The sequence below is a fragment of the Ochotona curzoniae genome, unplaced genomic scaffold (assembly GCF_017591425.1).
Source record: "Ochotona curzoniae isolate NIBS_2020 unplaced genomic scaffold, NIBS_Ocur_1.0 contig_2927, whole genome shotgun sequence".
Classification (NCBI taxonomy): Eukaryota; Metazoa; Chordata; class Mammalia; order Lagomorpha; family Ochotonidae; genus Ochotona; species Ochotona curzoniae.
The window spans coordinates 6,626,583-6,768,330 of record NW_024465654.1 but is presented as its reverse complement, the minus strand read 5'-3'; the positions used below and the strand labels follow the sequence as shown (position 1 = coordinate 6,768,330).

General features: G+C 49.8%; 1 protein-coding gene and 1 long non-coding RNA gene across 2 annotated transcripts; both read left to right on the top strand.

Annotated features, from left to right (window-relative positions):
* The first annotated feature begins 31,775 nt into the window (after window positions 1–31,775).
* Window positions 31,776–102,318, top strand: ADAMTS20 (ADAM metallopeptidase with thrombospondin type 1 motif 20). The gene is made up of 38 exons (XM_040978974.1): window positions 31,776–31,866; window positions 32,060–32,421; window positions 42,433–42,592; window positions 48,637–48,893; window positions 50,986–51,069; window positions 51,519–51,643; window positions 52,558–52,598; window positions 54,437–54,542; window positions 55,847–55,993; window positions 57,729–57,870; window positions 59,625–59,729; window positions 61,127–61,272; window positions 62,307–62,488; window positions 62,591–62,727; window positions 64,226–64,343; window positions 68,478–68,573; window positions 68,958–69,124; window positions 69,277–69,406; window positions 71,380–71,506; window positions 72,116–72,326; window positions 72,429–72,593; window positions 73,868–73,987; window positions 74,767–74,874; window positions 75,749–75,913; window positions 76,048–76,323; window positions 77,164–77,325; window positions 78,398–78,574; window positions 85,421–85,588; window positions 89,679–89,852; window positions 89,929–90,099; window positions 91,743–91,943; window positions 92,832–92,961; window positions 93,111–93,205; window positions 93,290–93,384; window positions 93,740–93,873; window positions 95,900–95,991; window positions 101,648–101,752; window positions 102,229–102,318. Exons 1-38 carry the CDS (start codon window positions 31,776–31,778, stop codon window positions 102,316–102,318), a joined length of 5,562 nt encoding a protein of 1,853 aa, XP_040834908.1.
* Window positions 102,319–104,275: 1,957 nt separating this feature from the next.
* LOC121155605 lies at window positions 104,276–112,357 on the top strand. Its single transcript, XR_005883683.1, has 3 exons — window positions 104,276–104,298; window positions 104,480–104,534; window positions 112,335–112,357. It is a non-coding gene; the product is annotated as an uncharacterized LOC121155605 (long non-coding RNA).
* Window positions 112,358–141,748: the final 29,391 nt, after the last annotated feature.

Here is a 141,748-nt window from a genome sequence, read left to right as displayed (position 1 = left end):
CCAGAAGTATATGTAATTCATTTATACATCCATAGTCAATTAAAACATGCATTCATGTGTCCTAAGCAGCTGCTAGAGTTTAAAGGAATTTTATGATTTAATGTCTAAAGTTGGCTCTGCCTTACAAGTGATGGTACTTGGCCCATCCTATCCTTATTGGCCTCTAAAATGCTATATTATCTTAATCGACAAAAGCGTCTGAGGCATTTCTGCATCAAATAAATGGGAAGGACAAGTTGGGAAGGTGTTTTTCCTCTGTGATCACTATATATGTAATGTATTCCTCCCCCTGTTGAGTGACTTAACAAGTTCTATGTACAGACAGTTAAAGGAACTGCAAAAGTCTTAGTTACTGTTATCTTAGGCTTGACTTTTTTGGAATGCCACAAAACCATAAGCTGTATCAAGTGTAAGCAATCCAAACAAATCCTCGATGCTGAGCTGCTACAAGCTGAACTCCTAGAAGATTCTGTGTGGCTCTTCTCGTAGCTACTTCTTACGGTTCAGTTACAGCCACTCCATATTGAGCTTTAGCTAAAAGTAAAATTCGTGATCGAGGTTACCAACGACTCAGTGTAAGGAATTGAAAGGAAATGCTTGCGGCCTGTGAATTAATCACTGTAGAACTAATAGTTCTGCTCTAATTAGAAGCCAGTTTAATCCCATAATTCTATAAAAGTACTTAGCTTAATTTTAAGACTGTCTTGCTAGTGTGGTTTGTTTGATGAGAATGGCTCCCTATATTATTAAATCTCTCTCTCTAGGAATGTAATTACCCCAAGGTAATGTCAAAATCTAAGGAACAGTTTGTGAAAACTTTCACAGTATCAGAAAACTTAAGGAGAGAGAGAGAGAGAGAGAGAGAGAGAGAGAGAGAGATCTTGCGTTCATTCACTCATTGCCCAGATGGTCACAATAGCTAGGCCAAGCGGAAGCCAGAATCCCAGAGCTTCATCCAGGTCTCCCACCTGGGTGACAGGGGCCAAGTATGGCATCCATCTATTGCTGCTTTTCCTAGGGCATTAGCTATGTTGGAAGTGCAATTCACATGCAGTAGATCTACTAAATTACTTCCAGATCTGCCTCTTTTATTTTAAATAGGCAGACTAGAAAGAAATATATATGATCTTTAATATATATGATCTTTGTTTTTGTCCAAATGTGTGCTTTTGTTAACTACATGTGTGCAGTTCATTTTCTCAGCAGCTGAAAATGGTGCCCGGAAACCCTTGGCAGGGTAAGAATGGACCTTGATAGAGATGAGTGCCTTCATGTTTTACTGTTCTGTCACCTGTTATAGGAATGGAGGCTTATTTGTACAAACTGGCAAGCACACAACCTCCTGAGTGATGTTTTTGCAGTGAATACAACCCAGGTCGAGAGGGCAGATGCGGCTTCCGGCCCACTCCCATCTGAGCTGGCAGTGGTTTGTGTTGGCTGCCTTGTGCTGTTCTGAGGACTCTGAGGACAGGAGATGTGAACGGCAGGGCACAGTTCAGATCATGATCTCTGTTGTTCATGCCTGATGAGGTCACCTGCTACACAGTGCAAGTCTTCCACACGTGGAGTTGGAGCTCAACCACTTGAACCATCGCCAACACTGCCTGCAACTGCTCAGCCATCCCAGGAGCTGAAGTTGGAAGGAAGAGCTGGTCCTGAAGCCCCGATGCTCCGGGGCCTGAGGCCTGAGGCCCGGATGCTCCGGGGCCTGGGTCCTGAGGCCCAGATGCTCTGGGGCCTCGATCTTCCACGTATTTTTCTGCTTCTTGTGCTCCCCTTGCTAGGTTGTCAGTCTCAAGGTCTCTCATTTCATCATCTGTTGATACACTTTCACTCTCTCTTTCCAATTTCCCATGGATACATACGAGGCCAGAGGCTTCTTAGCTAAGAAGTGTCACATGCCGATGCTGATGTTCATGTTAAACCACTTACAGGTTACACTTTTGTGTAACAGTGGTGTGCCACTAGTGTGGTAACCCAACCCAGTGAGGGGCAGCATGGCACAGAGTCAGTACGCACACTGAACACCTGTCAGCTAAGATACGTGCACTTGTAACCAAGACACTAGGACGTCACACAGAGTTGGCAAGGCTGTTGTCAAGGAATATGAGAAAGACTTGAGCAGAAGACTCAGGGAAGTGTTGACAGTCAAGCTGTTGAAAGCAGGTCTCTTCCTTAGACAAAACTGAAATGACAGGAGCTCAACTGCCCACGTCTCTTCTGCACCAGCTTGTCAAAACTGCCTTGATATCCAGAGTAATGTCTCGCTAAAGGTTTATATTTTCTGAAGAAAAAAAAAGACAAAAGATAATAAATTCTGGCAAAGATGTAGAGAAAAGGGAAATCTTGTACAATCTTGCCTTTCCCACAGCCATTGTGGAAGTAAAGGTGGAGCTGCCATGTGATCCAGAAATCCCACTGGTGGGTGTGGCTCCACAAACCCTGCATCGGTGTGCTCGCCCGTGTCGTGGCATCATTCACCAAATCATGAAGAGGAATCACCGTGAGTGTTGGCCACAAGATGGATGGATAAAGAGAATGTGGCACGTGTTGAAATATTATACTCTAATCCATAAAATGTAAAATTAGTATATGCTAGTCCAAATTATATTTTTCAAAAATTGAAAAGCAGCAAAGCATAAAGCTTTTTTAAAAAAGATTTATTTGTTTTTATTGGAAAGCCATACACGAAGAGCAGGAGAGACAGAGAGGAAGATCTTTTGTCCGATGATTCACTCCACAAGTGGCTGCAACGGCAAGAGCTGAGCTGATCCAGAGCTAGGGTCCAGGAGCTTCTTCTGGGTCTCCCATGCAGGTGCAGGGTCCCGAGACTTTGGGCCATCCTCAACTGCATTCCCAGGCCACAAGCAGGGAGCTGGATGGGAAGTGGAGCCGCTGAGATAGGAACAGGTGCTCATATGGGATCCCGGTGCATGCAAGGTAAGGATTATAGCCACTAGACTACCACACCAGGCATAGCAAAAAGTTTAAAAAAATTCTTTTGATCAGATTATATTTGGAAAACAGGGACAGCATGAGATTTAACTTATGTATTAAGTTGGGAGCCTCCTAGGAAAAAAGGAGCCTGGCTTTTGTGTCTCCCTCCCTCTGGCCTTTATGGTGACATTAATGAATTCTTAATGCCTATTTTATAAGAACATTTTTTATTAGATGGTACAAACTTGGGGATAAGTTGTTCCACCTTCTCTGTTGTAGATTTTTGCAAGAGTGAAATACATATGAGGATGACAGTTTTTAATTAAGGGAGAATTGCCCAGAAAGATTTCAACGGAACAGAATTTATCTCTACCAAGACCGTCATTGTCCACAAAGGACTTGAACTTGTAAAAGCCTTTCAACACACACACACACACTTTTATCTTTGCAATGAAGAAAAGGAGAATCATAAATTGGAGACCCTTCATACCGTATTTAAAAACAACCTACAATTAACTTGCGAAGCAATTACTTGGTCCTGACTAACTGAAGGGTAAAGGCCTTGAAAAAGCCCAGCTGTTGCAGTCTGCGCCTTCCTGAGTTGAAGCCACAGGGCAAGCTTGGAGATGCCTATTTCCTGCCCCACACGGAGAAAACTTGCTTCCTACCCCGTTCTGCACCCTGCCCTTGGATGGCAAGGGATTCCCAGCTGAGGACGCCTGGCCGAGCCCCTCAGCAATGCCCTTCCGTGCGTTATTGCTGTCTGTTGGCTGAGCGCCTTAGGCAAGAACTTCCCATGATGCCTTGTGCTGAATCACAGGAACAGCTGTCAAGAAGCTCCCCTCTTTGGCTTGTTCTTGCCTCTGGGGGCAGTGGAAAGGCCTGGAGCAGAGGGTATTTGTATACAGTGTTATGGTACACAACACATCAGACCCTTCCACATTCCAAAGTGCTGTTACAATTCTTAAATAATACATCGCTGAAATTTTATCTCAGTGTGGAACATTCCAGTCCCCCACAAACATTTATGAGCTCCATTTCTTTCTGCTTATTAAATTGCAGTCTTCTGGCACATATATTGCACTGCGTGTCCCAGCCAAATAAACTGCTGTCAGGTGAAATTAGTTATATTTAATACATATTTCATGCGATGTTACGAACTAGTTTAATGTGTGCCTTCTATAGATAAGACCGTTTCCATGTGGTCAGCTTGAGTTTTTGAGTCGCAGTCATCCAACTGAAAGTGGATCTTTGAAACATGTGGAACATTTGGCTGGTCACTGGGCCTAGGGGCACAGCACACAGAGGCTGTTTCACAGCTGTCGGAAGGAGTGCCAAGACTTCTGCCCTGCCAAGAGCTACCCAACTGGAACGCCTGAGCTCTGAGAGTCCTCGCTCTGTGTGAGCACAGCCATGTCGTGTGAAGCGGCTTGGGATCTTTGAAATTTGCAAGTTGCTTGGAGCCAGCAGAAATCAAAGTGAAGTGAAGTGGGGAAGTTTGAAAGTCAGTATTGACAAATCATTTCCCTAAAATACTGACAGCCAGAAAATCCAAGTGGGAGGCAACCCTCCTGTCCAATTCTGACTTCTGTGCTTCAGAGAAAGATTCTGAAATGAAGGCCTTGCTTAGCTGCCTGTGTGAGTTACAAGGGCTCATACAGACACGTCCTTGTTCCCCGAGTTCTACTCTCAGGGGAAGTATGAGAAAAGACAAGGGGGAATGCTCCATGCCCTGGCTTTGCTGTGCAGCAGCTGCTGTGAGGCAGAACAGGGTGTCCTTGGCCCTGGCCGTGGCTTGCTGGAATTTATGCCAGGTTCTCAAGCACACCTGCTTCTGTGGCAGCCCCATCCCACTGTTTCATTCCAGGAGAGGTTTTGACCTGCTAGCGGGAAAAGACTGACAGTGAAAGCAGACCACAAGCATGGCAGGAATTCATTGTTAAATTGATACCACTTATGCATAAAGAAACAGCTACAGGGGCAGGCGTTTAGCCAAGCAGTTGGGTGCCAGCAGGGACACCCACGGCCCACAGCAGTTTGTAGGTTGGATGCCCAGCTCTGGCTCCCTACTCCAGATTCCTGTTAACCCACACTCTGAGGCAGCACGGATCAAGTCCGAGCCCACACAGGGGACCAGGGTTGTGTATTTGGCTGCCGCCTTTGGCCTGGCCCAGCCCTGGCTGCAGTGGGTGCTGGAGGAGTGAAGCAGGGGACGACAGCTCCCTCTCTGTGCATCCCAGCTACAAAATACGCTCTGTGTTTATTCAGCCAAGCAGCTTTCAACTGTCCACACTCTTCTACATGATGTTGCTGTTTCTGTTCCCATTTCGCCTCACCAACACTGCTATCTCTCTTGAAATTATTTTCATTGTGGACTGTAGGGGAAAAAATCCTGTCAGAGTTGAAAGGGACTTTACAGACTAAGTTTCCATTCTGCTGTTGAAGAAATTTGGGTGTGAGACAGACATAACTCCCCCGAGAGGATGAAGAGCCCAGGGCTGGCTCTGCAGTCCAACATCGTCCTTGTGAGCTATCTCAGCACGGATCCTCCATGACATGACTTGGAGGCACCAGCGATCTGGCTTGAAGCAGCTTGCTTCGCGCTGCCCAGTGCACAGGGGGTTTCCAGCATGACACCATGGAAAGAGGACTGCTGTTGCTTATGAATGCACACTGGGGCTGACACCCAGTGTTGCCCTTTCAAAAACTCCTAGAGTGATTTTGGCTAGTGGGCAATGGTCTCTCCATCCTAACCCCCTCACATTCCTTAATCCTTCGTCTCATCAGATACCAGGAAAATTGTAGTCATGCTTTCTAAGGGTCTTGGTTGCCAATCCGGAAACACAGACAAGGGAGTTTCTTATATTACGCAACTTAAGTATGTAGATTGTACAAGGATTCAGACAAAGAGATGTTTATGGGGCACTGTGTCATTGGTTTAACAGTAATCGGAAGGAGACTTGGAAGGAAGGGGGGGCAGGCACCTCAGATGCTGAACATCTTCAGGTGGTCCTGGGAGCTCAGCCACCGACACAGGGCATATCAGCGCCACTGTGTCCCTGGACTGCATGTCATGAATGTGAGCCCGATGTACTGTCCCACCAGTGCCCTGCAGCAGGGGCAAGGGCCAGAGCTGGTCTGGAGAGAGGCAGCAGCTGGGGCAGCCTCCACATGGGTGGCTTTGGTAGAATGTGGTGTCACCAATCCTGGGACACCTCACAACTAACGAGAGAGCAACCCCTTGGTTCAGAGAAGCACAGAACACGTGATACCAGAGGCCTCACGAGCTGAGGTCGGTAGAGAGAGCCCCGTTACTTGATGTACATTCTCTTCTCCCCCCTTTTTTTTTTGTCTTGCCAAGATTATGTGCCAATTATGAAGTTTAAAACTGTATTGAATACAATAAATCTGATTTCGAAGGGCAGAATGAATTAGGTCAGAAGCCCAGACCCTCTGACTGTCACCCTTGATTTCCTCACACAGTAGTGATTTTTTTTCTCAGTTTGAGTACTCAAAAGAAGCTGAAGTTTGCAGGCCATCCATTTTAAGGAATCTGATAAAACTTAACTGCAGCTTATAGTAAATGGATCAGAACTGTTAACTATAATTCCATGGAGTTATAAAAGGACTGGTTTCTTACCAAGTGTCTGGACTCCTGGTTATGAGAGAGAATTTGTTGAACAACTGACAAAATGGTCAAAACCATTTCATGTCTATTGAGGATATTCTATTGTGTGACCCACACAAGGGACTTGGAGATCATGAGTCTGTTCACGTAACTGGAGGCAGAGAGCAGTACCTCCGCCATGGCGAGTGTGGGGGTGAGACCTAGTGAAGGCTGAGGGCTGAAACTGGATGCGAGCTAGCTAACGGGAGCGTTAGAGACAATGTCCTTTAGAAGGAAGCCCACCCCGGCCTCTTACTGTCACATTTTCTCAGTCACTGCCTTGGGTGTCGCCGTTCCACATGAGGCAGTGGAAGCAAGAGTCACTGTGCCAAGCTGGGCGCAAACATGAAGGGTGGCATGTTTCTCAGTAGAGCAGCCCCATGCTGTATATTCAGTCTTTAAAAACAAGGTGCAGATTTGCTCTGGATGCGAAGGGAGGCACTGTGGTCAGTTTACAAGTGTTGCATGACTGAACAGCTCTGCACAACTTCCGTCCCAGGAGCAAGAGCAAGGCTGGCCTGATGGTTTCTCTGTCCACAGGCCAACTTCCGCCAGGCCCATGTCACGCACACAAGGAGCCCCAAGAAAAAGCAGCTGCTCCCCAGCATGGGCCTGCTTTCGCATGCAAAGCTGACGGTGGACACAGCACCCCGCAGCCTGCCAGAGGCCGCCTTCACCCATTGGGTGCTGCTCCGTGGAACACCTGAGACAGAAGTCTATGCAGAACCAGATCGGTTTCACCATTCTGGAGGCTGCAGAGACCAAGGCCCGGCTGGTGAGGGTTTCGTTTCTTTTGTTTTGTTTTGTTTTGTTTTGTTTTTTCAGCATCTCTTGGTGAAAGGTGGGAGAAATTGAAAAGAAGGGAGAAAGGAGAAGCAAAAACAGACAGGTGAGAGGTGGGTGACTCAATAATGGCAGAGCTGAGTTGATCCTTTTGTCGGAAACCCCAACCCCTGTGCTGACTTAGCGCTCCTGTCGCTCCTGTTGATCACAGCGTGGAGCCGCCCTGAGGGCCGCACAGCTCTCCCCAACACCTCCTGCAGGTGCCGCCCTGTCCCACCAGCTGTCCAGCTCTCAGATCACAGCTCAGCCCCTGTGTAGATTAGGGGGTGTAGAGCTGTGCGCTGTCCTAATGACGCAGCTGGTGTGACGCTTCTGAAGATTGTGGTCTTTTTTTTTAAGATTTATTTTTATTGCAAAGGCAGATATACAGTAAGAAGGAGAGACAGAGAGGAAGATCTTCTGTCCGATGATTCACTCCCCAAGTGGCTGCAACAGCTGGAGCTGAGCCAATCCGAAGCCAGGAGCCAGGAGCTGTTCTGGGTCTCCTACGCGGGAGCAGGATCCCAAGGTTTCTGGCTGTCCTCGACTGCTTTCCCAGGCCACAAGCAGGGAGCTGAATGAGAAGCAGGGCCGCTGGGATTAGAACCGATGCCCATGTGGGATCCTGGTGCGTGCAAGGCGAGGTCTTTAACCACTACACTATCACGCCGGACCCAAGATTGTATTTTTGAAGGAACTGAATTACAATTGATTTCCTATTTCGGGGTACCTAGCATGATTATAAACTGCTACAACTAGGTAAGGCATCACTTATTTTCGTAGTATCTGTGATTACAGATAGTCTGCAGACAAGCCGCTTGGGATAACAACAGTGTGCCTCTCATTCCCAGGCCCCGTCGCCTTCAGACACAATTCCATTGTAAACAGCCGTGGGTTTTGATCTGCGTTATTGGGCAACTAGAGCTCCTAATCAGAATACGTGGCAGTGACTGGGACTCACTGCAGGAACAGACCCACGAGGAGTAAGAGCAGCAGACGCGTGAAACACACTTGTGTTAACAGCTAGCAGCCCACAGGGGGGACGAACTCTGATTTGAAATGTGTTTAATTAATTTTTTTCTATGAATGCAAAGCTAATGGAACGAGAGCGGTCAGTATATTAGCTGTTGGAAATTCTGACAGTGGAGTTTAGAACTATCACCTTGTCTTCTGCCTCCTCTTCCTCTCCAGGCTGGCGACGTTCTGATTATCAGTCTGTCTCAGCTTGGTTTTCTTTCCTGCAAGAGAGACGGTGTCAGTGTGCGGATGGCTTCGCCATTGCTGGACTCGTTTGCTCTGCGTCGTCCTGTGACCCCCACACCTGTAGCGCCCTGCTGTGTGCCACCGAGTCAGTCCCAGGCCCCTGAAATCCTGTGACCATCACTTCTGCTCTGTGCTGCAGACATCCCTCCAAGGTAACACACTGCTTTCTGCACTGAGTGACTCCTGAAAACATTTACAAGGAGCTGACAGTCACTGCTAATCGGCAGGCCAAAAGGCAGAGACTCCTCCCCTAAATCGTCCTGCTCTCAATGATAAAAAAACAAAACTTAAAGTAGAAGCTGTGTTCTATCCCAAATTTATTCCCAAACTAGCAGGGGCTGACATGTCCGCACCCTGTCCTTACTTGGAATGTTCTTATGCAGCCCCTTAGCAGACCTGTGAGTGTATTTCAGTTGGTTAGAAACCTCTGAAAAATATTGCAGTACCTGAAACAAAACTGAAGAACTACACAGGAAAGTGCCTGTGGGACCCCATCTTAACGGATCCTCCTTTTTGGATGTTTGCATTATGTCTGTGTTTTGAAAAATCCAGGGATCTAGGACTGATGGAACCAAGCCCGAGTTCCCCGCTCATGTCCTGGATGCAGGCGGGCTCCTTTTCTCCTCCTTTTCAGCTGACACTTACTTCTGCTCTTTCTGCCTCAGCCATTCCTCCTTTGTCTCCACTGAAGACCCATAGTGTAGCGTGCGTCTCTGGTCGCCTGTATGGTGATGACATGTGTGCCTGCCCCACTGGTCAACGCTCTCCATCCGTTAGGTTGGAGACGGAGACTTGCCCCTCTTTCCCCAGGGTCCAGAACAAGTCCTTGCACACAGCAGGATTCCAATAAGTATTCAGTGAGTCCCAGGCTCTTGAGAGAATTCATGAACAAAAGAAGCCAAATGACTTACTATTTATACTCATTTGCTAAATGAGAAAGGAATAGTAGGTACCAAGATTCCTTCCATGTGTCTTAAGTAGCCTGGCTTACTGAAAACAATAAAAAAAAATTGAGGATTAAGAAACACGAGGAAAAAAATAGCATTGTTCCATTGTGGACTGTTAAAGACCAATAAGTACATGCTGTGGTTTAGCTTAAAATGAATTGCGAAGTTAGACTATACACAACCACCTATTTGGACATTAAAAAAAGAAAAAAATAAAAACCTGGAAATTTGTCATGACTTGCCATCCTCAAAGGGTTCGGTGTTATTTTGATGGGCAGTAAGCAAGCAGGCTGCAGGAAGCTGAGTCCAGCAGGCTGGTCGCTCCGAGTGCACCGTGGACGAGGCTTCCCACAGTGCACTCACACACACGTCTGGTTTCCACTCTGTCTTCTTCCCTCCGCATTCTATCTCGCTTCCAGGTCAACTTGTTTCTCTTTCAAACACGTGCACCACGGCGAGATAGAAGTTGTCTTTCCTCACGCACAGCAGATGATGTGTAAGGACTTAACTTCACACATACACAGACATATGCGTGTGAAAACAGTGTTATAATAATGAACAAGAATAGCTTCTGTCTACTGATTCCTGCTGTGGTTGGAGTGTGTCCCCCGAGGTAATGGCACCAGGAGACAGGGCCATTGGGAGGTGATTAGGGCCTGACCATGGAACCTTCAGGCCCCCAGGGAGCTGCCTACGGGGCACAATGAGAACCATTGGCTGGGCTCTCAGCAGACACCTCACCCATGCCCCAACCTTAGAGTACCTCCAGAACTGCAGGCACTGAATCACTACTGTGTCTGAGCCACCCTGTGCAGGGCACTGGGGGATGGAAGCCCACACAGATGGAGGCCGGGTCATCAGCCCACACTGACCCGAGGGCCAGGGACAGACTGTGCCAGGCCTTTTTTTTTTATTATTATTATTTCTTCTAGGTCTCCTGAAACAAAGTGGCCTTCCCTTTTCCAGATGCTGCATGCTCTCTGGGGAGCTGCCTCTGACTGTGGCTCGTGGTTCTCTGCAGAGGTGTAAGCTGTTCTCTTGCCCACAGAGTGAGCACACACTGCGTTGGTGGTGGAAGCCCTGCCTTGCTCAGACCCGAGCCAGACGAAGGGCAACCCACACAACCATGAAGCAACTGTGAACTGCGGTCAGTGCCTCAACTCAGCTCTCAGGGCCTCGGGTAGTCAGGTGCAGTGTATTTCTGAAAGGGCCATTTCCTGGTGGACACGGCATGTTCTCCTCCTGCCCCCAGCCACGTACAAGTCTACACTGCCACATGCCTAAATGCACCCACTGTTTGGGAGGTGCTTGTTTGCAGGAGGGAGAGAGAATCTCTGCATGGAAATCACAGTCCACAGACAGACCACAGAAGAAAAGTGGGCACCTGATTCTCCATCTTGCTCTGGGAAAAGCTGACAGACTTCCTGCCCTGAGCTATGTGTATGCGCACCTGCACCCTGCCACGGTGCCGTTCATCTTATAAATATGCATATGCAACTACTCACAGGCACTCAACCTCACTGCTCTCCCTCCATCTGATGCATATCCCTTCAGGGAGCAAGAGGAGACGGGAATGAAGCATGGTTAGCTGATCTGTGTGGGTTCAAGTCTGGACTCCCACTCCTGCTTGATTTAGTTTTCAAATTTTTTAAAGATTTTTTTTTATTGGAAAGTCAGATATACAGAAAGGAGGAGAGACAGAGAGGAAGACCTTCCCTCCTTGATTCATTTCCAAGCGGCTGCAAACAACTGGAGCTTAGCTGATCTGAAGCCAGGAGCCTAGAACCTCCTCCAGGTCTCACATGCAGGAGCAGGGTCCCAAGGCTTTGGGCCATCCTCTACCTCTTTCCCAGGCCACAAGCAGGGAGCTGGATAGGAAGTGGGGCTGCTGGGATTAGAACCAGCACCCATATGGGATCCTGGTGCATTTGAGGCTAGAACTTTAGCTGCTAGGCTATTGTGCTGGGCCCAAACTGTTTGGTTTAGTTTTAATCATTCCAGTTTCCCAGCAGCATTAAGGCTCTCACACACACACACACACACACACACACACACACACACACACACACACAGAGCTACCTGTACTTAGAACAGGCAAATACTCAGTGTGCATAGCTGTTTAGTGACCTCATCTTTTCATCTGTTCTAAAGCCAGTTTTTACGTTGGACTGTGTTCAGTCTCTGTTTCTTCCCTCTGTGTATCCTGCAGTACGAGCTCTTAGCGCATGTCTAGTTCGATGTCTTTTTCCAGCTACTGCCCTCTTGTTCTGACATGGCTGTCTTCCAGCTGCCTGGTTGTGTGGACCCTGACTGCTTTGGCTCTGACTCATCTTCCAGCTGCCCAATTCTGCTGCCCCCACGATGACCACGAATCCCGCTGAGTTCCTAATGCACCATCCCTTTGGTTCCCCCGCCTGTGAGTCCCTGCAGAAACCCTGAAACGCTCCCTTCCCTTGGCCTTGCGTGCTGCTCTCTCCGTGTCAGCCTCATCTGGGTGGGTAGAGTTCTGTTACCTTGTGTTAAATTCTGCAAGCGGCCCCAGGGAGATAAGGAAGGACCCAGGATGAGGCATCCTCAGGGCAGGTTTGGGGCAGCAGGCCCTAAGCAGGAGTCCACTGGAGGAGAAGGGTCACCGGTAGAAGGAAATGCCCGAAGCAGGAGAGGAGATTGACGGAGGAAGGGAAAAGTCAAGGTGGTGGTCTTGTTGCCGAGGCTGAGAGGGATTCCAGGTGAAGAGCCCCTGGGAACCCCTGGGGGAGAGGACTTTCTTCCTGTCTCCTACCAGGAGCCCTCATCACGCCATGGGAGACATGCAAACACACGGATTCTGGGATGGATCCTGGAGCTACTTTCTGAGTTTTAAAGATGCCAAAAACAAGAGTGACCACTGCTAGACTGTAGGGAAAGCCATTGCCAAGCCTTCCAGGCAGCCCCTGGACTGTTAACTGGGTGTCTTCAACCTGAAGCCTGTCCCTCTGTTAGGAGGTGACCTGCGAGCCAACTCAAATGCCAAGGTGATCCTTGCTGCAGGCCGATGCGCTCGAAGCTGCTCCTCTGAATCAGCATCCTGAAGAACACCTGCACGCATCTGGGGACATCCTGATGCTGGTTAGTCCAGCAGCATGGACCGACGTGTGGCTGGGCAGAGCAAGAGCTGCCCTGACTTGCACACGCGGTGGTGGTGAAGCTGGGTGCCCAGATCCCTAGGAAAAAGCACGAAGCCTTCTGGGAGCAGCCAAGGAGGAGTTGCAACCCGAGGTTACATCCTTCCATGAACTCGGCCACATTCCTCCCTGCCAGTCTCCCGGGAACACTCCTGGGCTGCCTCTTCAGATGCCTGCACATCGGCACCGTTCATTGAATATCCAGGGCTGCAAGTTTACTGGGTCAGACACTTGTTTGTTTCTGGACCCTGAGTCACAAGAGAAATTTTCCTTTGGAAGGAAGGACCCAGAAGCTTGCAAAATTGATAAACTTGCCCCAGGACTCCACCCCACCCAGCTCCTGCATGTCCCCCGCCCTCATCCCCATCCGTGCCTGGGAGGTACTTGACAAAGGCTAACTTCAACTTTAGGAGGGTTAAAGCTCTCACCCACACCTTCTGCCTTGGAAGGGGCCAGAGAATAAACAGCTATACCAACTCTAAGTAGGCTTTTTCCCATCACATGTCCATGACCCCTTTGGAAGGAAAGCAAACAGGCAGGCATAGTTCAGGGACCTTACAGTTGCTGGCACCTGTGAGGAGTTAGGCATGGTGGCAGTTAGCGCCGTGTGGGTGCTGGGCGTGGGAAATCAGATTCATGCTTGTCCCAGGGAGCAAAGAGAGCTGCCAAAGTGTCCACTGTCATTCCAAATACAGATTCCTTGCAATGCAAGCCAAATCGTCCCTCGGGGTTTTGGTTTCACAGATCCAAAGCCTGCTTCCAGCTAGTAAGTGATCCTGGTGTGATTTAGGTGCCTGAGCACCCACTGAAGCACCCACAGGTGTGATGCTGCCTGCAGTGGATGACGGAACATGTCATCAGCCAAGGCACCCAGAGAAGCAGATACGGAGTCTCACAGAAGTGCGTGGCTTAGGCACAGAATGCCCCAAAGTCAGGGCTGTTCCCTCCCCAGCTGGGAGTTCAGACTTGCAGACAGGGTCCGAAAGAACAGCAGGTGGATTGAGCAGAATGCCCTGAGCAAAAGGAATCTCGGGCTTTGGCAGTGGCGGGGGAGTTTAGCCCCCTGGTGCTCAGAAAAGCATCTGGGTAAAGGGTGTCATTTCCACATGCACTACCAAGTCGTGTACAGGGATTTGGAACCCTGAGGGGAACATCCCAGTTGTTAGGTTAGCAGCCCTCAAGTCTGTTATGAAATGGTGTATGTCTGTACCAGGCATTGAAGAGGCAGCCCAGGAGTGTCCCCCGGAGACCGGCGGGGAGGGATGTAGCCGAGTTCCCGGAAGGATGTAACCTCGGGTTGCAACTCCTCCTTGGCTGCTCCCAGAAGGCTTCGTGCTTTTTCCTAGGGATCTTGGCACCCAGCTTCGGCTTTCCCGTCTCAGCTCAGAGAACTGGCCACATGCCTTTATTGCTAGTATTTTGCTAGGAGAATCCAGAAAGTTTGGAAGTTACTGGAACTTGCTGTCTCCTGGAGACCCCAGATGACTAGGAAGAATGGAAGACCAACAAGGGTTAACACGTTCGGGAAAACCACCTTGACTCAGGCCAAGGCTCCGGGGGTGGCCCTGTCGGCCTCCTGGAAGGAACTTCAGCTGAGCCCAGGTGAACAATGTGCTTTAACCCAAAGAGTTGGGCACTGTTAGCTGCATATGGTCCCTGGGACCTCGGGCTGTGTGCCTTACCTTTGCAGACCTCAGCAATACAGATGACAACTGGGAGACTGGGGCAGGGGCAGTCCTTATCGGGTACTAGTTGTAATACAGTCGTCTGTTAAATCAGCGGGAGTCCAATTATGGGTTCCTGTGAAGCCAGTACCAACTGTATCAGAGTCTCGCAAGCCCCAACCTGCCAGGAGCCCACATCTGGACTGAGGTTGGGGACAAGTGGAGAAAGCTGGGCTGAAAATGCTCCCAGGCAGGATGGTCCGTGGAGCTGTCCTGACATTCATGCCCTCACTTTCCTAATAGGAAGAGATGGATTCCTTGGGCCAAGCAACGTGACCCCTGGAGGAGAAGCCAACAAACACTCCTGCTCACTGATTGGGATGTCAAGACAGACGATGCCACACACACACACACACCAGAATGGCATGAAAGATTTATTACATAATGAGACTTTCTGGGAAAAGCAGAGCAGGCACACAGCCCTGTCTGGAATCGTCACTGCTCCACTCCCCAAGGACTGTGATTGCAGGGCCTGGGCTGGGCAGAATCTACATGGATTTGGGCCATCCTCTGCTGCCTTGCCAGGCACATGAACAGGGACCTGGATGGGAAGCGGAGCAGCCAGGACTCGAACTGGTGTTCTCATATGGCATAACATCTCAATGATCTGCTGCACTGCAACATTGACCCCAAGCAGTTTCTTGAAAGGAATGCCTACAACTTTCTGAAATACTTCCACTTTGCCCCCCGACAGTGAGTTCATCAGAGCAGCCACTGTCTACTTCCTCAAGGTTGATGAACCACTGGAACTGCGGGGCACTGAAACCAAATCCCTATCAGGTGCTCTGAGTACCGAGGCAAGATGTCACCAGAGCCTGGCTTCCCAGCCTCCCAGCCTTCCCTCAAGGTGTTCCTGTCATCTAACCATTTACCAGAAGGAATTCCCTGCATTGAGGGGGCAGTGGAACTGGCCCAGCAGCAGCCTCCAGCAGTTAGTGTGTGCGTAAGCACTGTGCCCTCCCAGGGGATTCTGGCCAGGTATGAAGCAGCCACCACCTGCAGGCAAGTCCAGTGCACTTTTCCACTGCAAAGAACAGGGAATCCTGACCCACCAGGGACCTGGACACGAGCAACACCCCCACATGTGCCTCATCCTCCAACAACGAACCGCCAGCTCCCCTGCCCTTCCTCCCTCAGCAAGTGAACACCTGTTGTCTTCCCCGTGCCACCATCAGACTTCGGCTTTCTGCATGTCAGGCGAGTGAAACCTGGTTTGGGATTCGATAGCAGCTCTTCCAACTTGTTTTGTGGGGCAAGTTGTTCAATATTTTGGGGGAGCCCCACAATACACCTGACTAGAGCTCCCCCTGCCTTCCCAGGTCATCAGAAACAAGGAACCTCAGACATCACAACCAAGAGGAGCCTAAAGAATCATGACTACGCACCACAGCGCGGTGTCCTGGATAGGCACGAAAGGGCCACTAGCGGGACGCCAAGGCACCGGGAAGTAACTGTGGCCTCGCATGGCTAGTCCTCGATCTACAGGGGCTCGTGAGATGAACAGATGGACTAGGGAGAGGCCACCAAGGGGGGTGCTTGAACATGTGTAAATAGTGTGTATTCATGAAAGATAGTACTTCTGGGACCGGCCTTGTGACACAGCTGGCTTGGCTGTAGCCTGTGACACTTTCTGTATCAGGGTGCCAGTGTGAGTCCAGCTGCTCTGCTCCCAGCTCAGCTCCCTGCTGATGCACCCGAGGAGGCAGTGAGCAGGGCCAAGGGCGGACGTCGACAGAGCTGGGTGGAGACGCTTGTTCCTGGCTGTGGCCTGTACAGCCTTGAGATTGCAATCATTTGGGGCAGTGAACTTGTTAACACACGGTAGATCTTTCTGTCACTCTGCATTTCAAATAAATATATTTTAAAAATGGCATTTTCGTTTTTTTTAACCTATGCTTCCCTCTGTGGGAGAACATTTAGATCCGTCGGGTCTGTCCCTGATTGGGGGCCCAGGAGCCAGTGAAGCTTACTGTGAGCTCTGAAATAGTCTGCTCTTCTCCACCCTTTCCTTCTCTCTCAGTCTGGCTCTCAGAAAAGGAGCTCAAGGAGCCAGCATGCTGTCCAGTGCTCGAAGTGCCCAAAGGTGCTGTCTGGCTTCTTGGGATGTCAAGACAGACAATGCCACACACACACACGCACATGCACACGCACGCACACACACACGCACGCACCAAAATGGCATGAAAGATTTATTACTCACATAATGAGACTTTCTGGGAAAAGCAGAGTAGGCACACAGGCCTGTCTGGAATGCCGAGTGGAAAGAGAAGCCAGTGGCTTTGCTTTTTGCTGTGGTGAGAGGGTGGGGCTGTGGCAAGGGTCCCACAAGTAGCTGGTCTTGACGTGCTTGCCCTCTCAGTATCTAATGCAGTATCCGACACACTAGGTGTTCAGCTCATGCTGTAAGGAGTGTGTCATTCATTCTACAGCTGTGGAGGAGTGAAAGCTCGACAGAGGAGATGGCCCACGGATCTTGAGGACTCCATCAAAGCCTTAGAGGAGGCAGTGTCCGGGTGGGGGCGGCTTGAGAGAGAATGATGCACACACAGTAAATATCAGAAGTGAAAACAGAGAACTGGAAAACGTCCTGGGGCAGAGCATGGTAAGGCTGGGCTGGAGGTGAGGCTGACAGGAAGATTCTAGGCACGTTGCGTGACCTTGTATGTATGTTGCATGTCAGCTTGGGTGGGGTTGTTCTTGAACACAATGGGGAGGCGTGGAAGGCTTTTTTGTTTCATTTTTAATTTGGAACAGTCATAAAATGGGTTTCAGCAAGGAAGGATCTGGAATCAGTCAGAGATGAGGAATTGATAACTCCCTGGGAACAACGTGAACTCCAACTAGAAGAACGGAGCGGGTAGATGGCAGCCGGGCGTCACTCTCCCGGAAGCTCCGGCGGGATCTGGAGGTCTGAGACGGGGCGGGTGTAGGGCCTCGGGAAGCCCCCCTTAAGAGGATTGTATCGGAGTATAGAGCACAGGGAAAGACAGCATCACCCCACAAGAGCAGGAGCAGCTCTAACTCCTGCGAAGGTGGTCAGTCTGGAAGCTCAGCGAAAGCCTGGGCTCCCTTTGGGGCTTAGCCAGCAGTGGCTGCAGGTCTATTTTCTTACATAGCAGGGAAAGAGAAACAGCTATGCTGCAAGTTTCCATGTTCCTAGTCCAAGGTTGGAGTCCACATGTCCCCTGGGGCTCCAATGTGGTGTGTCCCCTCCGGAGCATCTGGGGACCTCTGACTCGCAGTGCAGCAGCACGCCTTGCTGTTCCTCTGAGGAGGCAGGACCCTACGCCGCAGAATCAGATGATCGTTACAGCACAATGACAACAATAACACAAGGTACCCTGAACCAATGTCTTGTTAATACTAAATTTGGCAAGTACAGACCAAGTTTCAAGTTACTGAACAGAGTTGTCGAGCATGTATTGTCGACTACATGTTGTGAGATCCAGGGAGATGACAGGTGCTGGCAGAATGAAAATACCTGTAGTTATTACATGAAATAGTCAAGTCCTTTTTATCCTTGATTTCTGATTTTTATAATTAGTATGTTTGAAAGATTTGGATGCACACTGCTTAAAAACAAAATGAACACGTCATCTTAAACGTGCCAGACGCCCTGTTGTTAACCAAGAACTCATTTCTGAGATGAGTTAAAGCAAACAGCCCCTTGCTAACACTCGGGCACTTGGTTGAGAGGCTGTAATGCTGGGTTCTGGCACAAAGCCAGGGGTTTTATTTTCTTTCCAACATTTTATTTCCCCAAACTCTAGAAGAAGTGACAGGTTATTTTGTCTGTAATGGTGGTTATTTCCAACTTCAAAAAACTCTCCTGTGATCTTAAAACCTTATAATTTGTTCACAGCTACAAGTTAATACAAGTACCGACCAGCATCTGTAGGTAATTTTAGCCCAGAGACTTGGTGGAAACTTGAAGTCCTTCTCAGCTTACTGCGCTCTCCGTGCCTTGTCCACAACAAGCCTGCTGCCAGCTCCACATTGACCTAGTCGGGGTCCAAATTGATGTTGGCAGTGTGGACCTTCGTGTGTCAGCTGGGAGGCCCAGGGGCATCCCCCACCCCGCTTGTTCTCTGGCATGTGGGGGACAGGAGGGAGAGGCTGGGATGAGGAGTCTGGGTCTTTGTCATGCCCTGCTGCTCGGCACTGCTCTCCCATGTTCAAACCCTTCCTGTTAATATCATGAAGCACCTAGGCCGGGCAGCTTTATGAAGAGAAAGGCTCTCCTCAGACTCCTGGTTCCGGTCCCAGGATGAGGCCTGCAGCATGGTCTTCCTGCTGGCGGGGCCAGAGGCTGTGGGACAGCAAATGCGTGCTTTGCTTGCCTGTCTTCTGCTCACCAAGCCTCTGGCTTTGACCATGGAGCATCACCCCAGTGGCCCCAGCGCTTCTGCTTACCTCCCAAGGACCCCACTGCTAGGCCCCCTGCTTGAGTGAAGACCCCAGAGCGGGGCTGAACCGCCATATGAGCTTGTGTGGGGTCAGCTGCCACATTTCTGTTACGTACCTCAGGCCTGCAGCAAAGCCCTCGCATCCTTGGTGCTGATGAGAAGGGCAGCCTGGATCAGAGGGCAGCAGCAAAGCCCTCGGCATCCTTGGTGCTGATGAGAAGGGCAGCCTGGATGGGAGGGCAGCAGCAAAGCCCTCTGCATCCTTGGTGCTGATGAGAAGGCAGCCTGATGAGGGCAGCAGCAAAGCCCTCCGCATCCTTGGTGCTGATGAGAAGGGCAGCCTGGATGGGAGGGCAGCAGCAAAGCCCTCTGCATCCTTGGTGCTGATGAGAAGGGCAGCCTGGATGGGAGGGCAGCAGCAAAGCCCTCTGCATCCTTGGTGCTGATGAGAAGGGCAGCCTGGATCAGAGGGCAGCAGCAAAGCCCTCTGCATCCTTGGTGCTGATGAGAAGGGCAGCCTGGATGGGAGGGCAGCAGCAAAGCCCTCTGCATCCTTGGTGCTGATGAGAAGGGCAGCCTGGATGGGAGGGCAGCAGCAAAGCCCTCGGCATCCTTGGTGCTGATGAGAAGGGCAGCCTGGATGGGAGGGCAGCAGCAAAGCCCTCTGCATCCTTGGTGCTGATGAGAAGGGCAGCCTGGATGGAGGGCAGCAGCAAAGCCCTCGGCATCCTTGGTGCTGATGAGAAGGGCAGCCTGGATGGGAGGGCAGCAGCAAAGCCCTCTGCATCCTTGGTGCTGATGAGAAGGGCAGCCTGGATGGGAGGGCAGCAGCAAAGCCCTCGGCATCCTTGGTGCTGATGAGAAGGGCAGCCTGGATGGGAGGGCAGCAGCAAAGCCCTCTGCATCCTTGGTGCTGATGAGAAGGGCAGCCTGGATGGGAGGGCAGCAGCAAAGCCCTCTGCATCCTTGGTGCTGATGAGAAGGGCAGCCTGGATGGGAGGGCAGCAGCAAAGCCCTCTGCATCCTTGGTGCTGATGAGAAGGGCAGCCTGGATGGGAGGGCAGCAGCAAAGCCCTCGGCATCCTTGGTGCTGATGAGAAGGGCAGCCTGGATGAGAGGGCAGCAGCAAAGCCCTCTGCATCCTTGGTGCTGATGAGAAGGGCCTGATCAGAGGCAGCAAAGCCTCGGCATCCTGGGCGATGAGAAGGCACTGGAGGGCAGCAGCAAAGCCCTCTGCATCCTTGGTGCTGATGAGAAGGGCAGCCTGGATGGGAGGGCAGCAGCAAAGCCCTCTGCATCCTTGGTGCTGATGAGAAGGGCAGCCTGGATGGGAGGGCAGCAGCAAAGCCCTCGGCATCCTTGGTGCTGATGAGAAGGGCAGCCTGGATCAGAGGGCAACAGCCCCTCCAGCCTCCCGCCCTTCTTCCTGCTCTCCCTGGCCTCTGGATATGACAGCAACTCAGGAGAGCAGCTGGCCTGGGGACAGACATGCCTGCTCTGGGCCTGGCGTCTCAGCCCTCTGGGTCAGCCTGGGGGGCATTTCAGAAAGAGAAAAAGGTTTGTTGTTGTTGTTGTTGTTGTTGTTCGTTCATTTGTTTTTGTTTTGTTTTTTTGCTAATGCACCTGGGAAGGCAGCAAGACGGCCACTGCGTGGGCCCTGCACCCGCCCTAGCAGGGACCTGAATGGAGTCCCAGCTCCTGACTTGGTCCAGCCCTGGCCATTCTGGTCATTTGGGGAATGAAGCAGCAGATGAAAGATGAATTTTTCTCTCTGTGTCTGTCTCTTTAACTCTGTCTTTCAAATAAACAAATAAAGAGATGAATAAATAAATACATCCTGTTCTGAAGTGAATGGAGTTGGTGAGTCTGGGGGCCTTTGGGTGAGTGTGGGGGCGGTCAGAGAAGACACTGAACGTTGATGAGATGTGTGGAATCGTGTGTATATTTCAAAACTGCCCCCTGTATGATGTCCAGTCTTTATATTTGTACATGAAACAAGGACGAAGGCTCGCTGCGCATGAGGCGTGTATCATTAGCCATGTCTGTCGGGTCAAGTTTGCAAGCAGCAGCGGCTTCCTTGTACAAGCGATGGTTTGCTTCTAACAGGACCGGGGACTTGGCTTGCTGGCTGCTGTGCTAGGCGCCTGCTGGCCAAGGGGCAGAGACAGGGCGCTTTGTGGTGGCAGTGGAGGGCTGGCATCGAGATGTATGGAATAATGCTCCTGTTATCTGCTTCCAATTCTTGCAGCATGGAGCTGGAATCCAGAAAATTTGCCGCCTTGAATAATTCAGCTTTCAAATCGGCTGAGGGTTCAAGTAGCTTGATTTACTTCAACATTTCAACTCTGCCTCCTTTTCATCCCAAAGCTTCTGCCCCTCCCCTCTTTGTTTCAAGTTCTTTGAGTTTGAGCATCAGAGTGATGATCTGCTTCAGAAAGAAGCAGGGACTTGGCAAAGTAGTAATGGTTAAAGTCCTCGCCTTGCATGCGCCAGGATCCCATATGGGTGCCAGTTTGTATCCTGGCTGCGCCACTTCCATTGAGCTCCCTGCCTGAGGCCTGAGAAAGCAGTAGAGAATGGCCCAAAGTCTTGGGACCCTGTACCCATGTGGGAGACCTAGAAGAAGCTCATGGCTCCTGGCTTTGGCCATTGTAGCTCTTGGGGAGTGAACCAGCAGACAGAAGATCTTTTCTGTATCTCCTCTCTATATATCTGTCTTTCCAGTAAAAATAAGTTTAAAAAAAGTCAAAGCAAGACTATGTAGCCAGAAATCGGATGCATGAAGCAAGAGAGATGAGAAAATAAGATTTAAGATCTTCTAAAATGCAGAACCATGCATTTAGGGGTTTGGCATGCCTTAAATATTTGTAGTGAACTCTAGAGTGTTCTGGGAAACAGCTCAGCTTTTAGCACAGGTCGGGCAAGTGAGCCTCCTTGCTTGCGTCACACAAGAAAGCAGACTGAGGCAGGCAGGCAGGCAGGCCCGACGGACAATGCCGGACGTCCAGTGTGATTTCCAAGGAAGAGTCTGCCGATAACTTCAGCAAACAACTATTGTTTAAGCAACATGAAAGTGCTAGTAAAAACAGAGAGAGATTTGTAAATACTATCTCCCCTCATGTCTGTCTGTCTCCCAACTGCCCACACTCACCCCTACACTTGTCCACACTTCTTTCTCTCCTGCTTCAAGCAGGCTTTGTGCACTTGCTAGAGGATTGACCCTGTACTACCAGGAGCTCCTGGCTCTCAGACATGACAGCTTGGGACTCTGGAGACGGAGGCAGCATTCCTGTCCCTCTGCCTCTGTACGACAGATCCACAGGACAGTCTTCATCAACCCAGATGAGGATTGTTCTGTGCCCATGTCTTGTGTCCATCCTTCCTGCTGAAACAGCGAAGTACTTGGGACAGGGCAGTGACTTCATGGGCTTATGGCAGGCAACCCCCTTTAAAAGCTGATAGCTGGAGCTGGGGAGGACCAGTTCCCATAGTGGCCTGAGGGGCGTGCTCAGCTGACTGAGTATGGATCTGCACACTGTAGGGGCCTGAGGATGGAGTGAGGACCTGAGGGCAGCCGGATGATGCGTTTTACAAGAATTGGCAGTGACGTCACTAGCAAAATTTTGTTATTGACTCAATTGACATCTGCTAAATATCAACAGCATTTCCTTCTTGCTGGGACCTGGGACTGCATAGCAGCTTCCCCTTCCCCGCCCAGCCCTCCCAAGATTCAGAGCCAGCGCAAGGTCTCCTGCCTTCAGCAAAGATCCTGGAGCACTGAGTCCCTTCTGCGGGGTGCCCAGGAGGGGCATGTCCCCTACGCTGGCGTGCTCCCCCTTTCATTGCTAGGCCCCGCCTTGCTTAGAGCGCTCGGTCAAGGGGCCTTGGAGCCACTCTCTTCTTTGACTGGGTGGCTCTTACACGGGCCACACACTCCTTTCCCATCACTGTTGTCTTCCCCTGAGGGAAGCAGCCACCCTCTGTCCACTCCCAAAGCATCTGTTACTAAATCTGGAGATTTCAGAAACAGCCCTTTCCGTTCCCAGCCTTTCCCAAGCCCAGGAAGAGCCACCGTAGGCATCCTTGGGCCCTTCAGCTACTGAGCCTGTCACACTCCTGCTGGGCCCCAGTACTTGGCCTGGAACCTCCACACAGCCCATGCAGGTCCACCCGGACACTTCCGGTCCCCCAGGCCAGGAAGTTGGGCCTGAATGGACTTGTTCAAGCTTCATTTCCTTCTTTCAGGCTACACTTGTTTAGGAGTTGGCATGCAACAAGTAGACTCCTCTAAGTCCTTTCCTCCCATTCCTTAATGTACATAAAAATTACAGTGGCTGTCCATGCTGGGCTTGTCTTACATCCTGGCCACATACGGAACACCTGACTTTAAAATGAAACAGAACCAAGTAAGATCAAAACCAAGAGTCTGGAGAGGGTGAAGGGAGCACAGGCAGATGACCCACGGATTCCAGTTGTAATGGGGTGTGTGAAGAGCTGAGCTGGGGGCAGGGCAAGGTGCACTGGACTGTGGGGCAGTTGGAAACGTGATGAGAGTGGACATCCCAACCCTGGACAATAAAGACTCCAGTCTTCGTTGGGAGAGAGCAGCTCCTGTGAGGGTCCAAGCAACGGGGCACAGGGTTTAGTTGCCAATCCGAAGCTGGCTACTGAGCAGCTGCATTGTAGTCAAGGAATGCAGGAACCATCATACTTCAGGAGCCAGGCTGAACTCCAAGGGAGACCCCTGGGACAGTGCTGGAGGTCAGCATGGAGCTGAGCAGGACAGAGTTGGGGAGGGACAGAGCTGAGCGGGACAGAGCTGGGAGGGACAGAGCTGAGCGGGACAGAGCTGGGAGGGACAGAGCTGAGCGGGACAGAGCTGAGTGGGACAGAGCTGAGCGGGACAGAGCTAGGGAGGGGTCACGTTGTATGAGCTCAGTGGTCCACCTCAGTTATTCTCCCGGAGGGATGTGTGTGTGTATGTGTGCACGACCTGCACTCCTGCGGTCTTTGGCCTGCTCTTGGGGTGCGGGCTGAGCTGCGGCCTCGCTGGCTTACATGAAGCCATGCCTAGAGAGGAAACTGTGAAGCTGATGTGGGTTTGCACGTCGCTGGGCATTGACTTCCTTCAGCGATGCCACACTGAAGGGGATTTTATCTTTGAAGACACATGTGAAGGCATCTTGGCCAAGCAGATTTACGAGGACAGAATGTTCTAGTAGTCCCAAATGGAAGGCTGTCTTCCTGCATAGTACATTCGAATCCAGGAAATGCCAGACTACAGGGTAAGAAGCCCTGGTCAGTCCCCTCCGATCAGTATTGCCACCCTCAAGTCCTGATCGTAATTCGGTGTAACCTTTGTGACCAAGTGCACCTGGGGGGCCCTGCAGGTGGCTTCCCAGCAGAGTGATGTCATAATGAGAACTGGTCATTAACACACCCATCACCCAAATCTCAGGAACCACTCACTGTGCCTCAAAGCAGTGCTTTTGAAAATAGCACTTCTGCACACTGACTGGAATTTTCCTCCAGGTCCTGCCTCATTGGAAGCCCCCAGGGCCTTCGTGAGCTGTGAAGGAGTCAGCCCCTGGTTTTCCTTCTGCAGGCCCTGGCTGGGCTCTCAAACTCTGGAGGCCCCAGCTACTGCCCTCCCAAACAGTCCATCCAGTGCCGATCTGGCCAGAAGCACGTCCCTGCCCAGGACGCAGCAGCAGGTGTGTGTCTGACCCCAGCTGCTGTGACGGCTCGCCATTTGCCTTGTGGAACCTCAGCATTTGTGTGAGGACAGTCAGGGTTTTCATCACACTCACAGTTAAGGAATGCCTTCAAATTTGTGTGTTGGACTGAAGGATAAAACACATGAGGTCAGTTTGCATAAATTCCGTTTTTACACAATATCTCACAATTAACATGTAGTGCACGCTTCTCCCCAACCTGCAAAACTTGACCACTTCTTTCTAAAACCTTGGCTGGGGCTGCTTTGTCAGGAGCAGTCTAACATCTTGAAGACAGCAGCTCAGGTCCAGCTGCTCCCCCTGCCATCAAGCTCCCTGCTAATGCACGCGGGAGAGCAGCACAGGACTGCCCGAGTGCTTGGGCCTCCACACCACACAGGAGCCTGGGAAGAAGTTCCTGGCTCCTGACTTCAGTCGGTCAGCCCTGGCCATTGTAACCATCTGAGGGGTGAATCAGTGGATGGAAGATCTCTCTTTCTTTCTTCGTCTTATCCACTTTCAATATAATGCTACCTTCCAAATATTCTTTAAAAGATTTTTATTTTATTTTTATTGGAAAGGCAGATTACAGAAAAAAGGAGAAACAGAGAGAAAGATCACCCAGCTGCTGGTTCACTCCCCAGGTAGCTGCTATGGCTGAAGCTAAGCCAATCCAAAGCCAGGAGCCAGGAGCTTTTTCTGGGTCTCCTCTGGGTGTAGGGTCCCAAGGCTTTGGGCCGTCCTCAATTGCTTTCCCAGGCCACAAGCAGGGAGCTGGATGGAAGTGAAGCAGTTGGAGCATCAACCAGCACCATATGGCAGATTCAAGGTGAGGATTTAACCACTGAACTATTGCACCAGGCCCTCAAATAAATCTTTAAAATATAAACAACAACAACAACAAACTTGACTATGCAATTCACTTGAGCTCACAGACCTCCTTGGATTCCAAAATGCTGATTTAGCTTTTGGTTTCTACCTTATTTTGTTTCACCAAGAAACAAGATATTTCTTCAAGTCCCTGGAAGGGTATTTCTGAAAATTCCCTGGGAAATATAATCATATCTTTGATTTTGGGGGGAAATTTTTTGGAAATTCATACATAATATTTTCATTTCCAGGGACTTTTGGAAGACTCCTCATATGCCAGTATTGCAAATTATTTTCCACAGAGATGACCTTGTCTTTTGAGTCCACCCTAGAGTTCCAAGTGTGGTCACTTCCATGCTAATCTTGCTTGTCTTGTTCTGTATTCCAAACCATAAAAGTCCAGGGAAAATAAAATACTGTGTGTAGTGTAAGTTCCAGAACATGTGCAGTCCAATCTTGTTTCAGCGATCGGAAGAACAAACGGAGACTTTAAAGGTGAGGAGGTTTAAAGTCGGTGTCCTTTGCTGTGACCTAATCTGTATAAAACAAATGGTTCTAGTTTTTGAAAGCCCTGCTGACGTGTATTGGGTGAGATTTTTGCTGAGTGTTGCGTTCCTCTGAGACCAATGGCTTCCTCGGTCTTTGCCAACATGGCTAGAGCAGCCAGCTGCTGATATTCAAAGCAGCTGCCCCTGGGAGAGCAGCAGTGCCCAGCAGCTCCTCCCCTTGCTGCTGGAGGGGTGACCCAAGCTGCACAGCAGAGCACAGCTCCTTCCTGTGGCCCGTGGATGGGCTGCCCGCTCCCTGTTGGCCTGCTCTGAACGCCTTCCCGGCGGAATCTACAGCATCCAGCGCACGCTCTGGTCACGGCTCAACCCTCAGTTTGGCCTCTGTCGTCTCTGAGCTGCAATTTTTTCTTCTGGTAAAAATAAATAAGTATTCTACTGGTTAAACGCCATACAATGTCCATTTTCAATTTAATACCTCCTTAAAGCCATTTGCTCTTCTAGTGTCTTTTCCTTAGTGTGGGGGTTCAAAAACGTGCTTGGTGGTTTGAGTTCCGTTGGCATTTTCTACGCCTGAAAGATCTCTAGGATTTCTTATGAACACAGTGAAATGCAGAATGTACTACTTTAAAAATAATTTATCATCTCCCTCACCCCCCGCAATATACTGCTTAAATACTCTTAGGGAAAGGAGCGCTTTATTTACAAGGATCTTTTTAAACTTTTGAACACTTGCTTCCAAGGACATTTGTCCAAAACACCAATTTTCAGGAGCAAGAGGCAACAGTTCATTATTATGCTTTGCACAAATCTAATATAAGGGCCATTTAAAACAGAAACAAATGTGCAATTGTTTAGAAAAATGTATTCTTTGTGGAACAGTTGACTTCCAATTGCATTTCATTTCTCTTGGGCTACTGACAGCACTCGGTGGAGTCCGTTCTGTGTTCAGTGAATCCATGTCACCAGGCAAAATGCTCACACAACATAACCCTGTCTATTTCTGTAGAAATGGCTCATAGGTGTTAAATATGCAAATATGCTGTAAAAGGTCTTAGCATTTCACATGATTCTCTTGGGTGAAATCTGCATTACACTGTCTAAGATAAAACAAATGAATGGGTCCTGGCTCTTTGAAACCCAGAGCAAGGCAGAAGGCTTCCTTTTATTTCTTTGTCTCTCTTTTTTTAACTCATGAGTTAAGTACCATGTAATTAGTCACATATATTGGTTATATTAAAAGAAATTGTTTCTCTGGAGAAATCTATGCCCTTCTTTCTGTCCTTTTCTGAAGAGAAAAATGGAATATCCAGTTACATGACTTAAATGATGGGCACACTACAACGGGAGCCACTTTGCGGAGAGCACTCCTCACGGCTTGGCTCTGAGCCTCACGGACGACTAGTGGTGGTTCCAGGTGGCCTGGCTTGCAGGTGGGGACAGAACATCGTGGCTTAGGAGCTTTTTAAATTATTATTTTAAAGGTAGAGGAGCAGGGCAGGTTATTTGCCTGTGGCAGCTGGGCCGTGGCTGAAACCGGGGGCCAGAGCTGGGGACTCGGTCTCCCCTGAGGGCTGGGACCAGCACCTGCTCCTGCGTGTGCGTGTGTGAGTGAGTGGGTGCGTGAGTAAGTGCGTGGGATGGGAAGCAGAGGTGGGCTCGGATTTTAGCCTTTCAGACATGGCATGAAGACCTTCTGAGTGGCAGCTAAACCCTGCTTGCCACAATGCCCACCCCTTGGTGGGCAAACCTTGAAGGGAAAGTCAGTAAGACTGTTTGCTAGGAATGTAACTCCGTTCAGGACAGAGCTCAAGGCAATTATGGGAAGACAAAAAGACCCAGTACCCAAAAGGTGAAATCCACGCGGTGCGGCATTTCATCTGAAATGTTCAGTGACTCAGAAAAGCAGGACAGTGCGCCGATAACGGGAGGCAAGAGATAAAACAGCTCACGACAAACTGACCAGCCAGTTAGCAAGAGGGGCCAATGTCATGGCTCAACAGGCTAACCCTCTGCCTTTAAGGATCAACAACCATATGGGCACTGGTTCATGTCCCGGCTACTCCACTTCTGATCCAGCTCCTTTCTTACGGCCTGCGAAACCAATGGAGGATGGCTCAAGCCCTTGGGCCCTGCAACCAGTGTGGGAGACCCAGAAGAAGCTCCTGGTTCCTGGTCTGGATTGGCTCAGCTCTGGCCACTGCAGCCATTTGGGGAGTAAAACTGGATGGAAGAGCTTTGTCTGTCTTTCATTATGCAAATCTGCCTTTCTTAGAAAAATTTTAAAATCTTAAAAAATTGGCTCCCATGTTCAGAAATTTAAGTAGGGGGCATTCAAGTTACACACACAGATACACACACACCAAAGTTTCAGAGATTAAAAGCTACCATCTGCAACATGAGGGCTTACTGAATGGGACTGACGGCAGAACAGACACGAGAGAAAAGATTAGTGAGCTTAGGCACAAAGAATAAAAGTATCCAGAGCTGTGCAATGTGGGACTTGATGCCTCGCTAAGGACACCTGGACACCTATCCCCGCAGAAGTAAAGATGGGAAGCTAAAGCTTCTAAAGAAAAAGGCTCAGAATTTTGCAAATTTAATGAAACTAATAAACTCACAGTTCTTGCAAGCTCAGTGAACTGCACTGTACAGGAAATAGGAAGAATATCACATCACGCCATACCACAAACCGTACCAAACTCACGAAGCAGCCCACCATCACCACCAAAGTCCCTATGTTCACAAGATAACAGGAGAAAAAGCCCCAGGAAGCAAGAAGACAGCAAGCAAACATCTTAAAAGTCCCCGAATATTAAGTGGAGGCTGTAAGAGAAATGCCATCCCAGGGAAGGAACTGCTGAAGTTAAAAGCAGCAACAATGCGAGATGGGCTGCGCCTGACAACAGTGACATGTGTGACAACCATATAATCACTTGCAGGTAGACTGAGGTAAGTTAAAGATCACTGAGTCCAAAAGAAGACAGAACCACAGGAAAAGATGGAACAGAGAATGCGAAGACATAGAACACGAACAGCAAGATGACAGAGGTGAGTGCCACCATCGCTATAATCAGGTTAAGTGTACATGGTGCCTTCCAACTTGAAGACAGAGATGCTAACACTGGCAGTTGTCCCAAGCTTCCCAGTTATATAAGTTCCAATCGCATTATGTACTTTTTCAATGGATGTGTCTTTTAAATGCAGGGGTGTCCAGCACTTGGTGCCGAGCCGCGGCCTCAAAGACCTGTTTATAGCCCCTCCTCGCGCGGCCCTAAGAATCCAGTGTGGAATGCGGAAAGCAGGTGGACAGTCCTTGTCCTGTGGGAGGGGTTTGGCTGAAGGAGCTTGAGGCTCCTCTGCACATCCAGAAAAGCCCGAGGGTTCTTTAGAACCACCCACAAAGGACCACAGCTTGGATTGCCCTGGTTACCTCAACGGAGCTTTTCACACCTGCCAGAATAAACACTGGAAATTCAGAGGCCACGTGGGGTCTTCTGCCAAGTGCACTGCAGGGCCCTTTCTGTTGTCTTCTCCCCTACCTGTCCTCCAGCAGGGGCTCTCAATCACCCCCTTTGGTAAGGCCTGCTGGTAACTGGAGCTTAAAGGCTACTTAGTACCACACGGTGATACAACAGAGAGTCAGGCCTGGAAGGTGAAGGCACCTTGGCCCAAGGTCCAGGAGCTATGACCTGGGTGACTCATTCACCCTGATTCGAGCACCTCAGGGAAACCTCCATTCCTACGTGACCACCCCACTTCCAGCCTCCTGAAAAAGCGGGCCTCAACTGTATAGCCACTTCTTCTGGAATGTTCTGTCTCCTACTGTAATACAAATCATAGTCAGCATGAACCTGCAGTGAAACTCCAGTCTATCTGGTCCTACTGAGCCACCTGTGTGATCCATACACTTCTCTTAGCCATCCTAACACCTGGCTTGAGCTGCTCTTGCCTCTGTGTGTTACCATGGAGAGAAGGGAGGCTCCGGCTAGGGAAATGGACCAACTGCACACAGCAGGTGATAGAATTGGGCAGGTGAGACGTGGTCCAGCCACCTCTCCGATTCCAGTGACTGTGAGCCCCCCACTCCCACCACGTCAGGGCGGTTGGTAGCTCGCATGTGTGTGCCGGTGGTCTGCATCTCCCACATGGTGCACGGCTTCACTTGCCATCCACTGCCGCTTTCATTTTTGCAGTGCTTTCTGGTCTGAATTTTAACTTGACCTGAGCAAGGGGCTTGGGAAAGGCAGGAGTCTGTCGCAGAGCCCCTCAGGTAGTGCTTGCCGCATCGCACCAACGGGCAGCGACCACTGGCTGTGTTCCAACCTATCTTCATTGGTCACAACTTTCTCTCCAGTGAAGAAAAATGTACATTTCACCATTTGTAGCTTGGGCCAGTGGAAAGCCCTGGGAATCCAGTTCAGTCACTTAGGCACTGGCATAGCCTGACACTGCTTATGCTGGGAATGAGGGCAGGGGTACTCCGTACTGACCAGAATAGTACCCCATCCACCTGCCCACGGCATGTCTCACAGGACTACCATTCCGTGATGGCCTCGGAGCGGCCGCCTGCTGGTCCCCGCAGTGGCAGCTGCAGTCCTTTCTCGGGTCCTGGTGTGAGAGAAAACCGGGCTCCCTCTCACTCCCGAGGCCAAGGATGCGCTCAGCGGCACACTGTGTGATTCTGGGGACCCAGAAATACCGCAGCGGGAAGTAAGCGCCCACCAAGCACAGGTGTGGAACGCCCGGGCACCCTGTCTTAGCTGGCCACTGCCAGTCCTTCCGGCGCAGCCTGTGCATCCCGGCGCGGGCTTGCCGAGAACAGAAGGCCGACCTGGCGCGGGAGACTTAGTGGGAAGTTGCCAAGGTAGCAACCGGGTCTCGGAGCGCTCCGGGTCCGGGAACCGCCTGCGCACCCGCGAGAGTGCCCTCCACCCACGGCTCAGCTTCCTCGCTCTTGTCACTTCTCTTTCTCGTCGGTTTTCCTACTGATCGTAGAGCCAGGACACAAAGGGACCTGCTCCACTCGGCAGGTGGATTTGAGGGAATGTGACAGCGGAGCTGCCTCTGCCACCGTGTCCTCCTGTGGGCTGTATCCTCGCCTGAACAGACACCTGGCACACAGGTGGGCACAATATAGCACCTGTTGCCGAGGCGCGCTCCTCGGGCTGCGGTCACTCCCGCCGGGTGGGCGCAGCGCCCGGCACAAAGCCTCATAAAATAGGGATCCCAATTTACAAAGTCGCGCGGTCAAAGTGGGAAGAACTGGACGCAAGCCACCGTGGTCCGGAGGCTCCGCCGCCTGGCACCCAGCTCCCCGAGGCCGCGTCCCCGGGGCCCGCCGACCAAGCCTGGGTCCCCCGCGCCCCGACCCGCCGCAGCCTCCCCGGGTGGCCGGGGCAGCCCGGGCGCGTCCCGCCGCCTGCAGCATCTCGGCGCGGCCGGGGGTCGCGGCGCGGTGGGAGGGGCGCGCCTCCCGCTGATTGGCCGACGGCCGGGGGCGGGCTCGCACGGGCTCCCGGGCAGCCCCAGGCCGGCGGCCTCCACGCTGCCGGGCCAGACGCCTGGGCGCGCGGGCGGACCTGCCGAGGCCTCCGCGGCGCCGGGCGGAGCGGCCCGAGGGAGTCGGCGATGAGGCGCGGGCCGCGGGCGTGCGGGTGGGCGCAGCGGCGAGGCCGGCGGGGCGCGGGCGGCTGCTGCGGGCGGGACTGAGGCGCGGCGCGGGGCTCTTCCCGGCCCGGTTCCCGGCGCGGCCATGCGGGCTGCCGAGTGGCTCGCGGGGCTGCTCTGCCAGCTCGCGCTCCTGGCCGCCCGCTGTCGGGACGTTCGCTTGCATCCCAGGCAAGGTGAGCTCCCCGGCCGGCGAGGGCGGGAGGCGGGGGCGCCAGCCGGTCCCGGGGTCCCCCGGGCGCGCCGGGTCGCTGTCAGCCCCGGGCCGGCACGTGGGGCGGGCGCGCGTGGGCGGGACACGGGCTCCGGGGCGGTGTGCCGGGCGCGCACGTGTGCGGGCCTCCAGCGGCTCTCCGTGTGTGGTTGCAGAAGCGCTGGTGAAGACGCTGGCCTCGTACGAGGTGGTGACCCCGGCGCGGGTCGACGAGTTCGGAGCGGCGTTCCCCCAGAGCCGCCACTTCAGCCGGAGGAAGCGCAGCCCCGGGGCGCCTGAGCTCGCCTTGGTCCCGACTTTTTACCGCATCAGCGCCTACGGACAGCTCTTCCAGCTAAACCTGAGCGCCGATGCCGCCTTCCTGGCTGCTGGCTACACCGAGGTGCATCTGGGAGCCCCTGCGCACGGGGCGCACGAGCCAGACGCACCGCCCCCAGACTTGCGCCACTGCTTCTACCGCGGTCAGGTGAACGCGCGCCCGGAGCTCAAGGCCGTGTTCAGCCTGTGCGGGGGCCTGGTAAGCTGAGGCTTGGGGTGGGGCCTCGGGGTTCCCACTGGGTGGCTAGGGGGTGCGAACCAGCAGTGGGGACGGGCGGAGCCCCGAAGAGCCAGCCCTGCCTCCCCGGCAGAGCCTCCCTGGTCAAGCCTGGAGCATCTCTCAGAGGGATCAGGGAGTGCCCTGAGGGTGAGTACGGGAGGGGGTTCCTACCGTGGGACAGCCTCTGTCCCTGAGGTGCACTATTGCTGCAGGGGCAGGACCCCTGGTTTTACCCAGTTTGGTTGTAGGATTTGCAAGTTTAACAGGCAAAGGCTTCCTGAGCAAGCCTTGCAAAGGAGAACGCTTGCTTGCCTGATCTGGTGGCAGCGGAGGGGGGGGGGGGAGAGCTGCGCTGTGACTGCAGAAGGTGGCCCCCCGATAGAGGACAGGAAATACGCAGAACCCCGACTTCTCCGGGCCCTGTTGTTTGCTTCTAACACAGGTTCTCAGGGTTTTTGTTTATTTTTGTTGTGAGCTACACTTGGGGAAAGCTCTTCAGCATGACTTCTTAACTTGTAAATGAAATGACCTGTGCAGTATTAAAAAAGGAAGCCAGTAGAATAAAAGCAGAGATGGGAATGTTTCAAAGCCAGTTTATATCCCTTGCCCCTTCAGTGGGTTAGGAGCTCTGCCGGCAGGGGCTGCTTCCTCCTGTGCTTCCTGGGAGTGTCCCGGCGGGCAGCCGCACCACCTCCGGGGTGTGCAAGCGGCTTTTTAGTGGTGACACAGAACGGCACCCGTGGCTCTACGTCAAGTTTACTGGAGAGGAAGATGCGCATTTTTCCCCCATGGAGGCTCATAGCACTCCATCGGCTTGAACGACAGTCTGTGTCTCACATACCGCCTCCCACAGCCAGGTAGCAAGGTCTTTCATCCAGTGGTTCACTCCCCAGATGCCCTTGGTCTTCTGGTTCATGTCCCAGATGTCCACAATGGCCAGGCCCATGCCAGGCTGCTGCCAGCAGGGGCCCAAGCTCATGAGGCAGCCTCTGCTGGCTCCTGGGCTGTGTCAGCAGGAAGCTGGGTCAGAAACAGGTCGTGGGTCTGAGTAGGGATGCAGACGCCTCGTTGGTGTCTTCACGCGGCATCAGCACACCTTTCCGGGGAGCACTTGCTTTAGGATGGGCTGCCTCTCCTGGGTGAATATTCCCGAGGAAGTCAGCAGTCAGAACTTGGTAACGGACAGAGCCCAGGTTCTCCAGCTTTGATTTCACCGACCGAGCCTCTTGGGACTGCTTTGAGGATGTCACTTCTTCGTCCAGGCCGAATGGGATCCTTTGATTCAGGCTGTGACTGACCTCAGCTTCTTGTGAGTGTCGGTCAGGACAGAGCCAACTTGGGAAGTCCATGCTTCTTCCAGCTGTTACCTGTCCCTGCGTGCTGCCTTGAACAAGCTCCTCCTTTGGTGTAACCTGTTTGTAGCAGCGGAAGAGCAGAAACACAATGCTACACTTACAGGGTCATTTAGACTTCAAAGGGACAGAGTATTTTCTCAAGTCTTTTAAAATCATGTTGCTTTGTCTGGGAAATTCTAGATTTATTACCACAAATTTGTCATGGTCAATATATTTTCTTTATTTAGTATCTTACGGTGTGGAAAATCACTCCAGATGGGAAATATTATTAGGAGGGATGTGTCTGCCTATTTTATGTTGTAATGTGAAGGTACTTGAGACTACTGAGCGGTCCCTTTCTGGGTTCAGGAAGCAGCTGACTGTGTTTGGAGTGATTATAATTCACCCTTCATCAAATCATTATTAACCACTCAACCTTGCTTATGATTAACTTTCTGATTTAATCAAAAACTTACTGATTTTATCAGAAGTTTTGATTTAACTTTTTTTTTTTTTATGACTCTCCAAGCAAATCACCTGTATTGGTTCCTTTGCCTTTGTATGGGATCTAGAAAAGTTTTCCAGTAATTGCCAACATTGCTAGTGCCAGACTGTTTTGCTCTGCCGTGATCACAGCCAGGTGTCAGTCTCGGTTACCTGTGGGGCCAGCGGTATTCCTCTAATCTTCCTCACCCATGCTGCTCACCATGCTTGCATGCTTTGTTTCTTCTGTATCAAGAGCTTCCTGTAGATTCATAGTTGCATCAAGGAGTGAAACGTGGTTAGACTCCACTTATTGTGTTAGAATGCTGTTGGTTTCTGGTTGGTGTGTTGTTGGACCTACAGCCAAAGCATCCAGGGAGTTGGCAGGTGAGCGTTAGTGCAGAGCCTGAGGATCTGACCCGGTGGTACTGACCTGATCTGGCCTTCTGGCCTGAGGATCTGACCCGGTGGTACTGACCTGATCTGGCCTTCTGGCCTGAGGATCTGACCCCGTGGCGCTGACCTCCTCCTGATCTGGCCTTCTGGCCTGAGGATCTGACCCCGTGGCGCTGACCTCCTGATCTGGCCTTCTGGCCTAAGGATCTGACCCGGTTGAGCTGACCTCCTCCTGATCTGGCCTTCTGGCCTGAGGATCTGACCCGGTGGCGCTGACCTCCTGATCTGGCCTTCTGGCCTAAGGATCTGACCCGGTTGAGCTGACCTCCTCCTGGTCTGGCCTTCTGGCCTGAGGATCTGACCCGGTTGAGCTGACCTCCTGGTCTGGCCTTCTGGCTTCCTAACTTGACTTATCTGAGTAGCTGACTGTGACGATCCGCCCTTGACCCCAGCCAGTGGTTGAAAACTAGCATGGAGATTTCTGGACCGGCTTCCAGAGCCAGTCTGATTGACATGGGGATGTCCTCTAATTCAAGTCAGCTTGTTCTTGCTTTTAATCTGGAGCGAAGGCTGCATGGTGTCGGACGTGTTGTCCTGAGTCTATGCGAGGAGCGCCCGATCTGTTTTCTGCCTCGCTGTGCTGAAGCCCGTGTTGGTCCCATATTGAGCTGTGAAGGATCCAAGGCCTTTGCATTGCCTGGCGACGGCTGAGGAGGAAGTTGTGCCGTTCCCTGGTTCCTCAGGTCAGGTGCCATCCTCTGTGGTGTGGTGTCCTCGTGGGTTTCTGGTGCCAGCCCCGCTTGGGTGCAGCTCAGGCCTCTGCCAGTGCTCACTGCCGTCTTGTGCAGGCTGGGCCGCCCACTTGGCTTCTGCTCTGCTGGGTGCGTCCCACAGGCCTCAGCGACGGGGTCTCTGCTGCTGGGTTTCTTTGGGATGCTAGTGGCAGCCTCGCAGAGGCACTGGAGGATCTCACAGGACTCACTCCGCCCTTGGGCAAGTGCACCTCTCCTCTGACCGCTGGCCTGAGGACCCCTGCACCAGTCCCAGCTGGCCAGAATCCACCTGCACCGTGCAGTGCGCGACCTCCATCTGGGGTGTCAGCCCCAGGGGAGACGGGGCCTCCTGCTGCCCGCTGGTTTCCTCATCTCTCTCCACTGTGTTCACCCAAGCCCTCCCGGCCCCCTTCAGCTGCCTGCCCGCTCTGCACCTTCTCTGCCGCAGCCTCCACCCTTCCCTTCCGTGGCAGCTGCTGGGAAAGGGGCTTTCGGGCGAGGAGAATGAGAACAAACCAGCGAGCACTTTCTGAAGCTTGTCCCTGTCCCACGGCCTGTCAGCATCGACACCCGGCTGCTTGGCGGTTGCAGGTAGTTGCTAAGTTAACTCGGAGCTGGTGGTGCCTGCTTCCCGTTTCTCGAGGGTTAATTCTTTGCACTTTGGGAAGTCCTGGACTCTGCATGTTTTTCTCTTTCACTAAATCACCGACCCATGACTGGTAATGTTTAGGTTTCTTTCCAGGTGTTTGGAGGGGCTGAGAGTTGGCCAGGAGTTCCCTTTGTTTAATGTGTGTATAACTCTTGCTTTTCTAATCTTCCTCTGTGATTTTTATTTCCCGAAGTGCCTGTTTACCCCAGGACCCAGACATTTCCAAACAGAGGTTTATTTATACATTTCCAAAATCCCTAGCGCCTCCACCAGCGGGGCTCCCAAGGTGATCCACGGGGTCTTTAGTGCCTTACTCTGCAAGGAAGGGTGACAGGCAGGCCTCTGGCTCACCATCCTCTGTCGGACGTCCTGTCGGCGCGTCCCTGCTCTCGTCCAGGCATGCGGTGTCGGGTGAGACATGGGGTTGCCCCACATGGGATGACTGTTTCCCGGGGCAGCCATCTGCTCGCAGGGCGTTCAAGGCTGGCTTCTTCCGGAGGCCCTGGGGGGCTCCGCTGGCTGCCCAGACGGTGCTGTCACTGTTTCGTGGTGGGTTTTGAAGCATTGCAGTCTTTCTGGCTGAAGCAAACAGTTTCCAGATGTAAATTCAGCCCTGTCATGTGGCATACGCAGGGTGGTGGTGGGCAGCCCGTGGTGGCCCGCGCGCCCTTCCAACGTCTCCTGTGAGTGTTCTGTAGCGTGTCAGGCCCCGCTGCTGCCCAGTGACAGATTAGGGATTAGTGGACAGCTCTGGTCACTTCCTGTCCAGACAGGAAATACGGGTGTGAGAACTGTCAGCAGGACCTCGACTGGTTTTTGCCCATTCTTGGTACGGGTTTCTTATGTTGGTGTTGCTTAAGCTTCTGGGCTGTTGCTAACTGCGCTGCTCTGCATTCAGGTTCCTCCTGTTGCAAGAACTTGTATGCCTCTTCTGGTTGCTGGCGCTCTCAGTCAGCTGCGGAGTTCCGGGGTGACAGGGAGGGTGTCCGGGCTATGCTGTTAGCATTCGTAAGTGTGTCTTGGCTTAGTTCCTCAAAAACCAGGTGTCAAAGGATTCCACTTAGGGCAGTCTTGTGTTACAGACTCTTAGGAGAGGAGAGGTGGGGTGGGGCGACACGGATGGAGAGAGGTCAGGAGTCAGCTGAGAGGCTCCCAGGCCTTCAGGCCGTGCAGGGTTTGGCTGGGCTCTTCTGGGGTTACACTAGGCTGGAGAAGAGACCCAGGCCTGCCCGAAGATGGGTCTGCCTTGGGGTTCTCTCCTGTCCTGTCACCCACTGAGGGTGTGGCCAGCTTGGCTGACTGCTGGGGGCGACTTGAAAGGGCCCCTGACCAATGGTGCTCCCCAGATGTTCCTGGCCCCCGCCCGGGGCCTTAGGCAGCTGGCCCCGATAGAGGTGCCGTCTGTGAAGTGCCCGTCACGAGAGGTGTGTGGAAGGAAGAGGCTGAGGGCCAGACTTGGCCAGTGGCAGGCTCTTCCTGGACCCCAGGATTCCAGGGCGGGTAGGGGGCCGACACCAGCCAGCTCTCCTGCATGCCAGTCACCCAGCGCACTACACGGATTAGTGTGATAGTAAACCTTTTCATTTGCCATTTCATTTGCATATGCTTCAATCACACCCTTGCTGCTTGTGGTCTTATTCCTGTTTTCATTATTTTTATTGTTATTTTATTTTATTTCCATTTGAAAGGCAAAGTTACACAGAGAGAAGGAAAGACACAGAGAGACAGAGAATCTTCTGTCCGCTGGCTGACTCCCTAAGGTGGGCCTCAGTACTGGAGCTCCATGTCTGAAGCCAGGAGTTTCTTCTGGGTCTGTTGTGTGGGTGCGGGGCCCCAAGCAGTTGGGGCATCCTCTGATGCTTTCCCAGGCCATGAGCAGGGAGCTGAGTTGGAAGTGGAGCAGCAGGACCTGAACTGGCACCTGTGTGTGATGGAAGCCTAGCCTACTAAGCCGTGGCACCAGCCCCTGTTTCCTTGTTGTGACTACTGTTTTTTGTATATGTGCAAGTCTAAAATACTGGAGCTGTGTGGACACTAACACTGAAGTCACATGTGGTCAGTCCTACTCTTGACCTCACGTGACAGGTCACAGTCAAAAGTTCCACCGAAATGGTATGTAAAGTTTCCTGCAGGCTGCGGGTATAAGGTGTGTGTGAAACACAAGTGAATTATGTGCCCTTCTCTTCCTGTCTGTGACACACACTCACCTCGTGTAAATGGACACAGCCCTCCGGCTGCACAGTCCTGTCCCTGTCCCCAAGTCCCAGGCCTCCTGGGGGGTAGAGTGGGGTGGACGCTAAGACCTAGAACGGTCCAGATGGTGACCAGGGTGTCATGTTAGGTGAAGCATGGACCTGAGGGTCAAATAGCTGCCCAGGATCCTGTGAGTGCAAACTCAGGACCCGGGCTGGGTTTCCTCATCAGCCCTGTGGGTTCCTCGATAATGATCCTATGATAAAGGAATGTGAAGCTGTGTCTGAGCCAGTGGCTCAGCAGGTCCCTGTCTGCATGGGGTGTTCTGCAGTTGCTGGTGACTGGAAGTGGCTTGGGAAGAGTCCAGCAGCTTTCTCTCCAAGGCAGTCTGAGTGCTGTGGGTTGGCACAGCAGGACACAACCTGTCATGTAGTTTCAGAAGAACTCAGGATGAAGGTTTCAGTGTTGAGTCAAAGTCATGTTGGAAAAAGTCATATGGGAATCCCCTGTGCGTAGAAACCCCGGCCTGTGGGATGGCATTGGGCCCAGCAGTGCCATCACTTGCTGCTTTTCTGGCGGCTTGGCATACTCCATTTGGGAAATCCCTGCTCACGTGAAAAGTAATTTGCTCCTTTTAAAATATTCATTGAAAGACAGTGCTTGCTATTTGATTGGCATTTTCATGATTCAAATTGCAATGGCCGTGTACAGACAGGTGGCTGCTTAAAATACGCCATGACCTAAAGTCAGTCAATGCAGCACTTGCTTTGTTAAAGTTCCCTGGTTCTTTCCCAGGTCCCGGTCTGAGTTGTGAAATGAAGCATTTTCCTGGGAGCCCTTGGGCCAGGCCCCAGAGCTTCGCCACTTGTACAGAAAGGCCCCAATGGGGGTAGATCATGGAAGCGTTGGTGGGGTCCATCACTGACCAATGAAAGGAAATCACATGCAGGATGCGTTGTTCACTGTTTCTTGGTGTTCTGTGTCATGTCAAGCCTTTATGTCCTTGTTAGCCAAAGTGTCCCAGCACCGCTTGGCGAGGAGGTGCCAGGATCCCTGGGCGGCCCCAGCTGACCCTTTCCCTGTGGGCGTGCTTGCACGTGCAGCTTTCCGATGGAAGAACCTGCCAACAGATTCTGACCCACAGACATGCAGACCTGTCCATGTCCTCTCATGCCGGACACCCACAGACGTGAGAGAGGCAGATTTTCCAGGTTGAGTGAAGCTGTGTGCTGCTGTCGTCCTGGTGGAGTGGGTGTGCTGGGTTCTGGAACGAGCCATCTGAGGGCTGTTTGTGTCCTCAGCAGGTGCGGTCGTATTTCTCCTCTTCAGCACGCCGGCTGAGAAGGGCAGGAAGGGGTTTTCCGCGAATCCACAGACTCAGGTTTCCAACACCGTGGTTGCAGTGGCTTTCTGGGAAGATGGAGGCTCAGGTTTCTGTGGTTGGGAAGTGGGCGCAGCATCAGTGAGCCTTGACAGAGAGTAGCTCTTTGTTGGGAGAGTACCAAGAAACAAGGAGAGAGTCTTGGATGTGTAGCTTTGCTTCTTGTGTTAGAGGCTTCTATTTCAGGACTTTCTGGCCAGTATATCTCACAGAATTGCACTAAGTTTTAAACCATTTAAAAGTATATAATCCTAAATTATGATCATATTATCTGAAAGTGCCTAAATATTTTACAGAGAGAAAATCTTCCAGCTGTTGATTCACTCCCCAAATGCCTGCAATGAGCCGGAACTGGGCAGTCCCAAGCCAGCAACCTCTTCAGGGTCTCCCACATGGGCGCAGGGGCCCAAGGCCAGTGGCAGGGAGCTGGACTGGAGCTGGACCAGCCAGGACATACACTGGTGCCACAGATGGAGGCTTAGTGCACTAGCCAAAGGCATCGGCTCCAACATTTTACTTTTCAATGCAGAAAGAAAACTGTCATGTACGTTTGTGTCATACAAGCATAAAACTTCTTAAGAATGTTTTGAAAAATGTTTGTTTCTCCAGATAAACACTGAATGCCTGCTATGCTTAAGGCAATATTTTAGGTGCAAAAGCTGGGAAGATAGTAAAGCTGTGAAGCTTCATGTGATAATTATAATCAACTTTGTGAGCGAGGTTACGGGTTCATTTCCATAGCTTTACATGAGGTTTCAGTTAAAATACAACTCAAGGTTATGTGCTTATACTTTATGGTGAAATTTTGAAAAGTATTTGGAGTTACACCTGAACCTTTAAATGATTAGGAAGTGGGGACTCAGTACCCCTGTGGCTATTACCCTATGTGGTCAGTAGTTGAATTCAGATCTGGCTGGTCCCAGAGGCCGAGCAGGGAGTGGAATCCCGGGAAGCAGGTGTGTACGTGTGTGTGTGTGTGTGTGTGTGTGTACGTGTGCACCTGCATTGTGTTGAGCTTTCACAGTTCCAGCCTGCCAGTGGCTCGCCTCTGCTGTCTCAGCTTCGGTGCCCTGGGCTCCGTCCAGCCGGGAAGAGGCTCCCCCTCATTCTTGCCTCTGTTGGCCGTCCGCTCGTGGGCCGCCTCTCTGCCTCTGGCCCTGTCTTTGCTCTTCCTCGCTCATGCTGCCAGCTGCCGTATGAGGCTCCCTGTGTGACTTTTGCCCTGTCAGCCGCAGTGCAGTGACGAGCCCACCTCTGCGCCTGTGGTCCCTGGCACCTGGCCCGCAGGTTGTGTTTGTTAGGTCATCGTGTTCACTGTTACTGCTATGTCAGTGAGGTTTATGGCATGCATGCGGGGCTGGGTGGTGTCACTGCGGTCCTGTCTCCTGCCCAGTGTGTGACCCTGTTGGTGTTCTTTGCTAAGCGGGAACTGTGCCTTCAGTGAATTACTACTTTAGAATGAACTTCTGTGTGAGCGTGCAGGTGAGCGGCTGCTATCTGCCTTTCGTGTGACTCTTAAAGCCGACCCAGGGCGACTGGGCGCTCTGTGCTCAGCAGCGGGCCTCTGCTGGTGCTGACCCACAGGGCAGGCCCTCACTGTCACATGCCTTGCTGGCATCCCCTCCACTGAACTGCACCTGCCTTGGTTCAGGTCCTTGTGCGTCTCACCACTGAATTCCTACCCACAACACCTTAGCACACTCTAAATGCAAAACCAGGGGCCAGAGGTGTGTTGACACAGCAAGTTCGGCCTCTGCCTCAACACCAACATCCCATATAGACGCTGGTTCTAGTCCTGGCGGCTCCGCTTTTGATCCGGCTTCCTGCTCGTGTGCCTTGGGAAAGCACCTGAGGACAATCCAAGACCTTGGGCCCCTGTGTCCTCCACCAAAAGCTCAGGAGAGCCAAAAGGAGCTCCCAGCCAGCCCCGACCATGGCAGCCATTTGACAAGCGAACCAGATGATGGAAGATCAGCGTAGGTCTCTTTCTCCGTAATTCTTCCTTTTAGAGTTAGAAATAAATAAGTCTTTAGAAAATAAATCTTTTAAAATGTAAAACTGCTGTCTGTGGTGGGAGCATCCCATTCTGGTACCAGTTCCAATCCCAGCTGTTCCACTTCCTGTCCGACTCCCTGGTATGGTGTGTGGGAAGGCAGTAGAGGATGACCCAAGTCCATGGGTCGCTGCTCCCACTTTCCGTCCAATTCCCTGGAATAGTGTGTGGGAAGGCTGTGGAGGATGGGTCAAGTCTGTGGGCCCCTGCACCCACATGGGAGCTCCAGGCTCGGGTCAGTCCGCTTCCTGCCTGCCGGTGGGAGGCCTGGCTTGGGGTCTCAGCCCAGCTTTGGTGTAGCAGCTTCCCCGGGAGTGAGGGCCTCTGTCTGGCCAAGCGCTTCAGCTGCCTGTGGCCAGCAGAGGGCCTGGCACGACCGACTTCTCTCTCACCCACCGTCGTGCAGGGCACAATGGACAGCTTGAGCGTTCCGAGACTGTTGGCCATTGTTAGCCACCAGGCTTCCCTCCTGGGGCACCCGTTGTCTGATCTCTGCCCTCTTGGATTGTGTGCAGAGCGCTGGAGGAGCAAGTGCTGGTGGCAGGAACCCTTAACATGTAGTGGAGATGCTCCACGGGCAGACTTCTCGCTGTGGTGCTGTCGTGGGCAGCCTCCCGCCTGTGGGCCGCCTGTGGGCCGCCTGTGGGCCGCCTCCCGCCTGTGGGCAGCTCGCCGTCTCTTCCTGGCGACCGCCGGCAGTGAAGTGAGTGGCTGTTGTGTGTTTTCAGATGGGGACATTTAAGGCGCACGACGGCGAGTACTTCCTAGAGCCGCTCCTGCCGGTGGACGGCGGGGAGCCTGACGACACGCACAACAAGCCTCATCTCATCTACAGACGGGAGGCCACAAGGGCGCCAGCACCGTCCCACGGGGCCTGTGGCGTTTCAGGTGCGTGCTGTGGGGACGGGACCCTTCGGGGATTATCTGTATGTTTGGATTGTGGCTAACATGCTGCTTTGAAATGGCTAAATCAATCGATGTGTGCATTTTTCATGTACTTTTTTTGGGTGAGTGTGTGCCATGTGTGAAGTGCGTTCTCGTGGGTGAGTGTGTTTTGTGGGGGAAGCATGTTCTCTTAAGTGAATGATGAGAGCTGATTTTTAAAGATATTGTATTAATTGACACACTGTAACCGAACGTAATGAGGACACAGTGGCATTTGAACACACGTCACGGTGTGTAAATGTCAGGCCAGGGCAGTCGCATCTTCATTGCTTCAAAGGTTGATCTCTTCTTTTTGTTGAGAACATTGGAAGTCCTTCCTGCTCGCTGTAACAGATTCCACGAACTGATGTGTCAAGTGTGAGAGGTGCCTCTTCAGTAAAAGTATGTTTCCATACGATGGCTTCCCTTTCCTGTAGGGATAAGCTAGAAGACAACATCTGTCTGGAGAAATTTGGAACTTTTTAATGTCAGCAGAGGCCAGCATTTTGGGATTCAGGCAGGAAAGCCCTGATCCTGCTGCCCGTGGGCACTGAGACCTGGCCTGCTCGGGGTGACCCGGCCTACTCGGGGTGAGCTGGCCTACTCGGGGTGACCCGGCCTACTTGGGGTTTTGCCCCGAGTTGGCAGCGAGGAGTGGTGTGATTTGAGTTCAGAGGCTTCTTACTGAAACCCTCGTGTTGTGGCTGGCCACATGGGTACAGTGAGCCGTCACTGGCGAGTTGGATGTCTGTGGAGTTTGTGGGTAGGTGTGTTGCTTGCAGAAGGCACTTTGGGAACATGGGGCCAACATTGCCGGACCGCTTGTATTTTACAGGGAGGTTGGAAATAGGATTTTTTGGAGAGTATGTGTGTTGGAGGAAGTCACGGAGCTATGAAAACCGAAGGAGACTTGTTGGCCCGTCTGTTGCATTCTCATTCCCTCCTGAGTCATTGTATATCCTCCAGTATATTATACTTCTCGAGGTATAACATTTATCAACGTGTGGGCCGAGCAGGAGCCATCAACTCAGCCAGGGATGACGCTCAAGAAGGATTAGCTTGTTGGTGGCGTGTTCTGTAGTCAACCTGGCCATCTGTGTGTGTGAGAGAGGTGGCTGTGGGATTGTGTCCCCTGCTCTGCTCTCCCTGGACTTGCATGGCCTTCTGCCTGCCCGGGACAGTCACCTCTTTGTCTTACTGTTTTGGGGAAACGTTTCATGCTGACCACCCCGTGCTCTCTACAGAACACCAGCTTGCTTTGACTTGTCTGACACCCCTTGTTTTCAGTGTTCCATCTCTGTCTTCCTGGGTGCTGCTGTTCTTCCATCCTCCAAGTGAAGCCTGTTGAGATATTCCTGGCTGCTACTTTAGATCCATCCTCTTTTTGTCTTTTCTAATTTCGACTCCTGTTTAATTGTTAAATGTCTGGTCTACAAACTACGTGAGATTCGTGTTTTGTTGGGTGTCAGAGAAGGTGAATCCAAAGTCTCCGTCTTCATGCACTTCCCTCGTAAGAAGTCTGTTCCTTTGGTGCCCAAATTTCCATTTAAATCAAAGACACGCTGCAGTGGACATTTAACATGTTGTGAACTAAAATAAGATCTGTTCGTCCAACTAGAAAAGGCTCACTTACACTAGAATGGCAAAATTTGTCTCACCGCCTAAGGCTTCCTCTGCTTTGTTTGCTGACCAGGCTTCTGTAGTTTGAGAGTAGTTGGTTTTCCGTAACTGACCTGCAGCCTGGTTGTGGTAGTCTTGTTCCCAGACAAGCCAGAGTGTTCCAAGTTAGTGAAGTTAGATTAAAAATGCAGTAGCAGTGGTGTGATCACTGGTTGCTCCATCTAGATTCATCTTGTTGGCTCACCTTTTTTACCAGTAGTGTGCCCTGTTTGCTGTAATTATGAAATGTATGTGCATGAGTCTACTTAAAAAGTCATTACAAGGTGAATTTATGTTGGTGCAAATTTTTAAAATTTATTTTTTTAATTGAAAGACTGAGAAAGAGAGGCAGAGAGATCTTAGATCTGTAGTTTCACTCCCCAAATGGCTGCATTGGGCCAGTCAAGCCAGGATCCAGGAGCTGCTTCCGGATCTTCCATCCAAGTGCAGGCGTCTGAGGGTGCTGGGGCTGTCTTCCTAGGCCTTCAGCAGGGAGACAGTTGGGACTCAAACCAGTGCCCATATGGACATCAGGACCTAGCCTGCCATACTGTGGTGCACACTTTTTGAATTCATGCCTAACAAGACATCTGAAAAGGTCTGAAAAAGTACAAATTATTGTCAGTACCATGTTATGGACCTGCCAGTACTGAGCCTGGAAAGGCAGCCGACGTGGCTCCAGTACCTGATTCCCTGCTACCCGCGTCGAGGCTTGGACGGAGCTCTGAGCTCTTGGCTTCAGTTCTGACCCTGCCCTGGCCATTGTGGGCATCTGAGCAGTCAGCTGAAACTTGAAACCTAGTAATCCATCACAGTCCCGCTGCTCCCTGGAACCAGCCAGTATTACTGTGAACTTCTTAAAAAAGACACATGACATAGGTTCCGTGCTGTTGCTCAGCCACCGACTGAGTAGTGAGCTCAGATTCCCTCGTATGCCTCATTACAGCTGAATGCCACGCCATGTGCCCCTTCTGAAGGTCACGTGGTGAGATGTGCAAGAGGTTGAGAACTTAGGGACTGGAGTCATAATGGAAAATGTCCATGGAATTCATGAGGACACACAGTGCAATGTTCATGCTGCTCTGGAAGTACGTTGGAAGACAAGGCTTCGACTCTCCTTGGAATACAGGCGGGGTCAGATCTGGACTGGCCTTTTGTCCTGTGGCTGTGGAAACTCCCAGACTGCTCCCATGAAACTTGGGTATGGAACGTGCTCTGCGTGAAGGCGGGCCAGAGACGCACACAGCAAACACTGCCCTGCTTATTTCCTCACAAAGTTTGTTTGTCCATTGCCTTGTCTGTTTGAAAGATGGGTGACTATGGGATGTGTGTCCGTTCCGCAGAGCTCTGCAGTCTTCTTCCTGGGAAATGGGGTCAGGATGATTAGCCCGTGAAGTTCTCTGACGTGAAGCAGTCAACAATGGCCTGAATGCTTTTGCCCCTATTCCTAGCTTTTGGCTTAATCCTAGTCTAGCCTCAGTCATTGCCACCATTTGGGAAGAGAACCAGCAGTTAGAAGACTTATTCATTTTTCATCTCTTTCTCACTCTGTTTTTCTCACTACTTGTAAAATAAATATATTTTCTTTTTTTTTTTAAAGATTTATTTTTATTATTTTTTCATTGGAAAGGCGGATATACAGAGAGGAGAGACAGAGAGGAAGATCTTCCGTCCGATGATTCACTCCCCAAGTGAGCGCAACGGGCCGATACTATGCCGATCCGAAGCCAGGAGCCTCTTCCGGGTCTCCCACGCGGGTGCAGGTTCCCAAAGCCTTGGGTCGTCCTCGACTGCCTTCCCAGGCCACAGGCAGGGAGCTGGAAGGGAAGCGGGGCTGCCGGGATTAGAACCGGCGCCCATATGGGATCCCGGGCGTGCAAGGCGAGGACCTTTAACCACTTGCGCCACCGCGCCGGGCCCAATAAATATATTTTCAAATAAATTCCTGGGAGCTGGTGTTGTGGGAAGGTAGGTTAACCTGCAGGTGGTCATGTTGTAGTCCCATGCTGGAAAATCTGTCTGCTCCACTTGCTGTCCATGTGGTGTGCCTAGGAAGACAATGCAAGGTGGCCTGGCCAGGCGTTGACCAGTGACCTTTCAGCGAGTGAACCAGCAGGTGGAGCGTTCTCTTTCTGCCATTCATTTAAATAAAATAGAAGAATTTCATGATGTTATAATAATAGACCCTGTACATGGTAATGACTTCAAGGGCACCAAGATGTTAAAGCGTTTTTACTTTTACTGTTTCTCTCATATCTCACAGCTATTCAGTATAGCTCATGCTTTGGGGAATAAAATTTTATACCTTTCTGGCTCATTACCTAAATTTTAAGAATATATTTGTATTTAGATTAAAAGAGATAAAATTTATTTGAGGGACAGAAAGAGAGAGAAAGCTGTGCTCCCACTTGCTGGCTCATTCCCCAGATACCCGCAGTGGCCTAGGCTGGGCTGAGGTCAGGTCTGGGATCTGGGGTGCAATGCTGGTCTTCCCCTGGGTGGCAGGACCCACTGGTGTGGGTTGACGGCTGCAGCAGTGCGAAGCTGCAGCCAGGACCTGGGGCAAAGCACTGTCGTGTGGGGAGTGGCCATCTGAACTGCCGGGCTGAAGTCCCGCTCCTGTGTCTGTTCGCAGAAATGGCGTCTAGCTCCATGTACCACGTAGGTCTTTTTTTTTTTTTTTCTAACTTAACGTCTCTGAGTCCTTAGACTCTGAGCTGCCAATGGTGAGAATTAATAATCTGAATGTTTTTTGATGTAGTCTCCTTTTGAAGTTGTTGTAAAAGTCTTCCATCTGCAAAATAAATTGAAACAACAACGAGAAAATCTCGAGTATCTATGATGTGTTACCGCTTCAGTCCTTGTGCCATTCACCATCCTCTGTCTGTCACTCCTTACTTGATCAGCAGCACCACAGGTGTGTAGCCTCTGGACCATTCTGTGTGGCAGAGCTCTGGGCGGGCAGGGGCATACCTGGCTGAGCTCTTTGTCCAGCGGGGCCGCTCTTCAACATGGACTTGGCGTCCGGGAAGACTGCAGGCCTGTCCAGTGGCACGTCTTCAGGTGGGGACTCATGGCGGGGGGTCCCTGCCTGCCTCTCCCCGCCGTGTGAAGTCGCTGTTGGTTCAGAGCTGGATGCCCAGTGCTGTGTGCTCCGTTCCTCTTTACCAGGGCCACCCTGGGTTTGTGTGCCCCATTTCTTTTCATTGCGCATGTGTATACATGTATGTTGTGGAGTTCTCACTTGTAAGGTGGGGTCAGTGACAGAACCCACCCTGGAGGTGTTGTTGAGTCCATATGAGGGTTATTTCATAGGTTCTATAAGTTTATTTTGGTGCAAAAATTTCAAATAAAATTACCTGGAATAGGCTTGCAAATGTTCTATTTCACGTTAATGATATTCTGATGTTTCTGTAATTAAAAACTTAAAAGATGTGTTACTTGAGATGCAGAGGAAAACACTGCCACCCACTGGTTCCACCGCCAGTGCCTGGGGTGGTGAGATGGACTGGGCCTAAAGCTGGGGCCAGACCCGTGTCTCCTGTGTGTGTTGAGCTTTCACCGACCTGGGCCATCACCACTGCCTCCCAGGGCGGGTGTCCCTGTAAGTTGGAACTGGGTGCTTGGCTGGAGCCCAGGCCCCCCAGAGTCGGAAAAACTCCTCTGATAACTTTATTTCTATCCATTTTCTTCTGGTAGCTTCTTGAAATGCTCGTTCCCTTTGCCCTGCTGTGGAGCTCATGTTCCCATCTGACATTGCAGCTGCTCTAGGTCTGGGAAACACACGTCCATGATGCTGTCCACCACAAAGCAGATAAGGACCAGTGGGCCAGAAGAGCTCTCATGACCCATGGGTCCCCTTCTGCCGGGAAAACCATCAGACAGATGCCAGGAAAGTGAGCCGAGTGAAGAGCAGAGGGGATGAGTCCTCGCTGCCTCTGATGGGTTCTCCATCAGCACGGACGACCAGGGATTTAAACATGTGAGCCCTCTGCTTCGTGCTTACAGATGGAAGAGTAACAGTCTGGCTGTTAGCCACTGTTACCATAGAAGCAACTGTGAAAGTTCCAGAGGTGCTTTGTATAATTAAGATTTATAAAATGTATATGAATGTTTGACTTTGTGGTTTTGAACCACTAGCTGTTGCGTGGTTCGATAGTTAACAGTAGTGCTTGTGGTGATGTTGTGTAATACTGGCTGAACTAATACTTTCTCTTCTCCCTCTGCTGTTCCACACTGGGAGCGATGTGTAAGTATTGCCTGTTTTTGGCTGTTCTGCTTCCTTGCAGTCCTTTTAGTCAGGTCCGATGTAATGACTCTGCATTATTTCTTTCCTTCCCCCACCCCAGAGAGTCAAGTCAAGAAAGCTGCCCTCTCGCTTGATAAGCACAGCCACGTGAATGAAGATCTGAATATCAAGGGCGTGGGTGTAGAACAGCCTTGGAAGAACTCATCGTTGGAAGGGGGACAGGGTCAGGCTCATTCCAGGAGTAAGCGCTTCCTGTCCTACCCGAGATACGTGGAAGTCATGGTCACGGCCGATGCCAGGATGGCCCGCCAGCACGGCCAGAATCTGCAGCACTACGTTCTCACGCTGATGTCAATTGTGAGTAGAATTGGCCACACTTCTGCATTTCCCGAAGCTCCATCTTTCTTCCAAGTGTTTGTTCCTGAACTACAGGTTATAAGTCACTTCTACCCAGGTAACATCTCGCTGACATTCAGTTTACAAGTGCCCCGTTCTGAGCCTTGGGCAGCTTTTCAAGGCATTTCCCCATCTCGGAGTCTACTTCAACCGCTGCAGCCATTCCGTCTCACCCGTGCTCTGCCCTCTAGCGACAGCCACGTCCTAGTCGCATTGCTTTGAGTTTAAAAGCCCTCCTGGTTTCTGCAGAGGAAAAGGAGTGCTGTTTTGACTTTTACTGCATTCTCTAAATCACACCTCGGTACAGTGATCTTTCTTCCCTGTGTTTTGAGGATAAAGGGACAAGCTATTGCTACGCAAGCTGTCTTAGTAAATTCGAAATAGGAGCGTGCAGTGACTGCAGCCTGGGTCACGTTAGTGTTTCCATTGATAAGAGGTGATGTCAGCTTAATTCTGGCACTTGAGGTCACCAGGGTAATTTTCCAGGGTTGATTCTGGAACAGCTGTGGACTTCTGGTGATGTCATCGCCCTCAGGAAAGTCAGCCTCCTGGCTTTCACGTTGAAATCAGAGTCAGTGCTCTAAGGTGGTACTTCCCCCATGTGTGGTGGGATGCCCTGGAGTAACCAAGGTTGTCCATGGAAGAGTTTTTATTAGGATTTATTTTATTTTTTTTTTAAAGATTTATTTTTATTATTATTATTTTTTTTTCATTGGAAAGGCGGATATACAGAGAGGAGAGACAGAGAGGAAGATCTTCCGTCCGATGATTCACTCCCCAAGTGAGCGCAACGGGTCGATACTATGCCGATCCGAAGCCAGGAGCCTCTTCCGGGTCTCCCACGCGGGTGCAGGTTCCCAAAGCTTTGGGCTGTCCTCTGCCGCTTTCCCAGGCCACGGGCAGGGAGCTGGAAGGGAAGCGGGGCTGCCGGGATTAGAACCGGCGCCCATATGGGATCCCGGGGGTGCAAGGCGAGGACCTTTAACCACTTGCGCCACCGCGCCGGGCCCAGGATTTATTTTATTTTTATTAGGAAGTCAGATATACAGAGAGGAGGAGAGACAGAGAGGAAGATGCTCCTTCCCTTGATTCACTCCCCTAGCAACCGCAATGGCCAGAGCTGAGCTGATCCGAAGCCACGAGCCAGGAGCCTCCTCTGGGTCTCCCACGCGGGTGCAGGGTCCCAAGGCTTTGGACCATCCTCCACTGATTTCCAGGCCACCAGCAGGGAGCTTGACGGGAAGCGGAGCCTCCAGGACTAGAACCGGAGCCACATGGAATTGCAGTGCATGCAAGGCGAGAACATGGGTGATACAAGCTGATTCCAGAATTCTTTGGGCACAGATGTTAGGCACAGTGTGAGCTGGCTGTCCAGAATGCCCCATCCCAATGGGCGTGCTCCTCTGAGCCTGTGCTCCCCAGGCTGTGAGAATCAAGGTCTACTGTGACCAGGGCCTTTTTGGGAGCCGTGTATTACGGTTCTAGATGAATCTGTCTCTGTAGATTCCAGTGGTGACAAATATTACTCAAAACCATGTTGCTAATTGGAAATGGGCACTGAGGGCAGAAAGATCATGTAAAGCTACCAGGAAACAAACAGGTAAATCCTTGTACTTTTGTGGATCTCATGATTGTGTACACCGTGGATCATGGACCAATTTCTTGCTGAATCATCGAGAAGGTTGCTGTGTAGACACTGAGACGAACTCACACAGCTCGGGATTTGTTGATAGTCTGACCCTGGCATACAGGCTGCGTCCCCCACCAGCCCAGTGTTCTGTGGGTGACGCCCTTCCAAGGGCTGGTTTCAGGAGCCTGGTCCAGGATCCTGGTTCCCAAGGCTGTTTCACACTGGGCTCACTGAGCTAGTAGGGAAGTTGAGGAGGCATTGACACCCGCGTCCCAGCCGTGGAGGCTCTGCTGCCATGGGAGGGGCCGGGACTGCACGTTAGGATGAGCTGGGCTGGAGGGTCGCGGCTCTCAGCTGGACTCGGTGTGCGTCTAGAGGAGCCGCGTGGCAGGCATCTCACCCTGCTTTTTTGTTTTCTTGCAGGTTGCAGCGATCTACAGGGACTCAAGTATTGGAAATCTTGTGAACATTGTAGTCGTAAAAATAATTGTGATTCACAATGAACATGTAAGAAATGGGTCAAAGATGAGTAATGTGGTTTGTATTGGGCTTTTATAGAACATATGGAAATCTCAGAATTCATCAGAAACGAGCTTGCTTTAAAATTTTATTTTGAATGATTTCAGAAGATTTGAGTTACTGTTTTCACATGCAAGGACAGCAGTGGTTAACTGAGCCAGTTCAGTAAAGATATGAACGAGCCAGTAAACAAACCATCCCACCCAGTGAAATGCATGCAAACATTTACTTTTATAATCCTGAGGTTGCAGGGTTGGAGTATAAGGACTTGGTGGCTTTGTGGGGAGGTCGCAGTGTGGCTCAGTGGAAGGGGGTGATGCCACTCCTTGCTTGTCTGTACGCTGCTCCTCTGTACCTGGTGCAGTGTGGCTGCTGATAGGGTGGCGGGATGAGGGCTGTGGAGGTGCCCACCTCACCCAGAGCTGCTTGTCGTGTAGGAAGGACCACTCATCAATTCCAATGCAGCAAGCACGCTACAAAACTTCTGCTCATGGCAGCAAACTCAGAATGTTCTGGACGATGCACACCCCTCCCACCACGACACGGCTGTTCTCATCACCAGGTGCGGTAACAGGAGCTGTCCACACACTCCGTAACTCGTAGAGGCATTTCACAAGGCCTTGAATTCTCGCACAAACTGTTGAATGAAGGTTCTAGCAATGTTGAGACCAGAATACTAGTCAGTTCCTTGGGAATTAGCATCCTTGGGAAATTCAGCTGCAGAGGAATGGTGTGATCTAAACAAAGTAATTTCTGTATGATGTTAATGGTAAAACAAGGGAGTCAGGAGTGATATTTGGAAATTAATAGAGTTACAGAACCGAGAGTAGATTTGTTTCTTTCCCATTGGTGGTTCAGTCACAGAAAGGAAGAGTGTAATTTTAGCACGCCCCCCCCCTTTTTATTCTTAATTACCATGCCGCCCTTGCTGGGTTTATTCTTCTGTTCATTTTTATGAAAAGCACCTTGTGCTGTTGTAAAATGTCCACTTTACAGACACAGCCTTCAGTAGCGTCATGCCCTGAACCTTTGCAAAACTCCATGTAATACCTTTGGTTAAGGTATCAACTCTGGCATGTGGGTGCTGTCAGGACGTAGAGATGCCAGGATCATTAGTTGGTTGGCTGGTTTTACAAAGAGGTCCTCCTGGGCCTTATCTGAAAAGCTCTCAACTTTCCAGAATCTGGAACTAAAAGCTTTTAGCCATGTACAGAAACTGACACCTGGCCCCGTATTCTATTTCTGTAATGAAAACAAAATTGGTTTAATTTTATACCCGTTGCTCAACCTTGGTCCATACCTGCTTTGGTTTATATTGAAAAACTAAACATCTTAAACTGAAAGCCTTAAATGATCACTAATGCATTATTTTATGTTAGTAGTATCAGTTACTACTGATTCTGTACTACACCCTATTAGCATGTGCTAATAAATTTTAATTTTAAAAATGAAGTGAAAAATTAATTTTCTTTTTAGAGAAGACATTTGTGGAGCTAAGGAAAAATGTGACACGTTAGGTAAGTTATTTTTCAGTTAAATTTAGCCTACGTAATCATTGACCACGTTATTAAAACTAATGTTTAAGTAATTTTCCTTTGATTAGTTGTCTTGCTAAATTATTACATTTCACTGTTATTTAATTCCGTATTTGTCAGTTACCAAGGGCTGCGTTTTATTATATAATTTTGGCTTATGATAAATCACATGTAATAGTCCCTGAGTGAGTAGAATGCAGAATAATGAGATGGATCCTGAGAACCTCCGCCACATGTGAGCTTTCTGTGTGAACTCTGGCCGTGGCCGCCTCTGCTTGTCCTGGCAGGTGGCAGGGTTACTGGTTTCCCATTTCCCAATTCTTTGTGTATTTTGTAAGAATTTTATGGCAGATGGATTTGTTCCTAAAGAATTACTTGATTTTACTTCTTCGGGAGCTTTTACGTTTGTGATGCGTACATTCTCACTGCTGCGTAGTGCTTTACCCCGGAGTTAAACATCCGAGCCTTCCCAGGGGACAATGTCAGCTCATTCCAGCATTTTCCATCATGAACTTTGTTGTCAGGAGTAGATTGTTATTCAACTCTGTAAGAAATGCCGGTTTATGTCACTACCAGTGGGCTATCAGCATTCCTTTTGATTGTATCTTCAATAAGGCATCTTCAGGTTTCTCGCTTTGCCATTCCGAATGTCATTATTTCATTAGCGTCACGATCGCCAATGAGTCTGAGTGATCGATCATACATTGACCGGCCATTGAGTCTGAGTGATCATACATTGACTGGCCATTGTTATTTCCTTTTCTAAACGGAATGAAATGAAAGAAAACTGTCCCTTTTTATGCTTTCTCACTTTTTGAGAGTTCTCTGTAACTTGTTGATATCAAGTCTTTTGTGGTTTCCATGTATTTAAAATTCAACAGCTTGCTATTAGTTTTCAGTGTTGCAGGAAGGGAGTAGAAGGCTATAAAGCAGCTAAGTGTGCACACTTGTTCTGAGGTTAGTGTTTTCCTGTCTTTCAGTTTTAGCTTGCAAAGAAGGTATTTTTAATAGAATGAGAATTGCCCAGAAAAATTACTTGCGAGTTTAAAATCAGATGAATTCCTTGTTATTGGCTGTAAAAGACTGCTAAACCATTTCATGCTTCCTTGATTCATTTTGGTATTGATTTTAACTAAGAAAAACTCAGTTTGAGGGAGACTTCGCCAAAGAAGGCCTTTTGGCAATGGGTCAGAAAGAGGGGAAATCTTTTCTTCTTGCTAAGAAAATATTGGTTAATGAACTTGTTTGTCTGGCTTTTTTCCACCTCTTGAAGTTCATCAGCTTAACTTGCATTTTTCTTAAAACACAGCAAAAGCATTTTAATTCCGAGGGCATTAACCTTCAATGCTATAAAGATGTCCATAGGTTTGACTTTTACGAATGAAAGGGTTATTGCCTGGGGTGAGAGCTACAACATAGCAGCTGATGCAACCTTGCAGCAGAACATCCACTGTTAGAGTGGACTGACTGTCTTGATGTAGAATGCATCTCCTGCTGCTCAGGCACTTGGGAATTATTGAGTACTTGTAATAATTCTTATGATGAATTGCACCCAGTTTCATACATATATATATTTAAATCCCAGCTTCCTGTAACTTTCCTTCCCCTCCAAACCTTTAGCAAGCAACAGTCTTTTGAGTTTTCCTTCTTTGACATCTTATAAGATCAGATATGCGGTATTACTATTTATTATCAGTAGCCAGTGCTGCGTTAGTTTCTAGGTAGTCATGTTGATGGCAAGATGCCTTAAAGTTCAGGTCTTACTTGGTGAGTTTGATGGCATTTCCGCTTTGGTGAACTGTCCCCTTGACGTTGTCCAGGGCTTGCAGAGCTGGGGACTCTGTGTGACCCTGCGCGGAGCTGCTCCGTCAGTGAAGACAACGGGCTCAGTGCTGCCTTCACCATCGCCCATGAGCTGGGCCACGTGTGAGTACCACTGCTGCCTCTGCTGCAGCTGGGCTGCACCTCTGCTCACACTGCAGCTGGGCTGCACCTCTGCTCACACTGCTGCCTCTGCTGTACTGCTGTGCACCTCTGCGCATGCACAAAAAGCCAAAAAGTGACATTTCCTCCCCAGAATGCCACCTCGGGGTCTTCTGTGATCCTTGTGGGGTCTGCCAGGCTGAGCAGAGACAGCGCGATGGAGTTGTCTTGTGTATAGTGTTGGAGCAATGACAAGCCCCAGTGGCCTACCCGTGCCCTGTATCCCGTTGTCCTAAAAGTGGCTTGTTGTCTTGATGGTTGTTCCTTTGTGTGTTGTCTATGACTCCTTTCCCCTACTAACTTGCTCCAGAGCCCTCTACGGTGTTGTCCTGTCCATGCCCTGGTTGTGTGTCCTGTCATGCCCTGGTTGTGTGTCCTGTCCATGGCCTGGTTGTGTGTCCTGTCATGCCCTGGTTGTGTGTCCTGTCCATGGCCTGGTTGTGTGTCCTGTCATGCCCTGGTTGTGTGTCCTGTCATGCCCTGGTTGTGTGTCCTGTCCATGCCCTGGTTGTGTGTCCTGTCATGCCCTGGTTGTGTACCCTTGCAGCTTTGAAAGGTGCTGCTGGCTTCTGGTCTGGACATCTCTCAGGATGTTGGTACAAACCACCTCATTTCTGGTCCCACCACTCAGAGCCGCAGCAGAGGGAGGTTTTGCTCATTAAAAAGCTCTCTCCTCCCATGAGAGTTGTGCACACCATAGTGTCTTTTATTGTGGTTGAAGTGGTTCTCCTGCCAGCTCCTGCATTGTCAGACCTTCTGTGCTTCTCTTCCTCGAAGGATGGAGGCCTTGGGCTCTCAGGATATCCTGGGGGCTCTTTGGGGATATTGGAAACCCCTCTGAACTCAGCCTCTGCAGAATCATCCCCTTTGGGCCTGGCAGATGGGAGTGGAGCCCCTTTATTAAAACAGGCTCCATCACCCTGTTTTCCTGGGCGTGGCCTGGAGACAGCAGTAGAGCGGCAGCATGATCACTTCCCGTGGAGTTTGCTATAAGCTTGAGTCTCTTCCGTGCTCTGGAGTGTGTGGTCCCACCTCTGGAGCCTCAGTGGGGTTTGTAAGTTATTTCTGGGAAACGATTCGATCTTGATCATGAACACTGCCCGTTCCTTACGAAGAAATTGAGAGTACCAACTGCGATGGGGTGTGATTTGTCGATATTTTACATTATCAGCTAAACGTCTGGGTCTGTGGCTTGCGGAGGGAGCTTCCTGTGACATCCTTTATGAAGCAGTTCTTTTCACTTGCAGGTTTAACGTTCCACACGATGACAGCTTCAAGTGTAAGGAAGTTGGCATCAAGCATCCCTATCACGTGATGGCTCCGACTTTGAACTACCAGACGAGTCCCTGGACCTGGTCCAAGTGTAGTCAGAAGTACCTCACTGAGTTTCTCGAGTAAGTTGAGCTGAGGTGCCCGTGCGCCCGGCGATAGGTTGGACATTTGTGGATTTTTCAGGATGGCGCACATTCAGGATGGCGCACGTTCAGCTGGCTTCGATTTAAGTGCATTTCCACTTTGCAAGTCGATGTTGAGAAACAAAGCAACACTTGTACCTGCGTGTTGTTTTACTCCCGTGCAGGAAGCAGTAGCTAAACCCTTCCTGCTGCTGAAAGCTTGTATTGTGGGAAACTGACTGAGAATCTCAGCTTCCCAGTGTGTGTTTGAACCTGTTCCGAAGTCAGAGTTTGGACTTTGGAAGGGGCTTCAGGAGGCCCGGCTGTCCATCTCGGAGTGGCCCTGAGGTGCCTACAGCCACGCCAGGTAGCCTTGGCCTGTCGTTGGGGTCTCTCCCTGGCTCTGAGAGAGGAGCAGGGCATGGTGCTCCATGTCCCACTTTCTCTCCAGCTGCGATTTCTACCTCTGTCACTGGAGCTCCCAACGGACCAGCCGACATTGCTTGGTATAAATGCAGAAAGCTACTCCCCTGTCACCAAGTACCAGCGCCAGCAGTGCTGCTGTCTCTTCGTGAGATCTACGGGAATAGATAAAGTTGTGCCTTGGAACGTGTGTGCATAAATGTGTCCCATGTGTATATTCAGCAGGATCATTTGGCCCTGCCTGGGCACTTGTGTCCAAGCACAGTGTGCAGTTACTGCCCTGCGCGTGCTGGCACACTGGCCTGACCACTGGTTGATGGAATGCATTGGTTAGTCATGCCAGCGATGTGCTCTGTATGTGACAGGGAATCATACTCTGATTCTCTTCAACGAGAATGTCCATTACATTGAAAGATCAGTGTGCCCTTTTAGCCAGCCAGGATTTCCACCCCTGCCCTCCCCGAATAACTGCTGGGAATCGCTGCCAAGGACCAAATGGTCACTATTAGCTTCGTTGGGACAGTGGAGCATTTTCCGTGTCAGCTGGACTGAACATCACCCAGCAGGCATGGCCCGTGCTATGAGCCACTTACCAAGTCAGTCAGTCCTTCCATGTGTTCTGATGGCATTGCCACGTGCAGGGACATGGGCCCGGCGGGGAGAGCGTGTCCATTTGTCCATGGCTATGCAATCTGGGAAATGGGGGAACTGAGGCTGAAGTCCCCTCAAAGCCAAAGTCCGTGCTCTCAGCTGTGCGCTGTGCTCGTGCTGTCCTGGAGGGGCTGGGGGCGGGAGCTGGCAGAAGCCTTGCAAGTCCCAGCGTTGTTCACACAGGGTGGCCCGCCTTGTCAAAGGCCCCTGAAATGCATCCGGACGGGTCGGCAGCTTGGAGGGCAGGGCAGCCCCACGTGCTGGTGTCTTGTGAATAATGTTCTGACTCGTGAGTGCTCTGAGCAATTCAGGTGTGTTAGGCATTGAATGCACACGCGCACACACACACACCTCACACTGGCACCTCACATACACCTGCGTCACACACCTCACACACCCACCCACTTTACACACCTCACACATACCTCACACACACCTCACACGTAGCGCACACACACACCCAGAGCCTTAGTTGGCAGGCGTGTGGCGGGCGGAGTCGCTTTGCATAGTTACCTGTCGTAGCGATGTTGTTTTGTTAGAGCTGCTTTCTAAAAACCGCTGTTTTCTTTGCAAGTAAGAACCACAGACCATGTGGTGCAGAGTCCTGGGGTGCAGTCCTGCCCGTGGGTTTACGATGTCTTGTCTTCCGTCCTCCACCCAGCACTGGCCACGGGGAGTGCCTCCTCGACAAACCCAGTGGAAGAACCTACAGCCTCTTTTCGCAACCCCCGGGCTTGCTGTACGACGTGAACCAGCAGTGTGAACTCATGTTTGGGCCCGGCTCACAAGTGTGTCCCTACCTGGTGAGGCTGGCTCCGTCTCGGGTTGGCAAGGGTGCTTTGATTCTCTTGAACGGACGGTGAACTGACTGGCAAGGAGGGGTTAAGCAGAGGGCAAAGTGAAAGCTCTGGGAGTGCTTGCTGGGTGCCAAGCACTGCCTTGGGTACTTAGATTGCTCTCTGTCCACTGCCATGTCCAACAGCCGCAGCGAGGCTGTCGCGTTTGAGCACTGTGACGGTTCAAAACGCCGGCCTGCGTGACTCTGGAGAGAAAGTGGTGATGTTGGATATTAAGTCCTTCTTTTAAGATTTATTTATTTTATTTTTATTGGAAAGTTAGATACACAGAGATGAGGAGAGACAGGGAGGAAGATCTTCCATCCACTGCATCACTCCCCAAGCGACTGCAATGACCAGAGCTGAGCTGATCCGAAGCCACGAGCCAGGAGCCTCGTCTGGGTCTCCCACGTGGGTGCAGGGTCCCAAGGCTTTGGGCCGTCCTCGACTGCTTTCCCGGGCTACAAGCAGGGAGCTGGATGGGAACAGGGTTGTCGGGATTAGAACTGGCACCCATATAGGATCTCGGGCGTGCAAGGTGAGGACTTTAGCCATTAGGCTACTGCGTTGGGCCCAAAACAAAGTTTTCCAAAGGCCTCTGACAGAATGTGGTTACTCTACACAGATTTAAATAGAAAAGGACAGGGTTGAGGGCATTTTGATCAGTTTTCTTTGAGTTATTTGTTTTTAATGCATTTGGGGAATTTTTTGCAGAGTGAGTATTTCTAGTTTGCATTGAAATAGCCGATGCCCACTTGCGCTGGCTTAGTCGCATTGTACTCTGGGAGTAAGTGTGGGGCGTGGCTTGGGGTCAGTGTCCCCAGTCCGCCGGATGCATGCAGAGCAGCAGCCTGTTCGTTTTCTTTATTCCTCTGCCTTGCCAAAGGTGAGCCCGGCTGGGCACTCCCTTCAGTGCGTCCATGTCCCCAACACCTGCTCTTGACACACTGACCACGTGTTGCGTGAACAAATGAAGGTGCTTCGTAGCAGGTGCAGGGAGGAGCCCGTGTGTCACGTGATGGATGTCACCTGACCATCGCTGTCACCATGAGGGGGAGGGGAGCCTGACCACAGTAGTTCATTGTGAAAGATACATCCCCTTCCAGCCTGCTGAGAGCTGGACAAACTTGGAATTTAAATTCAGAAAAAGACAGTGTCTTGGGTCCAGCTCCTGTGCCCCTGTGGACACCTCGGGACCCTCTGTTCAGAGGTTGAAGGACGCATTATAGTCACGAGTGGGAGCTTCCGTGGGCCTTGTGGTATTTCTGTGGGTGTTTTTCATACATTCTGGCCTCTGCATCAAAGGGGCCTCCGGAAGGTCCCTTTTTAGCAACAAAAAGTCCTTTAGAAAAATACCTTGAAAAGATGGAAAAAAAGAGTCTCTGGCATAATTTCAAATATTTCCCCTTTGATCCGTTTCTGCCATTGTTCAGCATCTGAATAAAGTACCCCCCCCCAACATGTGAAAGCTAAGTTTTGCCATTTTTGGGTACAAGAGAAAAACCAGTGAATGAAACTATGAAACTCATGTAGAAAGGGTTTTGTGGATCGTTTGGGGCTCTAGCTGTGAAGCCAGGGCAGCAGGAGTGGGCCCGCAGAGCCAGTGCAGGAGGGCCCGGGGCTGGCCGGTCGGCGGGGGCCTCAGCCATGTCCCCAGAGCCAGTGCGGGGCTGGCCGGTCGGCGGGGGCCTCACCTGTGTCGTTCCTGTCCTGTCTTCTAGAAGCAGTGCAGGCGGCTGTGGTGCACGGGCACGGAAGGCGTGAACCGGGGCTGCCGCACCCAGCACATGCCGGTGGCCGACGGGACGGCCTGCGGGCCCGGGATGGTAGGTTCTCTCCAAGGGTGAGTCTCCATCTAGACGCGGTCTGCGGACGTGGCTGCTGCACGTCTCAGCTCGCTGCCTGCCACTCGCTGTCCCCTGCCGTCAAGTTGCTTGAATGAATTGTTTGTTGGATGTAGTACAATCGTAGTCAGCCGGATTAAATTGTAAACTTCATTCTCTTTGTGAGATACAGCAAGTAAATATGTAATTAGATAAACAATTACGCACGCATATCATTTGCATACATCATAGACTTGTTATGAAAACTGAATACTAACATCATACCGCTAATATTTTGGCACGTTCTCTCTAAAATGCGAGGAAGTTTCCCCAGAATGCAATGGTTCAGTTAAATATCAAGGAGGGCCTATGCTACTCCCTCAGACCTTTCTAGATTTTCAATGTATGAAGTACGTGACCTTCACTAGGTTGGAAAGCTGTGTCACTCCGGAGGGGGAAGCTGTGTTACTCCGGACACGGTGCCCCCTGAGCGCCCCAGTGCGGGAGGAACCTTCCTTAGCCCTGGCTGGCCAGGGCCACCTCTGGGTCACTGTGGCTGTGGATGTAACTGAAGCTTCCTTCGGGTTGCCCACGTGGTACCGGGTCCCCAGTACTGGGGCCATCTTCCCCCACTTTTCCTAGGCCAGTATCAGGGAGCTGAATCAGAGTGGAGCAGCCAGGACGCAAACCGATGCCCATATGGGATGCTGGCCGTGTGGGCAGTGGTCTTACCCGTTTTGCTATGAGGGTGGCCCTGTGTTTGTGTCTGAATGTCCGTTTGTAAGGATTCATTATGTGTAGTTAATAAGGTTCAGCAGATTTCAGGAGAGAGTTGGTGGTGGGGACTGGTGAGTGTAGTTAGGTGAACTTTTTGTCCAAACTGGAAACCCAGAGAGGGATTTGAAATGAAGTGGAGAACAGGTTCTGATTTGCCTGTTAGAATCTCTAGAATTCTTGGAATTAGAAAAAAATTGTCCGTTCAGCAGGACCCTGATGGGGTTGCTGGCTGCTGGCTTTGGCCTAGCGTATCCTCTGCTTTCACAGCCTTTTGCGGGGCGCCCCAGCAAGTGGAGGATCTCTGTGTCAGCCTGCATGTCAAATAGAAGCAAAAATCGTCAAAATTATAGAGTGTTTTCCACTTGACTGCCTAATTTTTACACTCCTCTCTCATGATGCTAAGTTTCAAAAAGAAAACGATATTTATGTTTTTTCCAGTTCTGCATATTGAGCAGTTTCTCAGTAGATAGCAATATCAAGTGTGATCGCATTTGGGATTATGAAGTTTTTTTTCTGAATGGTTTATAGTCTGTTCTTCACTGATACCTATGGTATTCTTATAGCCATGATGTCTTCACTGGATGTTGAAGAGCCATTTCTTTGTGCATTTATTCTCTTTCTAGCATTGCCACCGTGGCTTGTGTGTAAACAGAGAGATGGAGCAGCGTCCTGTGGATGGTGGCTGGGGGCCCTGGGGACCTTACAGCGCTTGTTCCAGAACGTGTGGAGGTGGAGTCAGAATTGCAAGCAGGCTCTGTAACCGTCCTGAGTATGTCTGTTTTATGTCACGGTAAACTAAGATTATCTCAAGGCTCCTGCAAGTGACATCACTGTCTCTGAGAGCAGAGGTCAGTCTGAAGGTTCTGAGATTCAGCTCTGGAGTGGAGGAGGCTGTCTCAGTGTCAGAAGGAAACAAACCCCTAAAGAAATTACACTTCGTAATCTGAATTGAGATACAACTGCTTGACTTTTATTTTTTTCTTTGGAGTTGAGTGATACTTGCCATATGAATGACAATTATCTGCTGTATCCCTGACAGAAGGGTCCATCTGCTTTCACATGTTTCGAGTCCTGTGGACAAAATACGTGATTTTGTCACAAGACCATTGCTATTCTGTGTGATTTGGATCTGTCGTGTTTTCTTTCTTGCTTCTCGTCATGCAGATGTGTAACTGTCTTTAGCTGAATATTCAACCCTCATCAGACTATTGAAAGTAACTTGATAGAGATCATTAAGTAAATTTTCCATTGCATATATAAGTCGGTAAGATTACGTAGCAGTAAGACTCCAGAACCTTGTTAGCGAGGATTTTGGATGCAGAAAAGTGATGTGCTATGAATAAAATCTGTTCATTTGCATTTTAGCATAGGTGAATTTTGCTAGGAGTCTGTGTAATCTAAGTCTCTGAGCAGTTGTTCCCTGCCTCTGTTGACATACAGACGGGTAATAGACTGATCCCAGAGCATTCATTGAACTGATTGACAGGTGAGGGTGGCTGTGTAGATATTTGCCATGACCTCATCTGCTGTTACCTTTGGCTAACTGCAACTTCTCCTCCTATGCCGGAAAAATTCCAGTTCTAAAACAAGCCCCTGTCAGTTCCTTGATCCCGTCAGGAATAAGTTCCGCCTTCTGCCCTTAAGGCTTTGGTGTCCGTCCATGCCGTGAGCATGGCTGTGGTGCACACCTGCAGCACCCCCCTACGCTCTTGCCTTTCCATAGCACAGATCCTAGAAGCTGTACAAGTTGATGCGGAGACGATGCGGTACTGATGCCCTTCAAACTGTAATGAATTTGACTAGGCCAAGAAACGGAGGAAAGTACTGTGTGGGCCGCAAGATGAGGTTTCGGTCATGTAACACTGATTCCTGTCCAAAAGGCAAGGAAGACTTCCGAGAGCAGCAGTGTTCTGATTTTGACGGTAAACATATCAACATCAATGGGCTTTCCCCTAACGTGCGCTGGCTGCCCAAGTACAGCGGGGGTAAGTAGCTTCTTCAGGGAACAGACTTCTGCTTGCTGTGACTGGAGACCGTGGAGTTTTCTTGCTCTTAATACCGAAATGTGACTTTTTCTCCTGGTGCAGTTGCCATGAAGGATCGCTGTAAGCTCTACTGTCGCGTCGCTGGGACCACCAATTTTTACCAGCTGAGGGACAAGGTTGCAGACGGCACGCCTTGTGGGGTCGAAACCAGCGACATCTGTGTGCAAGGCACGTGCCGGGTGAGTCAGCCCCACACTGCTGCTTTCAGAATGGCGTTTGCCTTCTGTTCACCCAGGTATCATTTCGATTGCTTGATGAATTAGACGGACAGAGCAGTATCCTCCATCCTTTGATGCATTCCTCAGATGGTCACAGTGGCCAGCGCTGGGTCCCCAGTACTGGGGCCATCTTCCCCCACTTTTCCTAGGTCAGTATCAGGGAGCTGAATCAGAGTGGAGCAGCCAGGACGCAAACCGATGCCCATATGGGATGCTGGCCGTGCGGGCAGTGGTCTTACCCATTTTGCTATGAGGGTGGCCCTGTGTTTGTGTCTGAATGTCCATTTGTAAGAATTCATTATGTGTAGTTAATAAGGTTGAGTGGCTCCCAGGTCACAGAGACCCAAAGACAGAACAGAACTGGTCCTTGGGCGGTCGCAGTTTGGTGGGGGACTGGATGTGAGCAGTAAGGATGCAGTGCTGTGCGGCCATCTGCAAGGTGGCACGCAGAGTGAGGAGCGATGCTGTGCTGTGTGGGGAGGCGGTGCAGGGCACAGAGAAACCTTGCTGGAGTGTTTGAGGCTTCTGCCGAGTGTCGAAGAAGGCACCATTGGAGAGAGATGAGGACGCCGAGAGTTGGTGGTGGGGACTGGTGAGTGTAGTTAGGTGAACTTTTTGTCCAAACTGGAAACCCAGAGAGGGATTTGAAATGAAGTGGAGAATAGGTTCTGATTTGCCTGTTAGAATCTCTAGAATTCTTGGAATTAGAAAAAAATTGTCCGTTCAGCAGGATTTCAGGAGAGAATGAGAGAGATGAAAAAGCATGATGAAATTTTCTGTGGGTGAGGTTAGTTTAAGGAAACATTTGGTCAGAATGTCCATTTTGGAGGTGTTTTGTGTATAGAATTCCTGGGGATTAGGAAACTTTATTTGGGGATCACTAAACTTGGGGGACCATTCTGAAAAGATGAGGCCCGCACAACAGCTGCATTTGTGTTTTAAAATACTTGCAAAAAACCATTTACTTTCTAATTCACTTATTCATTCAATGTAATAAACATGTTATGCTTTGCACTGATTTTGTAGAAAGGAGTTGTGTCATTGTGTCAACTGAGTTTGTCCCCAGAGTTCTTAGATGATGAGTTACAAAAGGCATTCTGCATGACGTCTTTCGTCTTTGGGGAATATTCTAAGGTGTTGCTAAAATGCTCTTAGTTTTGTCTCCTCTAGTTACACTCGAGTGATTTTTTAATGGTAACAAGAATAGGTCTCACTGGAATTCTTAGAGTGAGGATTCTTGGTTTTTCATCTCCAATGACTTTTAATCAGAATGTCTGGGAGGGAGCCTGTTTTTGGTGTGAGAAGCCAGGGGACAGTCCTTTGAAACAGGAATGGTCTCTTGTTGGTTGAAAGAATATTTGTTGTTTTAGTGTGTGTTATGTGTCCTTTTGTCCTGAATACAATGTTGCTAAGGCACCAGGCTTACAATGCATCCTTTTTACATCACTGTGTTTTGAAGCAAGCTGGCTGTGACCACGTGTTAAACTCCAAGACCAAGAGGGACAAGTGTGGAGTGTGTGGTGGGGACAACTCCTCCTGCAGGACCATTTCGGGTGTCTTCAACAATGCTCGCTATGGTAAGCTTGCTTGTTTCTGATTCCCTATTTTACCCGATTTATCTGTTCAGTCCCTCTAGGTCTTTGACTTGTAAAATATAATTCTTTTATGTATGGGTGTTAGTCCTTTTTTGCAATTAAACTCTTTTCGGGATAAGTTTGCCGCAATAAGCCAAACTACGAGATGCAGTGAGGCACCTAGGAGGTGTTTTATCCCAGCAGGGTAGGGATGGGAGCAGAGAGAGACGGAAGGGGACGCCTCCTGCCATGGTGGGAGGGTGGGGCAAGACGAAAGGGCCAGGGGAACAGTTGGGCAGGGGAAGGGGCAGCACGCCAAGAGAACAGAGCGGCACCGCAGGGGCGTCTCAGGGCCGTGAGGGATTGGTGGAGAGGCTGCCAGGTGCAGTGCCATGACGTTAGAGCGAGTGGGTGGGACAGGGTTGCAGTGTTCACTAACTCCTCACAATGCGCATTATTGATAGTGTCTTATTATTGATAACGCTGATATTTATCTTTTAGTTTTATTGTAGTTCTTATTTTTCTGTCTTTTAAAAATCTTCATTTCTGAATGATTTGCTCTACTGACTCCTTACTTATTTTGTATGTCTGTCAGAGATACTTGGCTTTGTCTCTATGAAACTTAGCGAAAATCTTCTGGTTAAAAAAAAGCTTCTAATTGAATAGCAACTTCATATTGATTATATAGACAGAAAAAAAGCAAGAGATGAAAAATTCTAATTAGAAAAAAATTTTGTACTGTATTTCATCCTTCCCTGCTTTTTAAGTTTCTCGTGTCTCATTTCACATCTTTATATATTGCCTACCTGGCAACACTGTGTGACTTTTTGGTCTTCATACTTAACATATGGTTCCATACACCGTGCTTGCGTTATTAGAACATTCTGGTTTCACACGAGTAGTCACTTTTATCACTGATTTTTCCACCTTGAGATGTTTTCTTGTTCAGTTTGAGCATTTCTTGTCGCCTAGGCTGGGTGGGGTCGGCTCCCTGAGCTCTGTCTGGCCGTGTCTCTCCCTGCCCTTCATATCTAAGCGGTAGGTTTCTGGGGACAATGCTTTGCATTAGCAGGTTCTGCCTCAGTTATCTGACAGTCTCCTCCCGCTGTCTCTAGGCCTGCAAGGTTTGTGCCAAGAAATCTGTGTACAGATGCGAGGGAGGGGAGGACGTCTTGGCATCTCAGGTTGGCATGAACGGGGGCTGCAGCTTAGTCCTGCAGTCACAAAGGGCTGGCATTGTGCACCCCTGTGGATGGTGGCGAGGCAGGCCATCCATCTGTCCTTCCAGGGATGTACCTGAGGCCAGAGCTGGCCTGAAGGATCTGTGCACGGTTCTGACCTGGGGAAAAGGGCCCCTGAGCTCGGCTTGGTCACCATGGCAAGACTGGTTCTGAGCTTCAAGACAATCCCTGAGCTCTCATTTTGTTCTTCTCTGTGGTTAAGTCGTAACCCTGAGGTTAAGGAAGGGTTGGCAGTGGCTGTCCCTAGGCCACTCAGACTGACGGTAAGCGGGGCAGTGCTGGGTCTCAGTCACTGAGCCCTTTGCACTCCAGCCCCGTGATCCGGCAGTGGTGCATGGACTGAGTCCATCCCCTGGGCACAGGCGCCCATCCTCGTGGGCCTTTGGTCCTTCCTTGGAGTGTCTTCCTTCCTGCCCCAGGAGGTGGTGGGGCTCTCTGCTGTGCTGCTTGGAGCTGGGGCTGGGGTGTGGCGCAGTCAGCTCTTCCTGCTTGTTCACTGTCTGGTCATACTGCCCCAAGGCTCATGCTCTGGCCCCTTAGCTCGTTGGCTTGACTTTCCAGAGAAGGCTCAGACGTGTTCAGCGGGGTCTCTGTGGAGACGGTGGCACGTCCTCCTCCGCTGCCGTCTGTCCGGCTCCTGCAGCAGTGCTGTGTGCAGTGAAGGTGTGCACGCCATGGCTGTTAGCCATTTCCTACATTCAAATGATAAATCTTACACCACATGCAGCCTTGAACTCAGGAATTCTCCTTTCCAAGACAAAACTGACCCTTAAAAGTCCTGTGTGTGCATGGCTCCTTGAGCGAGGGAGGTCTTTGATGGACATTCCTTGTGGTGCCCAGGAAGCCTGCTGTCCGTGTCTCCACTGCTCGGCTCCTGTGACCCGTCTGATGTTCTGTGTTGATTGTGCTGACTGAGGATGGACGAAGGGGGCACCTGCCGGCCTGTGGGTCAGAGTGACGTCTGCCTTTGCAGGCAGGGTCAAGGTCACAGGAAGCTATGGTGACCCTTGTCCATGGTTCCACTTGCCTTCAACATTCTTAGGAGATTACCTCAGTATTTTCTGTCTAGAAGTTTTGTGGGCATTTTTTTTCATCTAATGATAATAAAGCATACCATTTCAAATCTTTCCTAGAAGCAAACATGCATTTTCAAATACTTGTCTGTTTATTTGAAAGGCATAGTTAGAAAGGGAGAGTTAGAGTTCTTCCATCTGCTGCTTGTGCTGCAAACGACCTCAGCATCCAGAGCTGAGCCATCGGAAGCCATGGTCCAGGAGTTTCATGGGACTCTCCCACATGGGTGCGGGGACATAAGGACCCAGGCTCATGCTTGACTGCTTTCCCAGGTGCCCCAGCAGGGAGCTGAAGTGGAAGTAGAGCAGCTGAGACTTGAAGCAGTGCCAATGTGGGATGGCAGCACTGCAGGCAGTGGTTTTACCTGCAATGCTATAGCATCAGACCCATGTTTTTAACGTTTTTTTAAGAAACATTTTGAAGGCCCGGCATGGTATCCTAGAGTCTAGGGGCCTCACCTTGCACATGCTGGGATCCCATATGGGCACCGGTTCTAATTCCGGCTGCCCCATCCAGCTCCCTGCTTGTGGCCTGGGAAAGCAGTTGAGGACCGCCCAAAGCCTTGGGACCCTGCACCCGTGTGGGAGACCTGGAAGAGGCTCCTGGCTCTGGGTCGGCTCAGCTCCAGCCGTTGTGGACGCTTGGGGAGTGAATCAATAGACGGAAGATCTGCTTCTCTGTCTCTCCTCCTCTCTGTAAATCTGCCTTTCCAATACAAATGAATAAATCTTTTTTTAAAAATTAAAAAATAAAGGCCCGAGTGTCCTTGGTCTCACTTCTGCCCCCTGGTGGTCGGTCCTCTTCATTGCTGGACGTCGAAGGCCTCCGGTGGAGACTTGCTGGTTTGCGAAAAGGCAAAGAAGCCAACACCCATGTGGTCCGCGGGAAGGGTTTCTCGTGGGGAAAAAAAGTGAGATGAAAATGTGCCCTGGGGACTTGAGGCCGCCCGCCAGTGGACGTCATCAGACCGTCCACCACTTTGTGTTGGAAACACCACATCTTAGGTCGCTCTAAAACAGGCGGAGCTGAGGGGGTGGAGAATTCCAGCTCTTTCCAATTCTCCACTTGTCAAAGTGGGTGTTGGAGAAAAATTCCAGCTTCTCTTTTCATGTATGAAATGGGAAAATCCAAATAAAAGAAGGTTGTTGCATAATATAATACAGCGTTTGGACTACAGTGGAGTGCTAGCATGTTCGGTGTGGCTCTTGCTTCCCCTGTGACCGTGTGGACGCGCCCTCCCCGTCAGGCAGTGCCGCTGGTGCCGGCGTGGCCTCGTGGAACAAAACAGGGCTTACATTTCACTCAAACTTTGTGCTCTTAGCATAGCAAGTTTATTAGTAGATTTAAAGCTAATGTCAAATGTTGGGGACAGATGTAGAGATTTCCAGCTTAAGACTATCCACTGATTATTTCTAGTAGTGAAATTAAGACTTTTTTTATTTTGCTATTAATTGTGGAGTCTGTAGGAACATAGTCCGACAAGGATGGATTATTTGACATCCTGGATTTGTGAATAACATCTGAAATTTTCATTTATCAAAACATACAAAATATAAGAATAGTAGTCTAGTTTAAAAATAAATGTGAACATGTTAGCATTTACCATTTTGTATAAAGAATTTTAGAATGAGAATGTGGGAAGTACCGTTTTTCTCTCTTCTCACTAATCTGTATAAAATACTGATTTACAGGAAGCAACCACAGCATCATTTGTAAGAAGATAAGTGAAGACCGACGTGGTTCCTGTTCCGTGGTCCATCGCAGCAGCAGCTGCAGGCCTTGTGCTTCTGTGAAAGCTCATGCGTGTGCAATTCCATTGCAGGTTATAATGACATTGTGAAGATCCCCATGGGAGCAACAAACGTTGAGGTTCTTCAGCACAGCTACTCTGGAGCAGCAGAGGACGACAACTACCTCGGTACTGCGCGGGTCGCGTGCGGTGGGTGGGCGTTCGTGGCCCTGGCTGGCCCAGGGGGACCCTGGGCAGGGAGCAGTGCCCTGGCCTAGCTCACAGCGTCCTCTCTCACTGGGTGGGACTCGTCCGTGGCCCCGGCTGGCCCTGGGCTGACCCAGGGGGACCCTGGGCAGGGAGCAGTGCCCTGGCCTAGCTCACAGCGTCCGCTCACACTGGGTGGGACTGGTCCGTGGCCCCGGCTGGCCCTGGGCTGGCCAAACTTAGTAGGGGAGCACATTTGCATTCATTAAAGTTTCAAACAGAGGGATTTGAATATACACCATTGAGGAAGCCAGCTCTTCATTGCTGACTGAGTGCAATGCTCATATGGTTGCTTTTCCTTGGCAGCATTATCTGATGTTCAAGGGAATTTTCTTCTGAATGGGAACTTTGTTGTAACTATGGCAAAGACAGCAATCAACGTGCAGGGGACCGTTTTTGAGTACAGCGGCTCCAACAACCCCACAGAGAGGCTGAACAGCACCGAGAGGCTGGGGCAGGAGCTGGTTTTGCAAGTAAGTTCTCAGTGCTCACTAGACTTAGTTTTGATCATACTGGTAAACTTCATTGTTTACACACCTAGCGTGGGTTATTCAGTATACTGTTGGTGTCTTAAGGATGTGTCTTTTGTATTGAATTTTGTTTTTTTCCCTGCATTTCTATTGAGGTGTTATGTGTGGGCAATTTATACAACCCCGCTGTCCGTTATTCCTTCAATATCCCCGTGGAGGAGAAGAGCGAGGCGTTCGTGTGGGACTCCTACGGGCCGTGGCAGGACTGCTCCAAGATGTGCCAAGGTACCTGCTATGCAGTGGCAGAGACCCAAGTCTGGGAGCTGCCCTCAGGGGTCACGGGCACGGGGGCAGCGGTACCCACAGTGACGGGGAGCGGGTGCTGCTTCGTCAGGGCCGCCTATCAGTGGACAAGCACAGTGGTACACGAGGCAGGGCTGAGGAGCTCCGCCAGCACGGGAGCAGGAAGGACTCTGACAGAGGGCTGGGTGGCCCCTTCATAAGAGAGCTGGAGCTTGGAAACCTGGGGCTGCCCTGCAGAACCCGCTGGGGAAGCTGGGCTGTGCATGTGCTTTGGGAGCTGGGAAAATCAAAACAGCAACTGAGTCAGGAATTTCTGAGTGTGGTGAGCTCCCGGGTGACGATGCCGGATGCAGAACAGCGAGAAGTGCCACAAGGACACAGCCCGGGGTCGCTCAGTCACACGCAGGGACAGGAGCCACTGCCTCGTTAGCCACATAGCCCACCCGGGTCTTGGTTCTTGTTTTGGTGCGATTTTCCGTTCCCACTGAAGCCAGATTTCCTGGAGCTTCGCTTATTTGTCTTATTATGTACTGTAAGTTATTCGTCCCTGCAGTCTTGGTCAGAATGATAGATTTTTCTGTCTCCAGCTTTTCAAGTGTATTTATCAATATTATCAGTTTCAATTTTCCAGTTTCCTTACCCTTTTTTCTCTTCTTTCTCCAATTTTTTGGGGGGAGATAGTCAGCTTTCTAAACTGAGGGTTCATTTCCTCATTTCTTTCCTCAGTTTCATTGATTATCTTAATTTTTTCCTCACAACTTCTTGTTTTCATTTTGTGGATATGCTCTATGGCGTCTCGAGCGTTCCTCAGTCCTTTTCCTTCTGTCCTGTGTGCGGGTCCTGCGGCAGGGCTCGGAGTGGCAGTGGTGCCCTGTGTGCGGGTTCTGTGGCAGGGCTCGGAGTGGCGGCGGTGCCTTGTGTGCGGGTCCTGCGGCAGGGCTTGGAGTGGCAGCGGTGCCCTGTGTGCGGGTCCTGTGGCAGGGCTCGGAGTGGCAGCGGTGCCCTGTGTGCGGGTCCTGTGGCAGGGCTCGGAGTGGCAGTGGTGCCCTGTGTGCGGGTTCTGCGGCAGGCCCCCAGGAGCCCAGGCCCGGTGACTGTGAGCAGGGCAGCTCCCTGCTGTCACCATGTCCTGCCTGCTACCTGGCTGTGACTCTGTTCCAACTTGGTGTCTTCCTCCCTCCATGATATTTTTCCACCGAAGAATTTAGTTTTTATAGCAATTTCAGTTTTACTGAAAAATCTTCATGGAAAGCTCAGAAAGTTCCCATGCTATGCTTTCTTCTTTGTCATGAAAGCCTTGCAGTCCTGTGCGCAGGCGTGTTGGTGATGAGGCAGAGTCACTGTGCTGCTGTCGCCCATGCCCTGTGTTTACATCAGGGTTCATGTTGTGGAAGGGCACGGGCGTGCAGCGGCTTGCAGCCACCATCCCTAATCCTGCAGGAGTGTCCTTGCCTGGGCACCACCTGTCATCCCAAGCCGCCTCTCCAGGCAGCCTGTGGCAACTGCTGGGCCGTGTCCCTCCGTGCCATTTCCTGTCATGACTCCAGGCGCAGGGAGTGGGAGTGGCTGGGGCTGTTTAGTCTCACCGGGCGCAGCCCGAGACCAGTGGCGTGGGGAGTTTTTCTCCTGCCTTGCTGCGGGTTGGGACATGCTGTCTCCTTACAGGGAGGGGGCGGCTGGGGGCTGGGCTGCACCTGCTCTGCGCCTCCCTGTGCTGGGGTTCGTCCAGTCCACACCCGTCCCACCAAGTGAGCTACCCGCGGTTCAGGATTGAGCCCACTCGTGGCAAACGTCATGGCGGACTGGAGCGGGTACTCGTAGGTTGTGGATGAATGCTGGCTGAGAAGTCTGCTGACCTTACTGAATCTCTTAGGTTGCTAATAGCATGGAATAATCAGATGTATTTATTTGGGAATCTTGCTTTCCTTTTCCGTTTTCCCCTTGACTTGACCAAGGTGTTCATGGAAGAAAAGTCGCCTGCCTACGTAAGAGTGACCGTGTGGTTGTTCCGGATCAAAGGTGTGACCACTTGGCACTGCCACAGGTGGTGACGGAAAGGTGCAATACGGACTGTGAGCTAAGGTAAGGGGCATGGGCGGGGGCACCAGGTGAGAACCTGCACCCTGACTGCCAGGCTGTGGCGGCCGACTCCCTGGGTTGCATACAACTTCAGGCTAACTCACTGGGGGCGAGCACATCCCGAGTTTGTATTTTTGTTGTCGGTGTTTGCTAAATATCAGTATCTAGATTTAAACTTCTTTTTGTAGCAACTGGAAGTGGTTTTGTCTTTAAATCCAATTCAGGGAAACTCTGGTTTAAAGATCTGTAACAATCCATTTTATTTTCTGATGCTCTAACTTCCGTTGAAAGCAGCAAACACTCAGCTTGTATGGAAGGCTGAGGATCGGAGGCTGCGTAGTATGTATCCCCGGTGTGGCAGTGCTCCCCGGTGTTGTAGTGCTCCCCGGTGTTGTGGTGTGTATCCCCGATGTTGTAGTGCTCCCCGGTGTGGCAGTGCTCCCCGGTGTTGTAGTGTTCCCCGGTGTTGTGGTAGTGCTCCCTGGTGTGGTAGTGCTCCCTGGTGTGATGTACCCATCATTGCTCGCCAGGCCTCGTGTTCTTACCTGCAGTGGTGTGCTGGGTGACCGTGTTGGTTAACACATCCTCAGTGACCCCACGCCTTCTCACCAGGTGGCATGTGGTCGGCAGGAGCGAGTGTTCGTCGCGCTGCGGCCTGGGAGTTAGGTCCCTGGACGTGCGCTGCATGAAGTACTCGGTGCACAAGGGCCAGACCGTGCCCGTGGAGGACCACTACTGCGGCGACCTGCCCAAGCCGCCCGTGCGGGAGCTGTGCCATGGCGACTGCGTCTCCGTGAGATGGCGTTATTCAGAGTGGTCCCAGGTATGGTGCCTCGGACGGTGTCTGCGGAGCTGCCACTCTGGCTCCAGTTCTGTGTTGCCATGACTCCCACACGTCACCAGTTTCCCCTTCCCCCTATACCAGTGCTCCAGGACTTGTGGCGGAGGGGAGAGGACGCGTGAGTCCATGTGCGTGGATGCTGCGGGCCACCGGCTGGCCGACCAGGCGTGCCAAGACCTGCCCCGGGCCTCGGCCGAGCGCTGCGCCGAGGTCTCCTGCCCCCGCTGGGCCACCAGCGAGTGGAGTGAGGTAAAACTAACGCACAGTCCTGGAGCTCTCCCAGCCTGCCCCGGGAAGCTCCACGGCCGGACGCTTCACAGAACTCAGGCGTTTGAATTTATTCTGTCATTTTATAAATGACGTTATCAAGGCCATACAAGGTTTTCACATGGCTTGCTCTTCACGTTTCTGATGTCAAATTTCAGTATCCACCAGAGGGCGCGGTGCTCCCGGCAGCTTGCACTGCTAGCCTGCTCTAGCTTTGTCCTTGCCTCTGGGAGAACTGGTTGTTGCATGGCAGGAGGGTGGATGAGCAGAACCTCCTCTGCGCCTTCCCGCTCCCCGGGACTTCCTGCCACGTAGGGCTGTGTGCGGCTCTGAGCGTCTGACGCGGATTGTCCCGACTTGCAGAACAGCACAGAAGTTACGGCACATTCCCCCTTAGTGGATGCAGGCAGTGCAGTTCATTTCCTGAAATGACACGGATTCCGGAAACATCAGTCTCCCTGCAGAAAGTTGGCCCGACGGCCGCTAAATGAACACCTTTGTCTTTCAGTTAACATTTTATTTTAAAAGAATGACTGTTTTGAAAAACTTATATATATAGAGAGAGAGAGAGGGAGGGAGGAAAGGAGAGAGAGAAGAAGGGATTGTGAGGAGAGGGAGGGAGGAAGACAGAGAGGAGGGAAGAAGCCTTCCACCTGCCTGTTCACTCCCCAGATGTCCACATTAGCCAGAGCTGGCCCAGACCTATGGGTGAGACCTACGGGTCTCTCGCCTGGCTGCAGGGACCCAAGGACTTGGACCATCCAGGCTGCTCTCCCTGGCGTATACACAGGGAGCTGGATCCGAAGTGGAGCAGCCAGGACTCAACTCCGGCTGCCCGTCAGAGATCAGGGTCAGTCTACACCACAGCTCTGGTGCTGAATTCACTCCTGCCCCAGTCTGCTTACAGCTTGCCTCAGATGTTAGCTATTTTCTGCTCTGTGTCTTTGGAGAAGGAGGTGCTGGTGGGTTTTGTCCAACAAGCCGCTAGGATCTGTAGGGTGAGCAAGGGGTGGCAGCTTCCGACCCAGCTCATGTGGCCACAGCTCAAGGGAAACCTCATTCTAAGTACCCGGGGCTCCCTCTGGATGCCTTTGAAGGGTCCTGACTACTGTTCTGAATGACAGACACACCCCAGCTAGAGCTGGGAAAGTGTTCTATTTCCCTAGATGGAATTGACTCTACGTCCTGAGGGTGAGCCCTGTTGATACTTTTTGCATCAGTGGCAGTTTCTCAGGCCTCTTGCTGTTCTTTGCCAGTGCTCAGCCACGTGCGGACACGGGTCCCAGATGCGTGCTGTGAAGTGCATCAACGAGCTGCTGGGCACGGTGCTGGAGGAGCGAGAGTGCCCTGGGACCAGCCGCCCACACGACCTGCAGGTGAGAACAGCCTCCTCGGGGCTTTCAGCAAAACTGCTTGTGGTACAGGAGGGTCTTTTGTAAAAGAGTTATTTCTTTGTTTTAAAGCGCGACACAGAGAGAGGGAGAGGGACAATTTCCATCTACTGGACACTTGGGCCAGGGCTGGACCGTGCCCGAGTCAGGAGCCAGGAGCTTCATCTGGGTCTCCCACATGGCTGCAGGGCCCAAGAACTTGCCTTGTCACTGCTGCTTTCCCAGGCACCTTAGCAAAGGCCTGGGTCAGAAGTGGAGCAGCCAGGACTTGAATAGCCATCCATATGGGATGCTGGTTACTGCCAGTGGTTTTATCCACCACAGCACAATGCCAACCTCTGCAGGAAGATTATTGATAAGTTAAATTCATTCCTGTATGCATTGTCCACTCTAACTCAGATGCCTTAGGAATCTTAACCCCGTGTCAGTCCTGGGTTCTGTCCTTGAACCTGGGTGGTGGCGCAGTTCTTTGAACGGCTCTGCCCATTTCACGGACTCTGAGTGTGCTGTGCCATGTGTTCTCAGGCTTTCTGCGCTGTTTTTTTTTTTTTTTCAAAGACTTGGCCGATGCTGATGGCAGGTTTTGTGCTGCTGTTCCTGCCACCTGATGGTTGTTTGTGCTTTTGAAAACCAGCACCTTTCGCTAGTCTGTGTATAAATCAGTGTGTGGGTAGTGGACGAGAAGACGGGAGGGCCAGCTTTGACGCAGGTCGGGGGACCCATCCCTATGGTGACGTTCTTGGGCTCTGCTTTCCTTCCTGCAGGAGTGTGTGGTCTCGCCCTGCCCGGTGATGCCCCCGCTGTGGGCCACTCCAGTGCCCACTGCTGCCGAGGGGAAGGGGGCGCAATGGCGACACGGCTCCTGGACCCCCGTAAGTGACTCCATCAGATGGGGGGTTCCTGCCAGGGAGGCCTGGCGGGCGTTGTCATGGTACAGCTGAGCCAGAGGTTTTGGACTGGTGGCTTAAGGCTTGAGTCATGCTCTGTGTTCTAAGAGCTTGCCGTGGGGCGGGAATTGCTGAGTTTTTGGGTCCCTTTCGCAAGCCACAGACTGAGGATAGCAGTGGCACTCCTGTCGTGGCAGTTAGGAGAACGCAGGGTGATATCGGACACTTCCGGCTTTTATTTAAACTGCAAGCATTTCATGTTGTTCCTCTGAATTGAAAGCTTTAATTTATTTGGAGTATATAATTTGCTTTAATCTTATTTTAATTATGAGATCACATATGCTCCATATTCTTTAATTAAGTCAGGGTGATTCTAAGTGATATCTTAAGGTTCTCTTGCATAAAATGTTTTGGTGTCTTTAATTTTAGCTCATAAATAAACATTATTTCAGGTCATGGTATTCATTCAGTTACTGTATTTTATTTTTGGGAATCTCTGTGGTTGCACAGGGGTGGGGAACATACAGCTGTGGGCTGAGGCCTCCAGGACTGTGTGGGCTGTCCTTGCCCCAGCAATCAAAGAGGGGGCTAGAAATTTGGTGAACCTGTCTATATAGCTGGCTACTTTTAAGTTGATAATTTTGAGTAGCCCACAGATGACATCATGAATATTCAAATGGCCCTTAATGTGAACAAAAGGTTCCCTACCCCAGCTGAAATGTTACAGCATCACTTGTATTTGACTTTGAAATGATATCATGCCAGAGCAGCTGAAATGTGTGCTTTCTGATGGTTTGGGCATGTGGCGGGCGGGGCAGGTCCCGAGTGACACCCCCACTTCTCCCCTTTCCTCAATAAGTGCTCCGCCTCCTGCGGGAGAGGCGTCCAGGCCCGCTACGTGAGCTGCCGTGACGCTCGCGACGAAGCAGCCGACGACGCCTTCTGCGCGCACCTGCCGCGGCCCTCCGAGACAGCCGCCTGTCTCAGCCCCTGCGGAGAGTGGCGAGCCGGGAACTGGTCCCCGGTGAGTGTTGACAGGTGGAAGGGAAGTGACCGAGTGTCGTTTCTGGTAGGACGTTGAATTACACGTGGGGTTGCTCACGTGGTTGATCACGGACATGTGCACGCTTTGTAAGTGTCGGTACAATTTCCCCTCAGTGTTCGGTTTCCTGCGGCCGAGGACAGGCGACACGGCAAATGGTCTGTGTGAGCTTCCAGCAGCTGACCGATGAGAGGCACTGTGATCCCAGAGCACGGCCTGCGATGCAGCGAGAGTGCAGCCTGGCCGCCTGCCCACCCACCCACAGCCACGGGCAGCCACGCCTTCCTCCAGATGGGAGCTTCCCCCAAAGCCACAACCTCATAGATCATCAGAACCAGGGGGTCCCGCCCACAGCGGGGGGAGACCAGTGGCGAACAGGACCGTGGGGATCTGTAAGCTTTCTAGAGTTATTTAATTCCAAAATGTTGCTGAGTCCCAGCCCTGACAGGAAGTGTGTGTGATGGCTTCCAGTCCGCTACTGCCTTTGTTTGCAACTCAGAGACGCACACCTTATGGGGTGAAGCATCTGGGGGTGCAGGTGGCAAATCTCACTGTTCCTGACAAACCCCATGGGCACTCGGCCCTACAGCTGCAGGAACCCTAAACAACAAAAACCCTTTAAGGAGTAAGCCTACAACTGTGGGTAGAAGTTTTAGGGGCCAGAGCTTCCTGTGAATATTTGTGAGCCTGTGTGAAATCAGGGCAAGCTACGCAAGGGGCAGTGGAAGTTCATGCTGTGGACGTGACCATGGCATGAAAATAGGACCCTGGCTAAGCTGAGTCGCTCCTCGCTGTAGCTGTATCCCGCAGACTGATTCCTCTCCCTCTCACCTGCGGGAAGAGGGGCAGCACCGTATCCTGCTGAGCCTGTGAGACCCACCCTGCCATCCTTCCGTCAGGAGAGCCCTGTGTGCCCAGGGCAGGGGCTAGAGTCACACGTGGTGCTGTCCGCAGGCCAGGGCAGGGTGTGGACACACAGCAAGTGTGTGCATGCATGCGTGTGTGTGTGTTTTAGATGCACTCTGAGTGTGTGTGTTTTAGATGCACCCTGAGTGCGTGTGTGAGTGTGTGTGTGTGTTTTAGATGCACTCTGAGTGTGTGTGTGTTTTAGATGCACTCTGAGTGTGTGTGTTTTAGATGCACCCTGAGTGCGTGTGTGCGTGTGTGTTTTAGATGCACTCTGAGTGTGCGTGTCTCTGGATGCACAGTGAGCGTCTCTCTCTTCCCTGCAGTGCTCTAGCAGCTGTGCTGGGGGCCTCCAGCACAGGGTCGTGGTCTGCCAGGATGAAGATGGACAAAGTGCCAGTTCCTGCAATGCTGCCACCAAGCCCCCGGAGTCCAGGCACTGTGACTCGGGGCCGTGTCCCCGGTGGACCCACGGCAGCTGGGGAGAAGTAAGTCGGGGTGTCCTGAGCACCAGGGCTCTGGAGCATTGGATGCTGTCAGATATTGTTGCATAATCTCTCACTTCACTGTCACCAGGTAGAGAGGGTCTGCGTTTCGTAAGTCATAGAAGCCGTTTTCTTCTGGCAGGTGTTTTCTCAGGGTGTGAAAAGTCAGAGATGGGGAGAGACAGAGAAAGAGATCTTTCACTCCCTAAATGTCCACAGCAGCCACAGCTGGACTGGACCGGAGCTGGGAGGCCAGAGCTGCTTCTGGGTTTCCCATGTGTGTGCATGGGTCATTCCCTGCTCCTTTCCCAGACCGTTAGTAAGGAGCTGTATCGAAAGTGAAACAGCCGGGACTAGAACTGATGTCCGCATGGGAAGCAGGTGCTGCAGGTGGAGTTAGCCTGGCTCATTACTGCGGTGGTCCTAGAATCAGCTTATTCTGTAGTATCCGTTTCCATGAATCTTTTCTCGTGCTTATGTTAAACATAATTTACCATTTTTTCTTTCGTGGCTGAATCATTGATAGTGCTTACATATTATATAATTCTAAGTAATTCAGATTTTTTTTTAGCAGACCTCCCCTGCTAATGGCTTCATATAGGCCTTTGCTACCCTATTCAAATAGCTTATGGTATTAACTGTAAAAGTTCTGCCATTGTTTTGATCCTGAAATGGAAACTTTTATTTTCTTGCCCAGGGAGAATTATGAAGAAGTCATTAGCTATTATCTTTAAACACTAGATAAAATGATACATGAGGTTTTCACAGTTTGGTGGATATGTGCATTATGAAAGCACCGTGCTTGAACTTCAGTTATTCTGCACCAAAATAGCTATTTTAATTTCACTTTTTTCCACCAACTTTTTGAGATGTCCCCGTGTAATGATCGCATTGAAAGCCATGAGGTGTCCCCGTGTAGTGACCGCATGGAAAGCCATGAGGTGTCCCCGTGTAGTGACCGCATGGAAAGCCATGAGGTGTCCCCGTGTAGTGACCGCATGGAAAGCCATGAGGTGTCCCCGTGTAGTGACCGCATGGAAAGCCATGAGGTTTTGAATTTTCCTGTTCTTTTTAGTGCACACAAACATGTGGAGGAGGGACGAAATCAAGATTGGTGGTGTGTCAGTTTCCCAACGGCCGGATCGCCCCAGAGCACACCTGTGCGCCCCTAGACAAGCCAGCTGGCACGGCCCAGTGCCACACGCACGCCTGCCCCGATCATGCGTCCTGGCATCGGGGACCCTGGCAGTCGGTATGACGGCATCCTTCTTCTTAGCTGCATTTCGTTTGGCTTTAATCTTTGATGCGTTCTGTTTAATTCGCTCTCTGTAAACTTGGGAATGCACATCTTATTTCTCTCGGATTTTCTTTTTCAAGCAAGTCAACAGCAGCTGGCCATCTTGGCTTGTGTCATGACATATGGTAGTTTGGAGGAAAAATCCGTTGTTTCAAGTACTGTAATATGTGTATGTGTGTATATGTAATATGTAATGGTTTTGTACGTATTTATTTCTTACATGTGAATTTTCAGATAACTGTTTTAATGAAGCATTTTCCTCACATTTTTAGCTTGCCCCAATTCATCCCGAGTTGTTTTGTTACTTACATTTGTATGTCATGTTAACTTTGTGTTTGTGAAATGACACATTGAGGCTGTGTCATGTTAACTTTGTGTTTGTGAAATGACACATTGAGGCTGTGTCTTGTTGGTGCTTGTAACTTACTTGTTATTGTCCGATTACTGATCCAAAACCAAGTAACATTCGTAAAGGTTGTTGTTTTTGTTTCATTTTGTTAAACTTGTTATTTTGTTCAGCAATGTGAAAATATATTTTTTAAAAGATAGAGAAACTTATATAAAGTAAGGTCATTGTTTACATCATGAAAAGGTAGGATTTAGAGTGATTTATCTGAATGCACAGCTCATCCACTGTGTGGAGTTCCTGTGGTTTGCGAGTGTGTTCATTGTTTTAAGTCAGACATTGGAGTCAGTGCTCATGAATGGTTTTATTTCTCTAGTATTCTTCCAGTATCAAAGACTTAAAGAATAGAATTTTGAAATTAGCATTTTAATCACCTTTGACCTTTTAAATCACGTATAGCTAAAGACTTTTTCTCTAGTGAAAAATTGGTTGGAGCCTGGAGTAGGTTTGTGCTTCTTCCTTTATTTGGGAAATCGTGACTCCAGTTTTGTCAGCATTTCTGAACGCTGGCACCTGCTCCGTTTGCTCTCTGGTGAGATGCAAGCCCAAGCTGGAGGAGTCACTCGAGGTCTGGTTCAGGCTCAAATTCATCTTTATCCCGAAATGTGATTGATGATTAAAAACATACAGCAGTTTAGTTTTGTAGGAGAACTTGGAAGCTCTGCCTGCCTCAGTGAGCCTGCACTCCAGGGCCTCAGCCATGGTGCTTTCCTAGGAAAATTTCATGGATTTGTTTGCTAAGTCTGCTGAGCATTTGCTGGCCACCTACTGCACCCTAGACACTGCCACAGGGATGGTGACAACGTGTTCATCCCCCAAGTTTACAGTCCACCTGGGGAGCTTGGGAGCACGTGGGACCTCCCCTGCAAAGATGCTGGTTGTCCGCCGTCGTCCAGGGGACCGTCCTCTGTCTCGTGGCTTCGTCTATCCGAACATCTTCATTGGACGGTTTTACTTTGCAAGCCTAGCTTCTTGATGAGGCTGCTTTGATGCCTGTTCTAATTAAGAAAGCAGAATCCTGGCGGCTAACAAGAGGGAATTGTAGTGGTGTCTGAACACAGAGGTCCTATTTGCCCTGCTCATCTGGGACTCGTCTTCACCCAGCCTGAGCTCTGGTTCACGAGCTCTCCTGCGTTGTGAAATTGCAGTGTCTGCGAGTCAGCTGTTCTGCTCCCGGAGGTGGCAGACCACCGTGGCCTCAGGCCCAGTCTGGCTTGCCTGTTTTAGTTGAGCAGTTGTTCTGCAACGTGCCGTGTCCCGTGTTTGTGCCTCGTTTCTAACCGGCTTCAGGGTGGCTGTGGAGAAGTGATCAACCTTCGACCCTTCTGGAAAGAGTGTACTGACCCCGATGTGTTGTATGAACATGGTGCTTTGTGTCAGGTTGAAATGAACTCGTAACCACAGAATGTTGAAGCTGTACCTGTTTCTCACGGGTCGTTATAGAGATCTTTGGTGCTTTGTTTGATGTGTGTGAGTTCGTTAAGGCTCATAGCCCCTTGGCACATCCGCTCTGATAGCTGTAGGCTCAGAATCTCCCAGATACACTTGTGCTGCCCTGTGACGCCGTGGGCTCAGAGCTGGCTGCGCATCGATGTCCCCTGCGTCAAGGATTTCCTCAGCCTCACAGCGCCAGGCCGGAGGACAGTGGTGGCGCAGCTGTCCAGGCAGTCAGACAAGCTCCCCCCTGGTCGTGGGGTGTCCAGGAGCAGGGGCTGGAGTGGCCGTCTTTGCACTAATGAAGAACTGTGGTATCTTTATGTTTGTCCTAAATGGAAGGCTTTTTTTTTTTTTTAATCACAATAGATGTGTATATCAGAATTTTCACAGACTTATTTATTATAATGTTTTATATGTGAGAAGTACATTTATATCATCAGAGTATCTGGATTTATTTTATTATATGAAAAATATTTATTCATTAATTCAGCCTTTTATATTAAAAGGGCTTAGGTGACCAGAAGTTTTATTGTCAAAAGCATGTGAAGTGTGGGCCTCGCTCAGTGTTGCTGCGTACTGGCCGGGTTTCAGAGCACTCTTCAACACTTCAGGTCAGCGTCTCTGCTGGAGAACGGCCAGGCCTCCAGTCGGTCAGGAAAGTACGTGTGTAGCAACAAATGACAAGAAGCCTTAAATTAAATATATGAAGGGCAAAGTCATTGAAAACGCCAGTGGCAGGTTATAAGAATATTTCCTGTTCTTCCTGTTGTGGAAAATCTTGTGCTGTGGCAACAGACAATAAAGATTTTAACCACGGTTACTGGCTGCGTTTCTGTGGTTGGTGTGAAATGACTGCATGTAGCCGTGCTTTCTTACAGTATTGTTGTGGCTTTGTGCTTTGCTTACTTCGTGTGTATGCTGTATTTTTGCTCGCTGGGTCAATACCTAAAGTGTCGTTAAATCACTGACAGTTTTGTATGTAATAGATACCTCCTTTCTGTTGCCGATGTTTTCCGTTAATAGGAAACTGTTAATTTCCCTTATTAAACACGTAATGCTTAATACTGTGTGTTTCCATAATTTTACCTAGTATGTGTATAAGCTGCTGCCATTTCTCAAATGTTTCTATTAAAACTAACATTGTGATTTGAAAGAATGTGATTTATTATTTAGCCATCAGTTACTAAGTACTGAAAATTTTTGTATTTCTTTTTACATTTTATAAACAACAAAATTACTAAAACAGACATTTATATAGTCAAAAATAGATACACGTCCGACCAAGGTTTTCTTAAAAAGGCCAGAAGGCGCCTGCGGCTTTTCCTGCGCGTGGCGATGGCAGCCTGGCCGACGAGCTCGTGGTGCCCTGCGTGACAGGGTTCGTCCGCGCAGACGCCGTGGCAGAGGGACTCCCTTCCCTGTGGGCTTGCACTTCCTCAGGTCACTTGTGCTAATTGTCTCCCGGGGTTGAAGTTCAACAGAAGTAGAGAGAATATGTTTGTTTTTTTCTTAATTATCTTAAGGAGTTTGGGGCTTTTCTCCCCTCCCTCCCATGAAAACATGAGGAAGTTGTTTAAGAACAGAAGCTGCGGGAACTTCTCATTCTGGCTCTTCAAGCAGAGGTGTTTCCTCTTCAAAGGAGATGTGTGTAGCAAGGTGCAAAAATGGTGTTTCTGGCCCTCTGTGGGATGCGAGGTCCCAGGTTCCTGGGGCGCCACCGGCTGGCCAGCCGGGGCTCCTGGGCAGAGCGGGGGCGCTGCTGGGGCCGCGCTGCTGGCTCTTGATTAAGGATTGAAACCGAGGGTGTCCTGTTATTTCCTTATCGCCAGGCCCTTCCCAATGGGCTCACAGATTCTCCCCATTGTCATGGTCTCTGCCATCCTAGAGTCCTGTGCTAACGGCTGCACGTGAACCCAGCTCGATGCAGCGTAGAAGGTGCCAAGCGGGCAGCTGGTCGGCATGCTGGCGGAGAAGCGTACTGCGTTTCAGCAGCCACCAGGTCGTTCACAGCACTGAAGTTGAGCTGGATATCTGGGGCTTAACCGGTTAGAATAACTCGAGAACCAACAAGGCAGATTGGACTTGACAGGAGTTCTGCCAGTAGGGCCTTCTAGAATGCCCAGGTGCATGTGCTGCAGTCCATCTCACCCAGCAGGTGGTGAGCGGCACCCCGGGACAGGAAGCACAGCAGCTGGGGCACGAACTGGCATCCCTGTGGGATCCTGTTGCTTTCAAGGCGAGGACGTTAGCCACAAGGCTATTGCACCAGGCCCTCCAAGAGAACAAACTAACTTACTTACTTTCTCTCTCTCTTTTTCCTTCCTCCCTCTCCCCGCCCCGCCCCGTCCCTGCTGCATGTCGCCACTTTGCTCATTTCAGGGTTTTAGTTCTCTGATGGTGAAGAAGTTGACTTTAAGGTGTTTTGTCCTTTCTAGCAGTGGATTATGTATAACTCATACGTAGCAGTATATATAATTCCTCCTTAGGGTAGTTGGCTGTTCTCTTAGATACACAGTACAATTGGATTCCTAAAGAATTGGAAAGACCCATTTGGGTGTGAATGTGTGTTCACAGCACCATGTTATCTCCCAGAAATGTCTGGGTGAGCCATGCCTGGCTGTAGTGGACAGAGGCATGGAGGGGCGTCAGGGGCGTGGTCAGAGGGCCTGGGGCAGCAGGGGCATGGTCAGAGGTCCTGGGCAGGATGAGCCATGCAGGGCTGTAGTGGGCAGAGGCGTGGAGGGGCGTCAGGGGCGTGGTCAGAGGACCTGGGCAGGGTGAGCCATGCAGGGCTGTAGTGGGCAAAGGCGTGGAGGGGCATCGGGCGTGGTCAGAGGTCCTGGGCAGGATGAGCCATGCAGGGCTGTAGTGGGCAGAGGCGTGGAGGGGCGTCAGGGGCGTGGTCAGAGGACCTGGGCAGGGTGAGCCGTGCAGGGCTGTAGTGGACAGAGGCGTGGAGGGGCATCGGGCGTGGTCAGAGGGCCTGGGGCAGCAGGGGCGTGGTCAGAGGGCCTGGGCAGGGTGAGCCGTGCAGGGAGGGCTGTAGTGGACAGAGGCGTGGAGGGGCATCGGGCGTGGTCAGAGGGTCTGGGGCAGCAGGGGCGTGGTCAGAGGGCCTGGGGCAGCAGGGGCGTGGTCAGAGGGCCTGGGCCGGGCGGACCCACTACTTCCAGGAACTGGTTTCCGACTCCGTCTTTCCTCTCCCTGCCCATCCTCCCTTGGCCTGTCAAGTGACATTTTCAGCTCTCCTGAGGTCCACGTGACACCCTGTGGTGCTCTGTTCGGTGATTTTACTTTTTAAAAAATATTGTAGCATTAAAATCGCCTTAGAGTTTCTTTCTTTGACTCTTGCTCCTTCCTCGGATTTGTAGCAAATAGGGACCACACGGAGATGGCGCACATGGAGGTGACTGAGGGATAAACACTCCATCCCGGGTCTGCTCCCAGAGCACAGGAGTTCTAGGAGCACGAGCATCCCTCCCATGGCTGTCAGGAAGCACCCGGTGCCGGACTAGCACCGCCGTCCAGGAGATCACAGAAAGGCTTCACTTTGCTAAGTTAGCTTCCTTTATGTATTCCGTTTCCAGACTCAGCAAGGCTGCCATCAGTGCAGTCATTCACTGTTCTGTGATAACCTTGTATATATGAAACACAAGCAGCCCGCGCCTTGGAGAGCAGACGTAGTGCTTCCCTGTACTCCTGTGCCGCTTTGCTCCGAGGACAGGAATCCGCAGAGTCCAAGGCTAGCTGTGTAAGAGACAATGCCAGCTCTGCGTCCTGAGAGTGTCAGCCAGCTGGGCCACTCGCACGGCTTGCTCACTGTGCACCTGCTTGCCGTGCCTTGCTCCGTGCTGGCCAGACACTCCTGTCGTTTGTGGGGACTGCAGGGTTTGCCTAGCAGCACTCCTGAAAACACTGGGTCCCTGACCCACTGCTCCGTAACAGTTGTGGGACCATCACAGCACATTTAGACCGTCTCAATTATGGGACCCGTAAGGGGTTTAAGCTCGTTTCTTTCAGCAAGCTCATTGTAAATTTCTCTACATCAGTAAGACAACCTCCAGGAAGAGGATGGTGCCAGGGTGTGCAAAAGCGGGGGAGATGACAGATTTCTGGGGTTGCAGAGTCAAAGCCGCTCCCTCGGGGCGTGGGCACTGCTGGCGTTACGTGCGCCTTCCACACAGCTCTGCGCGTTGCCGTGGCACAAGGAGTAGTGTAGCATTTCCCGCACTGCTTACTCTGCTGCGGCGTTGGTCCAGTTCACGCAGGATTCCTTGCGTACCATGTTCTGTATTATCCTGAGCAACTTCCCCGTGGAACTGATCAGACATGAAGACATAAGTGGCATTCCTCTTCCGGATCTTGAAGGAGAGCTCAACTTGGCAAGTGTACCCAAAGCAGTGTTCATTTTATTCTTGCTTTTTATTTCTTCCACTGTATCCAGAGGACTCTGAGCTTACTAGTCAATACATGTATTTAATGAAAATAGAACTCTGATACTTTAATTTCAACAAAGAGATCGCTGACATGCACAGTGATGGTCAGTGAACTAGCAGATGTTCTTTGTATCTGTCACTCTGGGTGACATTGGAGTCTCAAAGAAGACTGGCTAAGTACGGCGAGGAGTTGCTTGAAGTCAGGCTGCAGAACCGCGCGCCCTTGCAGTGTGTTTGCTGTAACGTGTGAGATTGAAGGCACTCAGGGCAGTGGCTGGAAGGATACTGCCTGGCAGTTGTCATGACCGCTGGTATCCTCCGGCAGAATGAACGAATGCACTTTTTCAGGGTCAGCATGGGTGCTGTGGTCTCGGGCAGGTGGCAGATCTCTGGTTCTCTTGAGTATGAAACGGTGGGGCATCGTCTTAACGAGATGCTAACGCCGTGATGCTTCTGTTTCCTTTCATAGTTCCCGAAGTGACCGGACACAACGAACCCAGTGCGTGTGTGTTTTTTTCCTAGTGCTCATCGTCCTGTGGCAGAGGTGTCAAGCGCCGCAGTGTCCTCTGCCTTCACCAGTCCCAAGGGGAGGTGGGAGAACAGTACTGCAGCAACCTGCCCAAGCCACGCACCCACAAGGCCTGCAGGTCTGCCAGGTGCCCGTCGTGGAAAGCCACTCGGTGGAAGGAGGTATGTCACGTGTTGGGCAGGTGCAGGTGTGCCGTAGAAGGTGTGCTCATTTGAAATGTACTATATTCTGTTTAGCTTGTTTTGCACTGTGCTCAAGTTAATGCTCTATAGAATTAACACATTACCTGCACTTGTAGTTAAAACGCAAAGTAGTTTTTTTTGTCTTTTTTTACGGTTGTACATTTTCTGTTTCCGAATCCTGGGGTGGAGGAGGGAGCCGATGATAGCAGCATTCTTGTAAAATGCTCATGCTGCCTCCTGTAACTGCGCTATTTCAACCCTGAAACCTTGGACTGAGCCAACGTTGAGTCTTGGGATGGAGTGGGAGGTGAGGACTCAGCAGCCTGAGCCTGAGACCAGGGTGGTGGCAGAGCCAAGTCAGCCCCAGCTAGCTGTGCGCTGAGCAGAAAGGCTGAGAGAACACCAAGCTGGCAATGCAGTTTGGTCAGGAAGGCTGGTTGCCACCCGCCCGTGTCAGCATCCTCTGGGAAGTGGGCTCAGGGCAGCACATGCAGGTGGCAGACAGGGAGGCAGCAGCTGGGGGGCTGCAAGGCAGGTCAGACCCCTGGCGGAGGAGAATCTGCGACCACGTGCTCTCCCAAGGCCTGCTGCCCCAACGCTTGCCTCTGCTCACCACCTTCCCCAGCAGCTCCCAGCAGGACCTGAGGCCACCAAGCCCTTTCTGTGCTGGTCCAGCCGGACCCAGTAGATGCTGAGGTCTGGTCTCCTGGGCCACAGGAGGGAAGGGCTCAGGCACGAGCCCCGTTCCCCCAGGCGTTCTCATCCGCTCAGCCCGAGCATCACCCTGCATCTCTCCCCATGGACAAAGCAGCCCCGCACTGGCCAAGCTTCTCTGTGGGGAAATCAGCTTCGGGCAGGGGCAGGTGTCAGTGCCTGGAGAATTGGAGCTAATGTCTGGGAACCAGCATTTCTGTTTTCAGCTGGGGATCTGCGTCTGCTTTAGGGTTTTGGTCATGTCTCAGCAGACACTGTGGTCTGAAGGTCTCCTTGCTGGCCCGCTGTGCTAGGTTAGCACTTCCAGGGTGTGCTGAGTTACGGCACAGAGAGGCACCGGCCCCTCCCTTGCTCCGTTTGCCTTGCCCTGTGACTTGTTATCTGGAAGGCTGTCTCAATTCTCTTGTGCAAGTAACTCTTCAACAATGAAGATGCATGTATTTATTTATCTGAGAGGCAGAGTTACAGAGAAAGGGTGAAAGACAGAGATCTTTTTCACTGTGCTGGGCTGGACCAGCCTGAAACCTGGAGCCTGGATCTGCATCTGGGTCTCCTACATGCGTGGCAGGGGTCCAAGCGCTTAGCTCATCTCCTGCTTTTACAGGTACATTAGCAGGAAACTGGACGTGAAGTGTAGCAGCTGGAACTTGAACCAGGGTCCTTGTGAGTTGACAGCTTTGCAGGTGGCAACTTAGTCCACTGTGCCATAACACTGGCCTCTTAAAGTAGCCCTTGAATATCCATTGCAGCTGCTTGGTGTAGTTCAAGGGTCCATCAGTCTCCCTGTCGGTGGCCAGTCTGTCATTTCTTGAACAGAGTGTTAGCATCAGGACAGCTTGGAGTGTTTCTCACTTGGTTTCAGGATGAGTCTGAACCTTGCTTGGGCAGCCGGTCATCTCATGCCACCTTATTTTCCTCCTGTTGTGGACCAAACGTCTGCATGCCTGGGTCTGTTTGCACAGGAAGCCCGTCACTGCCATGGGGCAGTGGAAGGGAGGAAGTATTTATTTGCTGGGCACAGAGCAAGGAGCCAGACAGCTGGTTTCTCATGATTCACGGTATCCCCACAGGGTTATCGGTAAAGGCTCTGAAGCTTTATGCTTTGAAATTGGACGTGGGAGGCATATGACCAGCTTATGTCCAAGTCTTCTGGTTGGTTGGCAGTGTTTGTGGCTTTCCTTTGAGAGGGAGCTTTTATGATGGCCAGGTGGGCTTCATTTGGTCTGGGGGGCTACGTGCTGGTGGTAGTTACATTCTTTGCAGACCTGGAGTTGTCCTAATCTGAACACCACTGGGCAGTGCTGGCCATCTTAGCTGTGGGAGAAGCAAGTGACTGCTGGAGTCTGGGTGATCAGAAACGCGCAGGGCCGCGCATTGCACTGTCTCAGCTCGGTGAGTGCCCTCGTGTGTGGGCAGGCAAGGACATCTTGGGCTGAGGGAGTTGGAGGAGAGGCTGGGTGCTGGTGGCAGTTGACTCTGCACTAGAGTGTTTCGTAGTGAGTCCAGTGCTTTCAGAAGAGAATGTTCACAGGGCATTCAGCACTTTCATGTGAACCCTGCTTCACATCCATTTCCAAACTTAGGACCTGAAACAGCAAGATTCTGTTGCAGAAGGACTTAGCACCTTTCTCTCTCTCTCTCTCTCTCTCTCTCTCTCTCTCTCTCTCTCTCTCTCGGTTTATTTGTTTTATTTCCCTGACCACAAGCAGGAAGCTGGGAGGGAAGTAGAACAGCTGGTCAAATTTGATGAGATTAGTTTGGGTTGACCCTGTCATCAGAGCAAGCTGTCCTTCCTCCCAGGCCAGAGGGCAAGGACCAGGTGATATCCAACCACTTAGTGTGGGCCTGCTCTGCACCATCTGACCATCCCAGGCATGACTTCTGGCATGGGGTGCATTGCGCAGGTCACCCCCACTCTCCACTCCCTCTAGGTGGAAACTGGCAGCACCCAAACCAGGCTGGACACCCAGAATTGGTGATGGTGGCATACAAGAGGCAGTCCCAGGCCTGGAGTGTGGCCGGCTGAAGACTGCAATGCCGTGTCACTGCCTCCATGTGTCCATTAAGTGGGACACTGAGTCAGAGATTATCATCTGGACTTAAGATTTCATTTTGCTTGTCCTGTTGGCTTCTGGGCTTGCTTGAGGCCTGGTATCTGTCCCTGTTTCCTTGTTATTTCTCCGTTTTGCAAAGGGGTGCTGGGGGTGTCTCCTTTGTGTGGGACTTCACGGACGTGTGGCGGTGGGCAGTTTGTCCTGGATTGACTGTGCCAGATCTTGTGCCACAAGTTAAGTGATGTTTATGTGGCTCTCTGGCCCGTAGGCTTTGGAGATGATGCCGCAGCGAGTTAAGGACTTTGGGGGCTGGCTGGCAGCACGGGCTGTGTTTCTCGTGTGAAGAGCATGTGGATTTTGGTGGGGGAACAGAGCCAGAATTGCACAAAGGGAAATCCTAGCTAGAACAGGGGCCTTCACAGCGGGTTATCTGGTGAGGCCATGGAGATCATGGTTGGGGTTAACCTCCTTTATGAGGAGATCTGAGCGAGTCTGCTTGCCCCTTTCACTCCGTGATGATAGGAGGCCTGTTTGACCCTCAGAGTGGCCCTGTCCCGACTCCCCATCGGCGGCGCCTTGGTCAGCACAGCCTCGGGCACCTACTTCACAGCGCTCTGCTGCAGTGCCCGGTGTGGGCCGAGATGAGCACTCCTGGAAGGAGGCACTTCCGGTCTCTCAGCCCTTGGTGCTTCCTGTCCAGGGCCGTTGTCAGCTATGAGCATGGGGATATGTCCTATGGTATGACAGTGCATACCCACTTTGCATCTCACAGATAAGCAAAATGAGGCCTGGTGAATCAAGACAAGGTTACCATGGCTTAGAGTTCCTACGGTAATGAGTCCTCTGCAAGGAGAGATGACCGTGGGCTAGCGATTTGGCGCACACCTGGACCACTAACAGGTGCCAAGCAGAGGGGCTCCGGGAGGTAGGAAGACGAAGGCAGTTTGGTCTGCGGCTTGTTTGAAGGTGTTGCAGAAGTGGAAGTGTGAGCACATTCAATTCAGAGGAGCATGGTTTTGATTGCGATATGGACTCATGTCACATGATTTGCTTGTCATAGTTTGTGTAAGGCTGGAGCTATCTTACTTCAAATAGAGAAAATGTGTTTATATAATCATATGGGCGATCCAGACATGATGATGGCGTAACTACCTACTGTGTTTCGCTTTCTGTCCAGTACGTGGTGTAGTAGCCTCAGGCTGTGCTTACAACACGTACGGAAACACGGAGACTCCACCTGCTGTCCTGAGCTAGTTTGGTGTCAGCTGTCCAGCTCTAACCTCGTGTGGGCTCCTTTGCAGTGCTCTGTGACCTGCGGCCCCGGCGTCCAGCACAGGGACGTGTTCTGTCGGCTGAGAGGTGTGGGCCCAGTGGCTGCAGAAAGGTGCGACCCGGCCAGCCGGCCTTACAGTCAGCAGCCGTGTTGGCACTCGGACTGTGTGCAGTACCAGTGGACAGCAGGAGAGTGGCCGGACGTGAGTACAGACCATAAACCTTCAGAGACGCTGTATCTGGGAGGCGTGTTTGTGCATTCTGCGTTTGCCTTTCCAGTGTTCGGCATCCTGTAGGAAAGCAGAGATCTATCGATGGGTGCAGTGCACTGATGCTCGGGGTGTCCCGGTGGGCGACAGCCTCTGCAACCCTGCAACCAGACCACCTTCTGTCCAAAAATGCAGGAACCCTCTGTGCAAGTACATCGTGCTAACAGGTGACTCCTCTCAGGTAAGGCAGGGAGAGAAAGGGGAAATGTTTGCTCCTGCATAAAACACTTGATCTGAACTTGACCTGGTTGGAACTGCAGGTCCGGTCTTGGCATGGGGCAGGTGACGAGTATGTTAGCAGGAAAGCCACCCAGGCTTGAAAGGGCCGTGTGCAGTCACACACCTGTTAAACTCCGCAGGCTGGATGTCTTCACGTCCGTCCGAGCTGCCTTTAGCCTCCTCCAGTATGTTTTTCATCTCAGATTTTATGGTTTTCATCTTTAGAGAACCATCATTCAACTTTTATTCATTTATTTATGCATTTTCGTGTTTGAAGGGCAGTGAGACAGAAGGAGAGCTCCCGTCTTGGGGTTCATCCCCCACCTGCTGCTGTCCACTCTGCACCCCAGTGTCTCAAGGCTGGGGCTGGGCCAGCCTGAAGCCTGGCACCCTGAACCTGCTGCCTCCCCCACGTGGGAGTCAGGGCCCAGGCAGCATCTCGACTATTGAGTCACTACTCAACTTTTCAAAACCACAAAATGTAATTATCAACAGCATTTTAATATCCTGCTTTGCTACCTTCTGTGTGAACCTTAGTCCGGTTCAACCCTCACCACGATCCACTCCAGAGCACCACACCACTCACTTCCTGTTGACACCCTTCTGTGTCTGCCAGTCGGCCTGCTTAGGACAGCCACGTGAGTGGAATCCTAAACTGTGTGACCCTTCATGTCTGCCTCTTCACGCCATGGTCGTGTTCATCTCTCACCGAGTCTTCCGGCTCTTCCGTGTTGGTCCTGGGGCTTGCTGTACTTTGCTCGTTGATTCTGCACCTGATGGGCGCGCAGGTCTTGTCAATTCTGCACTCTGGAGCAGTGCCGGTGTTGTCCGTCTCTGGGGATATACCAGCAGTGCAGGCGCTGACGCCGTGAGAACTCTGCGTTGAACTGCCGAGCAGCTGCTTTCCGTGGTTGCTGCTCTGCTTTTCCTGCTTGCCAGGGATTGCTGCACAGCTCCAGCAGTGTTCCTTGTGGCACCCTGCTGCACATGAAGTGCCATCTCATTAGCTGTCGGAATTGCTTCTTAATAATGGCTAATGATGAGTGTCATTGTATGTATTTCTTAGCTGATGGATATCTTGGATATGTATATATACCCAACTGGCTTTTACTGTTGTGTGATTGATTCATCTTTTTATTGTTGAGTTGTGAAGTTTTTATTTTCTTCACATTTCTGGGCACCGACTTTTATCAGTTATATGTTTTACAAATAATTTCTCCAATGCGCTGGGTCATCTGTCACTTTCCTGATAGTGTCCGTGGAAACACGATTGTTTTCAGTGTTGACACAGTCGTATTTATTGTTGCTGTTGGCCCTTGTATGCTAAGTATCATTTGTAGGATTCACACTCAGGTTTTCCTCTGTGACTTTTGTCACTTTATCCTGTACATTTAGGTTTTTGATCCAACTTTATCCTTTTGTAAGTGGCCATGCAGTTGTCAGTATACAGTTTTTACAGATTTTTTTTCTCCCACATTGAATTATCTGAGCATCTTTTTCAGGCGTCTTTGGAGCTTTGTTGAGAGATCTGGCCTGGGCGTGGGGCTAATTCAGTGGGATGTTAAGCATCTGACAAATCCCAGAAGCCCACTCACCCCCTTTCAGTGTGCAGACAACTGTGGACTCAGTTCCGGGCAGCAGATCGCGTACTGCACCGGCGTGCCCTGGGCCAGGAAGCACACTCCCCAGCGGCCCCAGCCCGTGGTCTACCGAGAGTGCCCTCTGCTGGCCTCCCCTCAGGCTCACAACTGCATCGCGAAGAAGTGTTTGAACGCGGCCACCTGGAAGGTTGGCAAGTGGAGCAAGGTCAGTGCAAGGATGCGGACTGTCTAGGTGTGGTCTGTGCATTTCGTCCGCGGCACGGAGCCTCGGACCCTGCTGTCGGAAGCCTGCTCGCTGAGCTGTGTGCACGGCTGCGGTTCTGTGTTTCCCATGACTTGCTAGAAACAGGTCATTTGTGTATGCTGGCTCGCTTCAAAGTCAATCCCTGGGTAAGTGAAGAAAATCAGCCTATGACTGGGGAAGGTTATTTGCACCGTGTGCCATGTCTAACTAAATGATTGAAAGACAAACAGTATTTTGCCAACTTAGAATACAAAGGGACAGGCAAAGTTGATGGAAAATTTACATTATGCTTTAAAATCAGTTTTCTGTGAATTTTTTAGGCTTTCTAATTTAATAGTAAAGAACTCTCGGTAATCTTCATAACTGTCATTCATATTTATGAGAGAACCCTAAAAAATGTATGGAGCGGTGGAATAAAAATTCAGTTTATTTGGTACAGAAAGCTTTGAAATCCATGTCACTTTTTCATAATATTCATTTTCCATGCAATTTTGAAGATCCTGTGCTTGACTGGATTTCAATCTTTTATATCAAAATGAAGGTAATTTTTAAATTCTGCTTCGTGCAGAATTATGAAATCCATTTGCAGCATTCTGCTGCTGTAACTGAACAAAGCAAATGACAGAAGAGCAGCCACAGAGAAACAGCAGATCCAGACTTGTGCCCAAGGACTTGGATGTCTCTTTCCACCTGTGACCATCCTGTCCCCGCTGTGCTTTCCTGTTTCGGGAGATCCGAACCTCCCTGCGCCTCAGGCTGCTTCCAGGGCACTTTGAGAGGAGGAGGCATGGATGCTTTGGTCATGTGATTCGTTACATATTTTGCCTTCACATTCTAATGTGTCTGCAGTGCTCGGTGACCTGTGGACCTGGGACAGTGCGCAGAAGGGTGGAGTGCATGACTGAAGACGGGTGGCCCAGCGACTTGTGTTTGAAGCATTTAAGACCAGATGCTCAGAAGAAGTGCTATGCCAGTGACTGTGAGTAAGACGTCAAGAACCTACCTAGTGCCTGAGTGTTCCTAAAAGTGCCAAAGTGGAATGTTTGTAGTGGTCACACAAAGTGTCATGGTGTCAGCACTTGCGGGGTCACACCTAACATGCTGGTGCATTCTGTTCATGTCCTGAAGGTAAATTGCTCAGCACCTGCAAGGAAGTCCAGACGAGCACACACGTCACAGAGGATGGAGACTACTTCCTTCACATCGAGGGGAGACTCATCAAGGTAGGAGAGGGGCAGCTCCCGTGTGGTTTCAGCATCCCTGCTGGCTTTGGCGAAGCCTCTCAGATGCTCGCCTTTCCCCGTCAGATCCACTGTGCCGGCATGCGCTTGGCAAACCCCAAGGAGTACCTGCCGCTGGTCAGAGGTGAACAAGACAACTTTTCGGAGGTGTATGGCCCCAGGTGTGAGCTGTGTCCTCTTCTGTCTGTGCGTCGCCATTGTCCTTCCAGCCTCCGGGGTGACACAAGTTTTCCATGTCCATGTGAGCATAGCAGCTGTTCCCTGGGGGAATGACCGACAGACCTGCGGTTCAAGGATGGGAAAACAAGACAGGAAGGAGTGGAAGACCACGCCCATTTAGTGGATAGCAAGTTAATTCTGAATGATTTTCCCATTGAGAAGTTTTACTTCCTTCTTCTGGTTAACAAGCAGGGTTTTTTTTTTAACCTTCCCACTTCTGTCCACAGCTTTCTGCTTATCCATAATGTTGGTCTAATAACTATATCTCATTCTGAAAATATTCCAATGTTGTTGCAGACTACAAAACCCCTATGAATGCCCTTTCAATGGGAGTAGGAGGAAAGACTGTGAGTGTCAACACGACTACCTCGCTGCTGGGTACACGGTTTTCAGCAAAATAAGAATCGATCTCACTTCCATGCAGATCAAAAGTAAGTGAGGGGCCCGGCGCAGTGGCGCAAGTGGTTAAAGGTCCTCGCCTTGCACCCCCGGGATCCCATATGGGCGCCGGTTCTAATCCCGGCAGCCCCGCTTCCCTTCCAGCTCCCTGCCTGTGGCCTGGGAAAGCAGTCGAGGAACGGCCCAAAGCTTTGGGAACCTGCACCCGAGTGGGAGACCCAGAAGAGGCTCCTGGCTTCGGACCGGCATAGCATCGGCCCGTTGTGCTCACTTGGGGAGTGAATCATCGGACGGAAGATCTTCCTCTCTGTCTCTCCTCTCTGTATATCCGCCTTTCCAATAGAAAAATAATAAAAATAAATCTTTAAAAAAAAAAAAGTAAGTGAGAATCCCTATGCTCAGAATGAAAGGCCTGCGTTTGCGGATGAGGGCTGGCGTACGCTGGGAGATATGATAGCCCTGGTGGAAAACAGAGCTTGGCATGGAGCAGCCACCACTTGAATTCTTTAAAAGAGCAGTTATTAGCTAATTCTTTTTTCAGCGTAGCGAGTACCATGGAGACCCTCAGTGAAAATGGAGTGATAATGGTGGGGGTCACTGCTCTTCCTCTGCCGTAACACCTCCAAACACATTAAGGCTAAGGCAGTTAACCATCTCAGTATACTGGGTAAGCTATTTTGCAGGGTTTTAAGTAATCCTTTGTGTTTAGTTCACACTATAATTTATTAAGTATTTTCCCATACATTATTTAATTTGATCTTTTCAGCCACCCTCTGTAAGTTGAGACAAGTATGTCGTAATGTAATGCATGAATGTTTTTATCATAAAGTTGAGCGACAGGTCCCAGACCATAACGTTAGTACTTGGCACAGAAGGGGGATGAATTCCAACCCGCAGCCCCCAGAGACCAGGCTGTGGCTCACCCTGTCTGGGGAGGGATCTGTGATTCTGTCAAGTCAGCACATTTCTGCATCCTGTGCACCTGCTCCTCCTGAGCCATGGATCCACGTTTGGCGAATGAGACAGTGGTTGGAGATGTCTCTCTGTGTGTCTCCCTTTCTCTATTCGTCTGTCTGCCTTTCAAATAAATAAAAAGTAAATACATAAATAAATATATAAATAATTTTAAGAAACAAGCAACATAAGGGTACTTCAAAAAGTCATGGAAAAATAGAACTGGAAGATAGACTGCCTTTGGTGGAAAAATGATTTTTGAGAACCATACTTTGTATTCTACTATGCATTTCCATGGCATTTTAAAAGTTTCACTTATTTTTATCAGAAAGGTAGATCCACAGTGAGAAGAAAAGACAGAGACGATCTTCCGTCCACTGGGCTGGGGCCGAGCCGATCTGAAGCCAGGAGCCTTTTCTGGGTCTCCCTTGCAAGTGCAAGGTCCCAGTGGGCGTCCTTCACTGCTTCCCCAGGCCACAAGCAGGGAGCTGGACGGGAAGTGGGGCAGCTGGGGCACAACCTGGCGCCTGTCTGGGATCCTGGCATGTGCAAGGAAAGCATGTAACCTTTGAGCCATCGGCCAAGGCCTCATCATGGCATTTCTAAAGACCATCCATTTGTATGGCTTTAAAATTCTTTGCACCAAAATAAACTTAGGTTTAATTCCATTGTCACAAAATTTTTAGGTCCCTCTTATGCTTACATAATCAAAAACGTGCCACATTTTTTGGAATGGTATTTTGAATGGCCCAAGCTAATTAATATTTATGTTCTCTATAATTATTTGCATATGGCTTTGTCATAATTTTTACCTGTTAACCTTTCTATAGTGATTTTACTGTTGGTATCATTTTGCCTATTATAAGAACTTACCATGACACGGACTATAATGGAGCATTTAATTAGTTTTTAAATCATACTCTTTAATTCCAAATACAGCAGCCATTTTCTAGGGCAGCATATGAGATGAGCATTTTTGTGCCCAGGAGAATTTATGCATGGAGAGCCTGTGCTGTGCTGCTCACAGTCATGACGGGGTTGCTCTTGGAAAGCCACAAGCCTGACCATGAAATGTGTAAAGGAGGTTCGTTTTCTGTTTTCCAGCCACGGATCTTCTATTTGCCAGGACAGTTTTTGGCAAACCGGTTCCACTGGCCACAGCTGGAGATTGCTACAGTGCTGCCCGGTGCCCACAGGTATTTCATTTTTAAAATATATTTTTTCTGTCACAATGAAAAAGGAATACAGTGTTTCTTTTCACTCATTTTTTTAAAACCAGAATGCTGTTTTAAAAAGTAGACTAAAAACTTCATTTCAACAAGGTGTTTTGTGTAGTCCACGTAGACAACGTTGTTGTGATAAAGTAGCAAGTTGTACCCATTGAACATTTGACAGCTCTGTTAGGAAGTTTGCGGCTAACTGAAGCTGGAGTCAAATCTATGAGAGAAATGATTAGCATGTCGATGTCGCTCAGATGACTGCAGTAAATGCTTTGCCACAGCGTCTCTTCATGGGATTTCCAACTTGTAGTTGGCATCATCCACCATACCAAGTATTCTTCATGTTAGGAACGGAGAGCACTCACTTGGTTTAGGGAAATCTTGAACTGAAAGCAGAAACAGGTAAGAAAAGATCTAGACTAAACATAAAAGCCGTAGTGTAGCTGCAGAAATTCAAGTAGAATCTAGCAGCGTGGGTGCTCCTCAACCATCATGATTATAATGTGACGTACACAGAGCATGGACCGATTTACAAACAACCCGGTACGCGTTTGCGATGCTGGCCAGGAGGCTCGACGCAGACAGGGCTCCCACTCCTGTCCGCAGCGGTGTCGGATCTTGTCAAACGCTTCTCCCGCAGGTGGTAGGGACACCCTGTGGCCTCACCCACTTCCTCACTGACAGCCGTCACACTCCCGGGTTCCGAGCAGCATCCCTGGCCAGGCTGGCTGAAGCTGTCCACATTCCTGGACGGGGCGTGCGTGCTTTGTGGCTGGTGATCATCTGCGTGTGAGAGGTCCTGCTCTCTCGGGTTTTCTTTGCGGTGTCTGTGTCTGAAACAGTAGTTTCAGTAAATAAATCGGGAAACGTTTGTTCCTCCTTGTTTGGGGAAGAGCTTATCCAGCTTGGAATGTTTGCTGGAACGCGCCAGCAGCGCCTGTCAGAGGCTGCACTTTTCTACATAGGTGTTTCTGCTGTGACTAATCATCTCTTTATGAACTGTGATATGTTCAGGCTTCTGGCTCCTCCTGGCTGAGTGTCTGTAGTTGATGCTTTTACAGACTTGGTCCGTTCCCTGCAAGGCGTCTGGCTGGCTGTCCCGCGTGGCTGAGAGGCTGTCCCGCGTGGCTGAGAGGCTGTTGACGAGTTACCTCCTTGCTCCCAGTCTGGATAACTGAAGTGCCACTCTTGTTTTTGACTCATTCTAACTGAAGATTTGTTTTATTCTTCTTTTAAAAACTCTAACTCTTGAAATTGTATGTTTTCTTTATTTGGTCAATTTGTTTTCTAATCGTTATTAATCTTTCATTCCTCTTGGCTTAGGTAACTTAAGTGTAAGTTACTGAGCTATTTTTGCTAGGCATTTGTAGTTATAAATTTCCCTAAAAACCCTTCTTAACTTATTTTCTTTCATCTCTCTGTTGTCTTTGAATCATTGATTACTTAAGAGAGTGTGTTAAATATCCAAATCATTGTAAGTTTCCCTAATTCCCTCTGGTTATGATTCTTCTTTTCATCCTGTTATGGCATTATCTCAGCCCTGCTGCACTTCTCCAGCCTCATGTCACAGCAGGGGAATGTCCGCGCGTGCTCAGGGGTCTGCGTGGCGCTGGGCGGCCAGCTGCTGCGCCCTCGGCTCCTCCTGCTCCTCCTCTGTGTGGTGCGGGGCCGGCTGCTGCGCTCCTCCTCTGCGTGGTGCGAGGCGGCCAGCTGTGCGCTCCTCCTCTGCGTGGTGCGGGGCCAGCTGTGCGCTCCTCCTCTGCGTGGTGCGGGGCGGCCAGCTGTGCGCTCCTTCTCTGCGTGGTGCGGGGCGGCCAGCTGTGCGCTCCTCCTCTGCGTGGTGCGAGGCGGCCAGCTGTGCGCTCCTTCTCTGCGTGGTGCGGGGCCGGCTGCTGCGTTCCTCCTCTGCGTTGCGCGGGCCGGCTGCTGCGCCCTCGGCTTCCCCTCCTTCTCACCACTGAGGCCCGGCTGCTACTGTAGACATGCTGGGCTCTCACATGCGTCTTGTTTCATGCACGTGGAGGTTGTTGTACACAACTTGTGTGATTTGTTGTGTATGACTTACGTTATATGACAGGAAATGAGGACAGTGATAGCTTAACAGAACTTGGTGTGTGGACTTTTAACTTAGTACTTCCGGTTCTCTGTTTCTTCTTGGGGATTTGGGTTGTCATCTGCATCATCACTTAGTCCGAGGCCATCTCACTCCCCCATCTCATTTCTGTCCTCACTGTGAAATATATCACGTTTCTATACATCAAAGGCCAGTAATTTATATATACATGTATATATGTGTATGTGTTTATATTTGTTTTTAATCCCAATAGAGAAGAGGTAAGACAGGTAATATCAGTGTTGTAAGAGTAATTATGAAATTTCTTTAATATACTCTTCATGGACACACACACACACAGAGGAAGGGTTTAAAAGGAGAATGGATTTTTGTACCCAAATGATTGTCCTGAAATGAGTTGGCTATTGTGCTATGAACAATCCCCTTGTAACGAGATATATGTCACTCCACAGTCTGATCCAGTGACACTGAGGTTCCCTGTCAATAGCAGTGTCCTAGGATGTATGTGTTCATTTGACTTGAAATGCAGAGAGACCTTCCATCCGCTGCTTAACTCTCTGAATACCTTCATCACCAGAGCCAGGGCACACTAGTGGCCGTCCTTACTTACCACCCGAGTGTCAAGGACTCAAACACTTGAGGCATGCCCCTGTGTCTCCCAGGATGGCAGTTAGCAGGAAGCTGGAGCCAGAAGCAGAACAGGAAGTTGACCCAGGCACCCCCGAATGGCTTGTAGGGGTCTGAGGTGGCACCTTGACTAGTGCCACACCACTGCTCCCATCCTATGATAGACTTGAAGTGGTTAGAGAGAAGTCAGTTGGAAGTGCACCTTAAATTTGTTAGCTGTCTGTTAATACCAGCCTCACAGATGCCATTACTCACCAAGTCTTGTAAATCTGGTGCTTGTCATTTCGGTGTTGAGTAAACTCTGCTCGATGAAACATCACAGAATTCACAGAAGACTGATATGCAAGTAGATCATCTGATTGTCAAGTGGGCTTCACGTTGTTTTGTTTTAGGCTTGAGCCTCGTCATAGCAAGCATTTTAAGTAAATGCCAGTTGACATAAGCACAGCATTTCTGGATGATCTGAGAGTCTGAGCAGAACCCGGTGTGGTTCTAATGGCGATGAGAGCCACAGCCATTCCTGGCCGGCTCCTTTTGTCCAATGTGTGTGTGTGTAACCCTATTTTACTTCTACACTTTGGGGAGCATTCCCAGTTGCCAGCTGGGTAATTCTGTTTTATGGCAGGGGATGCAGACCCTGCGTGTTCACAGTCTGGCTCAGTCCTCGAGGTCACAGACAGTGCTGCAGTAATATGTCCTTCTCCCCGTCAGGCGTTTCTGGGATGTAAAGCTCCATTTCCAGAATGAGATGTGGCTGGGCATGAGGTCGTCCTTTGCAGGAGCCATGCCCATCTACAGTCAGTGCACACTTACCCGCCTAAGGCTACTGTTACCAGAAACACCAACTTCCCAGTATTCCTGGAGATAGATAAGCCAGATTGCATGTTGAGTTACCCAATATTTGCATAAATGCTCTCCAGATGTTTGATGTTTCACAAAGAACTGATTCTGCTGTTTGAGACTCAAACCTAAACCACATTCTGTGTGTTTGCATATGATGGAGTGCTCCAGGACAGGCAATGCAAGAACATGGGCACACGTGGCACTCTTTAGGGAAAATAAACTTTGGCACATTGTAATGTGAGAGCCAGTGAGGGAGTGTGATGTGAATGTAGATTCCGTATGCCGCGTGTAAGTGGAAACAAAGGTTCTGTGCTTTTACACACACACACACCTACCTCTGCTGGCTTGTAATTAATGTTTGATTACATAAGAGTAAGATAATTCGTCAGGTCCAGTCCCTGGCAATGCAGTCTGATCAGCACCCGTTCTTAGGATCAGTTGTTGAATACTTGCAATGTGTTCTTTTTGGTCTGGGTGCAGAGTTTAAGTTTCCTGTTCCCTGTGAATTACCTCCGAGCCTGCCCATATCCTGAACCACCATTCTGTTCTCTGTGGGCCTTGCCCTGCCTTCTCCAAAGTCACACCAAGCCCCCGGGGTGGAAGGGAACTCTCAGCTTGGGGCCTCTGAGGCGCACACCTGTTGTCACTGGCGAGTGAGCCCTTCCAGGGATGCCCGGCCCATGTGGTGCCCATTGGCACATCGTAAGCTAGGAAGCCAGGGCTGTGCCCCGTTCCCAGAGATGATGACATCCACACCGGGCACAGGGTTTTCGTGTCTGCAGGGTAAGCCTGGGAGCGGACAGCAGATTCGGAAGGAATGTGTGTGTTGATGTTCTGTGTCTGAGGCGGCTTGCTGTGTCCCGGCAGCGATGGCTGCAGTACCTGTGGTAGAGTCGCGTCCTCTTTGGTGGTGCCCCGCTCTGGCTGCATTTCTCTGTTGGCTAACTACCTTAAGTGTGTCCCATGGCTTGTATTCATCTTTGCTGCAGAGCTTGTTGAAGGCCTCTACCAGTTTTTTCGTTGTGTCTTTGTGTTCTTACTGAGTTTTAAAAGCTCATTATATATTTCAGATTAAAGTCTTTCGTCAGGACGCTGGCAAATATTTTTTTCCTCATCTGAATTTACCTTTAAGTCTCTTTCAGGAGAAAAGCTAAACATCTTAATGAAGTCAGTTGTTTTAATTATTTTTCCTTTATGGATTGTGTGTTAGTGTCACCGGTAAGAAATCTTTGTGTCTTGTGGCAGGTTTCTTTCTTGGAGACTCTGGGAGGCAGCTGGTGATGGCCAGCTTCTCTTCTCGGATTAATAAAACCCTTTGCTTGAACTACACTTTATCTATTTATTTATATATGCACCATAAGATGTAAATATATAAATTGTGTACGTTTTATTCAAACAGTCTGAAATGGTCCTTATTCTCAAAAGCATTGGATTAAAAAGCTACTGGTGACCACCCCCACCCCCAGACTGGGGTGCATGCAGATCCAGTGGCCCCCACACCCACATTTCCTTGGGATGGTTAGGAAACGCCTGTCAGCCTGCCAGGACAGCTGTGTGGTGTTGTCATTGCGTGTGGTGGGTGAAGAGCTGACATTCTTAGCACACAAGGGAAGGGTGCGGGAGCAGACTGCAGTAAATGCATCCAGCCAGTGGAGCAGGACAGGCATTGCAGGTGGGAGGTGTGCAGTCTGCTGGGCCCCTGCCCCCAGCACCTGCTGCACCACCACTCCGCAGCTCTGCTTGTCAAGGCCCGGGGTCATGGTTGTAGGGCCTTGACTCCTGGGGTCATGATTGTAGGGCCGTGGCTGCTGAGTTCTCCTTGTCAAGGCCTGGAGTTGTGCTTGGACGGCGGTGACTTCTGCACAAACACCACGCAGTTAGTGCCCGTGCTAGAGGCTTGTCTGTTGTCCCTTTTAAGCTGGTCCACTTTTCTTTACACAAAAAGTGTGTCAACATTCTTTCATTCTGTCTGAGAAGGTCCTTCCATGTCCACTGTTATACACGTCATTCCCACAATATTTCCAGCTGAGAGCATCATTAAACATTTCACAAATCCTTCTATTTGTTTTGTTTTTGCTTGAAATGCAGGGACAGTTCAGCATCAACTTGGCGGGAACAGGGATGAAGATTTCCAGCACGGCCAAGTGGCTCGCTCAGGGGAACTACGCCTCGGTGGTCATTCGCAGATCACAGGTGAGTGCAGGGACCTGCCTGGGCTTCTCCAGCAGTAGTCACTGTTTCCAAGCAGGTTCTGTCTTTCCTTGGTGCCACCTTCTGTGTGTTCCTCCAGCATGTTTCTCTCATGCTCACAGGAGATGTTCGGGGTCCAGTTTTTCAATGAGAACTTTGTGTAAATTATTTAAATGTTGGTCAAAGAATTGGGAAAGGCTCGAGTCCACTCACTAAGAGATGTGGAAATGTGTGATTGAGATGCCATTGTCTGCCTTGCTGCATGGCCCAGAGTCACTGGTTAGAGATACCACTCGGGCTGACTTGGCTAAGAGCCCCACTCTGCACTTGCTGCAAGGGTCCAGCTGTGACCTTAGGAGATGTACCTGCAGGGAGCTCGGGCTGATGAGTTCAACACATCTGCTTTCCCCCTCTGGCTGTCCTTGCAGATTTCAGCTTGAATAAGGTTCTATTATGTCTCCTTCTTTTCCCATTTTCAGGATGGAACCAAAGTGTATGGCAGGTGCGGTGGGTTCTGCGGGAAGTGTGCTCCGCACGTGGCCACCGGGCTCCCAGTTCAAGTGCTGTGAGTGCTCAGACGTGGGGTGCAGAGCCCCAGAGGAGCTCTTGCCAGGACACACAAGTAATTGGTGCTCTTCCTTCACTTCTGCCTCTGTGCCTCCGCTGGCTCTGCCTCTCCTACGGGTGCTCAGCAGCGAGTCCTGTCACTGCTCTAAGCAACGTGACAGTGTGACTCTGATAGGATCTCTGTGGGAGGGACTGCAAAGCTGTTTGGATGAGCTGCACTGAGACAGTGTGTGGTTAGACCACACCCACATTGCCCCTGGAGACCCCTGTCCGTCTCTGCTGGTTGCAGTGGACTAGCAGAAACACAGAAGAAGCAGGTGCACCGTAAACACCACGACATCACTGATGTGTCTGCTGAAGAGAGTCAGGTCCGAAAGCACATGCCATTATACTTCCTGCTGATACAGGCTAGGTACCGTAATTTATTATTTTTTTCTTCAATTGAAAGCTGTGGATTCTGGTGCTTAATTAAGAAAACACAGCCTTCTGAACTGTGGTACCAACTTTATGTTAAGTATCTGTGCTCGGGTGAAATGCTAAGGCATTTTGTGGGTATTCTGTGTAAGACATGATATATAGAATTTAACTTTTAAAACCTACCTCTAATTTGCTTGTGCTTATCAGAGCAAAATATTGTTTTTGTAACATTGATGTTACATCATACCTTTATCATGTTGTACATATGTATCCCTTAGAAATAGCCATTTCTCAGAGTTGTGTGCTGTTTTGTGAATCATAAAGAAAAGTGAAAATTCTTAAAATTTTGAATATTTTATTTTGTTAGACACAAAATTGTATTTATGGAGGCAAACCTTTGCGAGGGATGTTGCTGTTAATTTATTTTAGTGGTTTCTAGAAACTGAACAATCCATCACACATATTTCAATATCAGGCATTTTTTTTCATGTGAGCAACTTGTGTATAAGAGATGAGAATAACTGACTTAGCAAGACAGATAAATATTTTGCTACAGCAACCTGCTCTGAAAGCCAACAAACTGGAATCTACTAATAGATTTTTTTTTTTTTTGCCAGTAACTAGTAGTGTAGTACTTTTACCCACAAAGCATTTTCTTTGCCCGATATTCACGAGGGCGGTATTGTACCATGTAAGGTACTGAAGCAATTTAATGGTGGCGTGGTTAAGGAGACATTTGAGGGGCTCTGTATCAGAAAAGAAGTATCATGCACTGTGTGCCTTAAGCCAGTGGTAAGTGATAGTAGCAAATGTGTAAAGTTTTGTAGACATGTTTTCATCGCTTCTCGGCCTTTTGGCTAAGATCAAGTGACGTTTTGTAGACATGTTTTCGTTATCATTAATATCTTATATGTGCTTTAAAAATAAACATGTTTGTGTGACGCCTTTAGCACTTTGCTTTCACTTTCTTGTTTTCAAACAAGTTCTTCACCACCAAGGTCTGTAACTGTGAAACCTTTTGAGATCTTCCAGAAAAACCCAATTTATTGCCATCATCGTGGCTGAGGTGGAAAGAGCTTCTCTCTGGCATCCATTGCTCTTCCTGGCAGAGAAGAGAAGTGGTGGGAAGGCAGAGAGCTGGTTGCACCTCCAGCAGCTTATAATGTTGCAAGGGTCCCCGTGTCCACTCTTGCAACTGACCAAGCACATGGCAGGACCTGACAGTGGGCCCCTACAGGGCAGGTGCATTCATATGAAGTGTTGTTGGGGATTCTGAATTGAAGGTGGGGGCTGACCCTTGCCGTCGTCATATATCCTGCACCTCCCTAGAAACAGCTGATTTGTGCATCTCCTCCAAGGCACAGAGCTCACCCCTGGGCCGAGGTGTGCAGTGCGGGGTTCCTGGCCTCCAGGTGAGGACCCTGAATCCTGCAGTGGAGGGGAATCCCTCACCTGCCCTCAGCTCTCTTTGCCTGAGAACTGCTTGCTGGTCGTCTTCGTCCGTTTTTCTTTTTTCAGCTGAAGATCTTTTAAAACATCACCCTCAAAGCAAGGACAAGGAAGAGGTGAGTTGGTTTCAGAACAAGAATACGTTATCAACGTTCTCTCCTTCCTCCCGCACTGGCCCTTCTCGTGAGAAAGCCTGGGTCCTTGCAGGCTCTTGCCTCTGTCTGCCGCCAGCTGCACTTCCCCTGATGGCCACACAGGCGATGTGTCTGAGTTCTTTTCCTTTTGGTTCCTTCACAGAGTTGAGAAGGCAGGACTGCAGGAGGGACAAAGACTTCAAAAACCTGTCCCCAAGGTGAGTGAGCACCCAAGTACCCTACCTGCCACCTCCTATCCCAGGGCGAGAGACACACCCTGGGCGAGTCTCCTTCTGGGTCGTGCTGTTCTACTGTTCCCATTGTCTCAATCCCAGTGTTTGTTGTTCACACCCACACCAGTGGAAAATAGGACGTGGGAGTGAAAGGCATCGTGCTTGTGCTGCGGCCAGGCAAGCGAGGCTGTGCTCGGTGGGGGTTTGAGTCTGGTCAGTGCAGGCTGCTGTTGCATGTCATAAAGCTGTGAGCACCTTCTTTTACTCTGGCACCTGTAGTTGCATCACCACTGTTGGATGTGGGTTCTTCCTTGCCGCACTCATGTGTTAGGCTTGAAAACAGTGTGAGTGCTCTTGCCAAGCTAGTATATTCTTGTGCAGTGGTTGAATGCATGGGCTCCAGAGCCAGGGACCAGAGTTCAAAACTCAGTCAAGCTGAATCTAGCACAGAACTTGAACTGTAGCAGAATGAAGATAATAAAGAAACCTATAGGCTGAGCATAGTGGACTTCTTAGATAAATGTAGGTCAGAAAACGATGTATCTTCCTTTCAATCTATGGGTAAGGAACAGTAGCAAAAGAATCATCAACAACTTTTCTCCTCTGGCCTCTGATTAGATATGCAGACCTGTGGGACCGCAGAGACTGTTGGGCAGGCCCATGAGGACCTGTGGGGCCGCAGAGACTGCTGGATGGTGACCTGGTCCATGCAGACCTGTGGGGCCGCAGAGACTGCTGGGCAGGCCCATGAGGACCTGTGGGGCCGCAGAGATTGCTGGGTGAAGACCTGGGCCCCGAGCAGCTTCTCACTGACACTGCTGTGGGTTGCACAGTGTGTGAGACAGACTGAGCTGGATTCTCATAGTCAGCCAAAATCGCTTATCTGCTGAGGTCTAGCCGAGGCTTTAAAGTATCATTAATGTACAGGAACTGGAAAACACAAATAAGGGCTCTAAGAATGTTGTTTGAGTGAAAATAAATGAGACAGATATGAGATTTAGTTAAATGAGGATTCTGTTCAGTCCTTAAGTTGTGGAATGTAGAAAATTGTCTGTGACATTTCCCTGATGTTTTGTTAACGCTGATGTCTACTGAATGGGATATTGGGACAAAATATTAGGAAAGCAAATATTTATGTTATTTTGAGAAGAATTCTAAGTCAGTTGTTGGGGGAAAATTGAACAAATTCAGAAGGGAAGAAATTTAGACATTTGTGATTTGCCTCTGCTATGAATCTGAAATGAAAGAGGGATTCAGAACTGCCCAATCTAACAGTTGCATTAAGGAATCAACGGAACAACCCAGCTGAAGGCAAGCCATCTCCACTTTAACTGGAGATGTCACTCAAAAATATCAGAAAGAGTTGGCAGAGCAGTCCTAGTCAAAACAGTTAGGTGCTAAAAGCAGAAGCCACGACACTCAGCCCCGCAGAATCCCCCCTGCTTCAACCTCCCCAAATATGATGAACTAAGAACAAGGAAGTCTGTTTTCAAGCGAAAAGAAAATCCACGGAGGCCGAATTGGGATTATCAGACAAGAAGTTTAAAGTGACTTTATATGGTAAATTCAGCAGACCCAGAATCCAGAATAAAAGAGCCGAATGAGAGCTCTCAGAGGTAGACACGAGCCAACGGGGTCAACCTCGTGGGCACGAAGGCTGTTGTCATAAACTGGGATGGAACCTTGCTGGCATGTGGTTGTCCTGATGCTCAAGCACGTAGTTGCTGTCCTCCTGTCCAGCGGGGGTCTTAGGGTGTAGACGGCGGGGGATGGTCATCCATGTGGACATTGTCCTGCTGGCCTGGGGCACAGCTAGGGCTCACTGCTCCTCCAAGCCCAGACAATGCTATTGTCTGTGCACACACTGGAACTCTGAGGAGACCACTGTGGTGTTGCATAAACTTAGGCTGACGCACTTCAGAGCCTTAGCTGGCTACTGTGATGTCCTGTGGCCTTTGGTCAATCCCAAGAGGCATAGAACAGCACATGAGGGGCGGTGGGGCTGGATCTGGGAATAAATGCCTTAATAGCCAGCCTGTTACTGATGTAGTAAGATTTTAAACACTGCCTGCGCTTAAGGTAAGGAAATGTGGCATAGCTGCTAGGGGTATGAATTCTGTGCAAGGTCTAAGCTCTTAGCTGGGACACTTGCATCCCACGTTGTTCCAGTTCTGTATTTCTGCTGATACACACCCAGGGTGGCAGGCAGCAGGTGATGCACCCTCTGGCACCTGTATCCCTGCCACCCGAGTAGAAGGCCGAGTGTGCCAGGCACTGAACTGGCTCAGCCTGGACTGGTGGGAGCATTTGGGGGCATGAACAAGCAAATGGAAGATTGGTCTCTCTCTTTTACTCTCCAGATTGCCGTTTTAAGTAAATGTTTAAAAATAATAAAACACATAAAAATATGCGTCAACACTGAAATGGCTTCAGGTTACATTTGAAAGAATGTAGTGAGAAGAAACCAGTGTGTAATTTAATGAGCGCGCTATGGGATTTCCTGGGCTCTCTTTCCCATCATTTAAGAGAAAAACTTGCAGTGATGTGCTTAACCTGACTGCTATTCTGCTTTCTTAGTCCACAGGAAGGTTCTGGAGATAGTAGGAATGCAACATGGGAAGGAAGGTCGCCCTGCCAGGAGCATCTCTGAGTTAAAGAGAGTCTGGGAGCAACAGTTACAGTGGAATTGGGTGAGTGAGCAGGGGAGGAAATGTAGTAACCACAATGTCCCAGGACGTGGCCTTTGCTCTCATGGCCACTGTCCAGGACACCAGTGGCTGCTCTCTAGGTTTCACTGGTTATTCCACTTATGAAATATCACTGCACACCAGGTCATGGGAACATAAGACTTTTCAAAAATTATTTGAGAAGGAGAAAAAGAACTAGAGCAAGAGAGCTCGGTCTTCTCTTTGCTGTGTTCATATCTGCACGACTCAGACAGCTGAGGATGGGCCAGACCAAAGCCGGAGGCCAGAAATTCCATCTGGGGCTCCCTTGTGGGTGGCAGAGACCCAAATGCCCCAGCCATTGCCCGCCACCAACCAGGGCATGCGTTAGCAGGAACCTGGACCAACAGCAGAGACAGGACTCAGGTCAGGTGCTCGGATATGGAATATTCGTGTTCCAAACAGTGTCTTCACAACACGAGGTTTAATAGAATCTTTGCTCAGATTCTGTTTATCCAGATTGCATTTGCATCTTTTTAGTTGGACATCATGTGTGAGACATCATATGTCAGCCCTCATGGTCCCTGGAATGGATTTGACTGCTCCTTGCATGCTCCTCCTGCATGGCCTTTTTCCTGCATTTGTCATCTACTCTGCTCTTGCTCAGAGAATAGGCCGTGGACCACCCACTCGAGGAGCATGTGTCACTGAGCGTGGCAGGGCCTGCACCTCCCGTGGGTGCAGAGCTGTGGAGCCTCAGAAGGAAAAGGCAGTTCTTGCTGGCCGTCCCCACCCACAGCAGTGAGGCAGGCAGTGGTCCCCACCCACAGGGATGAGGCAGGCAGTGGCCACTCTGGGGGCTGGTCAGCACACCAGTAGAGGTGAGAGGGAGATTACAACACCTATTTCTTGGAGAGATGGGGACTTCAGGAGGACAGCAAGTCATTGTTTAGTGCATGTGTGTCCCAAACTCTGCCGAGACGTGTTACCCCAAACGATGTGGTTCTCTGTGTCACACATCTTTACTTGCTGCGTTTGGCCACACTGCATGACTTTGAATAGAGCAGGGTTTGTATATCCTACTTATTCATTGGGTGCCCTTGTGTCATTATTTTCTCAAAATTTCAGTTTTCCCAAACCGTGTGAGGTAACAGCAATAAGAGAGACCAAGTAACCAATCAACTGAACAAACCACAAAGCCTCACAAGACTTGCTCTCCTGGATTATCTGGAAGACTCGGCTGTGTGTATTCTGAATCCTGCTGTGCATGGTGTCTGGTGTGTCTTGCACGTTGTGTCACTGTTGTGCCTCTGTGTGTCCCATGTAGAGCTTTTGAGCCTGATGGACACACAGTGTTGCGGCTTGAACGCTGATAAAGTATGCATTTTTCAGTCTCGTGCTTTTATGGGGAACTGAGACGGTGGATTTCACTTGCAGCTCTCCCGGTTGGTGCACCTGTAGCCTGGTACCCTCTTATTTCCACTCATGGCTCCACCTAGTGGTTGTAGTTGTTGTAGCTGAGTTAGGAAGTCTGGGCAGTTGTGTTCCTAATTTCTGATTTCGAAAAACTATGATTAGAATAATCTGTCACAAAATTGAAGTAAGTTCAGTGTGTTTTCTTTGAGGGCAGGCAGTATTTCAACTCTCATCAAGGCTTTTCATTACAAATACTAACAGTATTGATTCGCATGCTTATCTTAAGCCTACCGATTTCCTGATTACTAAAAGCCACCCTCTCCTTGGAGCAAGCTCTTTTGGAGTTAGTCTGAGGATCTGGTCGTGGTCCCCATGTGGAGTGCAGACTCCATGTGGTCCCATGTGAGCTGACGTGTGCCTTCCCGAGGGAATGCCTTACACCGATCACTTGTCTGCTGGAAAATACAAATAAGTAGCTGAATTTGGCAGTTGTACCGCGTGACGTCATTTTGAAGAGTGTAGTTCTGTGTGCTACGTCGGGCCAGAATATATTCACAAATGTATGCATCCTCTCTAGATGCGTAAACACGACCATGAAGATGCTCTCAGCTCTAACTTACGTCTAGACTTGTGCATGCAGACACACAGCACTCAGAACCAACACCTCTGAGCCCCCACTCCAGCAGACCTAAGTGCAAAATATCGAAGTTACTTTAAAAAGTTCACGGAAAAAAGACAGAAAAGGGAACTCTTTTAGTGTAAAACTTTCTGAAATCTGTGCATAACAGGACCAAAGTTCTTGGAGGATAGGTGTTTGAATTTGGGAAATTTGTGTTTTACACCATAATGCAACCCTGACTTTCCATCCTGAGCTGCCTGGACTTGTGCGTGTGGCCACAGTCACTAACACACAGTGACTGAGGGTGGGTTCAGGGCAGAGGCGCAGGGAGGGCCGGCAGGCAGGAGGTGGCTGTGGTTTTGGTCTCCCACGTGCTTCAGCAGAGCCAGCTTCGTCTCGTCTGGCACAGAAGGCTGATCTCCGTACCAGTCCTTTCTCTCCCAGGGGCTACATTGGGTGGCAGCGCCAAGTAAAGAAACTGCGCCTCGTCCCGTGGCGTGGAGGTTTCTGGGACTCGCTCCAGCATGTTAATGTTGTATTTGCTCTTATTCTTCTCTGAGCAGTCTCGTCCTTTCTTCCCAGACCAGCACTTCAGCAGAAAGGATCAAGAATCAGAGAAAGAACAGATACACTGAAGACGTTTATACAAACTGTAATTGAATTTTAAAAATGTTTCCTCTTGGAAAGTTTTAACTCTTTAAGCAACTTTCACTTCTTTAAATTGTAAAGTTACTATCTGCAGCAACAAGTGCATTTCATTTCATAATGTGAACTGCAAAACTGAATGTGCATACACTTCTGTGTGTTACTTGTAGTTCTATGAGAGGCTGCGCTTATCGTTGCTCCAGTATTATTTTCCTCTTGCCCCTGCTTTGGGTTAGCATTGTCTGCGTGTGTAATTGCACACATGGGTGCTTCTGAACACCCTGTTAAAGCAGTGCTGCGTGCCTGCACACCAGGGCTGTGGCAAGTGCGAGCACCCACGCTGTCACAGAGGGAGTGTGGCACTGTCGGCTTCCAGGTCACATCTGCTTCCTCATCCTCTTTTTGTCATGCGGCCTTAGTGAAGGCAGAAAGGACGGGCCCCTCAGCTTCTCCTGAGAGTGCTGAGTGCCCCCCATCACCCAGGATTCTCAACATGATTTATTGGGTTGACAACCAAACAAAGCAAACCACTTCTTCAAAGTCCGAACTTCTGTAAATAAAGTGTAGTGTTTCGGTCTTACAGCTAGCCCCATGACTCGCGTTGTTTTAAACAAACCCTTTAAAGGAGTTGTTTTAGGATTTTCTGAAAACAAGAGTACCTTCTGGACAAAGCCCCATGGTTTGAAGAAGGGCTGCCCTGCGGGTCAGAGGAGAGCTCCCAACGGATAGACCTGGAGAGAGGGAAGGCAAGGCCGAGAGCTCAAACTCCTGGCAAGTCAAGTGTGAAAACAAGTATTAATTGCGCTTTCCATTGAAAAAAAAAAAAAAACTTGGGGGCCCGGCACGGTGGTGCAGTGGTTAAGGTCCTTGCCTTGAACGCCCGGGATCCCATATGGGCGCCAGTTCTATCCCGGCATCCCCGCTTCCCTTCCAGCTCCCTGCCTGTGGCCTGGGAAGGCAGTCGAGGACGGCCCAAAGCCTTGGGACCCTGCACTCGCGTGGGAGACCCGGAAGAGGCTCCTGGCTTCGGGTCGGCATATCATAGGCCTTTGCGCTCACTTAGGGAGTGAATCATCGGATGGAAGATCTTCCTCTCTGTCTCTCCTCTCTGTATATCCGCCTTTCCAATAAAAAAAAAATTAAAAAAATAAATCTTAAAAAAAAACTTGAATGAATTCTGGTTGAACAGTGAATTATTTGATCCCATTTATTTGTAATATGGAGGAGTTTTCTTAATTGCACGTGGCTTGTTCCTAAGAATGAAAATAAATACAGCAATCACCAACACCTTTTTTCGGCAGGTTATCTCTCAAAGTTTCACATCATAGTTGACAGTAAAACCAATCCCGGGACTTAGTCTGGACGCTTCTGTGACTTGGCTCCCAGCTTTGTCATTTTTTCTCTGTGCTGCTGGGAACGTGCACTCACTGGGAACCACTGCACTATTCCAGGGCTCTGCAGAAGCCTCGGCGTTGTGTCAATCCAACTTGACTGCACCGGGAGGAAGTGTGCGGGAAGGAAGCCATGGCAGGAGCAGCCATCCCGCACTGCGCAGGACACGGCTCCTTCCCAGTCACCGTGTCAGAGCAATTCTAACAGTGACACACGAGCCTAAAGAATCAGCCATGGAGGACTGTCTGTCTTCAGAAACATCTGACAGTCTCTTTGTGAATATGTAAGATGGTTTTCTTAGGTACCATGAAGTTTGTTTTGCAAGACCAGGCCTTGATGGAGCCCTATTGGTTTTGTTTATCCTGGCTCTGGGCTCTGTTTCTGATAAGTTTCCTGTTGTTTTCACTTATGACTGATGTTTCTTTGAATATGGAATATGAAAATACCGTTGCACCAAACCCAGGCTATCTAGCCTTCTTGATGTCTGTATTCTGTCGTTAAACACAAACAGCTCTGTGCACTTCCGTCCGTCTTGCAGCTGACCGAGCGCTGCTCTCCGGACAACACACGGCCTCCTTTGATGAGGACTCAGGGCTGGCACACAGGGAGTTTCAAAACCCGCATGCATTTTTCATGTCTCCCTTGCACAAACAGTAAGGGGAAATGCACAAAGCAGGCCTGGTTTCTAAGATGAGCACAGAATGGCTGGAGAATCCACTGCCCTGCCCTGCTCTTCTTGGAATATATAGAGTATGTATGGGGAAAATGGCAATTTGTCAAAACCTTTCAGGTCAAGAGTTATGCCTTAAAAAGTGAAAAGTAATTGCAAAGTCCTCATTAGGGCAGCCTTCTGTGAGATGGTGAGAATGGGGCTTTGAGACTGGTGCAGAAGCGAAATGGGAGGAACCAAGGGTTTGAACATGTTTCCTGGCCCCAACATCTAACATGGTGAGAAATCCCGGGCCACACTGAGATTCTACAAATTCCTCATCTTTCTTTTTAAAGATTGCTTTATTTTGTTTTATTTTTGGAAAGGCAGATTTACAGGAAGGAGAGACAGAAAGATCTTCCATCTGCTGGTAAGCTGCCCAAATGGCCACAACAGCTGTAGCTGAGCCAATCCAAAGCCAGGAGTCAAGAGTTTCTTCTGGGTCTCCCACGGGAGCACAAGGTCCCAAGGCTTTGGACTGTCCTCTACTTTCCCGGGCCACAGCATGGAGCTGGAAGGGAAGTGGAGCAGCTGGGACACAAACTGGCGCCCATATGGGATCCTGGTTCATGCAAGGTGAGAATTTAGCCATTGAGCCATCATGTTGGGCCTTCTCATCCTTCTTGATAGGATTAGGAAATGTATTTTTTTTCATCCATACGCTTAAATGTGTTCCCTGATTTTCTATGCTGAACATGCAATACTTTAGTAATGAGTTAAAAGTTACTGAAAATGACTTGTACTTTTAATGCAATGGCTCAATCTAATATGAGAGGATGTGGGCAGGCTTTATAAGCATATTATTATATTAATGTTTTGCTATATTTCTATTATCTGCAATAATGATGATTTCTGCAATAATCATTCATCTAGTTTTGAAAAATATTTTGTTCTTTGTTTTACCTTACTTGGAAACAAACACTGCCTACGGAATTGTTTCACCAGTACAATCGTGAAGGGAAGCAAGTGGCTGAGTGTGTACCTGCTTGGGAAGTCGGCACGGCTCCTGCAAATGTGACTTAGTCCATGAACTCTGGTGTATTCTCAGGTAGGTTGTGAAGGCCAGCTCTTTTTGTTTGAGCTGCCCATTTGTATGTTAGTTTTTCCATGCCTGTAAATGCCAAGAAAGCCACTAGGAAGAATTCATAACTGTGTGTACTCCGGTGGCACATCTGAGATAGCCGATGTTGCACTGCCTTATCTTCTTTGTCCCCTTCTCCTCACTCATCTTACAAGGTGTCCAGGCTAAGTTTGGGCCAACTTGGCATAGCAGATAAAGCTGCTGCCTGTGACGTCAACATCTCTCATGGTCTCTGCTTCATGTCCTCGAGCTCCACTTCCAACCCAGCTCCAAGCTGGTGGCAAGGGAATGACAGCTGGGGATGGCCCAAGTGCATGAGTCCCCTCATCCTTGTGAGAGGTCTGAATGAGTCTGCTGGCTTCAGCCCAGTCCAGTCCTGGCTGCCGTGGCCATCTGGGGAGTGAACCAGGAGGGGAGGCTCTCTCTGTCTACTTCGGTCTCTCTGCAACTGTTTCAAAATGAATAAATGAATTGTGGAAGTAAGTCCATGACAACGCAGGACCACTGGTGAGCCAGCAACTCTTAGGGATCTGAATTCAGCCAGTGGGAATCCATTCTTGCTGACTGAGCCACTAGTCACCTTGGGACATTTATGGAAAAAAATTATCCAAAGATCTTTATGCTTGGAAATGGGGAATGCTTGAATACCGACCAAGTCTGCCAACTCCAGTCTCAGCTCTCTTGAATACGGAAGTTAACGACTGGCTAAACAGAGACTGGTGTCTGAAAGACATCAGAGTGTGCTGTGGGGAGGTACCCAAGGTGTGTCGATGGTTGACATTCTCTTGAGTGCACCTGCTGGCTCTCTGTCCATGGGATGCAAAAGGAAGCTAAGTTTGGCAGAAGGAAATTGTTCAGAGAAGCAGAAATGGTGCCGCCCATGTGTGTTTGTCAACTGCCCTTTGCTGCGGAGCTTGAGAGAGGGGCTCTGCCTGCCTTTAGGACTTCAAGCTGCCTCCCAGCTGCCCGGCACCCACCCACAAAGCACAGTGTGTCCCTGCATAGCCTTCTCGTGGGCTCATATGATCCCCTTCTGAGACAGTTTTCTTTGAAGTACATTGTCCACAGTATTTGCGGAAAAATATCCACGGACCCAGGCGTTAAGAGCGTCTCGTCCAGAAGCCCCAGCCCTTGAATAGAGATGGCTCGGGGTTCAGTCCTGCTCACAGCCCTAGGCAGGCTGCTTGTCCTCTTGCGTCCTTCTGTCCTCACCTTTCCTCAGCTCTGAGAGTGCACGCTGCATCAGACATTGGTGAGGCTTGGGGGGCGAGCTTGTATACTTAGACGTCCCTACTGCCTGTTGCATGTTTACTGTTAAGGTCACTAGTAAAAAAGGAAGGAAGAAGCTGACGCATACGTTGAAGGAAACCTTTAAGAATATGAAATATAAGAACAAACATCTAAGTTTCTGTTTCTTAAAAGACAAGTTAATGAGCTCAAAGTAAAGTAGTCAGAACAAGCATGCAGTTCTTGCTTCCAACGACGGTCAAGGTAAATAGAGAAGACTTTGTGAACTCCAAATAGTGAGTTCAAGTGCGGGAACTGAGGCCAGTGAGCCGGGGTCTACACAGTAGGTGAAGTTCAGAATATGAGAATCGCCTTCTTCCACCCATCTACCCAGCCGTACCATATTAAATACATCCAGTCTGTGGACTGGGCGCCCAGGAGTCAGGCCCTGTGCAGGACACCGACGCTGCTTCGCGGGTGACAGTCCGAGGAGGAGGTTTCAGAGCACAGGAATGGTGCAGTCATTCTGTTACAGTGTGTGCTGGTTCGGGGATAGGAAAAGCATTGGCATGGAAGCAGTTTCACTGAGTCTTGGTTACAAGTGAAGTGTGTGTGATCTGTGTGGAGTATGTGTGTCAAGTGTGTACATATGTCTCAATGTGTGGTATAAAACAAGTATGATTTATGTCAAGTATATGAGATACATATAAATATATAATGTGGGCATGATATCTGTCAGGTGTGTTTTATATATGTCAAGAATATAAATGTGAATGGTGCATGATACATGCCAAGTACAAGTGGTTCATGTCAAGAATTTATGATATATGTTGAGTATTTAAGAAATATACTAAGTTTAATTTCAAAAATGGATAGGAAGTGAGGGTGCTGGGACACAAACCAGGGCCCACATGGGATCCCATTGTGTACAAGGAAAGGATTTTAGCCTCTAGGCTTCCACGGTGGGCACCCATTATTATTCATTTACACAATGGCATATAAACAGATTCCTGAACTGAGAAACCAACCTAAATGAAATATTTAAAATTTTCCTTGTCAGGGTTTTCTCTTTCTAAGGTACGTATTAGATATTATAAATTACTGATTTTATTTTATGAATTCTTGAGACAATCCAGACCAATGGATTAATGGCCAACTGAATTGAGCTTTGTGGCTTTATCCACTTGATGCACCTTCTAGAGAAAAATCAGATGATGGTCTTTTCTGGAGTCCTAGGAAAATATGGAGTTGTTTTTTTTTTAATTTAAATCAGTGGTTATATCTGAGCATTAAAAATAGTAAGAACTGAATTCTAAAGAGCCTAATAGAATTAGCAGTTCAACCTGGGATCCCACGTACATTGTAGGTTTGCTTTTAGAGACGAAAGCAGGCAGACTACCATCTGATCCACTTCTGAAATAGCTGTGATGGACTGACTGTGTCTGAGAACTTCTCCTAGGCACAGGGTGGCAGGGAGCCATCTGCTTGAACTGTCACTGCTGCCTCCGAGAGCTGGAGACACAAACGCAGAGCCTGTAACCGCTCAGGGACCGAGGGGGGAACATGGGCACAGAGCCTGTAACAGGTGTCTGAAGTGCTCGACTTGATGCCTGCTCTTAGGAGAGATTCTTATGTGAACCTGTTCCCTGGTCGTTTTATTGTGGTGCTTGTTCTTTGTAAATTTCGTTTTCCTGTAGAAACCTGTAGTCCTTAAAAGACCAATACAAAAATTAATTTGTGTTCAAGCAAAAAATGATCACAATCTTCCCTTAGTATTTACATGTCGTAGGGATCTGAAAAGCTTAAATTGAACAAGAACATCAAAAGCAGTAACTTCAGAGATTACACATTCCTGTTACAAACACCCTCAGAGACCCTAATATGGCAAGAGTGACCAGTGGTTGACAATACGAACTCTGTAGCCGGGGTCTTGGGTCAAAGTGCACTGCCACTTGCTGCTCCTGTTGTCTAAGATGACCTTGAGTTAAGCTGCACGAGTGGGTGTGGAGCAGTGCGGCAGAGAGTACTGCCGGCCTGGAGTAGAGCTGGATGCTGGGGCCTGGGCTTCCTCCCAGGGTGGGTTGGAGGCCCTATAACCTGGTTCTGCTGGTGGCATTTTCTAAGTGAGAGCGGCTCCCCGGCTGAGCAGCCCCCCGGGGCTACGTTTGAGTGCCAGTGGAGCACAGCAAGGCCTTCATCCCTCATTCCGTTTGTGGGGCCAACCCTCTTGACCATTCCTGGGGTTAGAAGATCCCTCTGGGGATAGGCTGGAGATCACAGGCAGGAGATGAAAGGGGCCACGTGCATGCAGAGGCCTCTTGGAGATGGCCTTCATTTCCCCTCCCCGCGGGGGGCCTGTGCCCCTGTGGACCAGGAGGTAACCAGAACACCACCCTGGCTCCCCCGGTGGGCTGGACAAATAAACTGAAGTGACTTGTATGTGTGAAAAGTATGTTAGTGTAGAAAAGGCCACGCTGGAAAAGAAAACAAAGCCCTCCCGAAACCCTTCCCTGCTTTGCCCTCCAGCACGTTTGCTCCCTTGGACCTGGTGTCTGGAATGCTCATCTGTGCGTTGAGATCCTAATGATGCTACAGAGAGCACAAGCCGCGGGGAGGGGGGAGGGAGGCACAAGCTGGGCTGGAATCCAGGCCCCTGCTAGGGTCACAGGCGGCTTCCCAAGGCTGAGGGCAGCCAGCACGGGCCGCTTTGCCACATGCTTGGCTGGGGTTGTGCAGCGCCTGGGGGGCAGATCTTCGTAGTCAGGAAGGTTCAGGCCACAACAGGAAGAGGAAGATGATGATGAAGATGCCTCCCCCTCCCCAGGCACTAAGTCAATAAAGTGACCCACACTCTCAGCAGGAAGCTTACTTCCTGCAAAAATCTCAGTCTGCCGAGAATGTTTGGGGTCCCTAGACATTTGATGGTATAGTGTTTTGGGGGGTAGTCCTTCAGCAGTGACTTCCGAACTGTGTGATCCCTGAGAAGTTGCCGGAGCTGGAGGACAGTGTGTGTGCCCCAGAAGCATTGTCTTACTTCGCTGGTTGTTGTGAAGAGCAAATACCCTAATAAATGTGAGTAAGGAATTTGCCTCCCAGTGAATGAAGCCGTTTATTGTTTGTGTCCTCATGAAGTGCTCCAGCATCAGCCATGCCCTGAGCCAATTTTCTCCTGAGTAGTGCTTGCATAAGACCAATTTTCAAGAGAATAACTGGCAACAAGCAACTATAGTGAAATACAACATGTCTCATATTTTTAATGGTCTGGTGCTTTTCCTCTCCTCGAGAACAAAGCTGGAGAGAATTGGACCACAAGCACGGTAGCTTCCTCATGTCCTTCAGCTGTCCCTGCCAGCAAAGGAGCCGTGGTGACGAACTGTGGGCTTCCTTTCTCGGTGGGTGGCGTAAGGCCGCGCAGCTGACCATGCAGGAGGCAGCCTCAACTCCCCAAGTGGAGAGGAAGCAAAAATGTTAACTGGAAGCCACACGTAGGGAAATCTGAAGTCTGTCTCAGTGTGTGGGTCATTTTTAGTGTCTGGAGCTAGAACAATAGGAGAGGCTGGGGAAGCCAACAGAGGTGGAAGTCTGGGCATTGTAGGGGTCATCGTTGTCTCCAAGCATATAAACGCCAGACAGGAGTCCCTTCATTATCGCTGGAGTCACCACACTGCCTTGTTTCAAACAAGCTCAGATGGTGATGTTAGTGTTCTGGAAACAATATTCAAAGTTCTTTGGGCCCCTTTTTTTCTCTTTCACCTACTTTCATGATTAGGAAAAAAGTCTACGTCAGGCACATCTGGTTACCACGCATGGCAGAGATGCCAAGATCCAAAGCATGTGTATCTCTGCTGGAGTGTGAGTGTATGTGTTGGCGTGTGTGTGTGCACGCGTGTGCTGGAGTATGTGTCTGTGCTGGTATGTGCTGGCGTGTGTGTGCGTGCGTTGTCTCACATCTGGTACACATCTGCTTTTATACTGTGTGTCATTCGCTGCTCTGACCCTGGAGGAGCCGAAATCGACTCCTCTACAGGTGATCAAGAGAACTACAGACTACCTGCCCTTTTGCCTCTTGCTATACCACTGTTAGGGTCCTGGGACTTCGTGCTTCGGCACAATGGCCCAGCACTGAGTCATCTCCAGGTTGACAGTCTGGCTTAGGAACAGTTGTATTCTTCTGTCGGTCTTGGGGAGCCCTAAGATCCTGGGGTGGAGGAGCTGGGCTTGGGGGCAGCCCCCGAGGGCCCACTGGGCGGGGCTGACAGATCAAGGGAAGATTCTGTTGTGGAAGGCAGTGTTTTGGCACGTCTTCCACGTTGGGCCCTTGGCTGGAGCCTAAACCAGTGCCAGGTCATGGACTTCCAACTTCCAAAGGTGTGAGCCCCCTGTGCCCATGTTTCCTTCACAAGGAGCGGTCTTGGCTGTTTCTTTGGCACCTCAACAAGCTGGCTGTGAGAGCTGTGTGCTGCTGCATTCCCAGTTCAGGCAAGGCAGAAATCCATGTGAGGTGCCTGTGGGGAGGACTAGCCACTTACTCTGTGTATGTGTGAGTGAATAAAGACAGTCAGGGTTGGGTGAAATGACGGTACTGTGTGCTTAGCAGACTGTTGGTTTTCAATGTAATCATTTATCTATTCTACTTTGATTATGCAGGATGCTTCCGGGTGGCACAGATGGGCTGTATTGCAGTAAGAACTCTAGATTTAGACTAAAAATAACTTTTCAATGGCTCTACCCTTTTCATCTCCTGGCTGGTTGAGACAGTTGAGTTGATGGGTTTAGCACTAGCACAGAGTGGATTCCCAATGGCTGATGCTGTTCTGAGAAGCCTTGAGGAAGCACTGTACCATAATTTGCTTTCCAGATAAACCTTCCAAGGCAGGATGAAGAATTATTGCTCAATTGTCATAAAATTCTGATGGGATTACAAACCCTATACTCATCAGTGTGAGCGAATCGTCATGGTTCCTGTGTTATTACAGCAAATACCAGTGCGTGGTGAAGGATCAGACAAGCCAGGGGATGCAACAAGGAGAGTGAGGAGGGTGGTCAGGAAGCCCAAGCCGAGAGCAGAGGACGTACTCACAGCTGTACGTCATCCGAGAGCTGAGGGGAGACGGCAGATGGGGAGTTGGTGCCGGGAAACTCCTTTGTACTTGAGTTGGAGCTTTGACTTGATGGTATGCTGCAATTGCTCCCATCGCCACAGGAGAAAAGGTCGCAGCCTTGGTGCGTCAGCAGCAAATGGGACGTGCAGAAAGATCATGTCTTCCCGGGACAGCATAAAAATGTTGGCCGCCTTGTCTGGCAGAGAAGTGTTACGCTGTTTCTCTTTCATGTAAAGTATGGCCTTCCCATGAGACGAGTCTCTGGGGAAATGAGTCGACATCCTTTTCCACCCCTGCTAAGTGTCGGATGATTTTATTTGTTTTGTAAACTGGAATGTGCTAGAGATGACCCACTGAGATGGGCTAAACAAAAGAAAGCAAAGCGTTGCACCACTGCCTGAGCTCAAACCAGATGCAACTCCTCACCGGCTGGCTCCAGAAAGTTGCCTATCAGCTGCACCATTGGTCATCCAGACCGTCGGAACTTGCTCCATTTAATTCTATCTGATAATTTGGGGCAGGTTTGGAGGTACCTTCCAGAAAGTTCTTCAGGGGAAAAAGAATCTTCACCCAGGAAGTAAGGATTTGAAGTAAGTTGCACTTTTCCTAGTCAAGTTGGCCCAGGGAGGGGGATATCTGATGTCTTGGTATTTGGAGCAGAACTCGATCCCGGCTCACTTCTCTTGTTAAGAACCCGGCATCCCTACATGCCTTCTGTTAAAAGCTGTGCCGAGTCATCTGATTCTCTCCGGGCAGTTATCCAGATCCAAACATCATGGAAGCTGGGCAGAAGGAGGCAACAAGACTGCAGTGCAGGGTGGGATTCAACTGATGCGATGCGACACCAGGGCAGACTCTGCTGTCTGAGGCCCCCTGGTCTGCAGAGCTCGGGCTTGCCAGGCTGTGGGCCTTCGTGTCTCAGGAGGATGCCAGCACCAGGCTATCTCTGGAACTCCATGGAAGGCTTTCTGTCGTGCTGGACAAAGCTGGTCCTCGGCAGTTGGTCTGTCAGCAGCATCATGGAATGCCGGGTGTCAGTGCAGCCACAGAGGTGGTTGCACCTGGGGCAGGAGGCACACTGACAAGGGCATAGAACCCCAGGTGGGAGCCAGCTGGGACATGAAGGGTAGGCTGTGCTGCTCCTTCAAGAAATCGCTAATGACTGTAACTTCCCTCTGTGCCCCAAGGACAGGTCTTCGCAGGATGTGAAGAATTTATGGTCGACATGGCCTCACTGAAGGCTCTGGAAGGCGTCTCCCTGGGGCCCTACGCTTTTTAACTTACTCAGCATCCCCGGAAGAAATGCCGCTTCCGGGGTGTGGCATTCCCAACACCATCATTTTCTTCAAGTGCAGCGTGCATGCTAGCTGCGTTCCTTCTCTGACCCTGCAACTCTACCCCGTGGTGCGTTTCTTGGCAAGCAGCAGGGCCCACGCGCCTTTGGCCTGGGGCAGTAGCCTCAAGAGCAAGCCAGTTAGGGCCGCAGGTATGGGGCGTCAGCATTCTGTAAGAGCCACAGCACCGCAGGGTATGCGGGTATGCATGGGTACTCCCTGCTGGTGGGCAACAAGATGAGAAACAGCCCGTTCGGAACGCCAGCAGGTGTGTGTAACTTTTCTAAGAGGAAAAGTCTGACTGTGACTACTTAGAGATTTAATTCTGAGAAATTAGAGCAACTTTTGCCTTGCAAAAATTTTCAGTACTCTTTTTCCAAATAAAAATAGAAGTCATTTTGACTTTGAATCGAGGTGCTTCCCTAAAGTTCAGAAAGTCAAAATATCAAAACAAAACAAAACAAAAACCCAACAAAACAAACTAGCAAGCATATTATATCATCAAGTGAAGAGGATGTCTTAATTTTAAAATTATTATTTTCTGATTCTTCTAACAAAGCGTGTCTTTGTGTATCACATTTTAAATGAGGAAATAGAAATATTGAGTTTCTGTTGTTAGAAGTGGTGGGTTCTGTTTGCTGTTACCCTAGAGAGAAAATTCACTGGTCCCTGAACTGTTTTACTAGCTGGACAAGAGAGGGCAGTCATGCATTCCTTATATAATTGTGATGCACTTTCAGCTGTTAAAGGGAAACAGCATCTTTAAAAAGGGTTGGAAAGAATATAAAATTAATGTGAAGCATTGATACAAACATGCCACATTTTATGAGTGGAAGCAAGCAGAAAGAGAGGATTTGGGGACGATTACCATATAAATCACTTTAAAGGGGTTTTGACAGGCAAATTCAAATAAGACCAGACGTAAAAACCCTTTTCCACTAAACCTGATTTAATTCAATCTGAAATAAGCAGCCATTTAAAAAGTGAGGCTAAGTCTATGAACGAATGAGAAAGCCCTTTTCAAGCTGAAACTTGGCAGAAGTGAGGTTTAGCTTCAAAGAGTCATGTGCTCTGACCTACAGCACACAGTCAGAATGGCCAGGATTTCCAAGGGAGCAGGGCGGGGTTGCTCAGCTGGCTTCCCGAGAGGTGGGCTGGGTGCCACACGAGGGAGTCAGGCCGTGCCCGCCCTGCCTGCGCCCTTCCCTGCACAGGACCCTGGAGTCAACTCCGTGTTTCATGTCAAACCCCAGTCAGGACCTCCAGAAAGGCTTCCCCCAGCTACCCCGGAAAGGAGGCGCCCTGGGGTCAGCCCCTTATCCAACAGCCAGAAACAGAGGCCTCAAAGCCAAGAAAGAAGTAAGACATTTTCTCCCGAAGATAAAGGGTCGCTCAGGACAGTTGTTCTCACGCTAGCCCGGTCTCTAGCGCAGCCTGGGTGAACCCGCTGCGGCTTGTGCTGGCTCGGAAGGTTCCGTTTGGCCTAGTGATTGCTGCCTCATCTCAGGGCCATTGCCCACAGAGCCATCTCTTCCAGAAAGGTCAGCTTTCATCAAACCCCATGCTCTGCAGGGCGTGACCCTGGCCTGCTGCTGCTGGATCCCAGATTGTCCTCACAGCATGTGTCATGTCTGATGTTATCAACGAGACCTGGAACAGTCCGCAGCTGGCCTTGCTCTGGGGTGGGAACGTGCAAGCAAGGCCCGTGTTGTCATCCACGCCATCCCAAAAGGCAGGGCACAGAGCAGGTGAGTGGAGAGCAGAAGTGACTTGGCAGTCAGGAACAGTGCCTGTGAAGGGCTCGCCTGTCACGCATGGGTGAGATTTGGCCAGAATCCTGAGGCCACTTTCTGGGGCAGGCCTTCTCAACCGTGTGTCTGGGACTCTCCGGCCACCTGAGGCTCTCAGAGACTGGCACCAATGCGTGATGCAGTTGGAGCAGCCACTGTAGGGCCTGGAAAAGCAGTCAGGGCTGGTTCAGGAGCTAGGGCCCTTGTGGGAGACCTGAATACAGGTCCTGGCCCTGACTTTGGTCCAGTTCAAATGTGGTTGGTATGGACATTTGGGGAATAAACTACAGAATGGAAAATTCTCTTCTCTTTCTCTCTGGTGTCTCTGTCCTTTGAATCACTAAATAATTTTTTTTTTTTAAATTAAGAACTTGTTCAAACACATGTGAGCTATGCTAGTTTAAATTAATGTTTTAAAAGTTAAAATTGAAAAAAACATGAATTAGAAATAACAGTAATAAACCTTGCCTTACATAAAAACAGCTGTGTTCCTCCCCAAATTAGTGTAAGTGGAATTGTGTTAATTTTTTGCACATCTTTCTTTAAAGGTCTTGCTTCCTAAAAAGTCATTTGGATTGCCACGCTTGCTTCAGTATTGAGTCAGTTATGATCTGTTGTTTTGGTTAATCCATACAAGAAAAATCCTACCTGACAAGCATACTAATGTTAGAAAGGGAGGGCGCATTCTAATATCCAATTGGGTCCTTGTATTTTTTATACTACAATAAAAATGCAAATAGCAGTGGTTTCCTGGAGATTGGCTGGAGAATACAATCAAATCATATTCATGAAGTTTTGAAATCTCTCGTATTGGCCTACCTTGCCGGTTGATGAGGGCATTTTATCCATGCATAACTTTTGTAACATCTTGGCGTGCTGTTTGAAACATACTTTCACTACGTTGCACCGTGCAAAGCCCACAGGTACTCAGACTTTCTGGAAATGTCTCTGGGACACTCGAGTGGCCACGCTGTTTAAAACCGTAGCCTTCGCTCTCGGCCGTGCTCCCTGACTCCCCTTCTCTGCCGTGCTGACTCTGTCTTCGTGCACTCATCCCTGCTCCGTCGCCACCATCTGTGTCTCTCTCTGAAGCCTCATTTGTCCATCCCTCTAGCTAGCTTAGTGTCGCCTAGCCCTACCCACCGTCACCCAAGCTTCTTCCGAGCACCCTAATCTGACATTCCCTTACCAGGCAGCTGCTGTGCCGAGGAAGACTTATTCAAAAACAGTGACCTTTTCTCTCTGAAATTTAAAATAGACTAAAACTCCTTCAGGATGAGAACAGAGTATCTCAAGCAGCATGTGACACATATGATGCTACTTTTCAAGATTTATTTATTTTTATTGGAAAGGTAGATATTCAGAGAGGAGGAGAGACAGAGAGGAAGATCTTCCATCCATTGGCTCACTTCCTAAATGGCTGCAAGGGCCTTAGCTGAGCCGATCTGAAGCCAGGAGCCAGGAGCTTCTTCCAGATCTCCCACGTGGGCGCAGGGTTCCAAAGCTTTGGGCCATGCTGTCATCGTCTGCTTTCCCAGGGCACAAACAGGGAGCTGGATGGGAAGTGGAGCAGCCAGGACACAAATGTGTGTCCGTGTGAGATCCTGACACTTGCAAGCCAAGCGTTAGGCATGGAGCCATCAACCTAGGCCCCACATACATATTTTTAATCAATTATTTTTCACTTGCAAGAACAATATTTTCAAAGAGAACGTTATTTCCAACGCTGGCGGGAAAGGGATTGTTTGCACTCGCACTCCCACGTCCTTTGCGCTGATGCCTGGGTGCTGGGGTCCAGCGCTGATGCCTGGGTGCTGGAGCAGCCGTGTGCTCTCGGGGGAAGACGCCTGCGCACCGCAGCATCCTGGACACGCAGCCAAGCATCAGCCGAGGTAAGCTGAGGGGGTTGCAGGTCCTCGGGATCCCAGTCCACTCCAAGGACAGTCCAGCATCCGAGGTCACTGTCCGACAAGCTTCTTCACATCAAGATCTGGAAAACACGCAAGGCCTGCGGCCACCAAACGGATGTGCATCAAATGGGTAGGCAGCTAGTTAGGGCTGCCAGGTTGCCAGTCGCCATCTGCCAACCCCGCAACTACGCGCCCTCCTATTTGTCAGTCAGGGCGTCTGCCCGCCCACAGTGTTCCGGGTACATCCGGGCCTGCGCAGAGGGTATAAAAGGAGAGGAAGCGGCCCCTGCGCTCGCTGCGCCTCGGGCGGAAGCGGAGGGTCATGGACCCCGCTTGGCATTGGCGCTCCGTCTGCTGCCCCCGAGGAACCCTGCTGCTTGTGTGAAAGGTTCCGGTGGGCATGGTGGGTGCCCAGCGGAGAGACCTGACTGTTGGAGGGAAGATCCTTCTTTAATTTCGAGTAAATGAAAGTGTTAGTAGATGAAAGAAGGAGACAGAGCTGCTGGTGAGAAGATGAAGGTGGCATGCCAGCTCTGTGCTGAGACCTGCCTGTTGTCTGCCCCGTGCCCCGAGTGTGGAAAGCTGCGTACAAAGGCGCAAGACTCTGGATTAGCAGGTAGGAAAAACACTTGTTTCTTTTCGGGGAGGTGAGGAATTGTTGTTTTAAGATTCATTTTTATTTAAGACGCAGCTTTTGCAGAAAGAGGGACAGAGCAAGACCTGTCCACTGGTTCACTCTGCATGTGGCCACACGCCGGAGCTGAGCTAGCTCAAGCCAGGAGCTTCTTCCCAGTCTCCTCCATGGTTGCAGGGGCCTTTCTAGAACGCAGGTGAAGAGCTGACTGGGAAGTGGAGCGGCAGGGGCGTCAGTCGGTGCCCATATGGGATGCTGGTGCTAGCAGGCAAAGGATTAGTCTACTATGCCACTTTGTCGCCCCAGGGACAGTCTTTCAGAATAGCTAGATGCTAATGAAGACAAGCCAGGTGCGTTTTCCAGCGTGTTAATTGTGGATGCAGGCAGGCCATTCGTAGTCTCCGAGTCAGTTCCCACCATAAAATGAGCACATCGTTTTCTCAGATGGTTCAAGGGAGAAACTTAGATGATATATTTGAAGGCCCTGAAACAATTGATGTGCAGCAGGTATTTGATTGTGAAATATGAGCCACAGCTGGGAGCTCTGAGGGGCGGAAGGCCCACGGACAGCCGTTGTCCTGCGGCCGTTCCCTCCTGCTCTGGGTCCAAGGTTCTTAATCAACTCTGCATTCAGATCCCCTGGGCGAGCGCCGTCCCGCACGGCAGCTGGGATGCTGTTCCCCAGGGGATTCCAATTTAACACCAAAGCTGGGCTCCTTAAATTCTTCGTAATGACGTGGCACATACGTTCATGATAAACTGTATAATTAGCATCCCCACCTTGGCTGAGTCAGAAGGCAGGGCCGCCGCCAGGGGCAGCCGGGTCCTAGGATGGAGCAGCTCCACCTGCCCCAGAGAGCCCTTGGCGTATGCAGACCACCTGCTGCGGGACTGCAGTCCAGCCCAGGGTGCTTCAAGCACAGGGCCCACTGCAGCCCAGTCCATATACCCTCATTAGCCCTGGGCCTGGCCCCACACCCCAAACAGTAGCTGCTCTGCCTGAAAGCGGTCAGAGACCTTGAGGCTGGCCAGTGCTGAGCTGGCTGACCCTGTCTGCCTGCCCCCTCCCACAGGCCCCCGGGGAGCGTTGCTGCAGTTGTGTGTCTTCTGCCTCCTGTGTGTCCCAGCGTCCTCACGTGGCACTCCGTGGTGTGCTGTGCGTCTTCTTGGGAGCCGTGAGTAACTCAGCATTTCCTCGTCCGTTGCCTAGGTTTTTCTGCGAGAGTGGTCTTGTTTAGAGCCGTTTGCTGCAGGCCTGCGTGAGTGCTTTGGGGGACAGACCCGCACCTCCTGCGCACTTCCCGCGGTTGGGGCGACTTTCTCAGTTGTATTGATTCTGTTTGGAATCGATGGATACCGGAAATGCTTGTACTCTGCTGGAAATGTTCCCCTGTTACACACTATGCATTGTGTTCTCCAGTGCTGCTCTGAAATCTTTCATGGTTCCTAAAAAAACAAAAACAACCTGAAACAATGCCTTCCACCAGGCTTAGGACTGGATGTTTCAGTAGTCTTTTGGAGCAGGTTCTCACCTTCTTGAAAACCAGCATGCGCAGTGTGTGAGGCCAAGGACTGGTTAAAACCTGGTCACCTCATTAATGCCTTTTGTGTTTAGAACTCACCGCATTGGGCCTTGTTTGGGACCCAGCGGTGCAGTAGCCAGGTGAAGCGTTAATGAGGTGGCTGTCTACCGCACTTGTGGCTCTGGCCAAGGCCAACACGGAAGGCAGATTCGGACATGTTCTGAAAAATTGGCCAGACACCCGTCAGGCAGCAGAGCTGTGGAGGTGCGGTGGTTGTATAGCTGGCTAAGGGTGTTCTGGATGCCCGTGGAGCCTGCAGTCAGACCCCTAGCCGCGTTCAAGACGGGGGAACCTGGGAATGGGACGTGCCAGGTGCGTTGTCTGTGGCCTTGAGGTACATCACTGGCAGGGGATGCCTGCCTGCCTTAGTGCTGGTCACGCCCAGCCCCGAGTACTGCCCGGGTGATGGGGCACTGCACGTGGACATGAGACGTACTGACCTCTGTGCTGTGTTCAGCAGCCTGTGCATCGTGGCAGATTGGTGTCAACAAGTCGATTTGGTGATGTACAATAGCCAGTTAACTAGGATGGGGGCAGCACTGTGATGTGTTGGGTTAAACTACCACTTGTGATTCTAGAATCCTACCTGGGCACCAGCTCCAGTCCTGACTGCTGTATTCCATATTCAGAACCCTGCTAAGGGACTGGGAAAATTAGCACAAGGTAGCTAAGCTATGTAGGCCCTCCCCTCGCCTGGGAAGCCCGGGTGACAGTTCTGGGTTGAGCCTGGTCCAGTCTTGCCTGTTGAAACATCTTTCTTCCTGTCTGTGTAACTCTGCCGTCAGCAGAGCGGACATGATAGGATAGGGCACGTTGCACCAGTACGGGTGGTACTTTGAATGGTTTTGCTATAGTGATAACACAAGGGCTCTTCAGAAACGTCACAAAGTTTGATGCAATGTTTTTGCGCCAAAAAACTCATCATTCTAATTTTTTTTTGAAAACAATGCTGGCCTGGGGGGCTGGAATTTCAATCTAGAGGAAAAGCCTACACTCAGAACCCCTCCTGGCCTTGTGGCTACGTTCCCCTGCTGTTGCTTAGGCTGCAAGTTTCCAGCTAGCCTCGCCCGGCTTGTGTAGAAACATGTGACTTTTTTTTCAGGATAAACCAGAGGTCCTCTGCCGGCTTTCTGCTTGATTCTCTCTAATCCTCCTGTGGCAGCAGACAAGATGTTTCCTTATTTTTGCAGCTGTGCTGACTCGGGTTTGAACCGAGCCACTGCCAGCTGCAGCACCAGTGTGGCCGTGTCTTTTCATGCTAACACACGCAACATAGTTGAAGACGATGGGTGGAGAAGGTGCCCACAGTGTGGTAGTGTCAGTTTTTTGATGTGTCTTGGTGCGTTGGGAAGTGCATTGCACACAGACTTCCTTGAATTGCTCAACTTGAGCAGTGACAGGGCTGAACTCATGCAACCTGACATGGGAGTCTACACTGTCCACGCTGAGGTTTAGAGAGGAACTCCTTTCCAAACAAAACAAATACTGAGTGTCTTTTATTTAGCTCTTCTTAGAAGAGTGCAAAGATGTTGGGCAAACATGGCCCTTGGTGCTTTGCTGGCAAGTCTGTCTGTGTTGCCTAACTCATGCTTGCCCGGCCAAAGGCGTCTCCAACCAGGGCGCAGCACCCACGGACTGTCTGTGAACGTGATCTCTTCCGCCAGGTGGCTGCCTTGGTGCTTCGAACTGAAGCTCTTGATCATTCAAATGTGCTTTCCTATTAAAGTGGGTACTATAAATTGAAGCTTTCAAGTGAAGCCATGGTTGGCAATATATAGCTTACCCTTCCAGTTTGAAAACTCTGTGTAAGATGGTAAGTCAAGCGTCAGAGAGGGCACAGTGAGCTGGTTTCCCCTGGCTCCGTCTATAGCCAGCTCCTGATGACTGCATAGCAGCTCCAAGGTTCAGGAATCCATTTATTCCATTTGAATTTATACTCCAGTCCTGCTAAATCAGCAGTCTCATATCCGTCAAGTGTAGAGACCTATTTATTTCATGCTGATGACAGAAAAGTGTTTGTATCAAAGTAGCATGGAAGTCAACAGCTTGCCCGCACTCGGCCTCAGAAAAGTGCCAGAAGCGCCCAACAACCATGACCAGAGTTTGGGATCCATTGAAATCCTTATGTGCTAAAGCTCAGACAGGTTTTTAAAAACTTACCTTTCAATGTGTACTCAATAGGCAGAGAGGGGCAGAGCTCCCATCTAACTGTTCAGTTCCCAAATGTCCACAGTGACCCTGGACCAGTCTCCTGCATGGGTTAATGGGGACACACCCATCATAACCATCCCCTGTAGCTTTCTGGGGACACGCAGTATTTGTTTTGTTTGGAGCAGGAAGCTGGACTCTAGCTGGGGCGCTTGGCATGTGCCTTCCCCACAGCACCAAGTGCTCACCCTCAGGCCATACATGGGCTTCTCTTCTGTTCCTCCTGTGATTTAGAGGTTCCTGATAGAAATCTGAAACAGATTAAAACATTGAAAATAATTTTTTAGATGAAGGAATAATGAAAATGTACCAAATTTTTTAAATCAGCTTTTTTGTATTAATCTAGCAATAAATTTTGGATGACTTATGATCACTGTTAGTATATAATTGAAAGTATAGGTTGTAACTGAAGGGAAGAGCATAGGGCAAGCTCATGTCTTAGTCTTCGTTATTATAATTTGAACTGAAGGTCAGCCCATTGATTGACAAATGACTGTTGAATGTAAATTGTGTAAGAAATCTTTGGGGAAAAATCCTGTACAAATGATGGGCAGGTCCTCTATACCATCAGTGACAATAGTGTCCATTCAAGCTGCATAAAAAGCATGTTAAGGTTGCACTGTGGGCTTTTTTTGTTTTTCATACCAGAGATGAAGACAACAGTACTAAATTAAAGTGAGAAAATTTGAACACAAACAAGAAAAACAGTTGAGTGAAGGCTGGGACAGCAAGGCAGAGAAGGCACTTAGGTGTTATTTTCTCAGCCAAACTGGTGCTGCCAGTTAGGTATCTGTAGGATTCTATTGTATTTATTCTTCCTTGAGCACAATTTATTCTTTTGAAATTGTTCTGAAATGTTTCCCCTGATAGCTGTGTTGTGTGGGCCTCTGAATGAGTACTCCAGCTCCACTTACCGCGTTGTGACGGTCTTCCAGTTTCTTGGAGCATCCATATGTTGCTGCCCTTGCATTCCGTGGTTGATCTGCCGTCAGCCACGGCCAGTGGGTGTTTGTCAGCCTACCAAAGAACTCAGGCCAACACAGATTACACCTGCAGATGCATTAGAAGCCAGTAGATTTTCCCTCTGTCTCTCTCTCACACACACACACACACACACACACACACACACACACACACATGCTCACTAGTAACCTTGTCACCTTTGTGACTAATGGGATTTCACATCAAAGGGATTCAATTTGTTTGTGCTTCCCTTTCATAATGAGAAAAACTGCAGCATCTCGAGGTGCAGCTGAGGACAGGAAGTCCTCTGGGGTTGCAGAGGGAAGCCCTTTGAAGGCGAGAGCTGATAGCTCTGTGTGTGGGCAGTGGCCCCAGTGGATGCATGTGGCTGCCAGGAAGCAAAGGAGATGAGGGTGGAGGCTCCTCCCAAGGTGAGGGCGCATCTGGGGGTTTGGGCGGGGGTTGGGATTCAGACCCAAGGCGTGAGCAGGGAGCGGAGGTTGAGTCCTGAGCAGGGGTGGAGGTGCAGGGTAGGTAGTTTGCCCTCTGCCCGCGGTGCCGCTGCGAGGAACGTTCTGGCTGGGGGAAACCAAGGCACCCTCAGGTGCTCACGTTCAAGAGCAAGACCATCCATCTTTGCGTCTCTTTCCCACTTTTACCAGCTGTTGATTCTGCCTTGCTAAATGAGTAATGTAGGTGACATTTTCAGTAACAGTTCTGAATGATTTCAGAGAAAACATTTAAATATAAAATTAAAGCGGGTGGGTCTGGCATAATAGCGCCGGGATCCCATATAGCTCCGGTTCTAATCCCAGCAGTCCTGCTTCCCATCTAGCTCCCTGCTTGTGTCCTGGGAAAGCAGTCGAGGATGGCCCAAAGCCTTGGGATCCTGCAACCACGTGGGAGACCCAGAAGAAGCTCCTGGCTTTGGATTGGCTCAGCTCCAGCCGTTGCGGCTGCTTGGGGAGTGAACCACTGGGTGGAAGATCTTCCTCTCTGTCTCTCCTCTTCTCTGTATATGTGCCTAAAAATAAGTGAATCTTTAAAAAAAATCAGAGCAGGTGCTTAGGCTGGCAGTAAAGGCATCCACCTCTGCAGTGGTTGGAGAGAATGAGCTGCTGTTTCTGCCTCCAGCTGCTTGCTAAGGAAGAGCCTTGGGGGCTGCCCCCACAGGGGACAGGGCCCTCTTCCCACGTGCCACAGCCCAAGCTGTTGCAGGAATTTGGGAACGAAGCATCAGACACACTTTCTCTGCCTCAAAAATAAGTGAATAGTGCTTAAAAATGAACAATTCATGCTTCAGAGGGTGCGTTCCTAGCCCATGGACAGGCTACATCTTGGACAACAACATTGGAATTGAGCAAGCTGATTGCTACTGTGTTACATGTAAAATGGCAGAGAGATCAGAGCTCAACTCCAGGCTCCTCGCAAAGGGCTTAGAAATAATTTTCAACATTGACCCTCATGGTGGGACAATGATGTATTCCAGTCTGGATTTTCATAGTCTTTTGAAGCACAGGAAGTAAGCACTGGAACTCAGTTATTGTATCTCAGCTGTCATGGTAGCTACTGGATAGATGGAAAATACATTAAAGCTGAATAAACCAATTACTTAGTCTTACTGGTCTTACCTCCATTGTTGGCGTTCTGCATAAGGTCACTCAGATGGTCACGGTCACTTTGGAGTCATTCCTACTTCACAGGAAGCCTTGTTGTGCCTGAATTGTTTTTGTCTGACTTGTTTTTGTATTGCCTTCTTTGAAAAAATTACCATTGAAAAAGACCTGATTTTGTTTGAGACAGAGAGGCGAGTGAGAGAGACCTAGAGAGAGGAAACCGTTGTTGCATTCACTCCCCAAATGGCTGCAGTGGCCAGGTTGGGTTAGGGTGAAGCCAGGAGCTGCTGCTGGGTCTTGTGTGGGTGCAGGGCCCCAGTGCTCAGGCTGCCTTTGGCTGCTCTCCCAGGTGCAGTAGCAGGGAGCGGGATTGGAAGTGGAGCAGCTGGGACTTGAAGCAGTGCTTACAAGGGATGCTGGTATCACAGGCGATGGCTTCAGCTCCAGTGCCGCAGGGCTGGCCCCTAAAACTCATCTTTGTTGAGCTGTATTTACACATAAGATTCCATGCTTTAGTGTAAACAGTGTGGTAGTTTTTGACAAATGAACACAGTCATCTGACCTGCAGTGCAGTCGAGAGGCGGAGCATTCTTTCTGGATGCCAGCCAGGCAGGATTGAGCAGCCAGCCTGGCCTCCAGCAACCAGCTCCCCTGTCCCTGGAGGTCCTCCCGCGGGAAGCTCTGCGGCCCGTGCCTGGATATGACAGCATGCTTTAACGTTCAGTTTTGTTCTGGTGTCGGTGGCAGTTCCTTCTCACTTACAGGAAGCGCTGGCTTCCGTTTTGATTCAGAAGCCAATAGCTGTTGTTTTGGCTACTCCAGGTAAAGCTTCTCTGAACAGTGTGGTCCATGTTTGTGTGAGCACACAATTCATTGTTTATATGTGAAGGCATGTGCATGCGCAGATGGCTTCCTGAGGCTGGGGTAACACGCTGCTCTGTGGCCCTAGGCAGTGTGAGATTCCAGGCTCTCCCAGTCCTTGCCAACATGTGGCGTGGTCAGCCATTTTCATGGTGGCGCTTTGAGTGGGTAATGCTGTCTCACTTTGGTGTTTACATTTTTCCAGTTACTAAGAACACTGAGTGTTTCTGGTAGGCCTATCTGCAGTTAGTGTTATAAAAGCGGTCGGATGGTTTTCTGGGTTTGTCTTCACATCACTGACGTGGACTATGTGCTCTGACAGATCTTTACATGTTTGAAAACGACAACTTCATTCAACTGGTGGCTTGCCTTTTGTTTCAAGTGCTTTTGGTGGAAGAGTGAGTCTTTAATTTTGGTGAGATTCTGTTGATCTGTTTTCTTGTTTTTAGAGTTTGTGTATATGATAACCTAATAAATCATGGAAATCGTGCAAGTGTAATTGCTTTGGCGTTCACATTTTAGTCTGTGGTCGCCAGGTGTGCTGGGAGATGGATTCCAGCCTCCTCCACGTGGGCAGCCAAAGCCTCAGTATCATTTATTGAGAGCGTGTCTTTTCTTCTTTAATTTCCCTTGAAACATTGGCTTAAAATTGACATATCCTACGCATCCTTCCGCAGCCCACCGCACATGAACTTGGTTGCTAGATTTCTCTGAAGTGTTGAACTCAGAAAGGTTTTGTTCCATTTTTTAAATGACTATTTTCGTTGTATGGTTTTCATTCACATGCATGCTTTAATTACTAAAGCCTAGTTTTAAAATATAGTTTGCTGGGAGTTTGGATGAGATTGCATTGAATCTCTGGAATCAGATAGAGGTTATTCACGTGATAATAACACAGATCTTTCCAGATCTCTTCTCTTTAAATTCATCTCAGCAATGTTTTGTTATTTACAATATGCAGGCCGTGCACGTGTTTTGTTAAATTATTTCTGTATATTTCATATTTCTGATAGTGCCCTAAATAGTACTGTAAAAACTTCAAATTCTAATTTTTGAAAGTATGTAGAAATCAGAAGGTCTTTAAATCGTGTGCTCTTGCCAAATCCCGTCACTTATAGTAGCATTTTTTTCATGTTAGTGAATTCCTTAGGATCTTCTGGAAAATCATATCTACGCCTGATAATAGATTTTCTTCCACTCTGCTGATCTGTCGAGGCTCTGGTCCATGTTCAAAGACAGAGACAGGAGCCGACTTGACTGCCACGTTTCTGATGTAGAATGCAGCCACTCTGCTGCGGGCTTCGGGAGAGAGTCCTTATCCGGCAAAGTTTCTGTGTGCCTCTCCTGATTGAGAACTTTTATTGTGAATATTGGGTTTTGTCAAATGGTTCTTCTGTATCTACTAGAAAATCAAGTTTTCTGTTTGTGAAAATGTTATATTTCACTGTGAAAATGACAAAGTGACCTGAAGTCCCTGGAATGATTTCTTGAGTTTAAAACAAGTAAGTTTCAAGTAACTGGATTCTATCAGCTGGAATTTTGTGTTTGTATGTTCAAAGTATATGGGTCATGGATTGCTTTTCTTGTGTCTTTGAGTGGCTTTGGTGTTTGGCTATTTCTGGCCTCAGAGTATAAATTGAAAGAGATTCCTTGCTCTTGGGGTTTGTCAAGGGATGGTTTGTAACATAAATTCTATAATAACTCTATTTTGGAGCAAATGTTACAAAGTAAGATGTTTTGTATTAATGCAGAACATAATACATTGTTGTAATAATGCTTTAGCAAGTACATGTTAGTATTGAGTATAAAATAGGTTTATTCACAGTGTAAAACTTCAGATGAACATTAAAGCCAGTACAACATGCTATCTAGATTTTTATTAGGCATTTTACAGAAATCTGCCTGTATAAACAATGTAATAGCAGTACTTGGGGACCAAACCTTAGCTTAGCTCAGTAAGAACTGTTAGTGGGGAGTGTGGACAGGGGAGTGTCAGGCGCTGAATTTTGTCCTTTTACACAGGTTGGAGTCAGCCTAAACATTTTTATCCCCGGCCTTCAAATTTACAGAAAAAAGCTTAAGGAGTATTTTTACAATGCTTGCTTTTTATGGCAACTGGAACTAAAAGCAGTTTATATAACCACCAAATTCCTGCGGAGTTGAAAAAAAGTAAAAGTGACCCATATGTTGTATGTACATGGGTTAGTCACACATGTGTGCTATAAGGAGAAGCATAGCCCAGTAGCTCCAGTCTGTAATACTGAGGGAGGGACAGACAGGAGTCAGTTACACTCTACGTAAAAACAGGATCGCATCTAGTGGACCTGCGTGCCGCTTGAGTTAGAGTGCAGTGTCAGATTGTTCTCCAACCCTGCGGTGGGGGGCACTTAAAACACAGGGAGAGGTGTGCTGGCCAGTGCTGAAGGCGAGACAGGTTATAGAGCTGAGAAATGGGTCCATAAAGCATGTCCCCATGCACGGGAGAAAGTAGTAATGTGCGGAATTAAGCTTCCTTTTGATAAAGCAAAGAAACAAACAAAAAATACAAACCTTAGAGGAAGATCTTCACAGCTGATTTGAATGAAGCCACTCGGCGATCCGAGCTTGTGTGAGTCATGGGTGAGGCTTTACTGCTGGGTCCCTGCCTTCCGCTCCTGCTGCTGTTCGGAGACGCAGACTCAATCCTGGGGCCACAGGTGGAAGAAAGCTCTGTCTCCCTTTCAAGCAAAAGTAAATTGACAAAAAATTCTAAAAAGCAGACAAGCCAAATGGATATAAAAATTATGGAAAATTTAAATTAGGTCATTAGTGAAGTCAGATATTTATGGATTTTGTAAGTATTATCCCCAAACTCGGAGGATCTAACTTAATGAAACTTTTAAATGTTTTGAAAGTACAGTGCAGTGAGTCCGTCTGTGTCGGATGACTTCAGGCGTGGCTGACTGCTGGCTCATGTCATGTGTCAGACTCCAGATTGTTCCGCAGCAACCTGCGGGTATCCCAGGGTTTGGCATGTTAGGCCCAGCCGGGATGACCGAGGGGTGGCCTAGAGGAGGCTGGGAAGAGTGGAGGATAAGGCCGTACGGGAGAAGGAGGCTCCCTCCTCGGCCAGCAGCCCAGTATGGACACGTGGACACACCAAGGTCCCGAGGAGCCTGTGGTGTGACTTCCCTGGCCTGCTGTCTGTACTAGACCAGGGAACCCTGCCCGGGAGTGCTCCCAGTAAAGCTTGTTTTAAGCTGAACTCTGTTCTGTGTGGATTTCTGGTTCTGAACATGAACTCCAACCTTATAGAACCCAATACTGCTCACCTTTTATCCCTAACATCAGCACATTAACAGTGATGCCCTAAAAGCTAGCAATTGCTACCAAACATGACTAGATATTTTTTCTGATTAGGTTCTCCCAGCTGACAGCATTTGAAAATCTTTAAATTGGGGTGACTAAGTTAAGATGAAAGTAACAGCTAGAATCAGAACTGATAAAATCAAACAGGCAAAGCTTTCAGAATTCTCTTGCCCTGTATCCATCTTTAAACTTTCCTGCTGACATGCGTGAGCATTGCTTGACACTCATTGTTGCCATTAAAATAATGATGCATTTGGGGCCCTGGCATGCTGGTCTAACTGGCATTGCATTTGGGTGCCAGTTCATGTGGCAGCCACTTTCCTCCAGCTCCCTGTTAGTGGCCTGAGAAAGCAGTGGAAGATGGTCCAAAGCCTTAGGATCCCATGCCTGTGTGGGAGACCTGGAGGAGGCTCTTGGCTCTTGGCTTCAGATCGGATCTGATCAGCTCAGCTCTACTTGGCTTTGGCTGTTGCAGCCCTTCGGGGAGTGACTCAGCAGATGGAGGGTCTCTCTGTGAAACTTCCTTTGCAATAAAAACAAATACATGAAAAGAGAGAGCAAATGCTAACTGCTCATTAAACAAAACGATAATAATGTACTTGTTAGATAAGAGTAGTTCATCCCAGTAAGAACAGAGACCAGATTGTCACTTGAGCTTGTTTGGCCTGCTTAGTTTTTGAGGGAGTTGTCTGTGAGCAAAACACGAAATCGCAGGGGAATTACCAGTAAAAAGTGCCATCTCTTACGACGGTGTCTCATCCCGAGATGGTCTTTGTACCCTGGCCTCGTCAGCCCTGAGGGCTCTTCTGCCCCAACAGCCCGTTCCCTGACCTAAGTATGCTGAGATTTCCAGACTTTCGGCTACGAAGAGTCCAGAAACAGTTAAAGGGACATCAGTGTGTGTGTGTACGCCTGCGGGATTTCTGTCTGCGGAGCTCCCTGCGGGAGACGGTCCCTGGGCCCAGCGGCGTGTCTGCTCCGTGGTCTGTTTCATGTCTTGTCCCTGCCGAGCTGATGTTCCTGCATGAAACCTACTGCACTTAAACGCCTCTATTTATTTTTCTGTCCTGGGGCCCTGTCTGAGGCTTTTAAAGATCCTGTTACAAAGATCCTCTTTGTGGAGTGTCTGTAAGGGTCTCCTGTCCCTGGCAGTAGGAGGCGGAGTCACTTGGTGGGTAGCTGAACTGGGAATCTGCAGTTTCATGCGGTGCCGCCTCTGCCGTCCTTCCCTGCCTCCTGTGCACACTCAGAGGCCAGCTTTGTGCAGGGCGTTTCACTTCCCATTCTCTCTGCGTTGTGGACAGCAGCGCTGCTCCAGCGAGGCCCTGGACAGTTTTTTCTGTTTGAGCTGCCTGTGTGCCTTGCTAGTATTTCCCAGCACTCACCGTCGGGCACTGCTGCCTGACCACACAGTGTCCTCTGCAAGTGCCGACACGTGCACAGGGTTGCTGGGAATGTTCTTCGTGGACGTGGCACAATAAGATGCCTCTTCTAGGCTTGGAGATGGAGCCACTGGGTGGAAAGGGAGAGTTGGGCTGGACCAGTAGAAGCAGGCTCCTGCTGACCTCTGTCCTGCTGCAGCAGTGTGCCCATTCTCCTGGACAGAGAGGGACATGCTTAGCTTGCCTGTCCATCCCTGTAGTAGATTCCACTCACCTGTGCTTGTGTCCCTGGTGGATGGCAGTGGTCCTGGTGAGCATGAGTCACACGTGTGACTGAAGGGGCTCCATACAAGAATGCGCTCCCCATCCTTCTGGGGGCCACTCTGAGTGTCACCGGATGGACTCCTGCACTCACAGCCATGCCGCTGTGATGGGAGAACAGGCCCTCACCTGTTAGCGCTAGTGGAGGTATTTGAAGTGCTTGCTTGAAGTGGCTAGATAGTCATCTAGGACAGATGTGGCACACAGCAAATATTTGTTTTTGAACAATTTATTTGAAAGCCAGAGTCACAAATAGGGTGAGGCAGATTTTGTGAGATTTTTCCATCCTCTGATTCACTGCAGAGTCCCAGCAACCAAGCTTCGGCTGGGCCAATCCAGTGGCCTGGTACTCCCTTTGAGCCTCCTATGGGGGTTTCTGGACCCAAACAGTTGGGCCATCTTCTAGCTTTTCAGGTCCACTGGGAGGAAGCTGGATTAGCAGTGGAGCAAACAAAACTTGAAGGATGACCAAGTGGCATGCTCACATTGCAGACTGCAGCACAGTGCCAGCCAGGACACACACTTGAGAGAAGGTGTGCGTTTGGAAAGCTGTGTGTTCTCAGAGTTTGCGTGAAACTCCGCCCCCTGGGATAGTTGAGGGGGGCTGGCTTTCTTATGACAGGGGCCCTGATGGATTGATGGACTCAGTGTTGGCCAGCCTCCTGCATTTGGGGTCTGTTTCAGCATGGGGTTGAGATCCGGTTCTATCATTTTCAAGTGCCCTTGGCCCTCTCTGCTTGCCTTTTGGTTTCATGGTTATGTTTCTCTAATGTAGTTTATCTTTATGTTCTGCTGATGTTAAATTCAGAAAATAGTTTAAATATGGAACAAAGTAAATGCCTTTGCATGCTCAGATTGTAAATATTTCCACATAAAAAATGAGATGCTTTCATGTTTTGAGTTCAAGATAGATGTAAGCACTGTAATAAAATATAATAATCTGAATGTATAACATCCTTGTTTATACAGCCGAACTCTAAAATTTGAAGTATACAGAGAGACAGTTAGGTCTGAGCTGAGCAAAGCCTTTCTGTGGGCTCGTTTCTGGAATATGATCCCCTGCAGCCTGTGTACCCTGAGGGCCCGAGTGTGATTTTTAAATAAACTCCGACGAGAAGGTTATGTCTCCTGCAGTGGTCCCTCACCTCTGAGTGTCTCTCACCAGCTTGCCAGACATTTAACCCTGTGCAGGCCTGGGAGACCACAGTGCAGATTTGTGGTTTACCGTGCAAGTCAGAAATGGTGGAGCATGCCTCCAAGTCCCAACCCCGTCTCCTTGCCTGGGCTTTCTGATGGATGTTATAAGGTTTGTAACCTACTCCTGCCCAGTCTCAATGACCAGAATCGGGGTCCGCCCCCCAACGGCAGCCAGAGCTTTCTGTGTTGTGCCGCACTGCCTCTGCTCACCTGAAGTTGACTTCAATCTGGGGTGTCTGGTGGTTTTGGTCTTTTTCGAATGTGCAAGAATTTATTGGAGGATTTCAAGTGGAAATATTGAGCCTTTAAGTTATCACAAGGGGTGAGGTACAGTGGGATTGGTTAAGAAAGCTAATGCTAATGTATGTCCAAGACTGGGTGATGGCTTGGGGACTTAGGTGTTTTCCCATGGCTGCCTTGCTTCCTGCCGGCTTGATTCTAGTCAATGTTTAGACCTTCCTCCTTCGATTTTGTCATCTCACTACTGTCTTGTGCTCTGTGATTCCATCTCAGTGCTTCTGTCCTCAGAATGTTTCTTCGTTTCTGTCTTGACACAAATGGGGTGACAAGTTCCCTCTTTGTGTCCCTGTCTGTGTTCTGTTGACAGATGCCAGCCATGGCCGTGGGGTCTGCCAACCTGCACCTTCAGAGGCTGACCAGTGAGGGGCACACTCAGCGGCATGCCTTTCCTGCTGCTGTTTGCATCTGACCCTGCTCTTCCTTTCTCATGTGAGTGCTTTGTGTATTCATAATACCAGCTGCTTTGTGTGTGCCCTGCGTTTCTCCCATTGGAGTCTCACCTCCTAGATGCCTGTTGCGAAGACCAAGATCCTGTTTCTTGCCCAAGGTCAGCTGAAATGCCAGTTTTATAATTGTTAACTATCAGTTTGTACCATTTCTCCAGCTCTTTATCCTCCTGCAGGCCTATGAGGCCTCACAATGCTCCCACCTTTTCATACAAAGGGTCTTTGAACAGCTCAGGAAAGATCTGTTTTACAAAAAAAAAAAAAAAAAAAAAAGCTATGCATGAGTTCCAAAATTTTTTTGGAACCAAAAAATAAATATCCTATTTTTGCATGGGTGTTTTCAGGTTCCACCTTGTACCCTGGACCTATAGGGATCAACACTCTAGCTGGACAACTCTGGTATTTCTTCAACTTAGAGTGAGTCCTATAAGCACCTTAGCAATGTAAGGATTTTGTGCCTCTTAAAAAAAAAAAAAAGATGTTTGAAAAGCAGAGTTACAGAGAAAAGAGGAAGAGACATAGATCTTGCACTCAGTGGTTTGCTTGCTGACTGGCTGAAATGGCCAGAGTTGTCCAGGCCAAAACCAGGAGCCTAGAATTCCATCTTGGTTTTCTGCAAGAGTGGTAGGTGCTAATGCCCTGAGGTCTCCTTCCACTGCTCTCCTGGCCGTGTCGTCGGGGAGCTGGAGCAGAAGTGGAGAATCTGTTCTGTTTGAGAAAATGTATTGCTTGGAGACTGGGTGAGGCTATCTGCTGTATTCCACGCTGTGCCAGTTCAATCCTGAGTCCAAAAATTCCAATCTCTGAAATAGCACCAGTTGGCTTGTGTTGGCATCCATGGCAGTTGGTGAGATGTCTGCCCTCCTTGGGGTTCTGTCACCATGTCAGGAGAGGAGATGGCTGTTCCTTTGACAGACCAGCAAGAGGAAAGCTTCTGCATTTGTGGACTTTGTTGTGTCACAGCAGCCTTCAGAAGGCAGTACAGGCCTAAGATCCTGGGCAGCCTGTGTGCTTTTGATGAGGTTTGTGGAGTTGCAGGCCAGGCCCGAAGGGGCAGGATCCAGGGGTGGTGAACCTGGTTATTAGCTGGGCCTGTTGGCTTGGCTTCCTCTATGCATCGTGTCTTCAAGAACAAGGCTGTGCTTCCCTTGGACCATCTGGTGGGTTGGGTGATACTCTTCAGAGGAGGGTCAAGGGACAGTTGGATGAGCTTCTTTGGGGAGGGACGGACAAGGGGGTGGGGAAAGAGAGCCCACCTTGCTTCTCTTTGCCCAGACACCAGAATACATGCATCCTAGCTGTTGGCAGAGGTGTTTGTGGCAAACCGGGTCATCACAATGCAGTTCTGTACTCTGTCCACCTGTGTGTCTACAAGGAGAAACTTACTATCTTATTTCTCCTGTTTATGTTGGGGTGCCTCCCAGGTGCTGAAAACAATGTCTGCAATAAATGTTTCAATTTGAGAGGGAAATAAATGGCATCATAAGTACTTGCATGCTTTCAATTCACACCAACTCAGTAAAGGCCTCCATTGGAGGAGATAGGTGGGTTTAGCAAACACCTGTATGGGATGTGTGATGATTGGAAATATCAGAGGGGGACCAGTTTTTTCCCTTAAGATGCTTCTTTTTTGTCCTGCAGTGTTGGAATTTCACCATGATAGTCTAGTTTCTGAACGTGAACTGTTTATCATGCTCATGTTGTATGTAAATGATGGAGTATTATGGCAAAGTCTCAACCCATACACATCCTGAATATGGTTGTTTTCCTTGATGTGTTGGAGTATTTGTAGTGCAGTTCATGGGTGGAAATAGTCCGGGTTAAGGACCCCTTCCTCTTGCGTTGGGACAGCCCCCTTGTCAAAGCACCAGGATTACCCAATTAGAGAGGAGATTGATGCCAGGGCCTGGAGCACTGCTTCTTGCTTCAGCACACCAGATGGTACTAAAAATGTAAAATATTTCCTGCAACAGCTGGATCTTTGACAGCAAAATCAATACCAGCTGAAACAGCACTGCTGTGTGAAGGGCACGCCAGCGAGGCCTCTCAGCCTGAGCCTGGGTTCAGGGCTGGAGCGTGGACACGCGTGCACCCTGTGAGCTCGGTGCCAGGTCCAGCGTTGGAGCTCCTCTGGGCAGAGGCCCCTGCACCCTGCTCCTCTCTGTGCACTGTCCACTCTCCCCCAGCCCAGAGTGGCCATGAGCAGTAACACATCCCCACCACTCAGTTGCCCAAAGAGCATCTCATTCTTGTTTTCACCTCTATTCTTATTCACTTGAGGAAATTAATCTCTTAAGGAGGATTTGACTAGAAATTAATCTTGAAAGTTCTTGAAGATGAAATGGTATCTTTCTGTCTTAGAGGATTTATTCTGTGGAAAAGATGAAGGTTTCTTAAGATGGAATTTGAAATATGCATCTTGAATGTGGTGGTTTGGTGCAGCCTATGC

Bases quoted from the DNA above. Each gene is read 5' to 3' on its own strand.
- ADAMTS20 (XM_040978974.1), top strand. From the start codon at position 31,776: ATGCGGGCTGCCGAGTGGCTCGCGGGGCTGCTCTGCCAGCTCGCGCTC. The intron at 55,994-57,728 runs GTAAGTTGAGCT...TCCTCCACCCAG, and splicing joins TACCTCACTGAGTTTCTCGA to CACTGGCCACGGGGAGTGCC. The intron at 72,594-73,867 runs GTAAAACTAACG...GTTCTTTGCCAG, and splicing joins CCACCAGCGAGTGGAGTGAG to TGCTCAGCCACGTGCGGACA.